At 35.0% G+C, this 123,818-nt stretch overlaps 2 protein-coding genes across 3 annotated transcripts; both read left to right on the top strand.

Annotated features, from left to right (window-relative positions):
* The first annotated feature begins 33,312 nt into the window (after positions 1 to 33,312).
* Positions 33,313 to 45,775, top strand: LOC138705130 (facilitated trehalose transporter Tret1-like). The gene is made up of 2 exons (XM_069833780.1): positions 33,313 to 33,455; positions 41,712 to 45,775. The coding sequence occupies exons 1-2, from the start codon at positions 33,368 to 33,370 to the stop codon at positions 43,097 to 43,099; spliced, it is 1,476 nt and encodes a 491-aa protein (XP_069689881.1). The 5' UTR covers positions 33,313 to 33,367; the 3' UTR covers positions 43,100 to 45,775.
* Positions 45,776 to 45,868: 93 nt separating this feature from the next.
* Positions 45,869 to 105,019, top strand: LOC138705131 (facilitated trehalose transporter Tret1-like). Of its 2 annotated transcripts, none has more exons than XM_069833783.1 (2): positions 45,869 to 46,918; positions 103,317 to 105,019. In XM_069833783.1, the coding sequence occupies exon 2, from the start codon at positions 103,343 to 103,345 to the stop codon at positions 104,678 to 104,680; it is 1,338 nt and encodes a 445-aa protein (XP_069689884.1). In that variant the 5' UTR covers positions 45,869 to 46,918; positions 103,317 to 103,342; the 3' UTR covers positions 104,681 to 105,019. The 2 variants fall into 2 exon arrangements, with proteins under 2 accessions (XP_069689884.1, XP_069689883.1); XM_069833782.1 differs by lacking the exon at positions 45,869 to 46,918 and adding an exon at positions 90,502 to 90,662.
* Positions 105,020 to 123,818: the final 18,799 nt, after the last annotated feature.

Raw genomic sequence — 123,818 nt, forward strand, 5'->3', positions numbered from 1 at the left:
GCAAGAGGGTTGGAAGAAGTAACGGTACAGGAGGTCACCAACCTGCCCTGGTCCTTGTCAATAAGCAAAAGATAGTGACATGGTTAGAGAAGCTTCACTCCCAACGCCTGACAAAGAATAACGAAAGTTTTCCCGATCATTGCATGTACAGTCACACAAAAAATTATGTCATGCTTCGTACAGTATTATCGCAAAATTAAAAATGGTTTGATAGAATTTAGCAACAGTTACGCTTAAAATTATCCGTTTTATTCAGGTTTTTTACCTGAATGGTGCCCAAAAATGATTCCGTTTTCGCGTTAGGCAGTTTTCCATTTTAAAGTATTATTTTACATAGGAAAACATTCCGTTACCAAATTTATTTTTCGTTTGTGCAGGTTTCCTTTTTATAGAAGGTACGTTTTAGCAAAGTTTTACTGTATAGTCTAGAGAAGATGAAAGATTAAATTCATAAAATAAGCATCAGTCTGTAGTTTATCTATAGTAACCTCTGACCTCGAGTGACATTTATTAGGACTATTTCGTGGATAAAATAAACATGTAAATAATATATTGCTAGAATTCGCTCACAAAATGTTAAAAATTGTATATTCATGAATATTCACCTATTCGGGGATTGTGAAGTTGAAATAGGTGAATATCGATTGCTGCTATAAAGAAATTGGATGTTATTCAGTAATGCCAATTGAGAAAACGAAATACAAGTTTAACAAGTTAATTATATGTATTACGCTTTTCTCTTATTACAACAGAAATACATTTCATTATCTGCTGATATCATAATATAATTTAAACATTTTATAATATGATTACAAATAACATGACTAAATACATTAATTAAATAAGGTACAGTATTGTTGAAAACGCAGTTATCAAATCTGAATAAAGGACTGTAATTTTCTTTAGATACAATGGACATGGAATTAGAAGATGAATAATATGTAGATCTGGAAGTAAGATTTCGTACTTTATTTAGTACTTCATCATTACATTAGGGCCCGTAACACACTACACCGTGAACTATGAACTATCAGTGGAGACAGCTAGCAATGCTTGTCTTTACATTACAGAGAGAAATATGTTGCTATACAGTGGAGCCATCTCTGTATAGACAATTAAAACACGAATTTTAGTACGCCATACGGAAGGCAGTTTGATAAAAAACCTTGTATGACCTTGTATATACTATACAAGATCTTTGGGCTTGATAAACGCTGATAGAAATAAAGTTACATAAATCTGAACGGTTGACTTTCTATTAATTGTTAAATTTCATCCACGTAATATAAATTTTATTTACCTGTGGGAACGGGATATACAGGTGGTGGGGTAGCTACGTTTATAGAAAATCGCTAGCCCACCAATGCCTTATTTCGAGCGTTACTCCGTGCTAAAGGAAAGCATTTTCCAAATCTCGACATACGCATTACATATTATTTTCTCGCTGTAATATGTTACGGGTCTAATGGATTCATGCTCATCGATTTACGGGGAAACAGTTGGTGACACTGATTAAACAAAGGAACGTCATGCGATAAATTGATTCTGATAAATCAAGTTGCAAAAATTATCGCGACGTATGACTGTGATAGGTTGGAATTTAAAATTTAATTACACTTCATTGATCGAAAATGGAATGACGTCATATAAACGAAATAGTCATTACAATTTGTACTTACTTGTTAAAAAAAATTAACATTCAAATTCAAATTTATTTACAATTTACATTTGAATTGAATACATATGAATAGATACCCGAAATGAGCATATGCTCGTGCTCGGGTACAGTCCAGTAGTCTACATAAATTTTACAGGGATCAGATAATAATGCTGATGATAGCAATAACAGTAACAATAATAATATAATAATAATAATAATAATAATAATAATAATAATAATAATAATAATAATAATAATAGAATAATCGTGACAGAAATTATACAAAGATTGTAATACAAAATAATTCATTAATAATAATAATAATAATAATAATAATAATAATAATAATAATAATAGTGATAAAACAAAAATATTTACAATAATAAAATAAATACTAAGACGGATAAAATAAAATATAAAACCACTAGCGAGAGCTAACACAACTTAAATAAGCATATAATAACCGGAAAAAATGACGAACTCGAAAATCAACAGAAAAGTTCGTTATATCGCAGACGACAGCAACCGCCGTATTGACATTGTGTTGTGAATTAATGGTAGTAGGGGGGAGCCGAAAGTCTACGTAACTGCCGTTCTCTTCGAATCTTCCCGTACAATCATGGGAAGTTCATGCTGCAAAAACAAAATGTCTACGAGTCAAACTGTTCATGATTACCAGGATAAATACAAATAATACTGAACTATATTAATCAAGTTTCAGTTATAGATCTCCCCTTTTGTGCAAGAGGTATCATATCAATATATTTTATGAATGGCGGGGAAAATATAAATTTCAAGAACTCTCTAGTGCAAGAGATAGTGACAAGTGCAATCAAGTGTATCTGTGGCGATGCTAAGAAATCATTTATTGGAGAACTTCTTACGAACGCACTACAGTAATTACAAGAAACTCCCCTCGATAGAGTAAAATGTTAGACTTCACCTCTCGATCTTTTTTCGGTGTTGTTTCGTCTAAGCAAAACAGGTTGCCTTTTTTTTTGCTTTGGCTTAGAACGTAGTCGACACGCGGCTCTCAAATGGTGGATCTTTGTCTGTGACACAACACCACAATCCAAGAAATCTGCATCAAATTGAACGCCTTGCAGATCGTAAATCATACCACCTTATAATATGTAGTTTTCGTTTGTTGTCTGAACGGGTAGTAAGAATGATTGTGAATTAGAGAAAAATAGTAAAATGTTAGCTGGAAAACTGGAAATACTGCAATTTATACCAGAATTTTACTAGAATCACCTGATTGAATGTCTGTACTCTTTACGATATGACACTTTTATATTCATAAAACATTTCTTATTACAAAGATAAACTGAAATAAAATTTAATTATTCTCCTTCTTTTTCTTATAACCTGTTCGAGCATCTGCAGACAGCTCAAAATTTGTCAATATTAATATTTCCAAATATATCCATGAGAGTGACAAAAATTATCTTTTAGTGTTAAATTTAAATTGCTATGATGTTATAGTGCTAAAAGTTAATAATTTGAAATTATTGTCGTCACTCTTTCTAATTTTCTCTTCTTTGAGCATAAGTGAATCGTTTATTGTAAAATCACCACAACCGGCAATTTTTACAAACTGCGTTTTTTTTGTGGATTTTGATTACCAGCATGAATGCCCATTTTTATATAAAAACCTTATATCTAGCATGACTATAACATGTAAAAAATTGGACAAGAAATATGCATTATAAAAACCCCACAACTAACATCACTGGTGTTTTTCAAATAAACTAGTCTGCCACACTAGCTGACAGCATCACTGTCGCACCCAACAGCTGATTTCAGTCACAGCCGGATCAGTGTTTTGTTCTGGCTATTGCTGATTAAGTGTTGCCCTTACTATTATTATCTGTTTTGAGTATTTTGTTACAAGATGGTTAGTTCAAGTGATGAAAATGTTGCTAATGAGGATTACTGAGAACTCGTCTAAGTTCAAGGTAAAACGAGTCACAGCCTAATAATGTGGTTAACTTCAAAGCTTGGTGGCGAAAATTTTATAATTCGAATTCCTGAGAAAAGTGTTTGTGCTGAAAATTTACCGTTTGAACTGCCAACAGATCTAGCTTATAACAGCTCGAGGCTACCAATCAATGTCAAAAAAATGGAGGACCTTAAGAAGATTTGCAGTACATACCGGATGAAGTGAAAAGATTCTACACAGAACTGTACGACCAACAAAGATAGTAATGACAGTGGAAGCGAAGACTAGAAAAATAATGTGCTGATAAAAAAAATGTCTGTTGCAACAGAAAAAAAATTATTATTTATTTTTTTTGTGATTTTATACTGCAGTTTTACATAGGTTATAAAGTTCATTCATACTTACTTTCATTCACTCTGATACTTGGAAAAAGGCAATGCTTTGCTTAGTTCCAGTTTGTTTGTTGGAAAAACTCCATAACATCCAAATTAATTTAATTTGTGGGGGACTTTATATATATTATAAAACACAATTAATGATGAATAAACCTCATATTTAGCAGCTATTATCACTTATTAAATACTCGTACATTTTGACAATAAAAATGAAAGTAATGAAAACAAGCAGTTTTTATTGATTTTCCAAAAGTTTTGTTTTTGTCACTTGTGGGGTTTTAGAAATAAACGATTCAAGTAGGATTATTTTGTGTCAGAAAAATTGTTAAGTGGGTTCAGACCTGTCGCTGAATGTGAAATTAGACCGCATTTTCTCATCTTCTACTGAACTGAACAGTGTGATCCCAGAACTCGCTCAGTCCATTTGGCCGTTTTAATGATTTATACATATATGTGATTATGTTTGAGACCTCTATCATTATATTTTAAAGTTGGTTTCTTACAAAACAATGCCAATCCTTGTCTGCAAGTTTTGTTACTGTGCATGTCACTCGAAAACTCGCTCCATCCGTAGACGAGTAAATAAAAGAACTATCCCATTCCTTTCATAAAAATGGACTGAACGCGTTTTGGGATCACACTCTCCAATTGTTGTTTAGTCAACTGTCCGAATATGGGTTTGAACCTCATAAATGACTCCAATAAGACACCATTCATGAGGCAACTTGGCCAGGAGTTAATGAGGTAGGATGGTCAGTTTCTTTCCCTCTCCATTGCATACATCGCTGACTAGTAACATACGAGTAATACAGTAATCAGACTTCAGTTGAGTACAAACAATTGTTCTTCCTTTGATACATATCATCAAGTGAAATTTACTGCGTGATAATAAATGTACATATTAGCCAGAACCTCAATCAGAGGTGTGATGTGGAATATTGCAGTTTTATCACACTTAGGCGAACCTTTCCCCTGTTCTCTATTTTAACACAGAAGTTTCCTTTTTCAGAAATTCGTGTTAAAATTTACAGAACTGCCATTAGAACATCTGATAACAATTGCAGGTTTATTCACGTATTAGACGGTGACCATAAAGTGTGACAAATTTAGCATTACTAAGAATAGAGCGTTTCGAATCCCCTTAACTTTTAATATGTTTGACAAGGGAACGTTCAACACTGGAAGATTGCGTAGGACGTTCAAATTTTGCACTCTGATACGTCTTATTATTGTAAGATGTGCGAAAAAAGTTTCGAAAATAATGTGCAAAATATTAAAACGATGTTTCGAGTATCGCTGTTAATTTTAGTTGCGGAGCCTTTTGAATGGAGCGTGTGGCAGAGCCGAGGGAGAAACAGGACTGCAACTCAACGTCTGTAAACGCAGAGTTCCAAATAGGGTCCATCATTACGAACGTGTAATTAAATCAACTCATAGTACATTAAACTGGTATGGTATGTTTAACGGTCTCACAAATTAAACTTATAGCACTATATTTTAAAATAAGTACACAAATACAATATAAAGCCCACCGACACAAGTTTGTCTTTCTTAGAACCTGTCACTAGTCCTTCTTTATTTCTCTTATTCTGTCCTTCCACCCTTTCTGGTTGCCTATATACACTACAGTCTCACTGAACATAACCGGAAGAAAACTGTGAATTGTTTATACAGTTAAAATGTTATGTTTTATTTAACGACGCTCGCAACTGTCGAGGTATATCAGCGTCGCCGGTGTGCCGGGATTTTGTCCAGTGAATCTACTGACATGAGCCTGTCGCATTTAAGCACACTTAAATGCTATCGACCTGGCCCGGATCGAACCCGCAACCTAGGGCATAGAAGGCCATCTCTATACCAACTACGTCAACCAGACCGACCTTTATGCAGTTATGAAAGTACAAATTCTTATTGAACGACGTACAGCATATAAAACTGTTGTTGCTGCATCCTATGTAATATATTTTTAATCCGTAATATGTTTAATGGACTCACTTTTTATGTATAGAACTTATGATTTAAACTATTGCCCATAAGAATATACCCTAGGATGGTAGGGGAGATGCAGGCAATGGCGGTCACCTAAGCAAAATGTGACTGTATCAGACAACTAATAATCCAATTTGAATTTTAGTGAAGTCATTAGAACTGTTGAACTATCCCCTTTCAACTGTATCTATTTAAAGTTTATAAACAGTTGCTAAGTTTTATATAAATTCCTTAATTAAAGACCACTGCATTGACCGGCATTCCCAGCACATGAAGGTAATAACGGTCATGAAATTTACAATTGAATTTAAAGGGAACGACCTATTATATGATTTATTTAATATTTTCTACGTTACAATGTGTATACCAATCAATGGAATTACACAAAAACGATGTTATAATGAATATGTAAATTAAAAATCTTATGTTTATATCTGTCTTTCTTCAAAACAGATAGAAATTATATTTAAAAAAACAAAATAACTGCATACAATATTTTATTAGCTACAAATCCGCCTTAAGAAAGTTACATGAAACACAGTCTTATATTTTTTCAGTTACAGATATAGTTAAAAGTTTTTCTTAGGTCTCTGAACGGAATTTAATCAGTCATGTTAAGACAGTAGTCACATTCATACCCCTTGGCACTATAACAACCACTATACTCTGCAGGTACCCACTTTCCGCAGCTTGATACCATAATCATTGCACAGAGAACACTTGTTTCTGTCACTCTCAGTTCATCATCACTGTTATCACACATGACGAGATCATTATCCTCTGATGAATATTCAAACAACTTCTTTGGGAGTTTTTTCTTTGCATCAGATCTCTTCGCAGCAGACATTTTAGGATCGTATTTCTTTTCTTTTTTCTGCGACAGTTTCTTCTGTTCTTTAGCCTCAAACGTTTTCTTCATAGGTGTAGAAGTGAGTACTTCAGAGTGCTGATTTTTTGTTCTTCCTGATCTTGTACTGTTAGATGTAATAGGTCCAGCTGATATAGCTTTCAAAATTTCGGAAATACTGATTTGTATGTAATTGCGTTTTTTCTTTTCTCCTGGTGTTTCACTGACAGCTATAGAAACGCTTGACTGCAACATTGCACTCAGGTGGAGCAGAAACAGGATCAGATGAGCAGATATTTGACTGATTAGAGGGATTACTCTGTGATGTGACTGGGTGAAGATCAGGGTTATAATAAGCAGAATCTGGAGACAAATTGGGAATTAAAGCAAAAATTCCTGTTGCTTCAAAATCTGACAAAAAACATTTGCTATGTTTGCAACTCTGGCAAGATCATCAGGTCTGATACACTTTTACTTGTTCATTTTCATATAGATGTCACACTCCTTATTAAATGCTGTCTTGAGAGGTCCAAAGAATGTCACATCAAGTGACTGGGTTCTCTGAGAAGTGTGGGGTGACAATCCAACCATAACAGTACTTTTTACCCTGCAGAATTCATATGCCTCTAAGGTGCAATGTGAGTAATGGTTGTCAAGGATCAGAAGGTTAGGGTTTTCTGGAGTAGGACGGGAGTGATGGGCAAAATGTTCCAACCACTTCAAGAAAAGTTCATTGGACCATCCATTTTTGGAACAGCTGTACAGTGCATCAGGAGGTCCGCCTTTTTCTAGGGTCGGACACATTCCTTTCCGACCAAATATAAACATCGGGCAAATATAGTTCCCAGCAGCACTCATGGCACACATCGCAGTGGTGTGTGTGCCACGATCTGCACTTGTAGCTGCTCCTACTCGTTCTTGGTCCTTGGGAGCCAAAATAGTCTCAGGTTCCAATCCCTCTTTCGTCTACATTGTAGACATGTGATGCCGAGAATCCATATTTTAGAAAAACATCCTCAAGATTAGTCTAAAACTTTGAACTTCTTCCTTATTGAAACCTTTAATGCGGTTAATACTTACTGCCTCTGATTTTCTCAAAGACAAAGAAAGGTTTCGCTTCAGGAAACCTTCAAGCCAATAACGTCCTGCCATTTTTGTTTCTTTGGAGAATGTATGTTCATGTTCTATTTTATTTGCTTAGCAAACTCAAAGGCTGCACGCTTTACATCGTTTGGCATAAGACCATGGAAGGAATTTGCCAAAACTCTGAACTGGTTGCACATCTCTGCTTCTTGGTCAGGAGTAAAAATTCACTTTTTTTTTTTCCTAATTTAGGATCATTATAGTTCTGTTTACTTATCCTCTCCTAAAGTGTGCTGATGGAGATTCCAGTAGACTTCGACACTGACCTGATGGACTTTCCAGCCTGTATAGCTCTTAGGGCTCTCCTAAGATCTTGTGCTGTCAAGCTGCCTCTGTTTGTCTTAAGCCTGTATTTGCTAACCATCTCAAGGAAATGCAAAAATAAATAAATAGACGACTAGATACACAGATACAGAATTAATTAATTAATTAACTAATGAATAAGCAATTAATAAAAATAAATGAGTAATATTAAACGCGTGAACTATTAAGATTGAAACTATATCACTTGACATAATGCATGAGATGCTTTTCGAAATGTTATATTCACGCGAAGGTAATGCCGGTATAGTGAAGGTAATGGCGGTCAGTTGACCGGTACTGCCTTCATTGCAGACAGTTTGTAAAAATGCAACCATAAATTAATGAATGTAGGTACCAATATCAAACTGCTACCCATTGACTAGCAACATGTATGGGTATATTCCTAGTGTCAAAGTATTAAATAAAACAAGATTAATTACTTACAGCAGCAGCCTGAAGTTACTTTTGATTTACAAGAATATCAATGAAAACATACAAATACTCCTTGTAACAGCTAGGCTTCAACTACTACAAAAAGAGTTTTGCACATAGTTAATGTCATCCTTCCAAAAGTGCAGCACCAGTCGGAAGACAAAATCGAATTATTGTTTTGGAGATAAAGAGGTGACCGGCATTCCCAACTGACCGGGCTTACCTGCAGCTCCCCTACGAAGTTCAGGAGAAATTATGGTAGATGATAAAGTTGTAGTATTCAGTTATATGACTCAACAATTGCTATGTGTTATATTTTTTCGTATTATGTATCTTGTGCTCAACGTAAAATAATTTATATAAAGAAAATAAACACTTCCTTTAAAGAATGTAATGTAATTTTCAATACATTTAGCTTTGTGAAGTTACCTTCAAACCTCAAAATTATTTTAATTACTGTACAACATAAATTTTCTATTCATTTACTAAGTAGGCTAGGGTGACTAGATTCACACAGACAAAAAAGAGGACACAAAGATTCAAAAAGGAGGATATTGTTCGAAAAATGAGGACAGAAAATAATATGCACTTAGATTTAGGCTTAGACTTATATTATATTTAAAATTTCGTTAATATGTATTTTTTACAAAATATTTACAGTACAGATTTAGGCTTATATTCATACTTAAGATTATGTTAATATCTATTTTATTACAAAATAATTATGATGAAAATAAGAATAATTATTTTACAGTTAGCTACATACGAAAGTCAAGGGAACTGTAATTATTAAAGAGGACAGAAATTAAGTATCTAGATTTAGGTTTAGGCTTATATTACACTTAAAATTATGTCAATATCTATTTTATTAAAGAATACTTATGATAGAACTTGATAATAAAAAATAATTTTACAGTTAGCTACATAAGAAAGTCAAGAGAATTGTAATTTTTGTCAAAATGCGTAAAAGGGCGACACAAAATGTGAATTTATTTTGTAATGTGTTTCAGATGTAAAAATTTAAAGCAGATAAAGGAAGACATGAAAAGAAGACCTTCTTTTCATATCATATATTTCAAGATTTAGGCTTATAATCATACTTAAAATTATGTTAATATCTATTTTATTACAAAATAATTATGATAAAAATAAGAATAATTATTTTACAGTTAGCTACATACGAAAGTCAAGGGAACTGTAATTATTAAAGAGGACAGAAATTAAGTATCTAGATTTAGGTTTAGGCCTATATTACACTTAAAATTATGTCAATATCTATTTTATTAAAGCATACTTATGATAGAACTTGATAATAAAAAATAATTTTACAGTTAGCTACATAAGAAAGTCAAGAGAATTGTAATTTTTGTCAAAATGCGTAAAAAGGCGACACAAAATGTGAATTTATTTTGTAATGTGTTTAGATGTAAAAATTTAAAGCAGATAAAAGAAGACATGAAAAGAAAACCTTCTTTTCATGTCTTATATTTCACTATACCCTTCATATTTAATTCTGCTGCAGATACTTTTCTGAAGATCCAATTTGCTACAGTAGTTATTTGTAAAATGACACACAAGAAAATTTCTTCAAATGATACTATATCATCGATTTACTAGCTACCTGTGAGCAACGACCATAACAAGGAGGAGCAAAGAGAGTTATGATCGTTGACAAAGAGTATATTCCGTCGATGCTGCTACCATCTGCAGACAAATTACTTGAAAATGCGTCAAATCAGATAATTTCATAGTATCAGACATACAAGTTACGAAAAGGAGGACATGTCCGGAGAAAAGAGGACGTCTGGTCACCCTAAAATAGGCAAATTGATAACTTGCCTTTATTTGAGGAATTATGCATCGGTAACCCTCTCTCTTTGAAAAAAAAAAAAAAAAAAAAACAAATAACTAATAAATAAGCAGTATGTTCAATAATAACTTGAGATTATCTTTAATTGATTAACATAATAATTTAATTCAAGTTAGTAATTGCTCGTGTATATGGTGAAAGATTCCATCACGCGAACAATTAGACTAGTATGGTATTCAATTTCTCTCAAATTAAACCTACAGCTTTATAGCTACAGTACGCTGTTATGTTCGATGTCAGACTCACAGTCAGTAGTTACACCTGCCATTGCCTCGCGACACAGGTACTACGCAGACCTTGCCTTCTTCCAAACGACAGCATCAGGGCTTCCAAACTACCAAACCACTACTTTTTTATTTTTTATTTTAGTAGGTTATTTTACGACGCTTTATCAACAGCTTAGGTTATTTAGCGTCTGAATGAGATGAAGGTGATAATGTCGGTGAAATGAGTCCGGGGTCCAACACCAAAAGTTACCCAGCATTTGGTGATATTGGGTTGAGGGAAAACCCCGGAAAAACATCAACCAGGTAACTTGCCCCGACCGGGAATCGAACCCGGACCACCTGGTTTCGCGGCTAGACACGCTAACCGTTACTCCACAGGTGTGGACATCACTACTAATATTCGAAATACTATTTAACTGTCTTATAGTTCGATTTCGATTTTTTTTGGCAGAAAATTTTTGTTATAAATGCGACCTTTTGAGTGTACAAAATTTGAAGGTCTTATCCAACCCTCCATTGTTGAACGTTCCCTTGTAAGTTAGCGATATGAGCTGAAAGTATCTATGAATCGTGCATCATTTTAATACCTCTGAACGCAGTGGCGAGCTATTGTGTCTACGTAAACTGTATGGATATTAATGAAGCCAAAGACGTATGGAAGAATAACCAGGTAGGCACAGTTACGTAATAGAAACATCTGGACATGTGATTCCCAGGCAGGATCAACTTAACGTCTGTAGAACTATTTATTGTAATGAGTGTATCTTCTTTAATATTGTCTACAACAATACTTATGTCTGCATGAAAATAGTAACTGTTTAGCCTGTTACCACACTTGAGTAATGGTCGACTTCTACAAGTAAAAAAAAAAAATCAATCACACTGAACAAAACTTTCACTGAGATGGAAATAATAGAATAAACAACACATTTTAAACTTAAAAAAAGGGAAATAATGTGTACTAGACAGAGTCTTCTTCAGTTACAAGCCGGACCCATACGTCGGCAACACTGTAATTAACTGTCAAACGGAGGCCTACTATCCAGAACATGTGTTGGTGCTAATGCCGATTTTCAATGTAAATTAATGTTACAATATATGTGTGTGTCGATGGAATTATGTTCGTGATCGTACCAAACGTTAATTGTTGATGTATTATAAACTAATTGCGTGTTGGCGATAAAAACAAGACAATAAATGAAAATATGGCTGCAGTCTTTAGCAATTTTTATGGTTATTATTAATTACAAAGTGATTGACAATTTTTTTCATATTAAATATTGTATAAACTACATTTTTATAGTCTTATTTGTGGTTTGTGGTGTATCAGAATTCTAGCCAAATTGTTGGGTCTCGCCTGCTATATCAATAAAGTTACGCTGTTGATTTTCAAGTTCATTGTTTTGTGATCCCATAAATGTTGCAGTTTTGTTGAAGATTCGGAATGCCTGCTATACGTCAGAACTTCCTATAATTTGTAGATGCATACACTCACTTTGTTGGGTTTCAAGGTTTATTTATTAAAATTATTTCTTTTGTAATAAATTAGTTATAAACATGTTTTTTTTCTCTTCGTATTTACAGGATTTAATGTTCACTGAGTTTACGCTAAAATTAGAAATTTTAGAAAATTTGTAACAAATAATTTAGGATAATGCGTGCAGTTCTTTGTTACACAACACAGAACTGCACCTGACATAATTAGGAACATTAATTAAATCCAGAAGTTTGAGATGGGCAGGGCATGTAGCACGTATGGGCGAATCCAGAAATACATACAGAGTGTTAGTTGGAAGGTCGGAGGGAAAAGTGACCTTTGGAGAGGCCGGAGGGAAAAAGACCTTTGGAGAGGTCGAGAGTAGATGGGAGGATAATATTAAAATGGATTTGAAGGAGGTGGGATATGATGATAGACACTAGATTAATCTTGCACAGGACAAGGATCGTTGGCGGGCTAATGTGAGGGGAGGCAATGAACCTGAGGGTTCCTTAAAAGCCATTTGTAGATAAGAAAGTAAGTATTGTTATGGTGACTGGCGAGGTTCAAACTAAAAGTGGCTTCCTGGGCATCAGAAATATTTATAGAAAAGCACGACAGATAATCACATGAAATTAAAATGTATATGATATCTTAGACCAGTCATGTCAATTGATACCCATAGGAGCAAGCGCGTGCTTTAGAGCTCAGGAGAGCCTGAGCGCTTTACAGCGGAAAGGAAAGAGACAGACGAAAGAGGTAGTATAGGCCTATTCCGCTTGGTTGAGCTATATTCAGGGATGGCCAGCACTGATTCAATAGATAAAGGGAAGAGAACTTATTAGAACTGTATCCATGTTAATTTTTAGATTTGTCTGAGAAGTATAAGTGCATTATAAGAATGTAAGTTTTAATTTTAATGTTCATTTTTCACAAGTTTGATTTTTTTGTTCAAAAGAAATATTTTCTCAACTTTTTTTTTATAGAAAAGTGAAATTTTCAGTTATAGGCCTATTTATTTAGTAGCCTTACAGAATGTTTTCGTAAATTTAATACACCGTAAATACGTATTACTGAAGATAGTGTATTGAAAATTTTGAAAATATTCGCACGGAAATTGTTTGTAAGGAAATTAATTAACAAAACAACTACTGTTACATCATAAGAAAAAGATACGTGCCCATGTGTTGTAAGAATATCAGCTCTATAGCTTCAGCACATTTCGAGAAAATAATTTAATATTCTGATGATAAGAAGTTGCTCACCAATATCACCTTAAAAGCATAATGCGATAACAGTTTTGTTATGGAATATCAGTTACACTTAAAACATATACAGCACCTAGGTAACTTTGCATTGTACTGTAATATTGTTTTGATTAGTTTATTAATTACGTTTATAGGGCTAAAGGCACCATTGCTATCAATTCCGACTTATCATGTCATACTCAATCTCTTTTTTTGGGATATCACTTTCTTTATAAATGATGTGTTTCATCCATTTAGTACAGTATAGTTGTATTACTATGGAATTTATGTGAATATTCCTTCTTAACTCTTTATTATGTTATTAACATTTAAAACACAACGGCAATATTAAGAAATTGGTATCAGTACTTTTGTTTTACAGACAATATAGATAATATCAAACAGAAAGAAGCCATATTCATTCATTCATTCATTCATTCATTCATTCATTCATTCATTCATTTTATTCCATAGATCTTACATGAGCAATGAAGCTTTAAGATGTGGAACAAGTCAAAATTTTACAATATTACAATTACAATTTTTACAAATTTTTATAGTTTTACAATTTAGTAATTTTCTACAATTTTTACAATTTTGTGTAATTTTTTACAATATTTTGGCGAGATGTAGTGAGATGAGGTGAGATCCGAGGATACGCCAAAATATTACCCGGCATTTGCCTTTTGGTTGGGGAAAACCTCGGAAAAGCCCAAGCAGGTAATCAAATCAAAGGGGTTGATGCCAAGGACTCGCCATAGACCATCCAGCTTCAGTCCCACGGCTGTGGAAAACCTCGGAAGAAACCAGAGACCAAAGGGGGATCCAACACAAGCCCAAACGCAGCTCCGGATCAGCAGCCCAGCGAGTCTGCCGACTGAGCTACATCGATGGCTCTACTAAAAGTATACAATAGATAGCCAAATTTCACATAAAATTTCACGTTCCGTCTGATGTTTGTGCACAACTGTTTTCTTAATCCAACAAGCTGCTTATTCATATACACAACCCTTCCTCTTTCCATACTTAGCGCTTGATGACCGCGCACGACGTCAAGGTCAGAAAAATGCGCTTTCTTTGACATCACTGTCCTAGACCTTTCACGTCAGAGGTGAAACAACATAAAGCAGAAAAACATTGTCAATTTACTACCCACATAATGATTAATTGAATGGAATAGGGTACTGCGAACGTACGTCGTTATTTTATTTATTTTTGGTACAAGTAACATTTCTTTAAGTATTTATTTATTTATTTCCCTTGTACCATCAATAAAAAACATGTATGCTCTCAATTTTTTTAAGTTATAAGTGGCTGTATGCAAGTACTTACGCGGTATTCTGAAACTCAAATAAAATACCATTTCGGATTCCGTAATAAATTATGTACATCAATACACTGAATCTTGATCATATGCAATTAGTTTCGAATCAATTAATGTCGAAAATGTACATGTGACAACGAAATTAAATCATTAAAACGTCAAACGTCATGCCTTTATTTCGCCTCCGCCCGCCTCCACTCAGTGTTGACAAACCTACCCATGTTCCAGCTTGTAACTGAAGATGGCTTTGGTACTAGAACATTAAAGCTAGAGGAAGGGACATATAGCCTACATAGTAAGTCATGGAAAGCAAACAGAAAATCTGGCTAGACAATTTAAGAACACAATATGGAGAAATTATATATATATATAAACAAGAAGAAGTGATGTAGACATATATAAAAGTGAGCTAATTCTATTTTTTTATAAAGTGAGTAAATAAAAGTTCGGGGTTCATGGTGAAAAGAAACATAAACTCTAGGTGTAAAATATCAATTTCTCTACGATGTTAATGGAGTTGTTCATTTTGTCATTATCTGTCATAATAACTACCTCCTCATATTTTACTATTTTCAATATTAGTTCAATTTTACTTAGCCGTTTTAATTTAATAAGCATAAAAAGTTCATTTTGTTCTGTATGTAGTAGACACAAGATCTGGCACAAAGACATTACTTAAAGTATGTTATAAAGTACATAAATCATAACATTAAGAAATACAGTGACTGTTAAGAAGACTATAACGGATAACCAGTTAGCGCATAGGAGAATAACGAGGATCACTGTTACAGGTAAGGAGTAAAGTGAGTGGAAATTAGTGGAATGCACATATTTTAAGGATAAGGGATAACAGGATTTACAGGTGATATTATCTCAGAAGATACAGAAGTTTTAAAGAATATAAAGGGATAGATCGACAAGGAAATTTTAATACGTATAGTTTAAATTACTACAGTTACTTCACTGCGTAATACTGATGTTTGTACGAGTGGACTTACGTTTTTCAGAATATTGTGCAATGAAATTAACAGAGCACATTTATCGCGTAAAACCCAATGTCAACAGTAACTTTAAACAAGAGCTTAAGTTTCGTGACAAGCACGCTGAAGCTATATGACGTCGTATGCTGTTATAGCAGTTCACGTGTAGATGTTTTCCACACAGGCGATGTAAATTTATTGTTCCACTATGAAAGTCACGTAGTTTCATGTTACTTCCTACATTTTGCACTCATGATAAAACGTAGCACATGTTCATCTATTTGTTGGAGTTCATTTATGCGTTTCAATGAGAACTTTATGCCTACTGAAGTACGGCATTTTCAATCAAGTAACAAAATCATTCAATAATCTGATGTGATTAAAATGAATGCGTTTACTGTTAAAAGTAGGAGATTTGATTTAAAGTAAGAAAATGAAGACCATCAAATGTTTCTGCAAGACATATTTTCTAAATTCTTATTTTCTTAATATTTTATTCCTAACAGAATTTTCTAAATCTACGTGTGCATAAGATTTATTTTTCTGATGTAAGCCTGCACAGAACTGAGCATATTATTATTTTCTTGCAGAAACAATACACATAAGCTATTATTTGGCATTGCACATAATGCATTCGTTGTAAGGTTTTCAGAGATTCAAGTTTACAAAAATTTCCTCTATGATTACTCTATTAGTATAGTAGTATATATTTATTTAACCTGGTAGAGATGAGGCCATGAGGCCTTCTCTTCCCCTCTACCAGGGGACTACAACTACAATATTAAGAATACAATTACAATTATAATTAAAATTAATATTATATTTAAAATTACAATAAAAATCAAAGTACTAAAAGTGGTCCCCACTTCAGAAAAGTTTGAGAAACGCTGCAGTCTAACGAAGTGATCTACTTTTCTCAGCACTAGCGACATCTATGAACCCGTTCTTAGAGTAGGGATGAATAACGACAAATTAAGGGCCCTGCTATTGCAGGAGAAAAAAAAGAGAATACATGAAAATGAGATAAAATATTCACAAATATTTAGAGTATTTGTATATTTTTCTCAATAAAGATTTTGAGTGAACCATAAATATGGATAAAAAACTGAAAGAGTAAGCAAGTACCTAAATAACAGAATCAATTTACTGTTTGACTGGATCGTTGAAAGAGTAGAGTAGAGTCTCGATTAACCAACCTTCGATCATTCGATATTCCGTATAATCCGTCACTGTTCGTGTTAGATCTCACAGCGAGAAAACGTCAATCAGCAAGTAAGCAAACATAATTAATGACACTTTTTTTCTTAAATACTTTACTGTAAACGTTTATAATTACTGTGGGCCTACTTTGTTCTCATTATTCGTTAACGCTTTGTTCTTTTTTATTTAGTAATTAAAATATTTTACTCTAACACTTTTTTATTGTATACTTCTTTGTTATTCTGCATTATCCGACATTTACCTTTATCTGACTGTACTTGATTCGAAGAATGAGTGAATGAATGAATAAATGAATGAACGAATGAATGAATGAATGAATAAATGATTGAATGAATGAATGAATGAATGAATGAATGAAAGAATGAAAGAATGAAAGAATGAATGAATAACTCATTAAATAAAAAAAGAGGCAAGTATGAAAGAAAGTATATACAATCCTTGAAAATAGTTTAGCCATAGTAAACGAATAAAAGAATGTAAAAACAGAATATTGACAAGTCTATGCGAAATGAGTGACTATATTTATTAATTAACGAATTAAATATGAATTAATAATAATAATGATAATGATGATAATAATAATAATACATACATACATACATACATACATACATACATACATACATACATACATACATACATACATACATACATACATACATACATACATACCGGAAGCGTAGTGAGGTTTTCCGAAACAAGAGATTGTTGAAACAAACTGGTGTGACCGTTCGTGAGGATCTCACCAAAATACGACATAAACTGTTGATGGACTGCATCGCGAAATATGGTGTTGGAAATGTGTGGACCACAGACGGAGTCATTATTGTGAAGATCGGTGAAGCAAAAATGAGAGTGACATGTGAAGACGATATTCCAAGGCACTAGAGTGTGTGTATGCGTGTGCGTGTGCTTGTGCTCATTTAGTAATTACGTAAGTAAAGTGTAATAATTTACATTTAGTCTAAAACTTCTCTCCTTTCTTTTGTCTGCCTTTACTAAATTTTATTCTCTTCTAAGTTATATCATATTCTAAATTACTAAAGTCTAAACCACTTATTCATACTTGTTAGTGCCAGTAGTGTTTATTCATCTTTATTTATTTGAACTTAATTGTAGCTAAGTTATTAATTAATAGGAAATCTTTACTTGTAGCAACTTCATATTTTTATATAACATTTTTTTTTCTTTCCTTTAAGTTGGATACCCTGATTCTTGACAGTAATAATCCGGTTGTCTCTGACAGAACATTATACAATGACCTTCACTCACTCCATTCCCCTATACCTGCTAACCAGAACCCTCTCTCTCACCCTGAAGCATTCAACATTTTAACAACAGCATTTTCCAAGAAATCTTCATTCCTTCACGTAGCCCATATTAACGCTCAGAGTTTGGTTGCACACTTTGACGAAATTCAATCCATATTCTCGAATCAGAATTTGCATGCTCTTCTCATCTCTGAATCTTGGCTAAAGCCTACATTATCCTCAGCGACACTACACCTAGATGGTTATACGCTATTGAGAAATGATCGTTTAAATAAACAAGGGGGCGGCGTTGCTGCATATGTTAGATCAGATCTCAATCCCAGAATAATATACACATCTCCTGGCGAGTATGCCGGAAAACCTGAAATGCTATTTGTAGAAGTCTCGACAAGCTTTCAGAAATGTCTTATTTGTGTAATTTACCAACCCCCGAAGATTAACGATATTGCAGAGATCGAGAGATCGTTGTTGGAATTCATCACAGATTATGAACACGTCTTAATAATGGGTGATCTTAACACAAATTTGTTAGCCTCTGATTCGAACTACACTAGACATCTATTGACCATGTTCCAGGCTCTTGATCTAGCAGTCCTTCCCCTTGAACCCACCCACCATACCCAATCTTCCGAATCCCTATTAGACTTAATTATTACGAAGAATGCAGACAAAGTACAAAAACATGGACAATGTGCTGCTTCGGGAATTTCGTACCATGATATTATTTATCTAGTATATTCCTTGAAGTGTCCCAAGCCCACGCCTAAACTCATAAGGTACCGTGACTTGAAACGTGTTGATGAAACCCAACTACTTGAAGACGCAATGAAGATTCCCTGGGACTCAATATGGACCTTACATACTGTTGACGAGAAACTTGTTAAACTGAATGAATACATTATAAATTTATATGACAAGCATGCTCCTATCAAATCTAAACGCGTAAAAAGGACACCAGCACCATGGATGACTGCTGACATACGTAGTATGATTATGGACAGAAACGCTGCATACAAAACGTTTAAACATGACAAGACAGAAATCTCTTATAATTATTATAAACTCTTACGTAACAGAACTACTCAAGCCATTAGAAACGCAAAACTGAGACATTTTCATAACATCTTGAAGGGGGGAGCTGACCCTTCCAATCTGTGGAGAAACCTACGGACAATTGGTTTAGGAAATCCCAGGACTCAGGTAGACAGTGTGCCAGTTTCTCTTGACGAACTAAATGACCATTTTGCAACTGTACAGTCAATAACCTTGGATACGGTCGACAAACAGCAGACAGTTAACGAATTACAAATGACTCCAATTCCGGATAGAGAAATATTTTACTTCACTTATGTCACAGAAACTGAAGTAAGAGCGACAATAAAACGTATTACTTCTAAAGCTGAAGGTGTGGATAATATTAGTATAATATTATTGAAGAAAATATTGGACATAATACTGCCGACATTAACACATATATTCAACGCCTCACTCATAACTTCTACCTACCCGAACCTCTGGAAGAAAGCCTTTATCCGTCCGATCCCTAAAATCAAAACCCCATTATGTGCAAATGATTTCCGTCCAATTAGTATCCTACCTGCCCTATCAAAAGCTCTGGAACGTATTGTTCACAAACAACTAATGAACTATCTAACCGAACATGCCTTACTGGACGAATACCAATCCGGGTTCAGAAATGGACATAGTACGACTACAGCACTACTAAAAGTGAATGAGGATATACGTGAAGCCACGGATGAACGTAAATTAACATTACTGACATTACTTGACTTCAGTAAGGCATTTGATACAGTTGACACGGACCTTCTATTATGTAAATTAAGACTTCTGAATCTTTCTGAAAGTTCTGTTACTTGGTTTGAATCCTACCTTCGCGACCGTCAACAATGTGTCATTGCATGCGATTATTCTTCAAAATGGTGTGTCGTGAAATCTGGAATTCAACAAGGATCAGTTCTCGGACCTTTACTCTTCATGATCTATATTAATGACGTGACTATTATGATAAAACACTGCAAATACCATATGTATGCTGACGACTTGCAAATTTATTTGCATTTCCACCCTGACGAGACTAGTGACGCAGTAAACAAAATAAACGAAGACTTGAATTCGATTTCAATGTGGGCACACAAATTTGGATTAAGGTTAAATCCAGAGAAATCGCAAGCAATCGTAATGGGGCATAATCGTCTACGAAGCACTCTTGATAGCAGTACTATACCACATATAATATTGAATGGGATTATTGTTAAATACAGTGAAACCGTTAAAAATCTTGGCATTTTTATGGATAGCGATCTAAATTGGAATACTCAAGTAACACACATTTGCAAAAAAATATTTTCTCAACTTCACTCCTTGTTTCATATGAAAGAATTTCTACCACTTAGTCTAAAAAAGAATCTTATTCAGACGCTTGTAATGCCCCATTTTGATTATTGCGATTCCTTGCTAACTAATGTAAGTTCACGCTTAGCTGAGAGACTACAACGTGTTCATAATGTGTGCATACGATTCATCTGCAATACTCGTAAATTTGACCATATAACACCTTCCCTCCAGTTACTTTCATGGGTGCGTCTGAAGGAACGAAGAACAATACATTCACTGTCTCTTCTGTTTAGAATCATGCATACTTCTACTCCGAAATATCTGTTATCGCGCTTTCAATTTCTTACAACTCTTCGAAACCGACATCAAGCACTTCTTTCTATCCCTCATCATAGAACGTCTTTATACTCATCTTCCTATACTGTAGAAATACCTCGCCTCTGGAATTCGTTACCTAATGATGTCAGGGACTGCCGGACTTTATCACAATTCAAAATTAAATTGGAAAATTTTGTCTTAGTTAATGTTTTTTAGGTATTGCTAGAAGTATTGATTTGTGTTTTTTTTTCTTTTTAACCTAGATTAAAATTGCAAGTTTCTTGTTTATGTTAGTTAATTAGTTAGGATGGAATTAATTATGATACTTAATCACTCATTTAAAGTTTGTGTGACTGCAACCTGTATATTTTTGTGTGGCTTTACTTTGTTTATAGTGTTTTTTTTCTCTCTCTTTATTTCTTGAGCAGCTTTACTTTGTATATTATAGTGTATTTATTTCTGTTTATTTATATTATTGTATTTGTATTCCTGGTGTTGTGGAAGAGAAGGCCTGATGGCCTTAACTACACCAGAATAAATAAATAAATAAATAAATAAATAAATAAATAAATAAATAAATACATACATACATACATACATACATACATACATACATATATACATACCATGTAAGTGGCGAAGTAGAAAAAATGAATGAAATTGAATAGAATACCCAGCATTGATGAAACAGCTTACTCGAAAATGAGAGTATAAATGAATGCGTGAATCAATGAAACATCAAAGGCTGATATGACTGAATGAGCAAAATAATTAGCCAATAAAGTAAATAATTTATAATGACTGAATAATTAACTAACTGAACAGATGAAACGAATTAACGAACGAATAAATAATAAATACCGACATAGTGAAAATGAAATACTTACTTACTTACTTACAAATGGCTTTTAAGGAACCCGAAGGTTCATTGCCGCCCTCACATAAGCCCGCCATCGGTCCCTATCCTGTGCAAGATTAAGCCAGTCTCTATCATCATACCCCACCTCCCTCAAATCCATTTTAATATTATCCTCCCATCTACGTCTCGGCCTCCCTAAAGGTTGAAAATGAAATACTTCAGTGAAAACAATGCTGACAATAATGTAAGTTACAGAACAGAATATGTATGGCGATTCGGGAGGAATAGTAAATATTTTAGAGGTGATGGCATGGACTATTCTGAGTAAAAAAGTTCATACAAACATATGTCATGCCATGGTTGTGTTCAAGAGAGTTATACGTATGAAATTTTCCAGTAATATTTTTGGGCATTTTTTAAAAATAGGAAGAGTAATGCTCCTATGCCAATCCTTTGGTCCTTCTGCCGTGCTCAGAATTTTGTTAAATATGTATATATATATATATATATATATAGGTTATAATAATATTTTAAAAGCACTCGGTCTCCGATTTTTTTAAATAAAAAAAATTATTGAATATTCTTAAAGATTCAATCCAAATATTACATTACCATTTATATGTTGGCCATTGATGATTCTACTGGGTTTGTATTTCTCTGGATTTTTTACTAAACAATTCCTGTATTTAATCTTTTTGTCTTTATAAATTATTCTGTAGTTCTTTTATTCTGGATCTTTATGGTCACCTTCATTGAGGGCAGATTATTTTGTTAAAAAATTAAGAAGTTATATAAAAATAGTTTCGTAACAAGTTCAAGACCACCATATTACAATAATTCATTTGGAACATTATCCAAACCAGGAGCATTTGTTCCAGTTCTTTAAAGTATTTTTTCGATGTTTCTCAATATATATTTTATGTGTATAAATCCATTTATGGCATTTTTTTCTATTTTTGAACATCTTCCAAATTTTCGCCATGTAGATCATGAACCATATCACTTACGAGATCCATTCAACATTCTCTCTCAATTGTTTTCATTCCAGGGTTGATTTTATTTCTGGTGTAAACATACTTAATATCTTGTTCTTTTGTTGGTAAACTGTATCTTTTCTTTTTATTTCTGCAAGTTCTTTGACTTCTTGATAGTACCATGGTTTAGTATGATTTGTTTTTATTTTTCTAATTGACTCTTCGGGCCAAGGATTCAATCAGATGGTGGAGAACAAGCCAACAGAACAAGTGTCCCAATTTAAATATCTTGGAGTCACTCCGTTACGCAGCCACGAGCCTATAAAGGAACTAATGAATCAAATTAATAGGGCTACATGAACACCTGGTTTCTTAAGAGAGATTTGTTTACACAATAATTACATCCGTATGGATAGCAAGGTCAGAATCTATAAGCCTAGTAGAAGGTCAAATATGTTACGGAAAGCAAGATGAAGACGTTCAGAGCAATAACCGGAAAAACTAAAGAAAGAAAGAACCGTATTAGAAATGTGAATACACGAAAATATTGGGTTAGTGCATAAATTCGTAGCGGTTTTGTTTCGCGTGTTGGTATTCCGGTTGCTATGGATTTATTTTTCGATTGTCATTTTTTATTTGAAGTTCAATTGTTGTGCTTGAATTTAATATTGAAGTTTTCATTTTTGCAGAGAGTGAGTAAAGCTGTGGACGTTATAAAATGAAGTGTCAAGTGGTAAAGTGGAACATTTCCGACATATTCTTATTTTTTAGTTTTTTTTTTTTCATTTTATTTTTTCATTTTATTGGGTTATTTTACGACGCTGTATCAACATCTAGGTTATATATATTTTTTTAGTTCAATAGAGGGGCGAACGCAGCGGAAGCGGCCAGAGACATTTGCGCCGTTTACGGGGACACCTATCGGAGAGAACACGACAAGAAAATGGTTTTTTCGTTTTAAGGAGGGTCATTTTGACGTTAGTGGCACTCCATGTTCAGGAAGATCTTCGAGGTTTGACGAAGACAGTTCAAACACATTAATCCACAACGATCCACGTCAGTGTACCTGAGAACTGGCAAATGAGAAAGATGTGATGAACTGTGACCATTCCACCATCGTGGGACATTTATTGCTACCAACTGAGACGTCTTGCACACACAATCCTAGAAAAACGACCAACGAGACTGCGTGAAGTGATGCTACTCCACGTTAACTACGTCCGCACACTACTATCCTGACACATAACACTATCCAGGAGTTGGGTTGGGATGTCATTCCGCACCCACCTTATTCACTTGATTTTGCGCCCTTAGATTTTCACCTTTTCCGCTCTCTATCGAACAACCTTCAAGGAACTTCCTTTCCGGATGAAAATGCGCTCCGAACATGACGTGACGACTTCTTTATTTCAAAACCAAGCAATTTCTACAGACGTGGAATCGAAGAACTACTCAGCGTTGGCAGACTGTTGTAAATAGTGAAGGAGAATATATTGTTGATGATTAACTTCTCTTTTATGTGTATCTGATGTGTTTAATAAACTTATGAAAAATCGCTACGGAATTATGCACCAACCTAATAATGTGGAGTACAGGAGTGAAATGGAGGGAGACAAAAATAAGACAATAGTATAGATGAGGAGGCGAAATCTGGCATGAGAGCAGCGCGAGAGGGGAAAGAATGAGCTATCAGAAAGAGAGCTTGGTGGTTAATTGATATTACACCAATCTACGGACACGGAAGTTCATCTCAGACTAAAACCAATCTTTCCCCTCCATATCCATTGCTGATAAAGCCATGGCACATGATACTATCACAGAACAGGTCTTGTCTCTTCTACTGTATAACCATGCAAAAGGAATGGAAGGAATTAGATTAGATCGCATTGCACTAGAAGGAGAAGCAACAGGCAGCTGTCAAGTTGGAAAACCATCGAAGATAAGGGAGGACAATTGGCAGTGCATTTTTCCAAACAATTAGGATTTAACCTCTTCGGGAAAACAGTTCGTCAGATCTTATTTCAAAATTGGTTTATTCTACGTTTTATTAACTACGATGGTTATCTAGTGTCCGAGTGAAATGAAGCTGGTAAATGAGTCCAGGGTCCAACGCCGAAAATTATCAGCATTTGCTCTTACGGGGTTGAGGGAAAACCTCGGAAAAACCCTAACCACGTAATTTGTCCCAACCAGGATTCGAACCCAACCGTTACTCCACAGCGGTGGACTCGTCAGATCTCAAAATAATAGGTACAAGAAGAAGAAGAAGAAGTCTTCTTCTTCGAGAGAGACTTGTGAATTAATGAAGTTCAATAAGGAGGGAATTATTCATTCATAGTTTTCTACCCAAGTCCAGGTCTTTCATTGGAATCTCTGCATTCTCCAATCTTCTCTTTTTTCCACGTTCCTCATTGTCTCCGCATACGAGGGAATGATATAGGTTCATAATAAACATCATTATCATCATCCTCGTGGTCTTATCAACAACAACAACAACAACAACAACAACAACAACAAGAGGAGTTAAACCAAAGTTGTGTTCTGGTTACAAAGAGATTAGACCTACGTATTTTACACCATTCATTCTACGGTTTTCTTGGACTGTCTAACGTTCCTTATACAGAATGTAAAAAAAGTATCCAATATTTTAGGAGGTGATAGTATGCATCAAAACAAGAAAAAAATGTCTAATAAACATGGGTCCTACAACACATTGACTACTTTTTGAGATCTCAATACTTGTTCATAGGAGGTGCTCAATGTTCATTTACGGCAATGCATTTTTCTGTCCTACAATACAGCAGGCTACCAGATAATCGTACCGCAGCTGACACCCTTGGCATGAAATACTGATACGTCGCAAGGAATACTGAAAAGAGAAGTTTAGTTGTGGATATGAGCAGGGTTCAGCAGAGATGGTGTTGTGAATTTTCGTAATCAGCATGTGTGGGGTGATGAAAATCCCCATGCACTTGAAGAAACAAGGCATCAGCACCGATTCTCAATCAACTTATGGGTAGGCGTTCTTGGCGATAGATTAAGGGTCATACGTGCTACCACAGAGATTAACTGGGGCTCGTTATCAGGACTTTCTTATTAACGTATTGTCTAGCTTGCTGGAGTATGCGCCATATCAGCAAATACTAGAGATGTGGTTCATGCATAATGGCACACCAGCACATATTTTTCCGCAATGAGCGTGAACATCTGGCGCTGACATTTCAGGACCCCTGGATTGATTGGGGAGGCCCCACACCTTGACCTGCTCGTCTCAAATCTAAATATCCTAGACTTTTTGTTATCAAGAACAATCAGGTTAATTTCAAAGAGTCCATGATTCCTTACGCCGAAAGACAGAGGAATGCATTGCCATGATTGGACGTCACATTGAGCATCTCCTATGAACAAGTGTTCAGATCTCAGAAAGTATGTGTTGTAGGACCCATGTTTATTAGACATTTTTTTATTGTTTTGATAGGCTACATACTATCACCTCCTAAAATATTGGATACTTTTTTAACACCCTGTATTTGTAAATATAATAATATATATGACAGTCTCTAGACATTTCTGAAGAGTTTCATTTCCATCAAATGGTGGAAAGCCACTAGTTGAGATTATGTTCGTATAAAGCCTTTCTGACATAATATTTGTGAAACAATAGTTCTGCAATGAAACGAATTCAGCTTTACCTAATAACTTAGTCAGAGGTCCGCAAAATGGTTAAAATTACTTTGTTGTGACGTCATTGAATGCAACCCGTTGAATGGAGGAAGCAAGGGAAAGAGAGAAGCGACAATTATCTTTCAGTGGAGGTGTATAAAAAATTGACATTGTGTCAATAATAATAATTATTATTAATACATTATTTATGTAATATGAGGAATAATTATTATTATTAATAAATTATTTATGTAATATAAGGAATGAAACACAACTTTATCTCATTTTACCGTGTCACAGACATCTAATATTATATCAGAAACGGCTTCTTGTAACAGAGAAAATAAATTTTCGTCTCTTAAAGGGCTCTTTTTTCAGATTTTACAATATTTAATTAGAATGCTTAAAAACGTATGTGTAAAAATTTGATCCGAACAAATGTAACATTGTAAAACTTCTGTAAACGATTTTTTCAATGTTACATTTTTTCGAATAAAATTTCTGGCACTTTAAAACAAAACTACAATTCTTCCAATCACATTTTATTATCATAGTACAGTACATTGACTGAGAATATTGGAAATTCAATCAATGACTTTCCCAAAACACGCTATGAAATGTTTAATATAAAACAAGTTTATCTCGAAAGGGAAGCAAAAACGAGTAAAATTGTATTAAACTTTTTTTGTGTGAAATATCTTAAAGAACTCCATGAAATTAATTTCATTACTTACGGTTCACTCTATATAGCCCGAGCGACCCTGAGGGCATGAGGCTCCATGTACAGACGTGGACAAATTATTAACAAAATTGACGATTTCTATGATAATTCTGTTTACAAAATTTTACTTTTCAATTTAGAGTACAGTTGACAATTTTGCATATTTCTATCATTACAATAGATAGAAATATGCAAAAATGTCAACTGTAGTTCTAATTGAAGAGTCAAATTTTGTAAAAATATATAATAAAAATCTTCAGTTTTGCTAATAATTTGTAAATATGCAAAAATGTCAACTGCGGTTTAAATTGAAGAGTCAAATTCTGTAAAAATATATAACAAAAATCTTCAGTTTTGCTAATAATTTGGAAATATCCAAAATGTAAACTGTAGTCCAAATTGAAGAGTCAAATTTTGTAAAAATATATAACAAAAATCTTCAGTTTTGCTAATAATTATTTGTAAATATGAAAAAATATCAAATGTAGTCCAAAGTGAAGAATCAAATTTTGTAAAAAATATACAATACAAATCTTCAATTTTGCTAATAATTTCGAAATACGCAAAAATGTCAACTGTAGTCTAAACTGAAGAATCATATTTTGTAAAAATATGTAATAAAAATCTTCAATTTTGCTAATAATTTGTCCACGTCTGTATAAGTAAAATCCGTCTGTTTACTTCATTCAAGCTGAGGATACAGCATTTCAGAAAGGACTGAGGGCGTGTCATTCAAAAAGGCTAATTTTAACAATGCTAAAAATGCGAAGAATATGGCAATTATCAATTTGGAATGTGTTCCTGACATACTATACGGAATTTGTAATAGCCATTACTGGCGTATTTAAACATTTAAGAAATTTTTGTATATAAAGACATCATGCGTTCCGAAATGCTAATGTCAGTCATTTTTTGTATTATCTTTTTTTGTGTTATTGTCATTGTAAACGTTGTTTGAAATTATGTTATTAATTTGTTTTTACGCTCTATGTATACATTTCTGGTGGCGTGGAAGAGAAGGCCTGATGGTCTTAACACCACCAGAATGATTAAATTTATTATTATTATTATTATTATTATTATTATTATTAATATTAATATTATTATTATTATTATTATTATTATTATTATTATTATTATTACAACTTATCGCGAATGAATTAGTCTACTTAATTTATTGCAGTTCATACATCGTAACGTTGACATCGCTTATCCAAGGACTACGCTACTTTCAAAACTTTTAAGTGGTCCCTAGCAAATATATTGTGAAATCTGAAGAATATTGTGCCATGTGTACAGTAGTTAGCATTGAGCAATATCCCATCATTTGTTTACGAGATGTCGCAGAGTACAGTCATTGCCTCTGTCACAGAGCGTTGTTATTCCAAAGTTTTTCTTTTGCAGTTAGTATAGTTCTTTGTTTTGTTTCCACACAGTGCCCTTTTCCTTTTTAATACGGTAAGCCTACAAGTGCATAATTTAAAGAAAGAGTATTTATTATTGAATGCATAAACTTCACAGAACTTTATCAACTCTGTGCAATGTGAAGTCGAATGCATATAAAACAGACAGGAGAATTGTTAGTTGGTTATTTAAGGACGCTATATGAACTACTTGGTTATTTAGCGTCGATGGGATTGGTGATAAAGAGATAGTATTTGGCGAGATGAGGCCAAAGATTCGCCATAAATTACCTGACATTTATCTTAGGGAGGAAAAACCTCGAAAAACCCAACCAGATAATCAGCCCAAGCGGGAATCGAACCCACGCCGAAGCGCAACTCTGGATCGGTAGGCAAGCGCCTCAGTCGACTGAAGAGAAAAATGAAGAGTATGAAGTATATGAAGTGTTGCTGAACAAATACAGAGTGATATCCTACAGCTACAAAATACAAGGTAAGATATAACGATAATGTTCAATTCTTTGAGAACAGCAGCGCCTTGATGATTCAAAATTTCGAAGTAAAGTGAATTATTACGCAATAATATCAATTTCGGATTGAACTATCTAAGGACCGCTTAAAATTACTTGCAGCTGATCTTCAACATGCATTATTAAAAAATGAAGAAAACATCTTCGACTTCCTCAGGCTTTGACCATAGACATCTTCTTATAGCACTGTGCGTACATAGACTGATGCCCGCTGGTCTGTTTACGAATGACTGGAACAAGAGAAGGGGTACAATTAATGGCTGTTCCAGGCCTTGCCCTTGATGACGTCAAATGCACAATGTCATCATGATAACCATTTTGCCGACCTCTGAATTTGGCAATAAAAAACTTTACCCTTGAGATCAAGATTATGTTGGCATAAAACTTCTAGTACCTACGTAATACAAGATATTTTAATGGAACATGACAGTAAAAGAAAACGTTGAAATTTAGTAACATTTGTACTTCCTCTCACTTAGAAAAATAATGAATTAAACAGAAACTCATTGGTGAGTAGATCCTCTCAAAAGTATAACTTTTCAGATCTTGAAAACGAACAATTCAAGGTCTACTACTACGGTTTGCAGATGGCGGAACATTCCCGATTTTCAGGAAAATTTTCCGTGTCCCGCTCATATCCGTCGCGGAACGCAGAAAGTCTCACATTTTAAGATATTATTGCCCATTCCTAAGCAGAATTGGAATTCGCGCAAGACGCGAAATAAATGCACGACGCACCGTGTTCACACTCGACGGATATGCAAATTTAAGACAATATTTTCCTGCCGTTCTAAGTTTGTATTTTGATATTCATATGTTCATGTAAATGTTATTTAACAAACATGTTTTTTTATATTAAATTGTCACATTAAATAACACAGTATTATTATTATTATTATTATTATTATTATTATTATTATTATTATAACAAATGTAACTTAATGATAAATATTCATTAAAATGTTGAGAAAGTAATTCTTTAACTATCTTATAAATACATATGCTACATTGTATTAATACATTATTATTATTATTATTATTATTATTATTATTATTATTATTATTATTATTATTATTATTATTATTATTATTATTATTATTAAGTGGCTTGTATATAAACGGCAGTAAAATGTCCCTCTTTAAAATTTAAAAAATCTGACAACCCTATCTACTGCATAGAGTAGTTTTCACATACAAAACCATTTTAATCAGCAGGCCTTATTCTAATTGGGATAACTGTAATAGCGATTGGTATAATAATAATAATAATAATAATAATAATAATAATAACAGAGGTAACAATGCAGTTGAAAATTGATCTGAACGCTACATATGCAACAAAAATCGAGTGTGCAAGAGTGGCTCCAGGATTAAAGCAAATACGGAAACCACGATGACAAATATTATTTGTTATAATTAATACAATCATCCGCCTTACTGCCGCAAATAATTAGTGACTTCGAGGGCCAGACCGAGAACGAATCCATACCCTTAAATTCACATTGGCTTATTCTGTGCCCTATTATGTAGTGATTGTCCAAGTCCGACGGTGGGTTTGGGTGGCATTGTGGCATTCGTGAATTCGATGCTGATAGGTGGGTCATCCTGATAACCCTGACAGTTAGGTCCCATTCTCAGACGAGTACCTGTTAAGCTCTATGGCCTGGAGCCCCAGCCCTTCTCATATCAGCATCGGATACCCGTAGGCCTACTCCCCTAAAATCTCAATCCAAGCTATGTTGGCTATAGCAGATGACAGATGACATGAGAAGGAGGTGTAGAGTGTTGATGAAATAATAGAGGGAAAGAGGCTATCCCGAGAAAAACCCTCCAAAAGGTCTATTTTATTCACCACAAAATCCATCAGGACCTGGCCGAGGATCGAACCCGGGTCACCTGGATATAAGATGAGTCGACACAAATCATTACACACAACCTTACTGACTTTCTCAAGTTGAAAACAACTAGCTTGCACTCATCTTCCAGAAAACTACCATTTGTACTTGCTTCTTTTTTTATATTTTTTCTTCCGGAAGAAAAATCTGGATACGAGCATGTGCTCTTGATGAATCTTTATATACTTGAGCATTCAAAAAGTAATGGCAACAATACTGTAAATCAACGTTCCTAGCAGTGAGCATCGAAATCTTTTAGCACGTAATACTCGTAGAATAACCATTGTTGCATGTATGTGGAATATTAAAAGCTTTTATAGGGACTGTTTCTGATTTGTATTAAGTAATATGGCCCTAAAAATATTCAGTAGGTATGAACAAAGATGCTTCACAAAAATACAAGAGGAAAGAAATGCAACTCGATGCTTTAGGTTGCTGAGAGAAGCTTATGGGAAATACGTCCTATCACAATAAACTATTGGAAGATGAGTAGAAGCGAGGCATTTACTTTCAACCAAGAGCTGACAAGCGAAGAGCTTTAGCTCAATCAGTGAAAGAGATATCCAGAAATGATGCTGCAGATGGAATCCTCCATCTCTCACGGATTTGGCAACGTATTGTTGACATGGTAGTGGACTATATTTGAAGTATGTAATGCCAAAAGTAACCTAAATAGATTTAGTGTGGAAAGGTAACTACGTTGCCATGTCGAATTTCCTGATGGAATTTTAAATGTAAATGTATTGCTTTTAATTTATTAAAATCTTATTTAAATGATAGAGTTCAAGCTACTAAAATTGAGGACGTAGCTGCAATAAGCGCCCATACTCCAAAATGCTATAGGCTATAGGCCCTTATTGCAGTTACGTTCTCAATTGATAATGAATTAAGTGAATTTATTAAAATTAAAATAAGAGTTCCGCAAGGAACAGTCCTCGGACTGATTTTATTTTTAATATATATTAATGACCTTTTAATGATAGACCCGGGTAGCTCAGTTGGGATAGCGTTGGTACGTTAAACCAAAGGTCCCGGGTTCGATACCCGGCCCCGGAACAATTTTTCCCTCGAAATTATTCAAATCAACTTCACAGGGAGTTATACCTGAAAGCTTGATTTGCATAAATTGCAATTGTTCAGTTATTAATGAAGTTAATGAGGTTAAATATTTAGGTATAATTATTGATAATAATCATTTAAAATGGAATAATCATATTCATTATTTTTCTAATAAATTACGTAAAACATTATATTACTTTGTTGTTCTAAGAAATATTTTGTCAACTAACTGTTCACGTATAATTTATTTAGCATTATTTCAATCTATATTTATTTATATGTTGGGGTGGAACTTATAAATCCAACCTTTATCCCTTAATTTTACTACAGAAAAAAAGTATTAAACATTTGTTTTAAAAAGCAAAAAGATTACTCAACTGAATTGTTTAAACATTTCAAATCTTTAGAAATTAAACAAATTTATTATTTTATTTTATTAAAATATTTTCACAAAAATCTGAATAACTTTGAAAGATATATACATAAATATACAGTAGAACTAAACATATGAATTCTCCGCGTTTGTCTGAACCTAAATGTAAAACCAATGCAGCTTTTTATCATAACATGAGTCAAGGACCCAGATTATTAAACAAATTCTATTCTAATATAATTTCAACCACGAATCCTCTCCAAATTAATAAAAACAATTGTATTAGATTTATAGTTTGGTTTTAAACATATTAAACACTTTTTAACCTGTATTCACTCTCAATTTTAATTTTATTTCTGTCTGTATTGGAATCCCCTCCTGAGCACTAGTCTTACTCATTCAGGAATGGGCTAGTTTATCTTACATTGCATTAACTTGTATTCATTTCAAACTTACTAGCATATAAATAAAATAAAATTAAATTAAAAAATTGAGAAAATACAATAAAATTAATACTAATAAAAATAATAATATTAATACTGTAGTAGTAGTAGTAGTAGTAGTAGTAGTAGTAGTAATAATAATAATAATAATAATAATAATAATAATAATAATAATAATAATGTACACAATCATAACACTACGGATCTAGCTAAGGTAGAGTGTTAGTCTCCTATTCCATACATAGGTACCTATTAACTTAAATGAACGTATTTCCTAAGACGATGAGAAGTATTTTCCAGTATCTCAGTAATCACGTGGAAAGTTCCTGGTAACATGAAACAAGGTCAAAGAGATGGATCATTAAGGATGACAGTGCGTATCTAAGAGGAGCTGCAATATAGATGTTGCGTGGCACTCTGTTGTGAAGCCTGCAGCACTACGCATCATGAGGAAGCTCAGAATAACCACAGTCGACGACAGCCAATCAAAACGATGGAAGAGCAAACTAAGACAGTTAGGTGCTACTTGTGTAGGTAAGAGCGACAAAAAATATCGTGATGTAACTTTCCAAGGTTCTGATTTTTAACGTTTCGAAAGCCAGATGGAGTGGATGTAGGGGTGAGCTCCTACATTCCGTAAGGTTCTCTAGATGGAAACTAGTGCCGCAGTAGCAAGAACTAGAATTCAAATCAGGATTCGTTTCATAGAGCGTTCGGAGTTCAGAAAATACCATAGGGTATAAAGGCGTCTTCTTAGCGGACATGATCCCTCTTTGTATTATTACTAAAATAAGTTCTTTACGTATATTTTAACTAATAGAAAATAACAAAAGTAAATCTAAATATTGTAATAAGCACAATTTGGGACATCTGGCCGACATCTACGGCTGGCCACTAGGATCCGGAATACAAAATAGAGGTTAAATTAAAAATAAAATACAATATAAACGCTTCATGTTACTTATAAATAGATATACTTTATATTAGTTTATGTTGTATTTCCAATAACCGAATAAATGGAATATATGTACTTCTGTTAGTTTATATAGGGTAAACTAGGGTCTGTTGGACAGTCGGGCATGTTGGACACTTTGTACTTTAACGTGTTACCTCTCCACTTGTGGGCACCACATTCTGCTAGAAGTCAATGACTGAAGTAGTCCCACTCGTGGCTATTTCCGTCATTGACTTCTAGCAGAATGTGGTGCCCACAAGTGGCGAAGTAACACGTTGAAGTACAAAGTGTCCAACATGCCCGACTGTCCAACAGACCCTAGTTTATAATACTGTACGTTGGAAAATACGTAATTAACTCATTTCAGTTATATTACAAATAGGGGTGATGTCTGCTAAAAGACTGCTATAAACCCAATAGTATTTTCTAAACTTCGAACGCTCTGTGCTACTACTACTACTACTACTACTACTACTACTACTACTACTATTATACCACCACCACCACCACCATCACTACCATCACCACTATTACTACCAGTACCACCACCACCATCTTCATTTTACTATTTTTATTATTATTATCATTACCATTTTATTATTATTCCATTACTTTCTGTATCTCTGTTATTTTTATTTACAATATATTTTATATATGAGGTAGGCTGACCGAAAGAGAAGGCCTCGTGGCCTTAACTCTGTCAGTAAATTAAATCAATTAAACAAAAAGATCATTAATAATAATCATCACCTGCAAGTATTAACAAACTATTCAGTCTTGTGAATTCTTGTCAAAATTATTCTTTCCAAGACTTAATTTATTTTAATTTTTTAACTTGTAGGCCTACAATGGTGAAATAACTTGAAGCATTTATTTACATGGCAGTGCCATTTTAATTTGTAATTATGATGTTACTAGTATTTATGTAATATACTCATACTTGAAAGTGCTTAATTCCTTTTCTACTGTACTTCTGGTCAGCCATTAGATACCTACTAATTTCTCAATGGAATCGAATTTCTATCCAGAGTGTATAATAGTTATCCATACAGTAGTTTTGTACAGCTATTACATCTATCTATTTTTATAATATTTATAGAAATGTGCTGAGTCTTGCTTTCCAATTCAGTGCCCTCCTTAATATGCCACATAATAAGAAGGCAGCGCATTTCTGTTCCCAAACGTACAGCGGATCGAGTACTTTCTTCTGGTACATCTATTACGTCACTGGATTCATAAGCAGGGTAGAATTGCAAGCAGGTACTCATGGGGTCATTAAATAATAATGATGTAATATATTATATTATAAATGTGCCCCTGTAACGTCGTATAACATAGAAAGAACATTCTCTCAATTTAAACAAGTTTCATGTGATGTTCGTAAAAGATTTGCATTTCGTAACCTCAGAATATGTTTCGTGTTAAAATTTTAATTTCGAATTTCATGAAATTGCTTGAAGATATCAATATTTTTAGGCTTTATGAATTTTTTCAGTTGTAAATTAATCATAAAGAGTACAGGTTTAGATTAATTGTCTAGAAAGGAAATGCAAATTTCACTTGTGGCCGGCAGAACTGCAGTCAGGGTACAATTAATATTACACTCATCCCTTTGTAAGACAGTAAAGTGAAGGAGTATGCACTATTATTTATGCTCTGCAGCGTTGCCACATGTTGGCTCAACTTTTCTCGAAAAAATGTCTAAATTAAACGATTATTGGTCATATCATAAACATTATTTGGTAACATTTGCTCTTGATGACCTACTCTGTAAGTATGTGAATTAATGTAATGCACCTCCTTCCACTCTGTTATATAATAAACAATTTGTTTTACTTATTTTTGTTTATGTTTGATGATCTTTCGCCTCTTATATGAATATAATTATCAAGTTATATACGCAAATAATAGGCTCCATCTATTTAAAAATAGAGTATTGTTTAAAGTAATTTTACACATTACTAGCATTAGCTTTGTGTCTTTGCGTACTTTTTCCCGCCAATTCCTTAAGTCATTCAATTAGAAGCTCAACTTTGAGTGGGATAAGTGGCACAACTGCTTGGAAATAACATAACTCTTTAAGATCCTTTGGAAATAGCATATATCAGTTCGACAAGAAAACCGGAATTATTGTTCAGATGGGATTAAGATAGAGCAAACTTACTTACTTACAAGTGCCTTTTAAGGAACCGCAGGTTCATTGCCGTCCTCACATAAGCCCGCCATCGACCTCTATCCTGTGCAAGTTTAATCCAGTCTGTATCATCATATCCCATCTCCCTCAAATCCATTTTAATATTATCCTTTCACCTACGTCTCGGCCTCCCCAAAAGTATTTTTCCCTCCGGCCTCCCAACTAACACTCTATATGCATTTCTGGATTCCCCCATACGTGCTACATGCCCTGCCAAACGTCTGGATTTATTGTTCCTAATTATGTCAGGTGAAGACTACAATGCGTGCAGTTTTGCGTTGTGTAACTTTCTCCATTCTCCTGTAACTTCATCTCTCTTAGTCCCAAATATTTTCCTAAGAGCCTTATTCTCAAACACCCTTAATCTCTGTTCCTTTCTCAAGGTGAGAGTCAAAATTTCACAACCTTACAGAATAACAAGTAATATAATTGTTTTATAAATTCTAACTTTCAGATTTTTTGACAGCAGACTAGATGACAAAAGCTTCTCAACCGAATAATAACAGACATTTCCCATATTGATTCTGAGTTTAATTTCCTCCCTAGTGTCATTTATATTTGTTACTGTTGCTCCAAGATAGAAGAAATCTCCAATTTTTATATTTCCATTTCGTACAATATTCTGATTATTATATATTAAGATAGAGTTATTACGCAGAAATGACTAACGGAAGATTCGTTTCCAATCCAACCAAATCAGGATTTCACTTTCTGTCTGCCATGCCTGTCGTGTCCAGTCAATGAGCGAATAAGGGAAGAAACTATTATGTTTGTAATAACTAAATCTGACATTGCCATTTTTTTCAGTATTGAAATAATCGAAGAAAACTGTTCTATTCTCTTAAGAATTGAGGGGGTCAGCGCAACAGTGGTCTAAGCCACTTTTTAATTTAGAAAAAGAAGTGATATTTTTAGGGGGAAAATTACATGCTTCCTAACAAACTATATAATGGTGGATTGGTGTATTCCACTTCGTAGGAAGATAGTTCACGTCAAAATCAACAGAAGGCTCAATATTTAATTTTTCACATTGAAGAGGGTTAGACCACTGTTGCGCTGACCCCCTCAATTGTGAAGTTATTTCTGTGTTGTGTTTCAGCATCACTGATGAAGTGTAATTGGTTGGTTTTATCCTAAAAAAAATAAATAAAAAATAAGAAATCCATCAAAATGTCCATGTGTTAAAAACTGACTTAGTATCTTGTAACAATAATCGACTGAATTAAAATGAGTCAGCAACATTTATTTCTCCTCTACGGGCAAGCGTGTCACGCACTACATATGATTTGAATTATTTCACAGTAATTTTAATTCCAGTTTTACAGCTCGCATCCAGATATTTTTCTGGTTTATGGAAGTATTAATGAAAGTCCAGGTTGATATGTAATGTAAAAAAAATCAACTCGGCCAATAAACATAAAAAAATAGAAATTTCTTAAAAAGGATATCGAATGGTTGAAGAGTTACATTACATTGTTCAATAGAAACGAACTTTTCATAAATGATTTTGTGAGAGTAAAATGAAAGAGAATTTTCCATAAATATTGTAATTAGATGAGAATAGTATCACGAAATACTTTGTGCGAGATCGTGCGTATTTGCTTGTTTTCCGCACAGAACCAATACGCGGTAAGTGTGAAATACCACATTCCCAACTTAACACACATAACAATTTCCCTCTTCTTACCGCTTAAGCGCGACATTCATTTGACTGCTTTAGGCTTTTAACATATTATTTTTAGAGACGTTTAACATAGTAATAATTATAAATTGGAAACTTACCATTGCAATTTCACCTAAATTGCAATGTTAATTATTGTTTTTAAATATTTGCAAAAATTAAGTAAAGTCTACTACTCCACGAAACTTATTGCATTCCTGATACAAGTAACATTAAGACAGCCGTGAAAAAATCAACAAGATTCCAGATGCCGATGTTATTACTGCAATATGTTATATAAATAATATTGTTAAAATATTAAAATGAAAAATAAATCATTACATAACCTTACCGTTTGTTTTAAGTTCGCATTTATAGACTGGGGGAAAAAAAAAGACAGACGTATATCACGGCCTGCTGGAGTATAGTAAACACAGAAAACATTTTATAGCAACAATGTTGAAGGAAGATATTTTGGTTTTCCGAAGTTGCCGTCATTAAACAGAAACCAACATGGAGATTTCATTGCAACTAATTAGAAATTCGTCTTTCAGGTATGTAATAAACGATCTTCGCACAAAATAATGTACGATACACGAGCGGTATGTTTGTTTTCATGTTCGAGGAAGAGATTGAAAAAGCGAAACGTAGTTGAGCTTTTTTAATCTTTTCCTCGAACATGAAAACGTCAACATACCGCTCTTGTAACATATATTACTAGTGTAGGATGGAGTTTATTTAATCAAGTTGCTAAGTAACCTAGTCATATATGCCTGTGAATAATTTTATTTTATGTGAGGATGATATTTTATACATGGTCGAAATGGGAACGATGTTTTTAGTTACTCCCAACAACTCTTTTGATTTCTGTGACCCAATTAGTCTATACTTTTTTTTCCTTCTGATCGAACTGAAAGACTGCGCTTGGAAATATGCAAGAATAGGGTTCAAATTATAATTCATAGTAGAAGGGAACCCACTAATCCAGTAAGTAGATTTCCATTGACTCAACAGACGGCAAAAAGCTGCACGAATCTGTTGCTGAGGAAGATGTCTCGTAGATAATTTGAATTGCTTAGCAATATGTTTCTCTTTAATCTAGGCTGTACTTTTTAATATATTACGTCCTTTTAGACATCTTTCTTTAAAAAATTTGTACGTCCATTCAGTGTAATGGCCCACCTCGGACTGAGACAAGTGACAAGGGTTTAGGAGCTCACATTGATATAAAAGCTCCAAGGTCCTCTCAAAGAACGCGTATATTTTACTTTTTAATTCTCCACTTTTCTACTCTTGTTATTGTACGTGTCTACCCACGTCTGACCGTGAAACTAGCGAGCCCGGGTTCAAATCCTGATTGGGACAAAGTTACCTGTTTGAGGTCTTATCCAGGATTTTCCCTCAACCCATTAAGAGCAAATGCTGGGTAACTTTCGGCGCTGGATCCTGGACTCATCTCGCTAACATTGTCACCTTTATATCATTCAGACGCTAGAGGCTAAATAACCATAGCAGTTGATAAATCGTTCTAAAATAAAAAACTAAAATTAAACTGTACGTACCTCTACTAACCCTTTTAATCTTTCGACTTGTGGCTGGACTATTTATACTGAATTTAGGTGTGAGACGAGGAATTAGGAAAAAGGTAAATATATCTCCTATATATGTCATGAATGCGCTTAGGGGCCATGTAAGTAGAGCTCCATGCCTTCTTGTCTGCGACAAAAGAATGAGGTGGTGAGGTCGGTACCACACTAAGAAGGGCATGAATATTTCTCAAAGGCGATATATCTAGAAGGATTACTTAGAAAATAATCCCGTACTTCATAATATAGGTAATTCGACTTACTACGTAATTAATTATTGACTTCAATACCACCACCATCGCAAAAATCTTCACCACCAATTATTTCTAATCATTAGGCATCTACAAGAGTTTACAACTTCACAGTAGGCCTACTCGTAGGCTTTTATAGTGGGTGTATGTTATGCCTTCCTTTTGGTTTATAGATTAAGATTCCTCATAAATATTAATTTCTTTCAAGTTCTTTACAGTTGGTAGCTATTTGTCTAATCTTTCTTTCGTTGTAACTATTTTGAGGTCCTGTCTAATTTTTGTATTTTTAATTGTCTTACATTTTACAAATATTGACTAATGAGAAACCGTTTTCTGTAGATTTAAGTATTTGGTATTCTGCAATCATGGTAATTAATATGACATTTATTTTCTTAGATGCAAGGGGCGCAGACGGACAGGGAAAGTTTAAGAACAATGGTTAATAAAATTATTCTAGAAGAACCCGCCGAAATTACGTATCTTCCCCATCCAGAATTAAGGCTTTTACTAGACGTCAATAATCTTTTACCAGTAAAATAAATGTTCATACACTTCAGAAAGGAAAGATGAAAATAATTACTACCTAATCTTTAAAGAAAATGTTTTCTAACTCGTACTTTTAATAAGATCTCAGGACAGATGTCTCGACTAATAAAATCAAATAAGATTTTTCATTTAATCCTTTGAATGAAAAGTAATGAAAATAGGAACTAATGTAGAACATAAAAGTTAAATTTAGGAACATTATGGACTTCAAAAGTTAATACAAAATAAATGTATATGAAAATAATTTATCAATATTGTTAAAGAGATGCGAAATTAATTTTCGGGTGCCTTCTGGTATGACGGTAAAATATCAATTCTCTATACTAAACATTAGAGACAGCTCATGTACAATGCATCTTAGAATTAAGGAAGTACAAGTTCCTTGTATGCTTTTCCCCTATCTCTTATTTCCAAATTTTCGGCATGTTTAGAGTTCGTTTCTCGTCAAAATATATTTTAAGTGCCATGGAAGGATCCCTTATCATAATGAAATCTTCTGTTCTCTTGACCAGATTTTCTTGCTTTGGAGAAGGTTGCCCTTTAATTTATTTAATTTCCCTTGAGTGTTTGTTTATGCAGGCTGTTTTCTTGGAAACTAACACAGAATATTATCATAAAGGAATAATGTCTTTTCATAGAAATAGTAATTTTCGTAAAACACGAAATAATATTAGTAGGGATTACAATATAATTACATGAACAAATGTTATGGAATTTTTTTACAAAATTAGATACATAAACCTACTCAATATCTCACATTTTGGAGCATCTAAGGAGTCTTTTGTGTACAATACAGGAAACTGAAATTAATTTATAATTTCTGCGCGTAGTGATGCTATCCACAACAACATAAATGAACTGAATCTTCAAGAAATGCGTGACACGTATAATGAGAAATTATGTGTCATTTCGCAACACTCATTTCTTATAATCTATTCAATCTTATCGTCTCTCCATGCATAATTGTAGTATTTGTAGTTGTAATCTCCTAGTAAAGAGGAAGTTAGGTATAATGGCATTATCTTTGCCAGATTAAACAAATGCTATAACTTCTTCCTCCATCTGTACGCAGTGTTTCTGTATGTAACTAATGTTAACATATAGATTTTTCATAGAAAATTAAAATGAGGTAAAGAATTTCAAAACTCTGCGAAGTAAAAATTTCATTTCAGCAGACTGAACTATTTATTTCAATACTTTTTTTATACACTTCCAATGCTTTTGTTTACTCATTTGTTCAATATTATCCATTTAGAGAATATCAGTAACATGTAATAATTTGCATTTTATCATAAAAGTGAAATTGAGGCATTCTGTGGAATAACAACATAAAGTACGCTATGCAATTTTTCCGTTTTCAACATATATTGAAACCTTAATAACATATTTCCTTCTGACAAAATATTGTTTCCTTCCAACAAACACAGCACCCTCTACAAGCTCTTATACCAGATCTAAATTGTTTGATGCTCTTTATCTGATATTAAAGATGTTGTAGTTACGTTCTTGTTCCAGAGACGCCTCAATAGTAATCTATTATAAACTTTTCCATGAAGAAGTTATCTGTATCTCACATAATTTTATATATTTCATTTCAGCAAACTTGATAGCCTTATCTTTCGGAGTTACGATGGCATGGGCCATTCCATCTTTACCACTTCTCAAATCTGGAAACCCGCCACTGGATGGCAGAAATATAACCGTGGAAGAAGAATCCCTGCTGGCGTCCCTTGTGTTCCTCGGAGCCGTCGCTGGGTCTCCAGTCTTCAGCTTCATTTCTCAGAACTACGGGCGGAAGATTGCTGGCTACGCCACCGTCATACCTTTCATTATCGGATGGCTGCCCGTCGTATTCACTGAATCATTGTACCTCTTCTACGTCTTTCGATTCATCAGTGGTGTTGCCGCCGGTGGAGTTACGGCATTTTGTCCGATGTACGTCGGAGAGATTGCCGAAGACAGCATCAGAGGTGCTCTAGGCGCCCTCCGAACGCCAATTGGTAATGTGGCTTTTATATTCTACTGTGGAATTGCTCCTTACATGACAATCAGAGATATGGGCATCATATGCCTCATTCTACCTCTGGTCTTCGTATTTGGCTTCTACTGGCTACCTGAATCTCCGCTATATTTGGTCAGAAGACAAAAACATTTAGAAGCAATGAACTCCCTACTTTGGCTTCGTGGAGGAAACGTGCAGGCTGCAGAAATGGAGATCATGAAATTGACAGTGGTTGTGAAAGAAAGTGCAACAAAAAGTGTTTCTATCAAACAGATCATGTCATCTCGTGCAACGCGGCGTGGTTTAATTATATGCATTGTTCTCGCAGCTTCTCAACAGCTCTCCGGATTATCAGTAGTTCTAACTTACGCTGTCAGTATTTTTGAGTTAGCTGGAAGTACAGTGTCGCCAAATATTGCAACTGTCATACTTGCATCAGTGCAGTTTTTCGGAGCATTTGCATCTTCAGTTTTTACAGATCTTCTTGGGAGAAGAATTCTTATCATAAGCTCCCAAATAGTAGTGTCAATCTCTTTGATAATTTTAGGTATTTATTTCTTCCTACAGGAGAAAATGTATGACATGTCAAGCTACGGTCTCATTCCAATAATCTGCCTTGCGTTTTATGTGTTTTCGTTGTCCGTCGGGTTGATGTCTGTTACTTTCACTATAATGTCAGAAGTGTTTAGCCCGGAAGCAAGAGGTATTGCTACAACAGTGACAACCATGATCGTGTGGATAATGGCATTTCTTAGTACACAATTCTATGCGAATATAGTTGACGTATTAGGTATTTACGGATGTTACTGGTTATTTGCTGGCATCTGTATCTCTTGTACAGTTTTCACCATATTCAAAGTACCCGAAACAAAAAACAGAAGTTTACAGTCAATTCTACGTGAACTCAATGGTGACGATGTTAAAAGTGATGTAGAAACAGTTGGTGCGAATGCAACTAACACAGAGGAAAAGGATAGGTATTAATACTAGACAAACAACGTGTGTAGATGCGTGCAAGGTACTATTATTTAAGTTATTTTTTATAAAAAACGTTGCTCAATTAATGCTTTTTTTAAATAAATATTTGTATTCTTAAGCTTTTTAAATAAATTATTCGATATTGATTTCATACTTTATGAGTGACATTTTTAAAACTGGAAGACTGAGAGGAATACTATTAAATGAAAAATAAAACATACAAAAAAGGACTTGTGTAATTTTTTTATTGGAGGCCTTTCGAGTTAGTGTAGAGCAGCTGGCTACGGACTGGAAGGTCCGGGGTTCGATCCCAGGTGGTGACAGGATTTTTTCTCGTTGCCAAACTTTCAGAACGGCCCCGAGGTTCACTCAGCCTCCTATAAAATTGAGTACCGGGTCTTTCCCGGGGGTAAAAGGCGGTCAGAGCGTGGTGCCGACCACACCACCTCATTCTAGTGCCGAGGTCATGGAAAGCATGGGGCTCTACTTCCATGCCCCCCCAAGTGCCTTCATGGCATGTTACAGGGATACCTTTACCTTTACCTTTTATAAAAACATTTAATCTTGGAGACCCCCAACATGTATCGGCCATTACCCGGCCCGTTGCTAGCCCTTCGCCTCTCGTAACGGAGTTAACTTTCACGGTGAAATACACGAACAGAGACTACTCTTCACTCTTATTAATAATCTAAAGGATTAACGAGAGATTAACTGACCTTTACTACCAATGTGCCAATGTTAAATTTGCTCATTTAATGGTCAATTATCTCAGGAACTACTGAAGATATCGTACTAAAATTTTTACAGAATATAGATTAAGGGTGCTATTCATAGACATTTTGCTAGCCCGGGCTACGAGCATGCTAAATAGGATTCATATCATATCATATCACTGACACTGGTTTATGAATACGAAAAACGTTAGTTCGCTAATCATCCACCGAAAGCCCGCGCTAAGAATGTCTATGAATACGGCCCACAATGTTTATAAGAAAAACCGACTCACATTTATCAACAAATACAGATTGTAAAATTTAAAAAATAATATTCATTTTATATCGTTCTTTATGCAAATGATTCATTTTCTCAGAAACTATAAATGATAGAAGGATTAAATTTTAATAACATACTAACAATAGTATTGCAGGAATGAATTTGATGCACAATGATGTAGGCCTACTAGGTGACCATTTTGTATGTGGAACGTAAACAGCGGCGCTGCGATCTTGTGTTGTTACTCTGTGGGAAAGAGAAAGGCAGTTCATGACTAGAATAAAACAACGATCATATTGCACAGGTGACGTAACAGCGGCGTGCTGTGTATTAGTAAAAGCGAATGCCGTTCCACAAACAGAATGGTCGAGTAATATATTTGTTTCATCAGAAAAAAAATATATATAAATGTTATGCTTTATTTAATGACACTCGCAACTGCCGAAGTTATATCAGCGTCACCGGTGTACAGGAATTTTGTCTCGAAGGAGTTCTTTTACATGCCAGTAAATCTACTGACATGAGCCTGTCACATTTAAGCACATTTAAATGCTACCGACTGGGCCAGCACCGAATCCACAACCTCGGCCATAGAAGGTCAGCGCTATACCAACTGTGCCAACCAGGCCGACTGAAAAAAAAGAATATATACAAAATAACAAAATAAAATAAATATTATTTTAAAACATAAAATCTCTTGCAACTTTCATTTCTTGATAATAGTATACGTTAGTTTACTTAGAAATTTGTCCTGTAAAATTTTCAGTACTATATCTTCAGTATTTTCTGAGATAATGGGTAATTAATTAAGAAAATTTAACATTTGCGATATAGGGCAGTAATCTTCCCTTAAAAGTGTAATTAAATGCTACCACAGTGTTTAATCTTCCATTATATTACAAAAAATGTTGAAATGATGTGTAGCTGCTCGCAAACTAGCTTGGCATCGCTTCAATACATTCATGAATACTAAGCCCGGATATTTTTGCGTAATGTTATAGACATTATGAATGTCATGTAATGGGCGCTCATGCAACTGATGAGATGAGACGCTTCCGAACTCATATAACGAATATTCTGGAAATTTACATATCCCGATAAACGTAGCCATGCTACAGCCACAGTTTCAGATATCATCAGATAAGTATAGCGTCAGTTTATGATCAGAGTATCTGTAATCGTGGACGGTTTCCAGGACAGTGGGGAAGATCGACGTAGGAAACAGTATTATAATACCTGTTGCTTTTGTAAGCAGTGTAAAGACCCATTCACACTAAAAATTAAACATAGACGTAACATAAACACAGAAGTTTGCGGTCAGGTTACCAAATGGGATCATTCACAATGATTCACATAAACACTGACATTAACATTACCGTTAGACGATAACACGAAAGTTTGCAAATTACAAACTTTCATGTTCATGCTTACGTGATTTGGAAACAATACACAATCGTAGAGCGTTGAAGTATACAACAGAACATGGCGAAATGACATCGTTGTTCCATAGTTACCAAATATCTTTACGGTTATGTTTATGTTCTCATCGTGAATGATGTTATGACTTCTTGATTTTATGGTAACGTTTTCGTTCTGAAGTTAACGCTTACGTTATGTTTAATTGTCATTGTGAATGGGCCTTAAACCTACTTAATTTCGCTGTTGAGAACTTCTCCATAGATCACACAGTGCTCAAAGAAATTGTTGTTATATTATTTTATAGTATACTTATGGAGAATGTGCAATATATTACATTTTTTTTGCTCTGAAAGTACTGGTATTGCATATTTCATTAGTTTGCAATAAACTAATATGCAATAATTTTTTGAGCAAAAACATATTGTAACTTATAGCCTATGTTTGAAATGAAATAATATGCAGCAATTTCTTTGAACACTGTATTAAAGTCCCCACTTCTTTAGGAAGTACTGTATCTTAATCCCATTTTTTATTTCATTTTATTTTCACTAACGCAACCACCACACCACTATCGCCAGCATCACTAATACTACCACCACGACTATTATGGCAATAATAATAGTAGTAGTAATAATAATAATAATAATAATAATAATAATAATAATAATAATAATATGCAGTTTCTCTCTCTTTTACCTATGAACACAAAATTTAATTGAGAAATGTTACCATCTCCATTTCATTTTATTACTTAATTAAAGCTTTAAACTGAATTTAATTTTTTAATTTAAGAAGTTTCATTTGCTTTGTAAGCAAATGCAGTAAGTTTTGAGAAGTAAACATTTTGACCATACCGAAATTATTAAAGAACGTATACGATGAAAATGTTTTAAGACTATCGGTTCACGATTCGGCCGCTTACCAACGGGACCCCCTCGCATCCACTGGTATATCCCTCCGTTAGCTCACAGCACTTCATAGGCATTCCCCACATTCTCCTGCGAGCTGTCTCGAAGTATGGACAGTCCGTTCACGCTTCATTCGGGGCAGCGCAGTGTGTCTTGTGTAGTGCAATGGTTGGTCACTGCGTCATCGTATATACGTACATTTTGAAGATGTAGGCCAACATAAGTGCAAGTTATCGTGAGGTAGAACAAGGAAAAGATTTAAGTGTAATTTATTAATAGCCTAATTCCATCACGAAAAACAATACCGGTATTGGATTTAGTGAATAAGTTTGATGAAACAGGTTCTGTGAGTGATCGTAAGAAGGAACGAACACGTTATATGCTGACAGAAGAAAAAAACTTGATGAAAAGAAGAAATAACGTGTGTAAATGATAGTTTCTTAAGAAGATATAGATTGTGCATCACACAAAGTGGGCAATACTTTCAGTACCTTCTGTTCAAAGGGTGAGCATCGAATTAATTAATCAAGTAACTTAATTAATGTGTAGTACCTACAGTGTGATTTAAAGGGATAAAGTGTTGTGGCACCTTTGAGTTCACGGGAGGACATGCGGCGAATGCGGAAGAGTTGCGCCGGTAAGTTGCCGACTTGCGAACCGATAGTTTTAAAATATTCTCACTTTAGTAAAGAATAATAACATTCTTTCTTTTAATTTATTTTCTTCTTAGATGAGTTCTCTTTAATTAATTGATTACATATTTGTTCTAGTGTTTCTCCTTCTTGTTTACCCTCATGCAATCAGTAATGCATACACGTAGGACCGGTCACCACAGTGAAGGCGCTGAAACCATCAAGTTGGTTAGGATCGGCAATAATTTTCGAAGAGTACCTATATTACATAGTTTCATATTGGTATCTTACTGTAACAGATGAAAGAGAAAATTAAATATACGGGTATATGTTTTAAGAAGAACGGCAATTTAGAAGATATAATTGTTACCATATACATAATCATCGTAATAATAATAATAATAATAATAATAATAATAATAATAATAATAATAATAATAATTGTTCTTGTTCTTCTGGGATTGCGCTTATGTTCCCGTAACATCTTCAAAGCTTCTCTCTTTGTCCTCGATCTTTCTTCTTATTCCAGTAAGTTGGTAGTACGGGATTATTTCTGGTGACATTCTTTGAACATGTTGAAATCAACTTAATTTTCTTCCTTTCTTTTGCTCACTCAACTACTCATATTTAATTATCCTCTTATTTAAAATTGTGAAGTCTGCTATAAATCTCAGAAACTTTCTGCTTAATCCAATTGCCATTCATCTACTCTTCAAGTCGGCCAGGCTTCGCTACCACACATCAAAGAAGACAATGCCACCATATTTATAGAATTTCCATTGTACCTCTTTCTTGTTTTGCGTCATACTCTTTTCTTTTTAATGGTGCCACACACATTGGAATTTTTGTAATGAGTTTATCTCCTCATGGTTTTTTTCAGTGACTTTTGACAGCCTGAATAATTAATAAAGGTTTAGACTTGTTTGATCATTTTTCCTTTATTGCAAATTTAGTGGGATATTGTTGAGAGGACCAAAACTTTCAATTAAGAAGATGTAATAGGATATCTTAAAAAGAATACAGCATGAACATATTGATTCTTCTGATTCATCTCACGTACTAATATTTGAAATGGTATTGATATTGATATTTATGTGTCAGCCACCTTTACAATTCCCTAGTTATGATGGACCTTTACATTTCTGCTTTTCGATCCACCATCAGTGTAATATAAATCCACATATTACCATTCATTTGAAATGGTATTGGTGTTAAACTATCCCGCGTCGAGGTGTCGTGGTCTAAGACATCTTACCGAGGCTCGCGGTACGGATTGCGCGCTGGTTCGAATTCGTGGGGAAATAAATTTTCTTACAAAATTTCAGCCAGTGTATCGAATCGATGTCCATCCAACATCGTGATGCATTTGGAAAGCTACGATAGGCACGAAATCCGTTCACGCAAGCCAGCTAACGGCTGGGGGGATCATCGTACTAACCACACGATACCTCCATTCTGATTGAATGATCGCCTAACTCTGCTTCGTTATGTGGACCTCAGGCTAGCAGCCGGCTGGTAGGTCTAGACCCTTAAAGGACTGTAACACCACGGATTGTTATTATTATTGTTATTATTATTATTATTATTATTATTATTATTATTATTATTATTATTAGTGATAAACTTGAAATAACCGAGGAATACTGGTGCTGGCAGTGAAATATTTAAGAAACGAATTAAACTGTATAAACATTTTGGACAACTTGAATGTGATAAACTGATAAGTAGACTTCGTTGAATTGCCACACGCAGCATGCAATCAGGTTGCCGATGTTCGGTAGTATAGAGGAGGTGAGCGACCGCCCGGTCTCGTAGTATAAGCAGTTCATGTTAAGAGTTGTGACCGTTCCAAATAGATAGAGGAGCTACATCGAATGTATACCTATGTAAGCACATGTTTCTGCATTACTGTGGTTGGAATAGTAAAAGCTTAACATTTGTTCAGTGCAGACAAGAATTCAATCAAACATACTATAATGAGTGTGTTGCTGTTCCAAACAATTGCCCCTGGAATACCCTTACCCACGCAGCCAGTCTTGAACCGCTGGAAAACGTGGTTGGATGCTGTTTATTATGCAGAATATTACGGAAAAATAATGGAGGTAATTGATGCATTGGATAGCACAGACAGTTCAGCTGTTGCAGCTGTAAAATCATTGCTTCTGAACAGCTATTGGAAGATATTATGTTCATTGATTCTAATTTTAAAATCATGTACAAAAGCATCATCCTGTTAGAATCGTCTAAACTACAACTCTCAGAAACCCTTAATATAGTGTATAAAGTATCACAAACCGTTATCCAAAATAACAATTCACTAATTTCAGAAAAAGTGAATATAAGTTGAGAAACATTATTGCTAAAAATTCTGCCTATTCACAACTTCGTATTATAAATACTATCAGGTCATGGCAAGACATCTGAAGTCGGTGTACTAAAAAGTAGTGACTTTCCGTTCTTCAAATATGCACCTATTACATCGTTTGATGTTGAACGTACATTTTCCCAATATAAAAACTGTTTGAGTGACCATCGGAGGAGGTTCACTTTGCAGTCGCTCAAAATATACGTAACTCTTATCTGCAATGCACATATTCAAGGATGATGTGAGTATATTACATTAAATTTTAAGAGTTAATATATCTCACTACAAAATAATTGTGTATTTACATGTTTAGACATTTCCTACTTCAATCATCATTCATTATATTTCTTGAATGCAGGATACAGGTTTTATTGTAACCGCAGTATACTGCTCAGTGTTTACATCAGAGGCATATTCCATCCGTTGCACGTCCCCTTCTCATACAGTCTATACAGCGTGAGTAGTAAACCTTACGATTCTCGTGGCAATTCCACGAAATCTACTGATAAGTCTTCACTACATTTTATGAGGTAACAACTTAGAGGTGTTCGATGTCTTGGAACCTTCTTGTATGATGAACATGCACTCAATCATCGTCAGTTGAAAGATGTTTTATGAAAAAGTAATTATGAATAATCCGATATTCCATATTACTGTGAAGTGCACTGGCTAAGCACAAAATATTGAAAATCATTTTTGTGTTGTTTAAGAAATAGATTGATGTGCTGCCCATTCCCAGCTGTTCTTGGATATGAAAGCTAGCAGTTCTCACAGATTTAGAAACATACTTCTTTAAACGTTCTCAGTCTTCAACTTTCATGAATAAATTGAGAGATTTTAGAAATTTGCTTATGTATAAATTAATGTTCATAGAGAATTACATTCTTATTGAAATGCAGGTTGCAGCTACCTAACAAGCTTGTACATTTCGTAACGTGTGATAAATATGAAACTGAACCTTCTTCTACTTGAAGTAATTTCACAAGTGAAACAACAATGATCATATTAAAGATTTTGGCAATTAATCTTTCAGAATCAATTTTCATATAAGGTGAAATATTCACAATAAAATCTTCAGTTAGAAGTTACTAATTATTTACCTTTGAGCCACACATATCAAGATTTACATAAAACAGGTAATAGGGTAAACTAGGATCTGTTGGACAGTCGGGCATGTTGGACACTCTGTACTTTAACGTGTTACCTCGCCACTTGTGGGCACCACATTCTGCTAGAAGTCAATGACGGAAGTAGCCCCACTCGTGGCTACTTCCGTCATTGACTTCTAGCAGAATGTGGTGCCACAAGTGGCGAGGTAACACGTTAAAGTACAGTGTCCAACATGCCCGACTGTCCAAAAGACCCTAGTTTACCCCACTGAAATTTCGTAAAGACCTGTCAGAAGATGGGCGATGGATACAAACATATTATGAAATTCCGTGGAATGTTTTATACAGGGTGTATCTATATTTGTGTCCATAAATGTGGCGTATTTCTGACACTAAACCATAACAAAAAGTTCTTATGAAGATGGGTCCGCAAACCCTTCGTTAGGAAGTTATGGGTTTATTGGTAATGGTAAGGTAAGTGCCACAAGGTAAGTGCCTTCCAAAGTACCTTTCTGCATAAAGTTGACGTGCTGCTACCGTATTCCCATCTGCTAGGCCATAAATGTATATCCGTCATTTCTCTCACTGAATACATATTGTGATGCGATTAATGTTATTGTGAATAACACAAAACAGAACAAAAGGCAATCAGACAAAACAAAACAAATGTCATGGCCAACTGTAATGAAGAAAGTGGGAAAAATGCAAGTTTGAGGTAATTACATAATCAGGGGTAATAACAGGAAATTCCTTTCATAACTCCCTAACGAAGGGTTTGCGGACCCATGTTCATAAGAACTTTTGGTAACGTTTTGGTGTCAGGAATACGCCCCCACATTTATGGACACATATATAGATACACGCGGTACATTTCCGTCAACAAATATTTTATCAACTTCAACCTCCAATTACACCTCACCCAGTCCATCTGGTCCTATGCCTAGAGTTCTATGGACAATGTGACACAATAAGAAAGAAAACTGAAGACCTCTGCCCAGAGAACTTAAAAGTCAGAGGTAAGTGCATCAGTTCGAATATATGCTTGGAATAACAGGTACATACTGTACATTTCATTGCGAAAGTGCGTTACCATATACCTACAGATGTTTCTTATTCTTCTTCACTTCCCTGAATAGGCATTTTCGCCTATTTCGTCCTCACAACAGTGTTTGTAATTTATATTAATCTTTTACGTGGACATTGTATATCTCTCCTACGACTATTTTCAGTTGAAAATTCAGTATTTTGTTTCGAATTACTTTGTCATGCATTGTTTCATGTACTTTCCATTTTCCCTTATTTTTATATATTTTATTTTTCATTTAATAAATATGCATTTCTTATCGGATGTTTTATTTTTTATCTGACCTCTTGAAATGCATCCCTTTATTTTCAATAGAAATCTCATTTCAGCTGCTTGTATTTTACTTTCATTTTTTTCTTTATGGGTCTTTCTTCCAAATGTTCAATTTATTTTTTCCCAAATAGCTCTGAATAGTAAGGTTTTAACATAGAACTACGTCTTTTTAATCACTAGGTATGAGAAGAAGTAAATTGGGAATTAACCGTCATATAAGAAGCAACCCCGTCCCTTGTTCTACTTGTATTTCCTTTGTTTTCCACGTATTACTCTCGTTCTCATGTATTACTATTATTCTTCTTATGTTCCGTTTTTATATTTCCCTTGTTCTCCTTGTCTTCCCTTTGTTATTCTTATATTATCCTTTTCCCCCTTGTATTCTCCTTCTCCTCCTTGTCTTCATCTTGTTCTCCGTGTATTCCCCTTGTTATCCTTATTTTCTCTGTCTTCCCGTTACTCCCCATGGATTATCATTGTTCTTTTGTTCTTCTTACATTCTCTTTATTACTCCTACATTCCTCTTGTTCTCCTTGTCTTCCTCTTCCTCTTCTTGTTTAATTTTCCCGCAGCACCCACACGTAATAATAATAATAATAATAATAATAATACTTACAGGAGGATGAGTATAATGACGTTCTATGATGAGGAATAGAAAGAAGTTCTTGATTCTGATTCCTACTGTTGCGAGAAACTGAAAATGTGTTGTTAGATAACTGGGAGTAGAGATATGCATGAGCTTAAATACCAGTGAGAATATTATGGTTTTATTAAAGTTGTGAATTTGAATACTATTATAGACACAATCATGCCATGGTATGAAAGAAAAATTCCACAACCTCGAGCGGGAATCGAACCTACGACTTCCTGTCCTCCAGTCAGGCGCTCTACCACTGAGCTATCGAGTTCGTCTCACGCTAAAGGCTCGGAATCATCCCTTCATACTGGCGACTCTGTTATAGAGTACTGTCCATAGCGTCTGATCTAGTCAGCACTGCTTATGGGTTGAAAGAAACTTTACAAATGTAATCTTCATCTTACGATGTTTGGTGACGTATACACGTCCATTGATGTGACATATTAATGAATTTGAATTCATTAATATGTCACATCAACGGACGTGTATACGTCACCAAACATCGTAAGATGAAGATTACATTTTATTAAATTTGTCCTACAGAATAATATCTGCAATAATAACAATTAATATTAGAGGAGAAAAATTCGCTCCGGCGTCGGGGATCGAACCCTGGTCCTTGGTTCTACGTATCAAGCGCTCTGACCACTGAGCTACGCCGAATTCAAGCCAGAGCGCCGGATCGAATTCCTCTCCTTCAATGTTTCCCTTTGTGGTCTGACTCCAAGTTAGGCATATATGTTGACGTTTATGTCCAATGTCAACTGCCATTATACTAGGGGCGCACTCAGCTGAGTGACTTGTTTGGCCGGGATTCCGCAGTTATATGCACTGCTAGCTGTGAGAATATTGTGGGTTTATTAAATTTGTTCCACAGAATAATATCTGTAATATTAATTGTCAATTTTCGAATGTATCGTATGTTGCAGGAAATGCAATTTAAACTTTGACATTCCACTCTTTGTGTGATATTATCAATTCTTCAACACGATGTAGATCTGGAACTATCATCTTTCTTGCAGTGCAACGAAGTGTATTATATTCTACTTCCTTTGATCTATTAGTACTGAATCTCCATCTCATTTTTCACAAATTTATGACATTCCCCCTTTTTTCACTTCTTCATATGTTGTATAGGACGAAAATTTGGGATTGGAAAAATATGGGAAAATTAAATAAGATACAAACGGATTTTCTAAAATGAATACTTGGCATTTGAAGAAGCACAACTAATTGCGGGGTGTTAAAGGAGTTTGGGCTTCAAAACGAAGCAGTTCACATGAAAGTCAGGGTGGTAAATACTGGCTAAAAATTATACTTGGGGACCAGTCGCTTTCACGGTCGATTTGTTACAGAGTTAAACAAAGAGAGGGGTGAGAAAAATGTGGGTTTATAAACTACAGAGAGGGCTGCATCATATAGAAATGGGATGGGTGTGGAAAAAGGGTTAATAATAGAAGAAATATAGCCTATAGCGTAATGTGAAGATGTGTTTAATTGATATCGAGAGGCAAGAGATTGATCTCCAACGTTCGGAAAAGTCCTCACTACATTTACAATCAGATCTCATGCTTAACTGGGGGAAGGGTGACTACATAAATCCTTGTAACAAAGACAGTAGAGCAGGTTTAGCGTGGCTAAGATTGGGGGCATGAAAGGATAATAAAATTGTCAACGAAGAAGGAAAGCGCCTAGGTGTCCATTGTGCGGGGAAAAGGATTCCTGGATGCACATTTTAGCTCAGTGTGAACATATCCGAAGAAAATATCTACCACCCTCGATGCTAAGTCAGAATACGGGTTCGCTTGCATGTCTTGATCTCATGGGGAATAGAGAATGCGAACAAAAGACTGGAGTGTTCCTCTTTAAGGTGAGACAGCTTAGAACTTCAGCTGTTGAAGTTTATGATGCGAACTGACGAAGGGATAATGATAACTATTGAATTATACACTTTTATTCCCGTTTGTATGTTAGGTTAGGATGTATTATATGGGTTTGTTTGTGTCATTTTCATATTAATCTGTGTGTTCTCTTGGAGGGTGGTTGGATCTAATCATAGGTGAGGGGGGGTGAAATTTATAAAGTAGGACTTGTTTTATACAGCACGTACGGTCGTTTTGACCATGCATTGAATTTAAGAGAAAATTCTAATAGTGTAGTGTAATGCATCTGTATGTATAATATTGCTGAATAAATCCATCTATCTACTACACAAAAAGGAGGCAGACTAAGGCGACCCAAGATCACGAGTTGCTCGTCTAACAAGGGAACGTTCAACACTGAAAGGTTAGATAGGACTTTCAAATTTTGTACACCGAAAGCTCACATTTATAATAAATTTTCTGCAAAAATAATTTTTAGAAATCGACCTATAAGACAATTAAATAGTACTTGGAATATTAGTAGTAGTTTGGTAGTTCGGAAGTACTGATGCTGTCTCTCAGAAGAAGGCATACTCTGTGTAGCCTTGTACCTGTGTCGCGAGGCAATGACTGGCAAGTACGCAATCTGACATCGAACATAAAAGTGCGCTGTAACTATAGAGTTAATAGGTTTAATTTGAGAGAAATTGAATACTCTACCATAGGCCTACTAGTCTAATTGTTCACGTGATGGAATCTTTCATCATATTCTCATATACATTAGCAATTAGTCACTTGAATTAAATTATGTTAAGCAAATAAATAAAATCTGAAATTACTATTGGAAACATTGCTTAATTATTAATTATTCATTTTTTGTTTCAGAGAGAGAGAGAGAGAGAGAGTGTTACGTAGAAGCAAAATTCCTAAAATAAAGACAAGTTATCAGTTTGCCTAGTTAGTAATTGAATAGAAAATTCACGTTGTGCAGTACTTTAAATAATTTTGAGGTTTGAAAGTAACTTCATATATGGGTAGCTAAATATAATGAAAATTATATTGGATTTTTGAAAGAAAGTATTCACTTTATTTATACGATTAATAGATGTAGTTTACGTTTAGCACAAGAGACATAATAAAAAAATATAACACATAGTAATTGTTGAGTCATATCATAACTGAATACTACAAGTTTATCGTCTAATATAATTTCGCCTGAACTTCGTACCACTCTGGCGTACCGTATGTTCTTATGGGCAATAGTTTAAATCACTGGTTCCGAACATAAGAAGTGAGTCCATTAAACATATTATGGATTAAAAATATACTATGTAGTATGCAGCAATAACAGTTTTATTTGCTGTGAGTGGTACAATAAAAATTTGTGCCTTCATCACTTCATTAACAATTCATAATTTTATTCTGTTTATGTTCAAAGAGACTGTAGTGTCTATAGACAACCAGAAGAGGTGGAAGGACAGAATAAAAGAAATTGGGATAGGAACAGGTTCTAAGAAAGACGAACTTGTGTTGGTGGGCCTTGTATTGTATTTTTGTAGGCCTACTTGTTGTAAAATGTACTGTTATAGGTTTAATTTGTGAGATAATTAAACATAACATCTCACCAATTTAGTATACTATGAGTTTGTTTAATTCCATAAAATCAATTAATATTTTGTTTTTAATGATGGACCGTATTTAACTCTGCTGTTTACAGACGTTGAGTTGCAGCCTTGTTTCTCAATCTCTCTCTCTCTCTCTCTCTCTCTCTGCCACACGCTACACTCAAAAGGCTCCGCAACTATTAGATTCACAGCGATATTCGGAACATCGTTTTAATACCTTGCACATTATTTTCGCAACTTTTTGGCACAAAATCTTATACTAATAAGACTTACAGTATCAGTATGCAAAACTTGAAGGTCTTATGCAACCTTCCAGTGTTGACCGCACTCTTATAAGAGAAGGAAATTCCTTCTCGTTTAGGGGATTTACAATAGTAAGCCGATTCATCTCTGCAACTGAGAGTTTAATCGAGATGCTCAGGAGAGTTCAGTACTGTATTTATTTCTTACGGCCCAGGTTTTACAATCATATCTCGACACCGGTGTAACAGTTCCTTCATTGTGCGAGAATTTCAGACGTCTTATTCAGAATTTGGAAACCTATCTCATACATTTATATTAATCCACACGCACCATTTAAAGTGAAAAGAGAGAAAAGAGATCCTCTGGTAACCTGCCAACTTATGTAATAGTCGACCTTATGCTCTTGACCACCCTGAAAATGCATAAATGGCTTCCGTCAGCTGCTGCTTATAGGTCACGTAATGCCTTCTATTCATGATAAGAACATAGAAAATTAGGACAGATGAGATCTCAAGAGAATGGAAGGTCAGATGATTCCGATTTACTTTATTTTGTGTGACACATGAACGGATTCAGAAGTAAAAATTAAGGAGATGAGTGATGTGTGCTTCACATTAGGAAAACGGTGCTAGAGGAGTTGAGAGAGAGAGAGAGAGAGAGAGAGAGAGAGAGAGAGAGAGAGAGGGAAGTGCCTACGATCTCTTTGAAGTGTGACTGCTACTTAATGACTCCTCAAAAAGGAGCGGACTGTCGACTCTTGCGCAATTTGTGGAGGACAAGATAAAGTGATTTTCTGGCAGAAACTTGTTCTGTAATTTTATTCCTCTATTTTCAACAAAGTATCATTTCGTAAATTGAGCATAACTTCAACGAATGAAACTGCTGAGGTAGTAATATATTTGTACGTAAACATACAAAACAAGTCATTGAGTAAAACACTTTACTAATAATATAAGTATATAAATGTATATAAAAGCATATAAATAATGAATGAAAGTAAATAAGTAGACAGTAGGCAAGCCAATGAATAAAACATTTTACAATAATATTTGTAGACAAGTAAATACACAGAACAATATATAAATAATATTTAGTAAAAAAAATAAAAATAACAAGTAAATGGATAATTCAACAAACAAATTGAATACATAAATACACAGTATATGTTGTTATATAAAACACATCGTAATTCAGAAAAGATATAAATATGCATATTACAGTAGGTCTATATACTCGTAAATAATAAGTAGGCCTACATACTTGAGAAAAGAATAAACAAACAGAAAATTGAATAAATGCACAAAAATTGGGACGAGTAGTAACGTCGCGGTTAAGACGTAATATTGCAAGTCGTAAGGTCCCAGGTTCGATTTCCGATGGAATCATGGAGTTTCTGCATTGATCTAATACCCTTGGCCACACTATGGCCTCTAACAGAAATTAACACTCTGTGTTCACTGATGTTCTAACCAGTGGCAGGGTGTAAATCGGTCCAGATTGGAGGCAGTGAAGCGTATCGACACATGACAGTTACAAGAAAGTAATATTGCGGTTGCGACACGTTATTTGAAGAAGAGACTTGAATTGAATTGAAGAGAATTTATTTGAAGGGCACTACTACTACTGCGATCTTTCAAGATCACCTGCGTTAAACCTCAAGTTAGGCGCAATCCCAAACCCCCACCGGCTGACTACACTAAGAAAAAATTTCAGGTCTGACGGGACTCGAACCCGGGCCGCCATCTCTTACTACTTGAAACTAACTAGTTAAAGTACATGAAGTGTACAGGGGAAACACAATCAAAGTCACAATTCTCTTATGGGTGATGCCATCTTCTAATTCATCACATTACTGCAAAATTTATTGCTGTTTCTAATCAAAAAGTAGCAAAGGATGACTGTGTCCATGGTCAAAATTCTTCTCTACCAGTATTGATAGGAAAACACTAAAGTTTGTAGTAATAGCTACACTGAATTAGATGATCACATCAACCTTATGAGAATTGTGACTTGGATTGTTTTTTTCCTGTACGAGTTATCACGTAGTGTCCTTGAGGTCTGTGCGTCGAAATATTGATGACGATGAAGAAAATTAACGTTGTATGTTACCAATTGGACGGGGCCATGACTCAATTAAATATAGCTGCAACAGAAGTACCAACGTCGAAGAAAACATTTGAGCTAGTAATTGCAAAATAATAATAATAATAATAATAATAATAATAATAATAATAATAATAATAATAATAATAATAATAAATACGTAGTGAAAGACTATTATTTAACTTATGTAAGTTAATAGATAATCTGAATACATTAGAAATGTAAACATAATTCTTAGAACTATCATTTGTAGAATAAAATATGTGCATATTTAATACAATCACTGCTTAATATATTAAAGATAAAGTAGCCTGAAAACAAACCTCAAATGATTAAATAATGCTTATGAGATTGGATATTTATGCGCGAACGTAATTCACTATGTCTGTTGAATTACATAATTGTGTATTTCAATTTTAAGGGGAAACTCCACCGAAAAACGTGAAAATTTTCCAAAAAAATTAATTGCCTATTTCACTTCTTTATAATGTATATTTTCATATTCCAAATGGATTTAGTTCAATTCTGATTATAAATAAGTTTAATTTTTTTTTTAAATTAAGGTTGTAAGGGGGCGTGGCATTTAAAGAGCTGTCAAAACTATTTTCTCGTCAAAGAATTCTTTTCACAAATTTCTGATTACAAATCTAGTAACTTTTTGTTGTTAAAGTTTGCTCTCTGAAGTTACTACATGAATGTAGAAGAGGAGAATTTTAATAGGTATGTGTTATATAAACATTAATTTTACTTTCAAATCCATTTTTCCGTAAGTTTATTTTTCTTGATTCAACGCCAACTTTCTTATGGCAAATATTAATCAATCTGGTTGAAATTTTTACTGCAGGTATTTATTAGGTAACTGCAGGTTTCTATGCACTAATTTTCTGAGAAATGCTGCTTGTTTGTTTTATTACTTTTTCATGAATTATAGAAATAATATTTTAAAAATTAAAAAAAATTGAAAGTAAATAAATAAGATATTTCATAAATTCAATGCATAGAAATGTTTCTCTATGTCTTGTGAATGTAACAAAAAAATAAAGTTTAAAAATTGAGATATTCTACTAAAATCTTGAGTTTGAAATGATTTCTAAAAGGAATAGAAAAAATTAAAATCAAAAGATAAAAACATTTGAGAGTTCAAAATTTGAATTTTGTTAGTTCTTTACATAGTAAACAAGCTCTCAAAATTTAGTTTAAAGAAAATGATTAGGGAAAAAATTGTCATTTTTAGTAGACAGTCTCCGGCAGGTTTCAGATTTGAGAGGTGTATAGGGTAAACATTGGTAATTTCGTGATAATTTCATGAAAATTAATTTAAAATGCAAATGTGTAAATATATCCTTATTCATTTTTTTTCATCTAAAAGACGATAATTTGCTGTACAAATCTGGAGACATAAAACGTTCTTGAACAAGTGTCAAAAACCACTTTTACAACTTAAGCTAAAAGGTTGGTTATTTCGTGATAACCTTGGTAATTTCGTGATTTGCAATGATAATTTCGTGAGAGGTAGAAGAATTGTGGAAAAATTCATTAAAGTCGAATGAAATTCTCATTCATTGTTACAAGACTTGAAACATAGTAATTCCGTCTAATATTCATAGCAAGAAAACATAGAAATACATATCAACACATAATAAGAATGACATCAAAGTAAAAATTGAAATTGAAAAGGGATCTTCTTTGCCCTGAAAGGGTGAACACTTTTATCACGGACTTTACTATAGCCTGTATTACTAGGGTAACTCCAAAATTAATGCATAACATTTGTTTAAAAATTATATTTTTATCCTACAGCTTTGCTATTTTCACAGAATGTAGATGAATCCTTTAGGAACAAAATGAGCGTATTCAGAATCTCACCGGTGAGCAATCCGATGGCATCACAGTGTTCCGAATTCCACCGATGACGTCACTGATACTCCACCGGTGTCGCACCGGTGCCATCAACTTGCAGAGGTGGTGGCAGTCTCCATCAGCAGCCATCAGTGAATCTGATTGCTTCTTGTATAGGGCGGGAATTAGCAGACGAATAACATCGTGCACTGTTGTGTCATGGCGGTGTGTTCTGCTTTAGTTCTGCTGTATTGTTTGTAATGAGCACAACGTAAAAACAATATGTTAATGGCTTATGAGCGAACATGTCAACGGACCCGTTATTACTACCGGTTCAAGAAATAAATTGTTTATGCTATCTTTTCTTTGAACGATATGGGAGTAAGAAAATTTAGCAAAATTTTGCTAACGTAGGACAGACAACAACTTGTACAGTCGCCATGACAGCCATCGATCCTTCCAGCAGCTTTGTTCCTTATTTCGCTGCAACGTGACGTCATTGATGCCACTGTACCGGTGAGGTTCGGAATACGCTGAAAGCCACTTTTCCACATAATCCCCGTCCCTTTCAACTACCTTACGTAACCTACGAACGAGGGTCTGTATAGCAGCAAAGTAAAAGTCTGGACCAACACGTCTGAGCCACTCTTTAGCAGCGTGCACAAGGGAGTCATCTTCTAACCTCGTTTCGCGAAGGGATCCTTCAGTTTATCAAAGAGATGGTAATCGCACGGTGTCAGTTCAGGACTGTAAGGCAAATGTTTCAGTGTTGTCTATTAGAATTTTCTGATCTGGTCTGTGGTCTTGTGACTGACATATGGCTGTGTATTGTCGTGTAATAGCAGAACATCCTGCTTCTCCCGATGTCGTCGAACACGACTCAGTCGAGCTTGAAGTTTCTTCAGAGAGTTGCAACATACTCGCCAGAATTAATGGTTGTTCCGTGTGGCATGATGTCCATAAGCAAGAGTCCTTCTGAATCGAAAAACACAATAGCCATAACTTTTCCTGCCGAAGGTGCAACTTTTGAATTTCTATTTCTTTGATGAATTTGCATGATGTCACTCCATTGTCTGCCTCTGTCTCCGGTCCAAAATGGTGGAGCCATGTTTCATCTTCTTTCACAATTCTTGCAAGTTAGGCATCTAGCATTTATCATTGGAACTTAGCTTGATAACAAATCAAACAGAAGCTACACTGAACCCATTGCGCCTCCCTTTTCTTTTTTGCTATCACATCTTATCTTCAGATTTCTAAAATTCGTATTGTAATACAATTTTTAAAATAGCATTAAATGTTACGCTTAAGGCTCAACAAACAGCTAAGATTTGTATCAGTAAAGCTAAGCCTATATGGCGACTACAGCTGTATCTAAAATTCCAAAAATATTTCTTAAAATTTCATGAAGATACAATAAATCTTTGTACCAAATATCATATGATTACCTTTAGTAATAAGCCTGTAATGTAATTACAAACATCCACAAAATTTCTATGCCTGAGAAGTCGACGCAAACTTGCTCTCTCCAAACATAAAAGCTCAGTAAAGCAGCTACAATAGTCACACAAGGCGTAGCTGTATGTTTCTGGAAACAGGACAACATATGCAATCCCTTGGCGGAAATTTGAATCTCGTAACACCATTGGTTAGTTCACGAAAGAGTAAAGAAAAAGTGTCACGAAATAACCACTGCCACGAAATTACCAATGTTTACCCTATTGTGAATGATTGAGAATAACGGCATGTTCTGTACTTGGGTATAAGAAAAATAGTTTCTTGTTGAAACCGGGTGCCAAAGTTGTGAAGAGATAAGAGATTCTGAAACCGACATAACAGGTAAGCTGGACAAGAAGTGTGCAATGGTTTTCATAAAGTAGCGAGAGCGAGTGTAGTTTTCTGCGGTTGTAAAGTCGGAGTTACGACAACTGTTCGAAGTATGGTGAAATATGGTCTTATTTCCGGATCTTGCATATAAATCTAATGCACATATTATGGACACGTTGTAGGTTTATAGCTAATTTTTGAAGTTACATTAGTTAATAAAACATCGCAATAATAAAGTAAGGGCATTATAATAGTCTGGATAAGGAGTTTTTTCAGCGAAAGGGGAGAATGTGTTTTATGTGAGTTAGGAAGTGAAAACTGAAAACACTTTTTTTCTGTAGCGGAGAAGGAGGCACATTTGAACAGGGGGCATATTAGAACAGATTAAATTTCTCACCTCAACACTTAACTTTCATTAAGTTGCCGATCAGTATCTGCAAAGATTAATCCTACTAGCGTCGTGCATTACAGGCGCTATGTTCGGTTCAAGTTTGTCGAGTATGGCGAAGTTCGGTATTCGCCGATGTTCGCTCTGCAGGAGGAGGCCTGTCATGTTTGTTACAGCTTGTTATAAAAATATTCGCTGTCCTCCACTCATGTATTAATCGCTTGAAAATTTAGGATAAAACTTGCAATTAGTTTTTCATATGAAATAAGACAAAGTTTTTAATATCTTGGTTGCCTCATTCATGTTCGAACATTTCAGGACACTAAATCCTACTGAGGTACTGAATGTCATTTTCCTTGCATTTAATTTAGTGGTGTGAACTCAGTGGCTGCATATGTGTTGAAATGCTTAGAAAGTATTTTTTTTTCGAACTTCGCAAGGATATTCTGAAAATATGAACGTTTCAGAGGTGAGTTTTATTATGTAATATTAAAGCCTAATGAATTCACTTTTCGAAAATGATTGCAGGCCTAGATTTCTAGTATTTACTTTTTCTTCCTGGTCGTACTTGATAACATCTAGTGGGGCACATTTGAACAGTTCCTTGGATGAACATTGGAACATTGTTCAAAATTCAAAACTACTCCACAACATTAATTTAACAATACTGTGAAAAATGTTTTCAAAAGTTTAATATAACGTATTTATTGCTGATAGTAGGTCTATACAGGGTGTTATTAATGTATCCAATATTTTAGGAGGTGAAAGTATGAATCAAAACAAGAAAATAATGCCTAATAAAGATGAGTCCTACAACACATACTTTCTGAGAGCTGAACACTTGTTCATAGTAGGCGCTCAATGTGATGTCCACTCATGGCAATGCATTCCTCTGCCCTTCGGCGTAAGGGATCACGCACTCTTTGAAATTGACCTGGTTCCTTCTTGTGTCCCGATAACCAAAAGTCTGGGAGATTTAGGTTTGAGGAACGAGCAGGCAAAGATGTGGGGCTTCCCCGACCAATCCAGCGGTCCTGAAATGTCAGCGTCAGATGTTCACGCACATTGCGGAGAAAATATGCTGGTGCGCCATTGTACAGCTGTCAAAAAAAAAAGTGGTCGCACTCGTGAACAGCGAATATTTTCAAAGTCCACTCCGGGTCGCGGCGATGTTACACGATGCAGGTGCTTGTAAAAGCAGATCCCGAACTATGAAAGTGTTCCATGTCTGCGCCTCGTAGACCAGCGGTAGAGTGCTTGTTTAGTGATTCAAAGGTTGTGGGTTCGGTCCTTCTTCAAGTTTTCATTTTATTTTTTAATCGTTCTTTAGCGATGTAAATGCTATTCAAATTATCATTTATATTCAGTTATCGTTCTTTATGGATATCACGTTATTTATATTTTGTTATAGTTCTTTAGAGATATGAATAAAATTCAAGTCATCATTTGTATTCTGTTATCGTTTTATAACGATATGAATAACAATTTTTATTATTGTATCTCCAATGGTGGTTAGCCCTATTTTACATATGTATGTTAGGGCTATAGTTTCATACACAAAAAGATAAGCATAAAGAAAATTAGAAAAGAAAATTAAATTAGCTTACGCGATGTAAACAAAACATAAACAAACCGTAAATTAGGCATTGCGATTGCAAAATAAATATCAGGTATCAATTTGAAACATACAAAAACATTAACAACACACATACGTAACACTTCTATAACACAAATACGCAGCCTTCCGTACCATACATCATAAATTAATACACAATAGTCATACAAACACAATCAAACTATAATTACGACATTGCGACGACATCAAGCATCACATAACTGACTCACATACATAACAAATCAAGCATCCGTTACAACACATACACTTCAACATAGTAACCACACTTTTAAAAGTTACAAATTTGGCTCCAAGAAGAATAAATAGGACACTGTTACTAATTACTATTCTTCTACAATTTCTTAAATATATCTGTAATAAATCTGTGAAATTCCGATATGAATAATATTCACGTTTTTTATATTGTTATCGTTCTTTAGCGATATAGATAATATTCAAGTTATCATTTATATTCCCTTTTTCCTTCATTAGCATTATAAAATAATATTCAAGTTATTTATATTGTTACTGTTCTTTCGCAATATAAATAATCTGTATTTTATGTAAGTAATTATTATAACACAAATAATCATCCTTATTTGTAAAATAGGTTATTTTATTTAGATAATTAAATAAGTATTATATAATATCTTGTATTAATTAAACAAACCGATATTTATCATTTATATTCTGTTATCGTTCTTTAGTGATACTGTATAAATAATATTCTAGTTATTTATATTGTAATCGTTCTTTAGCGATATAACTAACATAAATTTAATATCAGGTTTCGAAAAATCCAGTTGCATAATACTGGTATTAGTTTTTCTTTTTGTATTATTACATTATACTATCTTGAACCACAATAAAATGAAAAGGAGTAACGAGGAATTGAACCTGAGACGTTGACGTCTAAATTTCGACGTTCGTTCGCTGAGCTACGAGGGCAAAAGTGTGGAAACATTTTCGGAAAAATTGGCCCAATCACACTCTAAGATTTTCTGATCATTCGTAGAAGCTAGTCCAGGATGAGGGGGGGAAAAGGCTAATTGAGATTTCCCGGTCTCTGATCGGGTCAAACATCCTGATAGAATTAATATTTAACCCTTGCCGTGACTTTCGGTGAAGTCCGGAGGGCCCAATTAGTCAAATCCATTCTCCTCATCTCCATGCTTGGGTCCCCTGGAATTTAATAAGATGCGAAAGAGATAGTGGTGTGCGGAAAGCAACGGGATGTTACCGCATTTAGGCCTATCCTTCCCAAGAAAAACTGCAAACATGAACAAAGGAAGCTTTTAATAAAAGAAGAAGGATATTCTGCGGACCTCTGGGAAAAGAACTAAGGAAGAGACTAGTGAAGTGCTTTGTGTGGAGTGTGGCATTGTATGGGGAAGGAACATGGACATTACGACGAAATGAAGATAAACGAATTGAAGCATTTGAAATGTGGATGTGGTGAAGAACGGTGCGTGTGACGTGGACAGACAGAATAAGAAATAAAATTGTGTTTGAAAAAGTGAGTGAAGAAAGAATGATGCTGAAACTGATTAGAAAGAGAAAAAGGAATTGGTTGGGTCTCTGGTTGAAAAGAATAATAGAAGACATTAGGATATGTGGATCATATGCGGAGACTAAGAGGAAGGCAGAAAATAGGAAAGATTGGAGATTGCTGGGTTTGCAATGAAAGACCTGCCCATGGACAGAACACTTATGTATGTGGGTATGTTCAGAATGCCTGGAATATCGTGTCTAAGAACAGTCGCTATTTGCAAAGACTAGTCGATTCCATGCCCACTCGACTGCAAGATGATCGAGATAAGAGGAAGATAGACTAAATATTGAATTGTGGCTTTTTGTTTTGTTTTTTGAACGCTTATTTGTTTTAATGTTTTAAGGCCGACGCCAGTAAACTTGTTTTGTTTATGCCACGAAAGATATTTTTATTGAGAATAAAATCTTTTTTCTTTCCATTTGCAGACACAATATCATAATGATAAAGTCATGGCATAATATATTAATGAACCTGATGTTAATTACTAAAATAATCGTAAAAGAGAAAGGAGCCATTATGTATAGTTTGTCTCTCTCAAAAACATAAAAAAGGACATAAAAAGCACGAGGTTGTAGTCGAACGCAGGACCTCATGAATAAGAGGCCTGAACGCTACCATTACCCTATCGAATCACAGAATGAATACTTCAATTATAACTGTAGATATCAGGCAACGTGGTCCAACAACATGTAACATAGCCTGTCTCCGAATGATAGCGAAGATACCCGAAGGGAACTTTGTTCCAGGAGAGCGGCCACTTTTTCTTTTGACAGCTGTACATGAACCACATCTTCAGTCTCTGCTGACATGGCACATTCTCCAACAAGGCAGACAATACGTTAATAGGAAAGTCCTGAAAGTCTCGAGGTAGCACGTATGCCCCTATTAATCTATCACCAAGAGTGCCTGCCCATACGTTGATTTAGAATCGGTACTGATGCCTTGTTTCTGCAACTGCATGGGGATTTTCATCAGCTCACACATGCCGATTACGAAAATTCACAGCATCTCTGCTGAACCTCGCTCATATCCGCAACCAGACTTTTGTTTTCAGTATTCCTTGCGACGTATCATTATTCTAAGCGGAGGGTGTCAACTACGGTATGATTATCTGGTAGTCTGCTGTATTATAGGGCAGAGAAATGCATTGCCATGAATGGACGTCACATTGAGCACCTGCTATGAACAAGTGTTCAGATCTCAGAAAGGATGTGTTGTAGATCCATGTTTATTAGACATTATTTTCTTGTTTCGATGCATGCTATCACCTCCTAAAATACTGGATACTTTTTTCTTAACACCCTGTATTTGTTTTAGGGCATAAAATTGTTCGGACATACATAAAGAAAAGAACAAGTGTGAAGTTATTCAGGAAGCAGCAAGATCTGCCAGTGAAGGAAAACTCTCCTTAAGAGCTGCAGCTTCAAGATATGATATAACTTATTTCACAGATCAATATTTTACCAAATGAAGAAATTTAAGAAGGCGATGATATTGGTGGAAAATATGGTTCGCGATACACGAGCTAATAGGTATCAAGCGAGGAGCAGAAGTCCGAAGTAGTTAATTGTATTATTAAATGTAAGATTAATTAAGGCATGACTTTCACAAATATACGTAAATAAGCATATAATTACGTGCGTTATTTAACTTGCAAATATACCGAAGCATGGGATAATAACAGAATTGCTGAAATTGACTGACTTTAGGGTTTCATGAAGCTATATGACAACTCAGAATGAGCACTAAAATGGGACGCAAAGGAATACGACATTTGAACAATGCCAACTTGTGATTTTTCATTACGCAAAAGGTTGCTCTGAAAGACAAATTCCACAGATGTTGCAAATGTGCAAAAGTACAATTCATGACATAATGAGACAATATGAAAAAGAGGACAGAATAGGTTCTACATCTCAAAAAGGTGAACCAGAAATTCTCATTAGAAGAGAAAAAAGTCTCATCAGAAAAATCAAGGTAGAACCAAAACCTAGTGCATCGAAACTAATCGCCGAACTTAATCAAGAAACAGGATAGTCTGTGCACCCTGAAACTGTGCGTAGACATAATAAGGAAAGTCGGATACAACGGAAGAATGGCAAGGAAGAAGTCGTTTATTAGTGAAAGTATAAGTACACGTAAAGAATGATGAAAATTGTTGGCGAAGTGTAATATTTTCAGATGAAAGCAAGTTCAAGGTGTTTACATCGGATGGAAGAAGATATGTTTGGTGGAAACCGAATGAGGAACTCAATACTAAGAGCATGAGACGAACGTATAACATGGTTGTGGAACTGTCATTTTATGGGGTTGTTTTTCTTCAGCTGGAGTCGGAAAAATTGACACAGTTCTATCTTCATACTAGATACGTGATCAGGAAGCATAATATATATCTATGACTATGAAATGTAGTACCTTTTACATAACCAATATACATAGTCTTCATTGCAAACGTTTATATTCTGAGAGCCACATGAATCTGAGAACAATTTGGGAGCACCGGAAAAGTTTGAGATTCGTCATTTTCTGGATGTACCATCCATCATATGAGGCTGTTTACAAAGAACCACAATTCATCAAAACCAACAGTAGAGTTTTGTTAAAACGGTCCGCAATGGACACGTGCATTATTTATGGATAAGTTGATATAAGTTTTTCATTTCCAGATAAGGGAGACCCGGGCAAAACGAATAACCCGGGCAAAGAGAATAATGCATATTTCTTAGAAACGCCAACAGATAGCGCTTTCTGCTATGTTGGGGAAGAATCCCTACCAGATTTTGCTGCTGGAACTCACTTGTCGTCATTCTAGCTAGTAAGAGAAGAAGTCAGCGTGTGTTTGAAGAAAATTGACTGTTTTCTTAAAATATTTCAAGGTAAGAGAAACAAATGTACAACACACAATACTACAGAAACTTTTTGTTATGTGATAGTAATACAATAGGCGATACGATTACTTCTCAAGTGCCGTATTTACGAAGAAATTTATTGACGTTTATATTTGTATAACCTTAAATGAAAAGCGAAGTGGCGTCTGCGGGCAAAGTGAATAGGGCAAAGTGGATAACTTATCCGCTTTGCCCTGCCACTTTTATTTGGCTATATAAGTGTTAGCTGCATTTTTGTATGTATTTGTCTATTGTAATAAAGCATGTTAGATCATTTTACATAGTGGAGGCATTAAGTCACACTAATTAAATTATAAATCAGTAACACTGATCTTAATTTTTACTTGAAAAGGTCGTAATGTGTTTTCAGATGGTTTAATTTTTCAAGAGGAAGACAGAAGAAGCCAAATGGCCTGAAGAAGCCATGAAGAAAGCACTTGAAGAAATAAAATCTTCCAATCATTGGTTCTGCTATCTGGCCATACAACCATAACGTGTTTTTTGTTGAAGATTTTGCTCCAGATGAACTTACAGATCGCCCACTGGAGATAGAAATCATCGAAACGACAGCTGGCTCAGATTTAACAAATTGTGCGGTGCCAGCTTCTTCAGCGGCTGAAGAAACAGTTAATGCTCACTCAGAATCAACCACATCTGTGATGTTGGCATCTTCGGAGATTGACGAAATATTCAATACATCAATTACACTCAAATTTTCAGTTCCGGTTACACCAAAACCCTCAACATCGTCAGCAAGAGAATCCAAGTCAGTTCTTTTGATTTAGATCAGTGCCAGAAGTGGATGCTCGAAAGATACGAGTTCAACGAAGAAAATGTCAGCGCTCTGAATTTCTTACATCTATACTGATTGAAAACGTTGAAAAAGAAGTAACTTATGGACAGGAGCAAAAGCAGAAGAAATCCAAGTCTTCAGTGCTAGTGAAACGTCGACTTGTTCAAATTTGTATTTTGTACTAATCTAGCGTGCTGTAATGGGCTGTAAATAACATATCCTATCGTCTAATATAACTCATTAACATCGTGTTTATGTGTTGATTTAATTTTTATTATCAGTGAATAAAAATTAAATAGAAATGTGAAAATGTTATAGGGATATTCACTTTGCCAGGGTTAATTATTCGCTTTGCCCGTGTACCCGGGTAAAGCGAATATTTAACTATATTTTCTTTCTCAAATCATATCACTGTCCGTAGGTACGAGAAACGAATTGCTGTTTTTTATATATGTGGACAACATGTGTCACCACCAATGTCATGAAGATTTTATTTCGGGAGCACCAAAATATAGCCTGTGGAATTGTTTGTTCTTAGCTTATCCGCTTTGCCCGGGTTTCCCCTAAATTGACTCATAGATTCTGAGAATGAACAAATCCGATTCAAAGTTTAGGTAAAATGGCTTTTAATAGAAGAAATGCCGAAAGCAAGTTTTTTGATATAAAATGATGAAAACGTGTATTTTCAGGAAAATTTTGATATAGGTATTTTCCAGCATCACAATATTTTCTATAATGAGAAAGTACAATAGCCACGGTTGTATCGCATCCTATAGGCTCGGCTTTGATACGACACTGATTGTACAACTCGCGGCTTGTCGAGGCTGTACGCGGAGTCGTTATGTTTTGCACTGTCATTATAGACACCAAAAGAAAGCAAGAAGAATGAGATTAGTTATCCTATTTGTATGGTCCGTGTTGTAATCACAGCTGCCCGGTACGCAATATGTAAGCATATAATATTCCAGTAAATTGCACTCTTTCTCTTTCCTACATGTTTATTCTCTCTCTGTAAAAAAGTAGAATGCAGAATGTTAATGTGTTTATAGTATATTGCGATAAAATGTGGTAGGTGCATTATGACAGAATTGAGGAAAAGTTAAAAAAGACGAGATGAAGTCAATCTTTTCTATTTCCTAGACTCTGCTACGCACTTAGCACATGTGTATTGCATACATTTTGGACGACCAAATTTTTAGAATTGCAAATTCTACATGATTTTAACGCTATTTTTTTGTATTGAAAATATACAATAAATTTATTTTTCAATAGCTTAGCGTATTCTTTAACGACAGGTCAATAGGTTATTAAGTAACCCCAACAATAGAGTTTGTTGATAATCTTCCATTTAATCATTGTAACTATTATACAATAAAGACAGTTTTATTTTGCTATAAGACTAGTAAGTTGGTGCTATCATACATCCGATACACCATAACAGCTAAGTTGATGATTCTGACATGGCCGTGGATTTAAATATTGAAGAATAGAATGTAATAATTCATGGTACTATTATGTCCTATAACAGCACTACTGCTGTTATGAGTTTTAACCAGGGTTCGAATTAATTGGGGGGATTTCTCCCATGTTGGAAAGTTATAATCTTCTATTAAATTCATATTAACATCCCTGTCAGGGATAACTTCTTTCCCCCCTCACAAAATATTGTTTTAATACGAGTAGCCTATACTTCATAAAATACAGTATAAAGTAAGCAAAGAAAGTAATATTGATGTAGTATCATCACCGGCAAGTTGACAACAATCAATAACTTAGGAATTACACATCTTATCTTATTGAAACAATTTTTTTTCCCTCCAGATGTGCATTATTTTAGTGCTTACATATAATTAAGACATTATTACAAAACCAACCCTTGTCAAAAATGTTATTTTTCAGGAGAACAATAACAATGAATAGAACAACGCATGCCAACTTGTTCCGCACAGCTGGTGTTTATCCTTGTGGCTATTGCACCTGACATGTGTCATCTTTGGAGTATATAAACATTTGAAATAGTAGCAAATGCGTCCTTAACTCAATTTCATTAAAAATGTCTAGGGCTGTTTTATTTATTTATTTATTTACTTATTTAATACTTTACACTTGAGCTACATTAGGTATTGCAGCCCGAAAGCAGAAGCTCGTGCTCGGGCGCTGTTCAGATAAGTTATACAAAATATGTCACAAAATTAAGAGACTTCATTGAGCACAATAACATTAATAAATGGTAAAATACATACAGCATGTAATAATAGGGTCTATATACAAATATAAAATACAAAAGTACATGAATATTAGAGTATCAATTTTTAACTCAATTAGCTTAAACAATTAAATAATTAATCTGATTTGTTTCTTAAATCTATGCGTGTTAAGTGTACTTAGCTCAGGGTAAGCTCTAATTAATGCATTATATATTTTGGGTCCAAAATTCATGCTGTAATAATGTCTTCAATTACAAAATATCACAAGATGTGTTTTATGATAATATTTTAAGTTTCAAAGTTATTGATCTGAAACCAACAAAAATACCCAGTTTTTTCCCATTCCTGAAAAATTGATAATTTTAACATACGACATTTTGCACGAACACCAACGATATAATTATTATTATGATCAAGATGCAAGATAAGCAACTCAGTGCGACCAAGCGTTGAGCCGTATCGAATGAAAATAATAATAATTTTATGTACCGTATTCTCTATCTAGGGTTCTATTCCCCCTCATCAGAAATCTTAATTCGTACCTTGGTTGTAACATTAATGTTTCTCTAGCAACCAGTCCGCGTGTTGTAAATACAACTTACAATGACTGTCGGCAATAATAATAATAATAATAATAATAATAATAATAATAATAATAATAATAATAATAATAATAATAATGATAATAATAATAGTAATAATATTTATTTATTTATTTATTTATTTATTTATTTATTCTGGCGAAGTTAAGACTATCAGGCCTTCTATTCTACTTAGCCAGAAACAAAAGAAGATGATACAATTTTCAGTAATACAAGTTAATGATTGCAGACTAATATTTAAAGAACACAAAAAAATTGATGTAGTCATACTAGCCCTAGTTGAGGAAAATAATGCAAACGTACTAAATAATAATTACAAAATAATATAAAGCTTAGAAGTTACACACAATGATTATGCAAGTGGTAAGTGAACCAGTATTACAAATTACAAGAATACAAATTCAAATGTAATTTATAACTATACAACACTGAGGAAAATTACATACACACGCATACACACAAAAGAGAATTAAACATGAATGAGGAAGAAAGAAGGCATTTTCAGAAAAAATGAGTAAAATATGTACTAAAAATCTCTAGGATTACAATGTATATTTATCATTTCAATGATAAAAGTACTCTTTCATCTTACGATGTTGGTGACGTATAAACGTCCGTTGATGTGACATATTAATGAATTTAAATACTATTATAGTCACAATCATGCCATGGTATGAAAGAAAAATTTCAGGAAGTCGCAGGTTCGAATCCCGCTCGAGGTTGTGAAATTTTTCTTTCATACCATGACATGATTGTGACTATAATAGTATTTAAATTCGATAAAAGTACATTCAATAATAGTGGTAACTACATAAAAAATACTATCGTGCACAAAATTAACAGCCTGGTTACAGTCTGGTAATGAAGAAAATTTGAACTTACGTTTAATTGTGTTTTTTTAGACATGTTGGAAATTTTAGAAGCCTGCCTGGAACTACTTAATTTTCAGGAATAATGTACAAATGAACTTAAAAGAAACAAAATTTATATCGTCATGACAGTCAGTTTTCGCATCATCAATATCATTTATAGAAAGATACAAGCAATTTGGTAGCTGTACTTCCTGACCAAAATTATAAGAAGTCTTTTTATTTTGTAATATGGAAATTTGAATGCATATTCACATGTAGGTTACTGTCAGTCCACCTCCTTTTTACTACGTCATGGTGTAGCACCTCTCTGAAATGACTAAATTAATCAGTATTATTTCGAACGCAACTCCACCAGTTCATGCAGTGTATGGGAATTTACTGTTTAAAAACAAATGTAGAAGCTTCGTAATAATTTTTTTATTGAGTCTACTCGTTCCTCGGCGAAAAAAAACGCATGGAATTTAGTCGATTTTATAAACATTTCTTTCGCTTGTTTCTTTTCCTTTTATGCGTTTAATTTCTCCTATGTTTACTATCTTGTTCACCGTTTCCTATTCAGTTTTACAATGTATGCTGTGTTGTTATGGAATCCTTTCCCTAGTTCTTTATAGCTACTAATGTATTACTTGACCAAGGCCAGAGAAGTTCTGCAGCCCGGAGCGCCACTTGTACTGCTCCTGTGTTCGTAATAGCGATAGTTCACATTACGCCCGCGGCTCCATTCGCCTCGACCGAGTTATACAACACTATATTTTGAAACTGCTTAGATAAAGCAATAGGAATTTCTTCATTACGTGAGTTTCCTAATGTATTAAGTCCATTAATCATAATCTGCATATCTGCAATTTGTTCGCTTTCAATTTGACTTATCCACGGTCTGCAATGATTAGAACAGCAATCTGTAAAAGCAACGAATGAGTAAGAACTGGCAACAATACAGACTCCATTCCATATAAACTTGATGAATGGCTCTCATCTTTTGTATTGACCTATTGGCACGAATTCTCCATTGGCTACATTACGATACGTTATAACGTTATAAGCATAGGTAGTAAGTTCGCACCAAAGCAGTAGGTTTCAGTTGAACACAGCCAGGAGTATAGATGTCACCCGCGCCTCGTCCTGCTCCCGTTCGCTACAGACGATACACAGTATGTTCACAGAAACAACGCATAATATGATTCTGTGGAGCTTTGTAGAGTCGTGATTAGTTTGAAGAAAATTGTTCATTAATATTAATATTTTAGGTTCTGAACAAAGTGAGCTATTCTGTTATTACTGTAATATTTTCGATTCCAAAAAAAGTAAACTCATTTGTTATTAAGTAATAATGCAAATAAGAGTGTGTAACACGCATATCTTTTCCCGGATTATTCTTAAATGTTGAAGTCTCGTGCTACATTGCATTAGGCTCCTACAGTTCAACATCAGAATTACGATACGAACTTACTAGGCTTATTTGTCATTACAATGTAAATGAACAATTTTCTTCAAAACCATTATGAGTTTAATATTATGTGCCACATACAAGATACACTATTAGATTCACAAAGTAGTTGTTACCTGATGATAGTAAGATATACTGTATTATAATTCAGATTTGCTGCAGTAATGTCTTGTGACGTAGAGCGAATATTTTCAGAGTACAAATATTGCTTTTTTTCGGAACATAAAAGGAGTATTTCTTTTGATAAAATTAAAATCTTCATTATTATTTGTCATAGTGAGGCTATAATCATAATTATATACTGTATATGTTATTTTTATATGTATGAGTAAATTATTTAAGTTTGGAAGTTACGAAGTTCATAATTACAAATTATTGTTTCTTTATATTATTTGACGATTGGCGCACTTATTTGATCATCGCCCGGCTGCACATGTTTGTCGTTCTGGTTCGCTGACATTGAGAGATACGCTATTACTTTTCATTCGGTAGAGATATAGTCCAAGCTCACACAGCTGTTAGCTCTGGTTATAGGTTTCAAGGAAATCCCGCATCGACATATACTCGTATGTTTATAGAAGAAACCTTTATATTGGGTGTTCATTTCAAAGTGTGTCATGACGTCACTGTTGTTGGGTCACCGATTTGAAGCGAGTTTCAGCTTATATGTTAGAGAAGTTGCCTATTATTTAAGGCGTTCTTCAATCTGAACTTGAGAACGTGTACGGTATAACTTGAACGTCGTAGCAACAGATGGCGGTCTGTACGGTCTGTGTGCTACCATAACCTCTTTCGAACTGTGTTTTGCGCCGGCAAGTCGTACGCAGGGTATTTGTTATCATCGGTTGCGTACGGTAACATTCCACAACACAAATCAAATGCTCCGTGTCCATGTTGACCGTCGAAGTTAATGTCAACAAATACGTAAGTAATCGTCTTAACCCTCTCCCCATATTCCGACAGTACGTATTTCCAAACAGTTCACATTCCTGCCACTACCGGCGTTACCGTACGTATCGGCACGTACTCTTCAGAATGAACGCCGTACTTGCTAGCCAACTTCTCTGCCTCTTAGATTATACACCTGAGCTGCGGAAGTGTAGGAAGATTGAATTCTCTAGGCTCATCAGCTAGCCACATGACGGCATACAGCGAGCCAAGACACATTTTGAACTGAACACCCAGTAGAACCGAAGGGTAAGGTGAAATCATGGCCACTACAATAGTGTTGCCTGAAAATCTTGCGAGGAAGATAGCAGTGAGTCTGAGAGTAGTTTTATTTCCAAGCCTGAGCTCATTCGCTCACTGTGAGGTATGTAATCATTGATGTGCAAATAGTAAACACATGTACTTGATGGAAAGTGTGGGAGGAAATATGTACCTTGAGAATGAGTAGTGGTGTCTTCATATCTTAACGTCAGGCTGCAGGTATATTAGTTCTCATTCTTAGTTTTCTTCGTGATTAATTTCCAATATTTTACTATTATGTACACTATCTCTTCTAATTACACACTTTAAGAATTTTTAGATTATGTTCTAATTTATTTAGGCACAGTAATTTGGAATAGTATATATTATCATTTTCATAAAAGTAATGAATTTTTTCTTAGAGACATTCTGTTCTAAAAAAAAAACATTCCTTTACAATGGCGGGGTGGCGTAACATAATCGGAAATATCAGTAAAGTAAGAGGGATATTCTGAAACTTACTTCCGTTCCCATGTAGCACGTTAAATTTTATCGCTAACGAGTCCAGTTTTTGGCAGCAATGAGTGTGACTCAGAACGCAGCCAACTGAGGTCGAGTGAAGGACGTGACGCACTTAGTTACTTTAAAACGACCGATTAAAATGTGAGCAGCGATTGAAAATCCCGCCAGCTGTGAGATAGGTCAGGAATAAGATTTCTCCTAGCTGAAAACTTTAAACCAGTTTAAATCTATCGTCAACTTTGGAGGCTATCTAGAGACAAAAAATAAATTATTGGATTGGGACCAGACTAAATAAAACAACAACAACAATAACAACAAGGGAATGCCGCCAAACTTTCTCACGCAACAAACTCATGGCCACTGTCTTTTGGGACATAAAATGAATACTTATGGCTCAAATCACAGGCGATAGAATTCTATGACGAGGGTATTCTAAAAGTTGCGGAAAGCTACAACGAAGGTCTCAATTTGACTGCAGACGAGTTCAAAAGTAACTGAATGTTATTGTTTCAAGTTGCTTATAATAAAACATCTGCAATTTTTTAATGACTTAACGGATATTCCTTTTCGAATAGCATTCGTATCTTTAGAAAAAAGTGCAGTCTAAATATTTATGAAATTCGGAATACATAGTTTTATTTCAAATATGAAAACTATGCGGCAATTGTAATTGCATCATATGAAGAAAGCCTCACAATAGCTACAGAAGCAAATTGTTTATTAGTCTCCTTAAGATAAATTTTCTGCTCTGCAATGCATGTCAGTTGGGTTTATCTTATGTCGAAGACGATTTTTATCATGATTGGAGGAGATCCAATATTTCACAGACATGTGGGCAACATTTTTGGAAAGCGTCCAACATTCAGCAGAGGCAGCATTAAAAACTGACAATGAAAGAGTCGGAAAACTCTAAGATAAGAGAAGACGTACACGGTGTGAACTGAGAACAATATGCAATGACATGCATGAAAAGTGTGCAGAATTTTATATATTTAGCATTTTCGCGAAATGACTAAAAGCAGAAATGAATTCTCCTTCATTGACAGTTTGGATTATATTCTCGGCTTTTAACTGGTACGATACTTGCGGTGGACAAGCTTGCTAATTATTCAACCCCCCCCCCCCCCCAATTCTCTCATTTTCCTGGCACGCCATAATAAAATCGCATTCAACCAAAAGTATTCATTTCAGTTATCTTATCCCGTATCATATAATTTAATTCATAAAATAATATGGTATACAGTGTGATACGTGATTGTAGTTGACTCCTCAAGGATCAATATTGGGTCCCCTACTTTTTCTAGCGTTCATAAATGATCTTGCCTCCCCCAATAAAAGCTGTAGGTCATCCCATATTATTTGCAGATTACACAAGTATAATAATTACTGCCAATAACTCCAACACATTTCATTCTTCAACAGAGGAAATTCTCCTCAAAATATGTGACTGGTTCTCAGTCAATAAATTAATATTAAATTGTAACAAAACTAACATAATTGAATTTAAATCTTCTCCAAATTCAACCTAGCAAATTTCAAGCGCAATAATTAACAATAGTACCCTAATAGAAACAACAACAACACACAAATTTCTTGCCTTAAAATCGATGTGTTAAATTTGAAAAATCATATTAAAGAAATTACCCGCATGTTTTGCTATTAGATCTATGCAAAAGATAGTAAATATCAATACCTTAAAAATAATATACCTTGCATATTTTCACACGTAATGAGTTTTGGAATAATATTCTGGGGAAATTTCACAGATAGTAACAGTAGGCTATATTTCTAATACAAAAAAGAGTAATTAGAATAATCGTAGATGCCAAATCTAGGGAATCGGGTAGGACTATTTAAAAAAAACACAAATAATGCCCATGGCTTCTCAGAATATTTTTCATTAATAATCTTCCTCGTATGTAATCGTGAAAACTTTGTAACTAATTCAAGAGTTCATAGCATACATACGCGTCAAAAATGATGTTCATACTCCATCGGCAAGTCTATCGTGCTATCAAAAAGGAGTGCATTTTATGGTAATAAATTGTTCAGTAGCCTCCCTATGGGTATCAAAAAATGAAACTCAAAACATAAGATTATTTAGGGCCAAATTAAAGAAGTACCCAATTTCTCACGCCTTCTATTCTGTAGGTGAATTCATGACATTGAACAACGCTTCATGGAATTGATACTAGAACTTTGTGTTGTACTAGTAGACTATATTATAACCTCTTCTGTGTATGTTTCATCTAGACTGTGACTATAAATTAAGACTTTATAGTAGTATTAAGTTTTTTGACTTGTTCCATATTCTAGCTGTGAAACAATGTACGAATACCATGGAAAGTTAATAAATACAATACAATACAATACAATACAATACCAGTCAGATGTACAACTTTTCTGTGTAAAGCTCATGACCATAACTAGCCTAACCGAGGAGTTACCGGTACACACAAATAATAATAATTATAATAACAATAATAATCATGATAATAATAATGATAATAATAATAATAATAATAATAATAATAATAATAATAATAATAATAATAACACTTTATCGCTAGAACAAATATACATATTGATTTTCATAATAATCACTCTACCATCCCCAGAAAGAGTAAGATATATATTCGTGCTCAAGAGACATTCAACATAATTTTGAGACTTTTATTAAATAACAGAATAAAAGTAAAAAAAAAAAAGAAAAACACAGATATCGCAATAATTGGAAAGCCTTGAGCCTTGGACCGAAGTTGCTACTGTGATTAGGGTAAACATTGGTAATTTCGTGATAATTTCATGAAAATTAATTTAAAATGCAAATGTGTAAATATATCCTTATTCCGATTTTTTCATCTAAAAGACGATAACTTGCTGTACAAATCTGGAGATATAAAAGCTTGGATACGTTCTTGAATATGTGCCAAAAACCACTTTTACAACTTAAGCTGAAAGGTTGGTTATTTCGTGATAACCTTGGTAATTTCGTGATATTGCATTGATAATTTCGTGAGAGGTAGAAGAATTGTGGAACAATTCATTAAAGTCAAATGAAATTCTCATTTATTGTTACAAGACTTCAAACATAGTAATTCCGTCTAATATTTATAGCAAGAAAACATAGAAATACATATCAACACATAATAAGAATGAAATCGAAGTAAAAATTGAAGTTGAAAAGGGATCTTCTTTGCCCTGAAAGAGTGAACACTTTTATTACGGACTTTACTATAGCCTATATTACTAGGGTAACTCCAAAAGTAATGCATAACGTTTGTTTAAAAATTATATTTTTATCCTACAGCTTTGCTATTTTCACAGAATGTAGATGCATCCTTAAGGAACAAAATGTCACTTTTCCACATAATCTCTGTCCCTTTCAACTACCTTACGTAACCTAAGAACGACGGCCTGTAGACCAGCACGGTAAAAGTCTGGACCAACACGTCTGAGCCACTCTTTAGCAGAGTGCACCTTCTTCTAACCTCGTTCCGCGAAGGGATCCTTCAGTTTACCAAAGAGAAGGTAATCGCACGGTGCCAGTTCAGGACTGTAATGCGAATGTTTAAGTGTTGTCTATCCGAATTTTCTGATCTGGTCTATGGTCTTGTGACTGACATATGGCTGTGCGTTTTCGTGCTTCTCCCGATGTCGTCGAACACGACTCAGTCGAACTTGAAGTTTCTTGAGAGTTGCAACATACCCGTCAGAATTAATGGTGGTTCCGTGTGGCATGATGTCCACAAGCAAGAGTCCTTCTGAATCGAAAAACATAGTAGCCATAACGTTTCCTGCCGAAGGTGTACTTTTGAATTTCTATTTCTTTGGTGAATTTGCATGATGCCACTCCATTGTCTGCCTCTGTCTCCGGTCCAAAATGGTGGAGCCATGTTCCATCTTCTGTCACAATTCTTACAAGTCAACTAGCACTTATCATTGACATTTAGCATGATAACAAATCAAACAGAAGCTACACTGAACCCATTGCGTCTCCGTTTTCTTTTTTGTTATCACATCTTGTCTTCAGATTTCTAAAATTCCTACTGTAATACATTTTATACTATTTTAAAAATTGTAACACTTAATGCTCAACAAAATTTCGCCTCAAACAGCTAAGATTTCTATCAGTAAAGCTAAGCCTATATGGCGACTACAGATGTATCTAAAATTCCAAAAACATTTCCTAAAATTTCATGAAGATACAATAAATCTTTGTACCAAATATCATATGCTTACCTTTAGTAATGAGCCTGTAATGTAATTACAAACATCCATAAAATTTGTATGCCTGAGAAGTCGACGCAAACTTGCTCTCTCCAAACATAAAAGCTCACTGAAGCAACTACAATAGTCACACAAAGCTTAGCTGTATGTTTTTGGAAACTGGACAACATAAGCAATCCTTTGGCGGAAATTTGAATCTCGTAACACCATTGGTTAGTTCACGAAAGAGCAAAGAAAAAGTGTCACGAAATAACCACTGCCACGAAATTACTAATGTTTACCCTATAGCTTGTGCTAATGCGAGGTATGTCAGTCATAAAGTATGGACAGTCAAGTAATTTGGTAGGATAACAAAATACCGAACAATTTGTCTTAATCTATTGCACAGAAAAATAACTTGTTCATCCCAAAGTAAGTGTTGGTCGAGTATATTATTATTCCGAGATATTTAACTTGAGGAGATTCATTTAGAATAGGATAGTTACAATTATTAGAAGAAAAATTGGGTGCATAAATTTATAAATACAAGAGCAAATCAGAAGATTTCATACCCACAGATGTTAACGAAAATGGTACAATCGTAGTTTTAGATATTAGAACTGTTTAAGGCTTCTGGTACCGCCGGACTTTAATTACACAGCAGATAGTTCTATCAGGTCACTCTATCAGGTCCTTCTCAAAAACTTATATGCATAATAGATCGATTGGTCACAATTAGAGGCCGGGTTGTTAAGTACTAAAAATTAAAAATGACACCGAGTACATCCTCAATCGATGTGATTGAGGCTAGAACAGTTTTGAGGCCTTGTTCACAACACACTGAAATCTAATAAATAAGGGTTAGTCACAAATACTGGAGAATGCTTATAGTGAAGCGCAATTGTCAATTTGTAACTAACAGTTCAGGGTGTTCAATTGAACTTTCATTTCGAAAGCCAGCATCACCTACTGAAACCACCCCGTAAGACTGAGTCACGGAAACTGTAGACAATAAAGTGAGTGGCACGAACTTCGTCACTTACACAGCGGACACAAAGTTCGCGCCGTTCACTACTATTGACTAATACTTCCAAACACAGCAGCATTATTTCATACCAAAGTGGGTATATTACTTGCTCGTTTTTATATATATGCAGCTGTAGTTGGATTATTATCTTTCAGTACTTAAAATCTGGTTTCTAGTCATAATGCAGCAGGACTTCTATCTGCCCATCAGTACATATCAAAATGATTATTTACGTAAATAAATGAATTAAATGAATAAATCAGTTCCATGTATTTCAATGCAATACCTGAGAAAACAACATAGAATTAATTCTGAACTTGTTTTAAATTACAAACCCAATTAAGGCTGAAACACATTTAGATAAAATCGCGAGCATTCTAAAACCTGAAAAGAGTTATTTGTAGAGAGGGCCATGAACGTAAATCCAGAATCTTGGGGTAAGATAATGGTAAGTAACAATCCTATTTCTATTTCAGTATGTTTCTAAAAGTGTTTTTGCAACATGTGTAAGCGAGTTTTATGTTCAGTAATTGTGTGAACTGGTACTAAAAGCCAGGGAAACATATTATATCAGTTAATATTATTATTATTATTATTATTACTATTATTATTATTATTATTATTATTATTATCATTGTTATTATTATTAAATTAATTTATGAGTAATGACAACCTATGTTTATGCCGAAGGCCAATATTGATGATTACCATTATCTTGCCTCAAGGGGTTGAATAAAGGCAATTGTTATTGTGGTGAGTAAACAAAAGTGACAACGTAATGAAACAAATAAAACAAAGAAAGAAACAAACAAACAAAGAAACAAACACAGGAACAAACAACCATACTAACAAACAAACAAAGGAACAAATAAAAACGGATAGATAGATAGATAGATAGATAGATAGATAGATAGATAGATAGATAGATAGATAGATAGATAGATAGATAGATAGATAGATAGATAGATAGATAGATAGATAGATAGATAGATAGATAGATAGATAGATAGATAGATAGATAGATAGATAGATAGATAGATAGATAGATAGATAGATAGATAGATAGATAGATAGATAGATAGATAGATAGATAGATAGATAGATAGATAGATAGATAGATAGATAGACGGCTTCCTTAAAAGCCATTTGTAAGTAAGTAAGTAAGTAGGCTAAGTAAGTTAGTAAGTAAGTAAGTAAGGGTTAAGACCATGGAACCTTCTCTTCCATACTGCCAGAAATGAAATAAACATTTCAATAGGCCTAATAATAATAATAATAATAATAATAATACTAATAATAATAATAACACTAATAATAATAATAATAATAATAATAATAATAGTAATAGGCATATGTTACGGAGGAAAGAACTTGTAAAAGACAATGGACTTTGTAAACTGCAATAATTATCAGCAAATACAATAAAATAAATATATCAGCAGTTTTACATAATCGGTGCAACCGAAGGTCATAAGTTTAAACTCAAACGAGGACGATGAATTTTAAAGGACAATGAAAACATTAGAATAGCTTCTACCTGCAGAGAAATGGAGTCGTATTGTGACTTATATCACGTCAGATAACCCATCTCTAATAAAGGGCTCCAGTAAAATTTGAGTAATTTCTTGCTCATGTTCAGTAACTTCTGGAGTTAAAATAATCTTTAAATAAAATACTACTATAACCATCTACCGCCGCGAATATGGCTCAAGCAGTACTGCTCTGGTTTTCCATTCAAGCAATCAAAATTCTATTCCCGGCCAGGTCGCGATGAAATTTGTAATGAACAAAACATACTTGCAGAGGGTTCTCTCGTGGCATTCCCGTTTCCTCTTTCATTCTACCAACACCTTTCACCTTAATCTTATTTCATCTATCATCTGTAGTAGTTAAAATAGACTGGGGTGAAGTGTTGGGGGTTGTACGGGATTCCGATGCTATTAATATGGGAAGGACTTGGGTACATGGGACTTGGCCCTATCAGGATTGAGGCAGGATGGACCACCTGTCAGCATGGGACCCACAAATGCCATCCCGACTACCTGTCGGACTTGTGCAATCGCAAAAATATGCGAGGGGAAGAGAAGGCCTGATGACCTTATCTCTTCCAGGTTAAATAAATAAATAAATAAATAAATAAATAAATAAATAAATAAATATATGACGCACAATAGGTTAAAGGAACCATAAGTGCAAGGATCCGTTCCGGATCGGGTTATCAAAAAGCAAAGCCAAACTACCACTTATTTCACTCTCATTTGTACAATGAATTCCGCCTGACAGGTGCACTACATCAAAAACGCAATTCCCATCTTCAGGCTACCTCATAGCTGACAGTTTGGAGTTATTACATGTGGAAGAGGTAATACACATATCTATTTTATAGCTTTAAATTCATTACAATAATAATAATAATAATAATAATAATAATAATAACATATCATGCCAGCGTTTTTCAGGTCTACCCATACAACTTCGACCTCTTGGTGTTTAGTTATAAACAGATTTGGGGTTCCTACTTCAGCTTATTCTTGTGATATGATGTTTCCAGTTCATTTTACTGTATGCTGATGCGTGTATTCCAGAAATGATTTGGTTTTGAGTTTTAACAAAATATAAGTGTTCCGTTTTCGATTCCAGTCAGTATAGCCTATCCCGCTCGTCGTTCGGACGAAAATCATTTCGTAAACTGTTATTATGCTCTTGGGACTTCTCCAATGTCCATGCTAAGCTCCTATTGAAACTAAGACTTTTTAAATAATGCATTCCAATGAAAATAAAATACAACAAAACAACTTCAGAGCTGTATCAGGATTACACCGTCACGTAGAATACGTCACCCAGTTTCGGGAATAAAAATGCAGTTTTGTTGGTTTAAAGGTCTTATTTTTGTTTTTGTTTAGAAGTAGAGAGTATGGGTCTATAATAAAACAAGTAATTAATATATTTTCTCATTATTAATCGACATTTCGGAATTAGTCACAGCTAACAACAAATTTTTCACTAATTCTAATGTGCATAGTGTGAAGGAGCTATCAGACATGATTACTTTCAAAAGCCGATTGTCAAAAAGACTGCTTTTCGTCTTTAGAATATCGTCTTTCTTCAAATATAACTTTTGTAGAATATTTTTTTTTTAATATATCTATTTTCTCTTCGTTGTGTTAAGCATTTCTTTTGATCCAAATTGTCTTATTTAACACTAAAATTGTAGTTGTTTAACTCTTAGAATGGCATGTAACTAAACATATTTACATTTTGTTCTTAATATTTTGTAACTTTTATTCTACCTTAACCACCACACACCCGACAACAATGTGACTTTTATTTTTAACACCCGGCAACAAAGGGTATTCCACTCAACACAGCAACACAATAATCGTTATTGCACTCCACACAGCGACAATGACAATACACGACGTGTATTATTGAGAAGAACAACAATGTACTCCTAATTTCAATTAATGTTCACAATGCACTATGTGCAGAACAAAACTGTCAGTTCTCAGTTCACAGTTCGCTTGCCTTGGCTAGTTCTTCTAGCTCACTGTTCAAGTTCACTGCATGTCGAACTCAGGTCTCCCAGCTGCGGTTCACTCGCTGCTGTCCAAGACTGACTGAATCTCAACTGACTGACTCACACCGTTATTTATATACCACGAACATCTGGAATGTTCTGCATCGCGAAACTACTGGACTTCCGGGAACAATCCGCTTCCAGATGCTTCCTTACTTCCGCCCAGTCACAGTAGCTTTTCTCCCCCCTCCCTCAGTACCATGCTAGCGTCAAAAGTTTCTGTCCTGCGCATCTCGGTCTCGCTAGATGAGTGCGCACATCTCTTGAGGCGCCATTCTTCACATTGCTCCCTCCTTATGCACGCGTACACTTTCTGAGGCGCTATTCTTCACATTATTATTATTATTATTATTATTATTATTATTATTACAATGTTTTCTGTATTGTTATTACTTACATTTGCTATGTATTTTATACTTCTGAGTGGAATTGAAGGCCTTATTGTCTTAACTCTACTAGCAAAAATAAATCAATTAAATAAATGAATACATTATTTAAATTGTAGAAGAGATGAACGTAGTATCAGTCTTTATCATTAGAACGCAGTGTAAACAGTCTGCGAGGTCTAGTTTTGAATCATGAATATGTCAACTACAGCACAAACAAGATGCAAGTGTTCCCTGATAATACCCGTGCCACGCGCCAAACATGACGTCACGTATATATAGTTTATGAACAACTAATCTAATCTCTATATGCATTGGGCCAGAATACGTCCTCTATTGATAACAACGGAAAGGGACATGAACAATACAGTTTAAGAATACTCTGCGGGAACAGACCAAGCCGAGCATAGTAAACAATGCCAGGCAACGCGCCAATAATAATCTGACATCACTTAACCCGACTCTGCTTGTGTGTGTTGTCAGAACAACATACCGGCTATGTCTATATAATGTTTTGGTCAGAAACCACCAGTCTTAATTTTCACTTTAATATTGCAGAACTCACGCGGTGTTACAAATCAAACGAATGGCCGCACAAGTCTGTAGTTGCTCTCGATGCCTAGATATTACTGAAAGAGGCAGCATGACAGGCTAATTTTATACGCAATTTCGACGCCCTCATGTCCGTATCGAAGGGAGATGGCGTCATTAAGCATGATCACACAAGTTAGATTGGTTTATGGCCCAATTACTAAGACTAGCATTCGACTGTGGCTCACAGTGTTGTTATAGTAAGTATTTCAAATTCTATCATATTTAGTTTCACCACAGATTGAGAAACGGGTGCTCATACTCAGTACAGGTAAAGACGTATTCTACATCAAAATTAACACATTTAAAACTTTTTGTTTCTACTGATGTATCAGAAGAACATAATTAAACTTCTTGATGACTCCCAAATTCAAACAACGTATTCTTATCAGTTGTTAAATACAGTTAAATGCGGATTTATTAGAAGACAAGTTACGTGTTAAAAGAAAGGCTCTAGTGGAATCATCAAAATAATAACTACAAGATAATTATAAACATGAAGAAAGGCTAACAAATAATATAACTCTATGTCAGTGGCTGATAAGGACTTGTGTTTTATGATACTAGTGTTGCGTCAATCGTGTGCTCAAGAGACACTCTGGCGCCTAAGTTATGACGACATAGTTCTTATTTAACGATCATTATACTACAGATAATATTCACACTCAGTGATGTTACTACAACAACAAAATTACGTAAAAGGATTTCCAATACAAACACGCATTTTAATAAAATCTTACCTGGAAAACTTCATACAGCACAAATCTCGTTGAAACTGTTATTGTTTCATGAACTTACACGCAAACTAACTCTTGTGTGCAACATAAGAAAGAAAAATATTGTTTTACAATATTGTAGGTTGATCAATAAAAACCTTAGAAATCTGTTAACTGATCTTACATAAGATAATAAAATCCATGTGGAGTCAAGAATTAACGAAACTAAAAACATAAAACTTTTAAAAGATGTTGCACAGGGATCCTCTTTATCAACTGAATTATTTAATTTAGCAATTGATGATACACTAAAAAATTAACAGAAAAGGAAGTAACTCCAGAATTTGATTTCAAATTTAATAATGAATTCGGAAGTATTTCTGCTAGCTTTTGCAGATGACGTAGCTGTTATTGGAAATCATGCATATTCCATTCTGGAACATGCTGAAGATTAACCCATCCAAAAGTAAAATTATAAATAGTAGCAATGGAATAGTTCAAGAAGGATTTTTAACATTGCCATGTGAAGAAACTATCGTATTCATAGACATTCTTAGCGTGGGCTTCTGGTGGATGATCAGCGAACTAACGTTTTTCGTATTCATAAACCAGTGTTAGCGATATGATATGATATGAATCCTGTACAAGTAACCAGTCGAAAGCCGGGGCTAGTTTAGCACGCTCGTAGCGCGGGCTAGCGAAATGTCTATGAATAGCATCCTAAGATTTTTAAGGAATGGTGAACTTATTAAGTACCTGGGAGTCACCTTCTCTGTTGATATTACTCTAGACACAAATAGAATTATTCGAATGTAAAAAGTGGTTTAAATTCTTTATCAACCTCTATATTATTAAGACCGGACAGAAACTTAATATCATCAGTCAATTTTTATGGCCAAGAATTGTATATAATTGACAAACTACTCCATTACATAAGATTCCTGTCGCATTTCTGGAAGATAACTATAAACTTAAAAGATCAACTACTGTGAAATAAATTTTAGGTATTCTACATGATTGTCCTAATTATATGTTTTAAGCAGCAAGGAATGTGAGAGAATTGGGTGTGGTTAAAGCAGAAAGACAGGCTAATACGAGTATCTAACATTTTAACAATGTCAAGAAGTTATCGAGTGTAGATAATGAAATCCTGCATAATTATCGAGACTTGATAGTGAAATTCGGGATTGTCTATATAACTTGCGAATTCCATACTGTAAGGATTCCATCCCACGTTCAGAATGCCAAATTAGAAAATATTTACGGCACGAAGCATTTAATGCTTTGAGTACACTTCCTCATAAGGGAAAAGAAATATTGGTATATCAGGATGACGCTAAAATGGATGCTTAAGGCTATGGATCTGTGTAATTTCTAACTTCTACATTTTTACATCAATCAATCTGAAACTTATACCGCATATTTCTTACAATGTGGACATGCAATACACAAATGTTCACTTTTATATTCAAATTAATTTACTCATAATTAATTTTTGTTGTTTTTTTAAATACCTACTGAATTATAATTTCCTCAATTTTCAAAGTTTACATATTTTTTTAATATAAAAAGTAGCATCTTCTGCGGACCTCTGGAGAAAGAACTAAGGAAGAGACTAGTGAAGTGTTTTGTGTGGAGTGCAGCATTGTATGGGGCAGAAACATGGACATTACGACGAAGTGAGGAGAAACGACTACAAGCATTTGTAATGTGGATATGTAGAAGGATGGAGCGTGTGAATGGACATACAGAATAAGAAACGAAGCAGTGTTGGAAAGAGTGGAGGAAGAAAGAATTATGCTGAAACTGATCAGAAAGAGGAAAAGGAATTAGCTGCGTCACTGGTTGAGAAGAAACTACCTTCTGAAGGATGCACTGGAACGAATGGTGAACGGGAGAAGAGTTCGGGGCAGAAAAAGATATCAGATGATAGACGACATTAAGATAATATGGATCATCTGAGGAGACAAAGAGGAAGGCAGAAAATAGGAAAGACTAGAGAATGCTGGGTGTGCAGTGAAAGATCTGTCCTTGTGCGGAACGATATGAATGAATGAATGACATAATGTTTCTTTTAATTTATATTTAATTTATTCCTGAAAGATGTGTCTAAAATGTGACACGTGCTCTTATATTTTTTCATTTACTTTTTGACAAAAAAATACTTACTCGTTTAGTTGTTAATTTTGCAATTTTATAAACTTATCACATTCTCAACACATGTTTGTTTTAGTTGGTTATTTAACGACGCTGTATCAACTACGAGGTTATTTAGCGTCGATAAGATTGGTGATAGCGAGATGTATTTGGCGAGATGACGCCGAGGATTCGCCATAGATTACCTGGCATTCACCTTACGGTTGGGCAAAACCTCGGGAAAAACCCTACCAGGTAATCAGTCCAAGCGGGGATCGAACCCGCGCCCGAGCACAACTTCAGACCGGCAGGCAAGCGCCTTAACCGACTTGGTGATTTAAATACTTTCAATAGCAGAAGAAAACACAAGTGTCAGTTTACTTCATATACTTTTGTAGATATCTGTGCAAAATTTCACTGATAATGGAGAAAAAATGCATTCATTAAAGCACTTTGAATGTTACCAAATATTGAAAATTGGAAAATCGAGAAAACGAGTATCAAAGTACAGCATGTATATGTCACATTCTATCGACATCCTTCCTTCCTATATAGGTCTCCACACATCTTTTTCTCCTACACAACAGCGCGAAATATGAACTGAATGAAAAGTAAAATTAATTGTAATGAAGAATAAAGTCTGCCAGAATGATAGCTGAATGTGAGTTTAAAGGACTTCAGCTTCACGCACGCGCTGGTCCCTTTAAATTCGTCCTGAGGGGCTTTAAATTGTCATAGGAGCAAAATAAGCAGTTTTAGAAAACTGGAACATGATTTTTTTTTTAGAGTTGAAAACAAAATTTATATTTTTTAATGGTTTGTTTCGTTATTTTCAATGATCCACAGTCTTAATAGCAAAGAACTTTCTGAAGAGAATGGACAAATACAATTAAATTGTTCTGTAATACTGCTGTAGTCAGATTCGCGTCAGGAACAACTACAAACACTAATGTTTTCGCTTCACAGGTAGTGAAGAAATTGAAACACTCGAACATGTCTTGGGTTATTGTTCAAAGCGGAACCATTGAAGAAACTGGCGCCATCGCAAGGTCGACTATTACATTTTCCCTTAGGAGAGCGAAATTGGAAATATATGAAGAGGTGCATTGTATTTCTGTGGATGGATGTAATGGGCGAGTGGATATAGTGGCCATTAAAAAGTCTACGATGAAAGTCATAATTTCCAACCCAATAGTCCGATTTGAGAAGAACACTCAATAGCCACAGGTTCTAGGTGAAGAAGAGCAATCACTGTATCTTCCATGTATTCCTTACTTAATAGTGATAACATTAATAATTTTACATAAGGGATGAAAGGTTTGTTTTTTGGTGCAAGAGGTTTTTTTTTTTAAATTCACTAGAAATATCTTACAAAGACACGGAGTTCCTTGCGAAGATATTAAAAAAGTATATTTACATATTACAAGAAACTTAATATGAATATTACATAACTATTTATATAGTATCTAATCCCTAAGTGCCATTATTAATTTCCATTGCAATTGTTTTTATTATTTGCCTCAGATGTAATGATTGAAAATTATTATTATATATTATTCCGGACCTCTACTGCCAACCGAAAAGGCAGTCGGACGTCATGATAAAGGAATTTATATATAACTAACATTTTTATGCTTTCAAAGCTGCAAGTTATCAACAGAAAAATAGGTTTTTACCTCAAGATCCGCGGTCTAGTGATATGCTCGTATCAAGTCGAAGGGTTGGATTACTGTAAATACAAAGTTCAATTAGTGACATTGTATGACTACATTAGGAGTTCATGTCTCGAGATAAGCTGCATCGCTTGGATCTGAATATCGCTTAGTTACGCATCCTTCTCCGAAACATGAAGACCATCGCCGCACTCAATAACAACCAAGAAAAACGGACAAAGACATGGAAGATCAAATTGAGACAGATTATTGCTGCAGCTGTAGGTAAGACGAGATATTACATAAAGAAATTAATTTCCATATGCCATATCATTTTAATATAATTTTTATTAGTAAATATTATAATTCACTTTCGATGTCACATTATTTCTATCTTATGTTGTGGTTAAAGCAATGAATATTTGTTAGTTAGTGATGTGATATCATGTGTAAACTTAAATGGTGATACCGTGTCATTATCATTCGAGCCATAGAACTCCCATAATGCTGCCATTAAATGTCATAACACAACAACATGTAATGCAAATTAACATGTATATTTTCTTGTAATAAGCTTTACGCGTTGCTCAATAATCCGTTTAGTTAATGTTACTAATGACATTTATGTTCTTAAAGTATCATTTAAAAAGCATTTATAATGTCAATCACCACTTGTGCAATAAAATGTGAAACCTTTGTAAGTTATGTTGCATGCAAAAGTCCTATCTTATAAAATATTCATTTACTCGTATAAACTGATTTCATTCATAAATCGTACGGGTTAAAAAGATGCAGTTTGCACGAAGCGACATAATAGTTATATACACGGCTGTCATTTCAAAACTTCCCAGTCTGAATAACTAATTATTTAAATTGAATTCAATTTAAACAAAAAACACGTCAATTTAGATGTTGATGGGGAAGTCTGAAACCAGGCTTAATTGCATTTTAGATTTCACCCCTACTCCCTGCCACCCCATTTTGAAATTTCAAATTGCACCCCTTTATTTTTATACTTAAATATGAAATATAATTCCATTTTATATACACTTCATTAATTTGTTTTTGCATCTTTCGTTTTCTATTGCGAAAACAAATTAATGAATTGTATAAAGAATTCAATCTCTTTCATATTTAAGTATAAAAATATAGAGGTGCCATTTGAAATTTCAAAGTGAGTGTGGCTGGGGGTAGGGATGAAATCTAAAATACAATTAAGCCTGGTTTCAGACTTCCCCCTCAATATCTAAATTTACGTATTTTTGTTTAAATTGAATTCAATTTAAATAATTAGTTATTTAGACTGGAAAGTTTTGAAATGAAAGCCCTGTATGATAAAAGCGTTAAAAGTGTAATTTTAATTTGTCAGTAGAGATGTCTGCAAAATAATAGCTCAGGTGAAGTGTAGTAAATCTACGAACAAAATAAAATTGCTTTTAACATGTGTGTCTACAGTATTTATAAATACATTTAGATAATTAATTAAATAATTTATTTTCATATTTCACTTGAAAATTGCTGGATCTGTGGGCTCGCGGAAAATTTATGAACTGTCGCTTACAGTATTGATCGACATGACAAGTGTGGCACCGAATGCCATCTGACAGTAAATTTATGAAAACATTATGGCTGAAAGTGAAGCAGAAGGAATGAAAGAAGCTGTAGGGACAGTAAAAATCGAATTAAGTGTTCGCGTAGGCTTCCGCGGCTGGTGTACATGGTGTGTGGATAAGCTTCAGGGCTTCTACCGCGTTGTCTTGGTGTTGGTGGCTGACGTTTCGACCGCTGTGTTGTGGTCATCTTCTCAACTGCTCTGAAGGTGACCATAACACAGCGGTCGAAACGTCAGCCACCAACACCAAGACAACGCGGTAGAAGCCCTGAAGCTTATCCACACACCAACAATCGAATTAGTTTATTACCAGCAAAGCCACAATGAAGGAAATAATAAATTATAGCCTATAATGCAATAGGTTTAAGGAATGGTACAAGATAGAGAATGTTCCAAAGGTACTTCTCACTTATTCAGACGATGTTTCAAATCCTAATTTACTTGCCGCAAAATCTGACAAATGTGTTAACAGTAGTAAATAATTATGGCTATCAATTGAACAGTTGTTGAAGGAATCAATTTAATTCGTGTACGTTCTTTAACCAAAAAAGACAGTCAATTTGAAATTTTAAAAGTCATTGTTTAAACGGTTTTATTGATAGGTTGCCATTGCTACAGTCGTACAGGCCATATAGTCAATTTTCAATACGCTTACTTGACGTTAAAATATATCATAGGCCTACTTTTAGGAATGGCTGTCTAAACATAAATGATTAAATTATGGTTTCATTGACGACGCTCGCAACTGCAGGTTATATCAACGTCGCCGTTGGGCCGGAATTTTGTCCCGCAGGAGTTCTTTTACATGCCAATAAATCTCCTGACATGAGTCTGTCGCATTTAAACACACTTAAATGCCATCGACCTGGGCCGGAATCGAACCCGCAACCTCGAGCACAGAAGGCCAGCGCTATACCGACTACGCTACCGAGGCCGACGTCTAAACGTATCTATTCGTATACTCTAGTTACTTGTAACTCATTATTTTGATATACAGAGTGATTCAGACCACCCATTATAGTAATTTATTTCGGAAACTAGTGCATTAAAATTTTTTAGACAAAAATATTTATTAATAAAGCACATGTAAACTTTCACTTAGCTTGATTTCATCAATCAGCCTTAACAGGAAGTAGTGTCAGTGGCGTATTTCTTTAAAATTTCAAATGGGAGTCGTGGTCAAATATGGTACCATTTGATAGAGCTCTTCAAAACAAACAACTTTCATAGGAAACGTTTTTTATTAACTCCTCTTTCAATGAGAAAATGTACGAAAAGACAATGGGTGATTCAGACCGCTCTTGAGTCATTTATTTCGTAAACTAGTGCATCAAAATTTTCGAGACAAAAATACTTGTAACTAAAGCACATGTGAACTTTTACTTGAGCTTGATTTCAACAATAGCCTTAACAGGAAGTAGGGTCAGTGGCGTATTACTTTAAAATTTAAAATTGGAGTCGGGGTCAAATATAGGGTACCATTCAAAACAAACAACTTACATAGGAAATGATTTTATAAATTCCTACTCTTTCAATGAGAAAACGTACAAAAAGGCAACGCCATCAATATTGAGAAATGTTACAATACGAAAATGTAAACAAGACAATTAATGTTGACAGATGTTACTAAAAGATTGGACAATGCCATTACGTTTTACAAATGTTCAAACTGTCTGCCGTTCTGAGCAGCACACATCCGTACTCTTCTTCTAACACTATCAGTGATTGCTAACACTTCGGCGTGGTCAAGTGACTGGAAGGTCTCTCGGATTCGCTGTTTCATGTTACCCTTGTTGTGGGACGATCTTGATAGACAATGTTTTTTAACCGTCCCCAAAGATAGAAATCCAAAGATTCAAGTCAGGAGATCGTGCTGGCCATGCCACAGACCGCATCTGTTTGTAGTACATAGGAGGTATTTGTAATCACTCTTACCTTTTAGGTAATTATTTTATTAGTCACAAAAGCAATTGCAAAACTAGAAAAATGTACTGCATATACATAGGTACAGAGAAAATAAAACACTTCCTTCTTATCGTACATTGTTGGGCAAGCCCACCTGAGCTTATTACCTGGCTAAGTGCAGTGTACATGTAGACCTGGCCGTAGATACTGCATTAAGGTGACTAAAGAAAACACTGCTGAGCGAGCAAAGGGGAAGGGGTAGTTTACTTGTATTCACCCCTCGACGGTGCTGCCGGCCACCAGGTCTACACTCAGCCAGGTAATTGTGAGTATGTACTTTGTCAACATTAAATGTACTTATCTAGTTTACGTTTTCTTGTCGTAACATTTCTAAGTATTAATGACATCTTTTCGTACCTTTTCTCATTGAAAGAGTAAGAATTGATAACACGTTTCATATGAAAGTTGTTTGTTTTGAAGAGCTCTATCAAATGATACCCTATTTGACCCCAACTCCCATTTGAAATTTTAAAGTAATACGCCACTGACCCTACTTCCTGTTAAGGCTGATTGATGAAATCAAGCTCAAGTGAAAGTTCACATGCCTACTTTAGTTATAAATATTTTTGTCTCGAAAATTTTAATGCACTAGTTTCCGAAATAAATTACTGTTACGGGTGGTCTGAATCACCCTGTATACTACGAAAAATTGATAAAAAAGTTAGACGATATTATAATTCCATTATAAACTGCTAAGTCAGTACACTACTGGCATGTTACCAACAGTGCTGTGAAAGTGAATCGACATAAATTAATATTATAGGAATATTAATCGACTGTGTTATCTAAACGGCATTGCACAGGGTATTGGCATACGCAAAGGAGCGAAGAACAAACCCGTATGGTCGACCTGGTTGGCAAGTTGGTATAGCGCTGGCCTTCTATGCCCAAGGTTGCGGGTTCGATCCCTGGCCAGGTCGATGGCATTTAAGTGTGCTTAAATGCGACAGGCTCATGTCAGTAGATTTACTGGCATGTAAAAGAACTCCTGCGGGACAAAATTCCGGCACACCAGGCGACGCTGATATAACCTCTGCAGTTGCGAGCGTCGTTAAATAAAACAAAATTAACAAACCCGTATGGATCTTTATAGGTGTGGGCCTACAGTGTCTGAATTCTTCTTCTTCTTCTTCTTCTTCTTCTTCTTATCATCATCATCATCATCATCATCATCATCATCATCATCATCATCATCATCATCTCGGTTTTTGGCTACAAGTGGGTACATATGTGGGCGTACAATTGCGACTACAGGAAAGCATCATAATTTAATGTGACATCTTTTTTGAAGTTACTAACGGGAAAAACGTCATATTTTGTGTAATAGAATGGTCTCAGCTAGATGCTGCACGTGTCAGAGAGTACACGTGTTGCCGTCTGTTGAATGTTGCGTATTCTACTGCAAGAAACAGTACATCCACAATACTACTGCTGTCGGATTATATAACAGGAGGCAGTGACGTTATGTATTGAACAATTTAATGACGAGTCCACACTGTAATAGACGAGTATTGTAAAAAAGTGAAACACTGGATGAGTTTAATCTCATACGAGGAGAGTACAGATGTAATTATGGAATCTGTGGGATTTAAAAATCTCTTGTCATTTTTTAAAGAAAAAGTAAAGAATTATTGTCAGGTTAATATTATATATTAATTCGTATAAATTAGCTATAGATACAAATACAGTATTTGTCACAAATTTGGAGTAGGAGGCTTAATTAAATAATAATAATAATAATAATATTATTATTATTATTATTATTATTATTATTATTATTATTATTATTATTATTATTATTATTTAAAAGAGAAGTTTAAGGCTTTTTTCTATAACGACCACAGTTTTTTAGGTTCATAACGTATCTAAGTAATACTGATAGGATATAGGTACTTATCTTTAAATTACAGAATTGTGTCAGAAGTTTTACATGCTGGAAAAAATCATATTTTATGTCTAACAGGAAGCAAGGACGCCATGCAGTGAAAAGATTACACTACATCCGTAATAGTAATACTGTTAGACTGTATGTAGGAGACAGTGAAATCATGTACTCAAGAAAACTATGAAAGTATAGGACAAATCCATATCATGCGATGGAGTATCGTCAAAAACAAATGAAAGCACTGAACGAGTCTATATCTTACGAGAGGGGAAGGCTCACGTTGCTCAGATATGAAGTACAAATTAACATAATTAATGCACTAATATTATATATTTTATTATAATACAGAATCAGTAATTTAAAATAGGTTATTATTTTAGTATTATTTAAAGCTTATAATCGTCTCATTAAAATAAAATGTAATTTAAAATCAACAAAGCGATAACGCAAACATTAAGACGCAATCACGCAATCAATGAGATTTAAAAATGCAGTAACAAGAAACATATTCAAAGAAGAAATCGTTACAAGCGATTTTTTGAAAATGTTATTTTTGTTCTTCCTCAAAAAGAAGCATTAATTAAAATTATATTTCATATGCATTCTTTTTTACTTGATTATTTAACTACGAGGTTATTTAGTGTCGATGAGATTGGTGATATCGAGATGGTATTGGTGAGAGGAGGCCGAGGATTCACCATAGATTACCTGACATTTGCTTTACGGTTGGAGAAAACTTCGGAAAAAACCCAACCAGGTAATTAGCCAATGCGGCAATCAAACCCGCGCCCGAATGCAACTTCGGATAGGCAGGCAAGCGCCTTAGCCGACAGAGCTACGCCGCACAGTTGTCCGAATCGCTTATAACCCGGACAAAAGTAATAACTCCTTTTCTAGTGGTCATATTAACTTGAAATTTGATACACTTATTATGATACTAATAACATGTATCTAACGTTTGCAAATTTTAATTACATTTGGAAATAAATAACTACCCCTCAATTCAAACACCAAGAGTGATTTAAAGATAAAGGAAGACAAAACATTCTTTCGTGATAAAGTAAAGAATTTCAAGAGGAACTTAGATCTCCAGTCTGTCTCTCGTCCCGCAAGCGGATGTTTCAAATTCGTCGTCTTCTTGCCCCTTCTCTTCTTCGGATATTACCAAAAGACCAAGCACTTCCAAAGATATATTTAATTCTTATTTTCCTTTGGTAGTTTAATAAAACTGGAAATTAATGGGTCAGAAGTCAACATTAACCTGCTAAAGAGGTATAAATTGTCGTCTAGTTTTGAAATTCTTCGAATAAAACTTTCTCAAAATTTCGTCACATCTTAGTTTCTAGACTTAATGACATCTTTTAATAATTCTGCAATAGATAAAATAACTGAGTTGCCTGCACAATTACAGATCCATGAACAAGAATTATATTTACTGTGGGTGGCATACAGTATTGATATTTTGAAAAATTTCTATACTTACTATCATTGATAACACTTTTCAGAAGAATAAGAAGAAGAAGTAGAAGAAATGTCCGTCAATGGTAACTAAATTTCTTGTTATAATCAGTCTGAATTTTTACGAAGATACGTGGTTTCGCTGCGATGACTAATTTTGTTCTAACGCTGGTAATATTGAAGAAAAAACACATTCTTATTATACTTTATAGTTACTTTGTGCTATGACTGTCCAAATTTAATTCACATTATTTTGTTCTTCATATATTGCACAACATATTCTTCATGTTGCACAAAAGTCTTTAATTTTCTCGTAAATTTCTTCGCAACTAGGCTAACACGTAAATTCGTTTTTACACACTACATTATGCACAGATTATACAATGACCTGAAGCAAACGAAAGCCCTCTGGATATGGAAAAAAATTAAGGGCCTTTGTTGTTTACTTCCAATAAAACACTCCTCAGTCTTTAAGTAATAAAACATAACTCTCTGTAAGTGCGTATGACGCGACACTTGTTGACGGACCAGGCGCATAGATATGATTTAGAGGTCATAATTCGCAGTGTTGCGGGGTGTTGCAGATGAAACCTCCAGTGGCAAACTTACAAATGTCTACCAATATACATATGCAAGTTTCACGTTGTACACTTCTGCGCATTTTTTTAAAACTCTAAAACAATTTTATTTTTTCCCCAAATACGAGGAATAAAAACTTGAACAGTACTTAGAAACAAAAAATACTGAAAACTGTAATTGTTCCTAATACAGAAGATCACAACACATTCACAAAAAATATAGTTAGCATATTACTTTGCATGGTTAAGTCAGATACAATGTTCAGAAATCACTTATAAAAATACAGAATTAATCAGGAAAGAATTGTGTCACTTTTGCCCGTACGTATTGACCAGAACCTTTGAAGTATTCTTCGAAAAACACGTGGTCTTAGTAGAATGACTATTGAGGATTATTACTGAGGTAATTATGTGCTTTTAATATGAAGTTCGAAAAATGACTTTTGTCCGGCTTATTTCCTATGCATTACTCCCAGATGAATTGATATGAAAAAGGGCATGTCTAATAATTCAGCAAAATTCCATGTAGGCCTGCGAGGATTGGGTGGAAAGTTTCTGGCCTGACAGGGAAGAGTACGTGTTAGCGGACTGAAATTTGATGTGCGTTCAACGTAGTCTCCTTGCACTTGAATATACTTTTCTCAGCTGTGCAGTAGCGTCTGTAATCCATTGTAAAAATTTAGTGTTCCTGGACGTCTATCCATGCAATTACAACGTACATGACTTCATCGTTAATAGAGAAATGCTTGCTCTTCAAGTGTGTCTTCATGGCAGGAGGAAGATGGCAATATTGAAAGTGTGAATTCGGACTAATACGACGGAATCTTGATGGTGTTCTTAAAAATAGCGTAACTATACAGGGAAATGTGAAAATATACTGGATATTGGCAACAGCAGACTCATTTCATGCCATGACATTATTCGCTATTATATCAATATACCGGGTGCGGAGAAAACGACACTCGTTTGTTTGTTGGTTTGTTCGTTTGTTCATTCGTCCGTTCGTGCGTGCGTCCCTCCTTCTTGTCTGTTTCTTTGGTTCTTTACTTATTAATTAATTTATTTATTTATATAGGTGGAGATAAGCTCATAGATCCTTCTCTTACACTCCATCAGGTCGAAAAATAAACAAGCAATGTTATTAAACGAAAAGTGAAAAGAAAAATACTAACATATCACAAAATATTAAAAAATTTAGACATTAAAAAATAAAAATATCAAGTAAAATAGAGATCTATAAATTAGAATACAACATAAACAACTTAATTAGTACAAATAAGGCAAAACATAAAGAAAAATATAACAAATGAAATGTAATAAAATACCGGCAATAAAAAAGGAATTTTAAAAGATCGCAATAAAACTATGACTATAAATTAATCCAGTAATGAAGGGAGTGGAGTGATGGTGAAAAATACTTATTTATATATATATATATATATATATATATATATATGGATGGACCTCTATGCATATTCCTAGATTTTATACTGCATCACTGTAGGGGATAACTTTTTCATTTATATTAATAGAAGGTATGTTACATGTGTTCACTTTACTTTACAGTCGTTGACGTCCTATTATAAATTATAAACGTCTGTGTTTTCTTTGAGTTCAGCTTTAGTCTAAATACTTTCGTCCACGAAATAATTACTTTTAGGTAATTTTTAACTTAATTTACTGCGTCTTTTAGTGCTTTTAGTGCGATTCATGAGGATTTACCGCCACTTACAAAGATTATTTCTGAAGACTTTTGAGCAAAAAATGTCATATAAACAAATGTCCTATTCTAAATATTTACATAGATACGTTTAGTTATTGGAACGCATTGCTGTGAAAAACGCGTGAACTTAGCCAGCGAGTAGCCAAGAGATAGCACGAGCACGTGACAATGTCGTGTCGCAGCTGTTTCACTGACGAGGTTCGTATTCAATGAACAATGAGTCAGATTGTTGCCTTTGGTTGCGAATTTTGAGATGTTCGTTCCAATAAGCTGTTCTTGTATTAGTTATGTACGAACCATGGATTATCTTACGCGCATGCACTGAATTGAAACAGAACTCGATGATGTTGAAACGCTTTTTCGTATCATCATGTACTAAATTCAGAAATGTTTAACTTGATCATCTTTGCCTGAGAATGGACTGTTTAATTAATATCGTTTCGCAGCTAATTCAAATTGCAGAAATATAATTTCGATAATTTTCTACAAAAAGATATGGAAGGTAAGAATTCCGCTACCTCGATGTCGAGTACTGGGGGACTCTTTCATCTTAAAAAAAAAAAAAAAAAAAAAAAAAAAAGATATTATTCATTTATGCGCTTTATTTATTATACTTTTAATCAAAGTTGCATGTTGAAAATGTAATTAACTATTTAAAAACCCAAACACTTTTCATTCTCTTTCTTTTTGGCGAAAATTTAAATTAAATCTCTAGTTTTACTAATCGTCTGCACTATCACTTTCCATCTTAACCGCACCGATGAAAAAAGTCGATCTTATCTTTCTTTAGTATCCAGGAGAATTCGGTGAGCGTATACGTAGGATGGATGAAGGATCTTGTTTATCAAACATTCACAAACACGTGAGGAGCTACTTGCGTGTACCAGGCATGCCTCTGCGGAAATCAAAGAGAGTCGTATGTACGATTATTTAGTCTTGACAGTCGCCGATAATGTGCGCCTGGGTCAAGCGAGTCCATTATGTTACGCCAAAGGATGTTCAGGATATTCTGTCGCCTGCAGTCAGAGCGATCGGCTGTCACACATGTAGTATAGCGTTGTGTTTCCAGTACAGCTGTACTGCATTCCTTTACCGACCTCTCGTCCTTATCTCTACTCCGGAACTCTCCCCACTACTCCTATTACTTCCCCTCTTTCGCGTCGCTGAGCTGTCAGGACTAAATAATCGGTCTGTACAGTTGTTCGTAGAGCGACGAGTGCGGTTCACAAACGTGCGTCCAAGTGTATCGAAGCGGACGGCGACATTTTTGAAAATGTGTTGTAAACTTTCTAAGACTGTATATTAGGATGCAAAATTGAACTACACACAATCAAGTCGGTGGAAGGGTGTGGTTTGTAATAATTGTTCCGATAAGTGCGTAAGAATAATGTAATTTTCTAGTAAAAAAAAAAGATGTTTGTACGAAGAAACTAAGGAGTTCACAGCATATTTTTAGCTTTAGAAACTTTCCAATTAAAGAAATGATACTTCTGAATGGTTCATTCTCTATTTGTAATATTCTTTCATCTTCAACCTGAAGATAAAACGTATTTTACAAACACATTCAAATTAGTATTTTTGTAAATATTGAGAATAGGATATTTGTTTATGTGACATTTTTTGCTCAACATGTCTTGAGAAATAAGGTCCGTAAGTGGCGGTAAATTCTCCCGAATCACCCTGATCCTGTATATATATATATATATATATATACACACACAGGGTGATTCAACACCTCTGCGAAAAACTCTGAGGGGTGATATATCTAACAATAAGAAATCCTTTTTGTTAAACAATCTATGTCTTCTGACGCGTCGTTTCGAAGTTACCGTTGAAAATATTTTTGCGCAGGCGTACGTCAATGTATGCGAATGTGTGCACCCCTGTTTGTTTGTTGAGATGTGTGTAAGAAACGAGAAGGTTTGTTGTTGTTTCTTTACGTTTAATGTTCAATATCTTATCCTTTCAGTTCAGTGTAATCATCAATTGAGAATGGATGTCTACGCGGTCTTCCACCACTGTGCTGAGAACGAAGAGACCCATCGTCTCGAAGGCGCTGATAAAGTCGAGCAAACATTGTGTGATGAGGGTGATTTTTGTTTTGAAACTGCTGTTGGTACATATGGAGAGCTCTTCTTCCGTTTCCGCGAGCCTCCTCATAACACATTACCATGTAGGCTAACTCGGGAAAAGTGTGGACATCCATTCTCAATTGATGATTAGACTGAACTGAAAGGAAAAGGTATTGAACATTACACGTAAACAAACAACAACAACAACCCTCCTCGTTTCTTACAAACATCTCAACAAATAAACAGGGGTGCACAAATTCGCATACATTGACATACGCCCGCGCAAAAAAACATTTTCAACGGTAACTTCGAAACGACGCGTCAAAAGACACAAGTTGTTTAACAAAAAGGGTTCCTTGTTGTTAGATCTATCACCTCTCAGAGTTTGTCGCAGAGGTTTTGATTGACTCTATATATATATATATATATATATATATATATATATATATATATATATATATATATATATATATGTGTGTGTGTGTGTGTGTGTGTGTGTGTGTGTGTATGTATGTGTGTGTGTGTGTGTGTGAGTAAGCCATCAGCAAATAGGATGTGTGCAGTGTTTAATGCATTGCGATATGTCGTTTATATAGATAGCAAAAAGTATAGATCCAAGAACCAAACCCTATGGTACACTTGCACTCACAATATGCCAGGAAGAAAAACGATGGCAAATTCGCGCACATTGTCGGCGTACGTGAAGGTAGGAAATAGAGCATGAAACTGGATTTTGTGATAAGTTAAGGGTTGGGAACTCGCATAGTTGCAGATCTATGTCAACTGAGTCAAACTTTTTCTGAAGTTAAGGATTATCGAAATGGTTAACTTTTGATTGTCGGATGCTCTCCATATCTTCCTTTAAGCAACACTACATTTCGTGCTTTTCCAGTTCTGAAGTTTGTGTGATACTCATCAAGTAAGTTGTGTTCGTTCAAGGGGTTCGTCAATTGTTTGCTAACAATACCTTTCAATGCTTTTGACATGGTAGGTAGGATTTATAGTTAGACAATGATTTGGGGTTAAAGGCGTATTAGTTTTAAGAAGGGAACGTACATAAGTCTTCTTCCGAAGTCGGATGTAATACATTATTATTGTAGAGATCATAACAAAGACGTTAAAATGCGTGGCAAAATTGGCAATATTACATCTATGATTCTATGCAGTAGGACAGCACTGACAAAATCAATTCCTTCAGCGTTTAGTAATTATACGTTTTACAATTTTTCTTATGTTTAAATCTGTTGTAAGGACAAATATCACGCTCCTTTGACTGCGCTTGCCACTAATTTATGCATTGCCTTTTTTCCCTTGGGGTTAATTGAGTGTCAGTGTAACGTTGTATAATGTTCATTCATTAAGAGTGACCAGTGAAACAGATACATTATTTACCTGATCCTTCTGTCTCCCTATATCCATTGTCCTCGAATATCTCCATAATGCTGATAGATTTGAAGATGGTCCAAAAAGGCAATGAATGTGTTGTAGTTTCAGATTTATTTCTTGGGTCACTATTTTACGCAATTGTTTGTACTGAGTTAGATTAACCTCAGACCTGGTCTTCCTCAATTTTTGGCAAGTTGCTCCTGTATGGGAAATAAAATTAATGTAACTATAATCTCTCATGCCTTCTTTCTTTGTTCCAGCAAACTTGTCATCAATAGTTTATGGAATGGCGATGGCTTGGCCAACTCCATCACTGCCACTCCTCAAGTCCGGAAAACCACTTCTTGATGGAAGAATAATTTCGGAGGAAGAAGAAGCCTGGCTGGGGTCACTATCATTTTTAGGAGCCCTCGTGTCTTCTCCGATCTTCAGCTACGTGTCTCAGAAATATGGAAGAAAGATCGCAGGATACTCTGTCGTCATACCATTCATCGTCAGCTGGTTGTTCATTGTGTTATCAGAGTCTCTGTATCTCTTCTACATCTCAAGATTCTCCTTGGGGTTCTGTTGCGGTGGTGTCATCGTATTCTGCCCCATGTATGTGGGTGAAATTGCTGAAGATAGCATCAGAGGCGCTCTTGGGACATTTCGCTCAACATTAGGAAACATAGCATTCATCATCATGTACGCAGTTGGACCACTAATATCCATCAAAGACATGGCTACAATCTGCGCAATTATACCAATAGTTTTCGCATTTACTTATTACTGGATTCCTGAATCGCCGTTATATTTGATGAAAAATGGAAGATCGCAGGAGGCCATGGAATCGCTGTTATGGTTACGTGGAGGAGACGTGCAAGCCGCTGAGTTGGAGATGAGGAAGTTGACAGCAGTTGTAAAGAAAAGTGAAAGTGTAAACACTTCTATCAGAAGTTTACTTTCATCCCGAGGTACAAGGAGTGCTCTAGTAATATGTATTGTTCTTGGAGCTTCCATTCAACTGTCTGGAATTTACCCTGTTCTAAACTATGCCGTCAGTATTTTTGAATTGACGGGTGGCTCTGTTGAACCAAATACCGCAACAATAATTCTTGCAATTGTACAAATGATTGGTTCTTTGTCATCTTTATTCTTATTAGACATTGCTGGAAGAAGACTCTTGATAATTGTAACACAGACAATAATGTCCATTTGTTTGGCAGGACTAGGCATTTATTTTTTCCTTCAACAACAAAATTACGACCTGATATCTGTGGGTTTCCTTCCAATATTATTTGTGGGTCTGTTCGTGTTCCTCTTGTCTGTAGGATTAGGAACTGTGGGCTATGTTGTAATGTCAGAAATGTTCAGTCCAGAAGCAAGAGGAATTGCTACCACAGTGACAACTATAACAGTATGGCTAACGGCTTTTATTTCTACTAAATTTTATGTTAATATTATTGACTTACTGGGTTTGCAGGGATGCTATTGGTTGTTTGCATTTGTGTGTATAGTATGTGCGGTGTTTACATTTTTTAAGGTACCAGAAACAAAGAACAGAAGTCTGGGATCGATTTTATGTGAACTTAATGGTGAGGATGTTAAAAGTGATGAGGAATGTGTAGAAAAGACGGCAAGCTGATTTAAAAGTTACTGAAAGGTATTAGTGACATCTAAGAATTTTTGTGTGTTTGTGGAAATGTTAAAACAATTAATATTTTACGATGTATGGTAAATTATTAATTTATACCAATATTTAATAATATTATTTATATTTAATAATTCCGTATTTTATGGTATCATATTTTGATATGTTGTGAAATTTAATTAAATTAGAACAAATAAGTATTTGCATACTGTAAACATGACAAAATGTGAACTAATTTTTCTCGTGAAATATCTCTCATAGTTATGACAAAAGGGGAAAGGAACTGGCCACCCTACCCCATTATCTCCTGGCCTAGTTGCCTTATAAGTGGTGCCTGCTTGATATCACATGTGAGGTTCAGACCTGTCTTCGGACAGTAGGCTAGACAACAACAACAACAACAACAACAACATCAACAACAACAATTATGACAAATATCAATAAATAGAACACTTGAGGTTTTAACTCAGATGGGCTCGTTCGTGGTGCCTGCTTGATATCACATGTGAGGTTCAGACCTGTCTTCGGACAGTAGGCTAGACAACAACAACAACATCAACAACAACAATTATGACAAATATCAATAAATAGAACACTTAAGGTTTTAACTCAGATGGGCTCGTTCGCCTATATAATTCAGATGGGAAAGCCCTGACGATGATTACTGTGGACGCCGGTTCGGATCTGGGTGATGGAATTGTATTTCTGGATGACAAATCTAAAGTTTCTCATGGATTTTCTAGTATCATTTCACAGACACTCTTCACTTCACAGCGAAATGGTTTACAACGATAAAACAGACTTTTTATAAGGTACTCGTGATTATGCGAAAATAATAATAGTAGTAGTAGTAGTAGTAGTAGTAGTAGTAGTAGTAGTAGTAGTAGTAGTAGTAGTAATAAATAGTAACAATCAACATCATCATCATCATCATCATCGATTTTGCAGCATAGCTTACTGGCTTGCTCTAGGTACAAACAATTGAAAAGTATTCCATTTGATTCCTCTAGCGCTTCCTTGGTTTAACTACATTTCATATTTCTGTTCGATTACAGCTATAATTTTGGAATGAAAGTAAATGTAATTCTGTCCATAGTATCTGTTAAAAACAATAATGGAATCTATGGTTTTCTATTAGGCAAAAAAAAATCTCATATGCTCGTAATTTTCAATTCTGGCGGATATCTTCAATTCTTCGATGTTATAACAAGTCTACGGTTGAAGTAACGTCATCTCAGTAGCATAGGCCTATATAATTTTTAGAAGGTTATTTTACAACGCTGTTTCAACATCTTAGGTTATTTAGCATCTCAATGAGGTGAGGGCGATAATGCCGGTGAAGTGAGTCCAGGATCCAGCACCGACATCTACCCAGAATTTGCTCATATTGGGTTGAGGTAAAACCCCGGAAAAACCTCAACTAGATAACTTGTCCCGACCGGGATCCGAATCCGGGTCACCTGGTTTCGCGGCCAGTCGCGCTAACCGTTACTCCACAGGTGTGGACTGCAGCATATATTTATTGTATTTGTTTGTTTAAGAGCGTCTAAATTGATAAACAATTATTGATGGATGAAGATTGTTCCATGGTAGTAGAAAGAAGGAAACAGGCAAAATTGAAATTCTTACAGGATCCAGTCTAGGCGAAGAGAGATAATTATTTCAATAAAAGACGGTCGTACACTTAGGAATAAAAGGAGAGATTACTTGAAGGAAAAACTGAATGAGATAGAAATCAATAGTAAGAATAAAAACATTAGAGGTATATATGAGCGTAGAAAGAAATTTAAGAACGGATATCAGGCAAGGGTAAACGTGATCAAGGATGAGATTGGTGACTTGCTTTTAGACTCTCATTCAATCCTAAACAGATGGAAAAACTATTTTGGACAACTACTAAATCTATCGTCGATTTCCAAAAGGAAACATGTCCAAAATAACTAAGTGTTGGAAAATCGCAAAATTACGACTAAGTTAACAATTTAAAATGTTCATATATTTTTTTTCCAAATAGATCACTATGGATACATACATTCAGGATCTGTCAACATTTTAATTTTTTAAATCTGTTATGCTTTGTTTGCGATTTCCCAACAATTCGTTATTTTGGACGTGTTCCCTTTTGCAAATCGACGACAGAAATGTACACAGACCAAATAAAAATGATCGGGACGAAATTCAAATACAAACTGCTGAGCCACTTATACCCGAATCCACACTCTCTGAATTAGAAATTGCGACAGAAAATCTGAAAAAGTACAAGTCCTCAGATACCGATTTAGTTCCAGGATAATTAATACAAGAGGGTGGAAGCACATTACCTATCGAAATTTATAAGCTTGTACTTGCTATTTGGGAAAAGGAAATTGTACCAGAACAATGGAAGGAGTCCGTAATTGTACCTATTCTTAACAACAGGAACAAGACTAACTGTAGTAACTTTCGGGGAATATTCGTTTATTGACATCGTGCAAAATTTGACTAATAATCTTTTGAGAAGATTAACTCGTCTGTAGATGAAATTATTGGGCATCATAAGTATGGTTTTTGGCATAATAGATCAACTATTCATACAATTTTTTATATTCAACAGATATTGGAGGAAAAATGGGTATAGTACATCAATTATTCTAGATTTCAAAAAAGGCATATTACTTTGTTAAGAGGGAAGATTTATATAATATTTTTATAGAAGTTGGTATTCCGAAGAAACTAGTTCAGTAAAATGTACAGCAGAGTCCGTATAGAACAGTTTCTGTCGGATGCCCTTCCAATTCACTGCGGATTAAGCAAGGAAATGCACTATCACTTTCACTTTTTAACTTGCTCTAGAATATGCCATTAGAGTATTCAGGATAACAGAGAGGATCTGGAATTGATCGGGTTGCATCAGCTTCTTGTGTATGCGGATGACGTGAATATGTTAGGAGAAAATCCGCAAACTATTAGGGAAAACACGGAAATTTTACTTGAAGCAAGTAAAGCGATCGGTTTGGAAGTAAATCCCGAAAAAGACAAAGTATATGATTACGTCGCGTGACCAGAATTTTGTACGAAATGGAAACATAAAAATTGGAGATTTATCTTTCTAAGAGGTGGAGAAGTTCAAATATCTTGGAGGAACAGTAACAAATATAAATGACACTCGGGAGGAAACTAAACGCAGAATTTAAATATGGAAAATGCCTGTTATTATTCGGTTGGGAAGCTTTTGTCATCTAGTCTGCTGTCAAAAAATCTGGAAGTTAGAATTTATAACACAGTTATATTACCGGTAGTTCTGTATGGTTGTGAAACTTGTACTCTCACTTTGAAAGAGGAACAGAGAATAAGGATGTTTGTGAATAATGTTCTTAGGAAAATATTTGGGGCTAAGAGGGATGATGTTACAGGAGACTGGAAAAAGTTACACAACTCAGAACTGCACGCATTGTATTGTTCACCTGATATAATTAGGAACATTAAATCCAGACGTTTGAGATGAGCAGGGCATGTTGCACGTATGGACGAATCCAGAGTTTTATTTGGGAGGCCGGAGGGAAAAAGACCTTTGGGGAGACCGAGACGTAGATGAGAGGACAGAATTAAAATGGATTTGAGGGAGGTGGAATATGATGATAGAGAATGGATTAATCTTGCACAGGAAAGGGAACGATGGCGGGCTTATGTGAGGACGGCAATGAACCTCCGGGTTCCTTGAAAGCCATAAGTAAGTAAGTAAGTAAGTAAGTAAGTAAGTAAGTAAGTAAGTAAGTGAGTGAGTGAGTGAGTGAGTGAGTGAGTGAGTAAGTAAGTTTAGCACTGAAATAGCCACCATTTTGGAGAATTGCAATATTATCCCTCTCTGTACTTTACTCAAGAATGACTTTTAATTACCTCTGCTAATTATTTGTATTTTTTAAATTATATTTGTATATGATCACTTCGGCCGTGGTGGTGGAGCAGTGTATACAAGTGCTACCTGACTAGGCAGCCCAGGTTCTATTCTCAGCATCGTTATTGAAGAATTTTTTTTTTAATAAAACTGTATGACTGAGTGTGTGATCTTGTTTTGTGATTGATCTATGCAGCCTCAATGTTGTTTCTGCGTTGTGTCTACATTGTGTACGTGGTGTGTCTAAAGAGTTCGATGAATGGTGCCATATCTGAATGGCAACATGGCGCAGGTGCGCGCGCATGAACATGGTTCTTCAGGGACGTAGCGAGAAGCGCCACCTAGAGTGGTGTACACGTGACCGGCAGGGTAAATCCGCTGAGCCCAAATGGAACGTAATCAGTGTGAGAAGTAGTGTCACAGCACAATAAGAAATGCGTGAACATCAAGCTCTGCTAAAAATTGGGAAAAACGGCAACGAAGAAGCATGAACTGTTAGTGCAAGTTTAAGGGAGGGAAACAGTGAGCAGAATATATGCAATGATTCAGGACATGTGACTCCAATACAACGTCCCAACACATTTCAGTCTAGTTATACGAGCACATCTGAATAACATCTACGGGAAGCAATGGATAGAGAGAGTGGCACCTGTTGCGTGACCAGCGTGACCACCTGACTTCACGCCCCTAATCTTTTTTCTGACACGTGAAGTGTACACCACTCCAATTCAGTGGCGTATACTGGTTTAAAGGTCTGGGCTACCACTGACCCTATTATTACACAAAATATATTTAAAAAACCCTATAATAAAATTCCTTACCTATTTATATGTGAATTCCAGACGTCTTGATTGGGACGAAAATACTGTGATGACTTCGTCATTGAAATTACAGTTGGGCCGCTTGCGAAGTTTCTGTAGAAATGACTTTTCAATTGACATCAGTGCCAAGCCGGATAAACGTTCTTGTGTATGAGTTGATCTACAGTAGGATTTTATTCTCTTCAACGCAGAAAATGTTCTTTCTACCGATGCTGACGTAGCTGGTATTGTCACAATTAATGTTGCCAATTTAAGGATTTCAGGAATAACTTGGTTCAGCTGGTTTTCATATATGGCAAATAATATTTCATGGATAGGTTTGTTCGAAAAATCAAAGACTTCTGCTGAATATATTACACTTAATTCATTTTTCAAACGTACTTGATCAAAGTGACTGTTATAGGACTGAAATAATTTGTTTAGTGCCTCATTCGGGAAGTTTTCTCTATAAGTAGAAAATTTTTGAGAATCTAGAAGATGTGTGAACTGAAGCTTTCCATAATCAGAAAATCTGTCAGTAATTTCCATGTGCATACGATCTAGTATGCTGTAGTACTGCTGCCTGTATTTCAATTCATCATCTCCTTTTCTTCGCTTTAATGGTGGTTCCATTGTATTGTCTGAAGAATTTTCATTTTCCATATTACTCCATATGGACGGAAACCCACTACGTCTGAACTCGGATATAGTATTTTATTTTTTAACTTTGATACCTCTTGCAAGTAGTATGTTATGTCTAGACTTTTTCTCTGAAGAATATTGTAGAGCACATCTGTATGTGCGAACACTCTAGCATAGACTTCAAGAAGAAATATATTCTGAAACTGTGTGAAAAAATACAAATATCCTTGAGCCCGCACAATTACATCATCATCCCAGTTTTCTTCGAGTCATTGCAAATGATATTTTCAAAAAAAAAAAAAAAAAACAGTCAGTTGTTCTCTGTATTACTTTACTGTATTTACAAGCCGAGATGTAAAATTCCATCTAGTTGGTGCTACTTTTGGGAGTTTCTTTTTCATAAATTCCTTGAGTTTTTCTGATCTTTTAGGAGATGATGAGAAAAATGCAGCTAAACCCGACAGTGTTTTGAAAAAAATGCGGCATTCTGGAATGGATAAAGTAGTTTGTTGCAAAACTAAATTGAGAACATGGCTGTAACAATGGACAAATAGTGCTTGAGGATACTTTTCTTGAACTTTTGTTTTTAAGCCATTAATATTTCCCGCCATAACTGAAGCACCATCGTATGTTTGTGCAATTAACTTATTGCCGACATTGTATTCTGCTATAACACCTTCCACATGCTGAAACAAAGCAGCAGCAGTTTTGTCCGAACTGACATTTGTGAATCCTATAAACCGTTCTTGAACATTGGCAGTACTGTCGACGTATCTTAAAACAGTGGACAATTGACTCTGATTAGAGCAGTCACTTGTTTCATCAACAACAATGGCCACAAAAGGTGCTTCTTCTATTTCAGATTTTATGTTCTTTATCATAACCCCACTTATAGCAAATATTAAGTCATTCTGAATTGCGGGAGAAGTACCACGGAATACTGTTAAACTCTCAAGATGATTGGCCAGTAAATGGTCAAATTCACTTAAGGAACGTAATATATTCAATATAATTTCCTATATTGTCTGATTCCACACTCTCATTATGACCCCGAAAAGCCAATTCTTGTTTTCTTAGAAAGCAGACTGCGTTAATAAGACGCAGTAAAATCTCCCGATTTTTTGTCACAAGAGCATTGTGTTGGTTGATGTGTAGAACTTTTTGCTTATCTAGCTGTAAATCAATTCTTGTCTTCCCAAAGTTTGCAAAGTTCGTGCTACTATAAATATGAGCTTTTGATTTGTCGTGTTTTAGGACTGCCGTTCGAAGGGAGTTCATATTAGAAAACCCCTCTTTTGACCACACATTAGTTTCGCGGCTAAATAATAAACATGGCCAGCAAAATAGTATAGACAGTTTAGAACTACCACACAACCAATTCCACTTACCATATGATGTTGAAATGAAATGGCGTGTGTACTCACGCTGTTTTTCTTTTACGTCCATGGACAAATTTAACTCAGGGTTGGTCTTTCCATTTTCACAATTTCAACTTTCTCGTTGTATGTACGACGGTTAAAAGGCACTTTTAATAAACCTTCCATTACACATTCATTTTCAACACAAACCTCTCCGGAAACTTGTTCTGCCATATCTTTCAAAATATCACTTAATAGGGAAATTAAAAACTTAATAATTCACAATTAATATAACTCTTAGACACTCGAACAAATCACAAATTTAAAATACTGCACTGCAAGAACACAATCACATTAATAAGCTAGCGTACTAAGCATATTGTTGTTTCGCGCCTTCCAAGAAACCGATCACGAGAGCGGCAACTCACCCACCTACAGTGCACGATGGAAACAGGAGGGAGGGGGGTACGGGGAGTTGTGCGACGTGAGCGAAACGGTCACAGGCTACCCTTCGTAGCAGCGGTTTCTCCAGTGATGCCGCCTTGACAACTTGTTTCTTTCGAGAGCAGAGAGCGCATATAAGTCTAACAATTACCTTAATTTTAATTACTGTGGTAAAACTAATACGGTAATACAAAATTATTACATTAAGTTATATTATAAACTTTTTCTTTTGTAATTTCCTTGGGCTACCGCCGGTAGCCCCGTTAGTCCGCAAAATACGCCCCTGCTCCAATTGACACCAAAGAGGAAATGACTCCGCAAATATTCGCTGCTTTCATAGTGAGGTTCATGTCATCATTGTCTTCTTCGTCCTCGGCTACCTCGTTGTTGACAGCTTGCACGATTTCTTCATCATTAACATTTCTTAGTGCCGTATCGCATCGTCACAGCCTTCAGATGCCCACTCTTCAGCCTCACCTTCGGTGATGATCTTGTAACTTGAGTAAAAGTGGGCTCAGACTAACGTCGATATCCTGGACACTGGTAACGTCGTTATCTGACACTAACTCTGGAGAAAGATTTTCCCACGATTTTCGTATCAATTGTGACGAAACAGAAGACCAACATTTCGTCTTTCAAATTCATCTTTTTTAAAGCGGCCACCAAGTTGACATCACCTTCATTTGCAAGAATGCTTATGAGAAGACCTTTTCAGTAATGCAATTTTATGCTTTCGATAATACCACAGTGTAGTCACGAAGCTCAATACGTAGGGAATATGCATCCATAGATATTTGCTACCACTAGGATCGCTATTATCGCCTCATCACAGACAATGTGAAATAGTACCGACACAGTCTATTGTTCCTAGTACCCTAAAAAACTCAAGCTTCGTGACTGTATATACTAGACTTTGATAATACTGTGATTCATAGACTGCATGTTTGGACAAATATACAATAGGCGAGCGGGCGTGAGAAGGGAGTCTCTGGAGACAGTTCGGACTACTGCGTTCTTCGGTTTACCGAGTGTTCGGATGATCGAGTCCTTACTGTATGTACTTATATATGGGTCTTTCACTCTCTCTCTCTCTCTCTCTCTCTCTCTATATATATATATATATATATATATATATATATATTAGTGTCCTGCAATGCTCTGACATAATATAGACAACTAATAGGCTACATGACCAAAATTCATCTTATTCCATATGAAAAAGTAATAGGAAGATCTATGCTAAAATCTTTAAATGGTTAAAAAATAAGTGGAGTGTAGTGAATACAGTATATTCATAACAAGGTGGAACAAACAAGTCAGACCTCCTTCTCCAGAGCTAACATCGGCTAATGTCGAACTTCGCTATACCCGACAAAGTTGAACCGAACATAGCGACTGTAATGCACGACGCTATTACAGTATATGTAGCTACATCATGGTGATCTAATTCTGTGTAGTGATGGGCGATAGTCGATAGTACTATCGATAATATCGATAGTTATGACTTCAAATAACTATCGATACTATCCGGTAGTTATGACTTCAAATAACGAAACTATCGATAGTCAAATTATTTCCAATGCTATCGATAGTTCTGTCGTCTATCGATAGTATTAAAAATGGGAAGATCATTCATAATATTATAACGATTCAATCAGCCATTACGAATCGTTTGTAACGATCCATTCATGGCTTGTTAAGAACTCATCCCAGTCTACGATTCCAATTATTCTTTTGAATCGTAAACGAACGACTTTGCAATTATAGGTAGAATAAAAGTATTTCGTATAGATAACAGCGTAGGTCCGGAAAGGATACTGTCTCTTTATAATGAGAGTTGAGACATTCGATTGTCTCCTTATGATTGGCAAGAACCAGTTTTCATTACCTCCATCAATCTACAAAATTATGGAAGATAGTTATCCTCAATTATAATTTATAAACTCAATTTCAATGTCAAGTATATTTGTTACATTAAATCCCTATTTAACCACAACGCAAATTTCAGGCACGCACTCATTATTTTCCATACGAGTATTTAACTAAGCAAATACAGTATTTTGTTTTCAATTATCTATTTTTTTTATCGTACATCATCCACCCCAACTAAGCAATTAGGCCAGGAAGTATCTGTATTCACTGGGATCTTCAATTCTCCCGGAAAGGCTGTTATCGAAAACTGGAAACTTAGTCAATGAAAGGCGAAACCGTCTGCATCCTAAGAAAGTGGAAATGCTTACTTTAATGGGAAACTTATCCTTGGAACAATGACCACATGTTTAAAAGAAACATGGCTAATGTTGGGACTTAAGAGCAGGTTATGATACTGTGTGTAGGCCTAATTTTGATATGTAATTCAGATTCAATTCAATGTACACTGAGGTGCAATAAAAGTGGAACACTATGAAAAAGTACGATATTCATTGAAGAAAGACTATTGTAGCAGGACTCTGCCACTTTATGAGCCTGTTTTGGTAAATTTAAAACTTTTATGCCTATTAACATTAATTTCGACCCATTAGGACAAAAAATATAAGAACAAAAAACAATGTAACATCTTTTCTATTTTAACACTGCATTGCACTGCACAAAAGGAACCATAATTATTAAAGGAATAATCTTTCCAAATGTCTTTTACCACGTTTTAACATATTTCTCACTTCACTAGATCAATCACCACCGCGTATTCCCTCCTCTATAGTGAGAGTCATGTAAGAACAGTTCCTAAACAGCAAATATTACCCTCTTGTCAGTGTTGCCAACTGTTACCAGATATCACCAGATGAAAAAAATCATGATCCTGCGTACTGAATGACTTATTTACTTACCGTACTTTACTATTATATTGGAAGATTATTCTAAGTAATTCAATAATTTGTAATGTATTTTCGAAAGCAAACTATATGAGAAGAGATGAACATGTTAGGTATTTTGTCCGGCAATATGAAATTCATTGGTTTGACTAAACTGACTAAATTGATTCACGAAACCTAACCTAAAAATGTATTTTGTTTGGCCACATGAAATTATTAGTACTAACCCCGAAAACCGAATATCACCATGAAATGTATGCTTAAGAATACTTACTCCTAAAAGTTCTGCTATTCTAGTTATAATTGCTGACTCCGTGAGCATAATTCCTTCTTCATTATCTTCTTCCGTTTAAATCTGAAAAAAAAAAAAAAAAAAAAAAAAACAGAACGCCAGTAGGGGAACTTATCCCCACACTCACCACCGGCGTAGCTCTGTCGGCTAAGGCGCTTGCTTGCCAATCCTGAGTTGCGTTTGGGCATGGGTTCGATTCCCGCTTGGGCTGATTACCTGGTTGGATTTTTTCCGAGGTTTTCCCCAACCGTAAGGCAAATGTCAGGTAATCTGTGGCGAATCTTGGCCTCATCTCGTCAAATACCATCTCGCTATCACCAATCCCATCAACGCTAAATAATCTCGTAGTTGATACAGCGTCCTTAAATAACTAAGTTAAAAAAGTCCCCACTCTCGAAGCACGCTTTACGCTTTCTTCGTGGAGTCGCTGCCATACTTTTTCCTCTCTTTGACAGTATTGTAATAAAAATCTAAACACGAAAGAAATTCATTAAAATATGAAATGGTATTTCTAACGATTACCGACCTGCATTACCACACCCAAGTATGTTATATTTATTTACACTTATCTGATTATAGTTTTGAATTGTAACTACAACGCAACACATAAAATAACTAATATGTATTAATATAATAATGATATTAATTAATTAGTAGTATGTTCAAATTTCTCTAGCTCCCAAGCCACCGGCGTAGCTCAGTCGACTAAAGCACTTGTCTGCCGATGCGGAGTTGCGTTCGGGCGGGGGTTCGATTCCCGCTTGGGCTGATTACCTGGTTGGGTTTTTTCTAAGGTTTTCCCCAACCATAAGCCAAATGTCAGGTAATCTATGGCGAATACTCGGCCTCATCTTGCCAAATATCATCTCGCTATCACCAATTCCATCGATGCTAAATAACCATGTAGTTGATACAGCGTCATTAAATAACCAAGTAAAATAAAATAAAAAATCTAGCTCCCAGTAACCGGCTCAGAAATCTAGTACAATTTTAATTTCATGAAACTCCAGTCTGTCTCAGCTGCCAACATTAACAGTTACAAAATCACTGCCATTTCTAGTAATTGCCAGTATCGAAGTTCAAAACGAAGTTGGCAAAAGAAAATTCAACCTGCAAACTAGACAATCACCACAATTCACTAGCATATGTAGTAAGGTAGGAAAAACTGTTAGGTTTCCCCTTAGGGTATGAAGTAAGCTGACCCGGACTATGGCTGCAATTACAGTTTCCATCCTCTCAGGCATACTCTGAATAACATTTCTAGTACTCTGGTGATACAGGTTGTCTCACTCCTGTTGTATAGCTTCCCTGAGCTGGTGTAAGTCTTCTGATGTAGGCACTCGATTTCGTACCCATCTTCCCAGTAAATTCAATATGTTCTCTATGGGATTCAGACCTCGACTGCGCGCTGGCCAGTCCATTTTTCTGAATCCCCACCTCTTGGAGAAAGTTGATGACACGTTACGCTACATGGGGGCAGGCATCATCCTGCATTAGAATCCTAGATTAAAGGTGCAAAAGGCACAATGTGGTTCGTGAGAGTTTTTTCCATATAGAGGTTGGCACTGAGGGCGCCGTACTCAACGAATACTAGGACCGTCTTTTCTTACATACTGATTCCAACCAGATCATGATGGAATCTCCTCAGAAAGGCACTCCATGAGAGAATGTACAAGAAGAATAGCGCCCTCCATACCTTCTCCAGACTCTCTCCTGTCCATCTGGAGAACATAGAGCAAACCTAAACTCATCTGTAAATAAGACATTAGCCCACTGCTCTAACGTCCATTTGGCATGCTGATGAGCGAACTCAAGTCTTGCAGCACGATGCTTCCGAACCAAGAAATGTCTTGTGGCAGGTCTCTAACTGCAGGATCGATTCGTGGAGACTTCTCCTAGCTGTCCACACTCACTTCCAATTGACGGTCTTGATGAAGTCGATTTTGGACCTGTGCGGCAGTCGTACGCCGATCCCGCAATGCTTGAAGCCTTATAAAGCAATCGTCCCTCTCTATTGTGGCTCTGCTACAACCTAATCTTGGTCTTCCCTGTACGAATTTGTTTCTCTTAAGAGCCTCGCAGTTCTCTGAACGCTTCTGATGTTCCAAATCTTTCCGCTACATAGCGATAAAACCTTGCATCTTCAATCAGTTCAACAGTTGTTGGAGAGGCTTCCGGGCTTTACGACATGTTGATCGTATGGAAACTTCTTCGCAACTCCGTCAAACAGTCAACAAAACACGTCTTTTCGTCATTTAACTTCAAAATCGCAAGCAGTCCCCCAAACAGATGAAGCAATAAATGTTAACAAAAGTTGCCACAGATATGCAAGTGATATTGGTAATAACAACAAATGCGTTAAGGATCTGAAAATGATTAGGATGGTTTTTACACTAAATTTTTCTTTCAGAATAGCCCAGCAGCATCATAAAGCCATAAAACTACTTCAAAGTTCAACAGAGAAAATTGTAAGTCATAGCATTTAATCACAAAATAACGTTTTTCTAGCGTTCCACTTTTTTGCACCTTTTGTGTATATTATTAAATTAATAGTTTAGTACGTGTTTAGATAAAAATTCAGAAATATATTCACATTATAACCAATTAATAAAAAAATTTGTAATGACTGTCGATAGTATTGATAGTTTTGATTATAACTATCGATAGCACTATGAATAGTAGGAAAAACAGTAGATAGTACTATCGATACTATCGTAAGTGACTATCGCCCATCTCTAATTCCGTGCGGAGTTTGAGGAGACATTGGACATGAGCTCATTCACAATCCCCTTATAGGAATCACAACAGTTATATCTTATAACACTTTATGATATTCGTGGTGTCTCTCGCTGACCGTTTTTATTTTCATGACTAGTCACAAAGACGATTCTAGAACGCGCTTTAAAGGATAGAGCTAACAGAATTAAGCAGGTTTCCTTACCAAGGTGAAATAACGTAACATACTCCCTCATGCAAACAACATAGTGTTATGACGTATGAAGGTTTATTAAATGACAGAATAGTACAATATAAGACATGTTACATATTCAAAAATAGGCTTAAATGGAATAATGTGACTGACAATATACAGATAACTCTGTACAACGACAAAAGAATTGTAAATATTGAAACTATAGGGTAGTAACTGATAAGGAATCATAGGAGTATATTCAGATAATCATATCCAGAATAACGTAAAATCGCCGCGTAAGAGGAGTAACATAGATAGAAGCTACTGAACAGCTATCAAAATGTAGTTGCCATGCAAAGAGCCACAGTATGACAGATGTCTCAATTTCGGTGAGGAATATGTTGTAAAATAGCTCAATAATTGCTCTATCTGTTCCAATAAAAGTTTCAATGAAATTATGTTTTCTTGCTGTAAACAGCTCAAAGGAAACTTAATTTCAGACGGCCCTCGTAATTGCGCTCGAATGGCCAGCATTTGTATAAGCACTTGTTTTGACATTATTAACATGACTGTTATTTAGTCAACTGTCTGAAGACAGGTTTGAACCTCACAAATGATATTAAGAAGGCACCACTTATGAGGCAACTAGACCAGGAGATAATGGGTAGGGTGGCCAGTTCCTTCCCCTCTCCATTGCATACACCGCCTACTAGCTGCATATTACACTAGTCAAACTTCAGATGCACACAAACAATTCTTTTTCCTCTGACACATATGGACAAGTGAGATGTGCTACCTGATTATCAGAGCTAGGACTTTGTACCGATCTCGTTATTCAGGGTACGAGCAGCCAGAAAATGGGCATACAAAACGGGCGATCTGCGCGACCAACGTCCGTTTTGGAATGCATCATAATATTCATTTTAAGAACCTCACTGCATGCAACAAAGCCACATCAGCAGTATGGAAGACGTTTGAGTAACATATTGTTCTACTGCAAACGTGAGCGAGATTCATTCCCTGTATAAACATAGAAAGTTTCCTAGCACTGTGTGTATGTGTGTATGTATGTATGTAAGTTATGAATGTATGTATGTATTTTTTATAATTACAGCATGCCCCATTACCTAAGTAATACTACATGCTTTCACTTTCTATGTAGTACGAATATATATACACACATAATATTTACAATTTGTTAATCCTAATTAACTTAAAATGTCTATGTATGTATGTATGGTCCTTGTGTTGTATCACATATTTTTAACACTGTAGTAGTGCCTGTTCACGTCACACATTTCTAGAATCACTTTTTTAGTTGCTGTTTTATCACTTGTTTTTGTTTTACACTATATTAGTTGCTGTTTTATCACACGTTTTTGTTTTACACTATATTAGTTGCTGTTTTATCACACGTTTTTGTTTTACACTATATTAGTTGCTGTTTTATCACACGTTTTTGTTTTACACTATATTAGTTGCTGTTTTATCACACGTTTTTGTTTTACACTATATTAGTTGCTGTTTTATCACACGTTTTTGTTTTACACTATATTAGTTGCTGTTTTATCACACGTTTTTGTTTTACACTATATTAGTTGCTGTTTTATCACACGTTTTTGTTTTACACTATATTAGTTGCTGTTTTATCACACGTTTTTGTTTTACACTATATTAGTTGCTGTTTTATCACACGTTTTTGTTTTACACTATATTAGTTGCTGTTTTATCACACGTTTTTGTTTTACACTATATTAGTTGCTGTTTTATCACACGTTTTTGTTTTACACTATATTAGTTGCTGTTTTATCACACGTTTTTGTTTTACACTATATTAGTTGCTGTTTTATCACACGTTTTTGTTTTACACTATATTAGTTGCTGTTTTATCACACGTTTTTGTTTTACACTATATTAGTTGCTGTTTTATCACACGTTTTTGTTTTACACTATATTAGTTGCTGTTTTATCACACGTTTTTGTTTTACACTATATTAGTTGCTGTTTTGTCACAAGTTGATAGATTTTATAATTTGATTAAACACTTTGAGGTAATTGTTCACAAGCTGTTGGCAAGTCACTGGCCAATCTCCTCCGTTCATCCTGATGTCTCTCATGAGCGATGTCCTCTGCTGTGTGGTGTCTGCACATTCATAAATAAGATGATTCACTGTTTGCTGTCCTCTGCTACATGTATATGTTGGGTCGTCTGTGCTGTGGAATCCGTGAAGGTATGACTTGGTTCTGCAGTGTCCTGTGATAACTGCTATTAATTCTGGGGTTGAAGGTATTGATAATTTTAGTCTCTGCTTAATTGACGGGAAGAAGGACTTCTTTGTTGCACCTTTGGTTGTTTTATTCCATCTATCTTGCCATTTCTGTATTCCTATTTCCTTTATTTCTGTAGCTATTTTTGATTTAGGGGGTTTTCTGTAAATGATTTCTATAGTGTCGTCGTTAGCAGCTTGCTTTGCTAAATCATCTTCCATTTCATTGCCGGCTATGCCTATGCTTTAACCCAGCTGAAATGGATTAACCACATGTTTTCTTGAAGGGTACGAACTGTTTTTAGGAGTCAACTATTAACGTGTTTTATTTCTTATTATCATTTATTAGATACCGTACAGAGTTATTTTACTGTCTGTGTAGACTGCTACTCTTTTTTCCGCATTTATACTGTCCTGTATTGCTTCAAGCTCCTGCAAAGCCTTAAGAATTGCTATTTGCTCCGCTTGATTGTTAGAGCATTTTTCATCCAATCGGTATTTAAGCTGGCAACAGAGCGTTTAGAATAGAAAGTGTGGTAACTCGGCAAGGGTCTAATGGGACTTTCAAACCCCCTAGTGTCGCCACGGCAACTGAGCGAAACATTGGCGTGGCGATCGTTCTAAGATTGCAGTTTTCCTCTTAATATTATGGACAGAGCAGGTAGAACTCGTTCTGCTATGGAATTAAGAAGATATTTCTTGTGGTGTTCGGGTGATTTTTATTGTGCCGTTTATGTGAGCGAGTAGTAATAAGCCTAATTGTTTTTTTCTTGATGTAAATCCAATTATACTGTATAATCTGTGAGGAAGAGACGTTTCTTTTATCCATCCATAGACTAGACTATTTTTCATAAGTGGTGTAGAGCAATTCCACGAACACAGAAAACTGTATGCTAATTCTTATATCTGTGATATCCATTTTTCTGCGGTTTTGATTGTGATTTTTTAAAATTATGATTTATTTAACGACGCTCGCAACTGCAGAGGTTATATCAGCTTCCCCGGTGTGTCGGAATTTTGTCCCACAGGAGTTTTTTACATGCCAGTAAATCTACTGACATGAGCCTGTCGCATTTAAACACACTTAAATGCCATCGATCTCGGCCGGGATCGAACCCGCAACCTCGAGCATAGAAAGCCAGCGCTATACCAATTGCGCTACCGAGGGCGACTTTTGATTGTAAGAGCCGATAAATTTATTATTGCCAGTAAAGAGGTAGGACTTCCACGCAAGAACTGGCGACCAAAACCGTATGCCATAACACATATTTTCCCAAACTTGCCTCGATATCTTAAAAAAAGAAAAGAAGAGAAAATATCCAACGAAGAGGACATGAATCCTTTCTCATAACAATGTACCCTTACCAAATACCATCTGGCTATGACCAATTCCATTGACGCTAAATAACCCAGCAGTTGATACAACATCGTTAAACCTGCAGTGCTTGGGAAAAGAGACATAAGTCAGTTTTCACAAACCTTTTTTGATAATTTATTGACAACTTACACTGGTTTATGTCGATTTGATTTTTTTCTGTATGAATTATTGTAATGGGAGGAATACCTATGAATTTTTTTCCAAGCGAACAGATGTTCCGTAAGTTGTCAATAAATTATCAAAAAACGTTTGTGGAAACTGACTTGTGTCATTTTTCCCGAGCACTACAGAAATATCCGAGTAAAAAATAATTGGATGTGACACGCGAAAATCAGAAGAACACCTTAGTTAATCATGCGCTTGTATGCATTTATGTGCCATTACTCCACACCTGAATGCCCAAAATTATGTCTAGTTACATTGACCGTAATTCCTTCCAGTGAATGAACTCCAGACCAGCATTTCAGCTGTTTAGGGTGAGTTTTTCAAAATCGATACATTTTTTAGAGTCATAAACTATGATGGGTTGGAGGAAAGTGAAAATACAAAAGAATTCAAAGGTGAATTAACGACCTTGCAGATACGCCGAACTCAAAGATTCCCTCGTCTGCCCTGTACAAAGGATTCTAGCATTACATGATTTTAGAAAATATATGACACGTAATTGACAATACAAAGAACACGTTTGCCTAAGAAAGAACCCTTGAATTATTTAAGGTGACAATTCTGAGCACTAGCGAAATATATTAATTCTTGTGGGATAGCAGATTTAAATATATTCTGACAGAAAAAAATTAACTAGGATCCTCTAGAGCAGCGTTTCTCAAACTTTTCTACTCACGGAACCCTTTTAAATCCAAAATGAAACTGTGGAACCCAGCGGAAAATTATATATATTACAGACAAATATTAAATTACCAAATGTATTTTTACCACTAACATTACATATTTTTACTGATGTCACATGTTATAAATATTTTAAAATTATAAATAAGGTTGTTGAACTGTATTTGTTGTTATTACAAAGATTAGTAATCCTGGCTTATTTTTACCACTAACATTAAACATGTTTTTTGAACTCGCACATTATACATACTCGTATTTAAAAATTATAATTTTTTTTTCTGAAATATATTTGCTACCGTTATAGAGATCAGTAAATATATAACAAGCATAAATGAAATTATGTCCACCTGTATTGTTAACACTGTAATTCACACTAAATTTCAGGTACTTAATCTTCTTTTTTTTTCAGAAAGAACACCTGTTTGAAATAGATCAATGGGACGAGTGTTTGTTGTTTACGCCTGCATATTTCTTTCATATCGGGTTTACTGTTGGAAAGCTGAAGTCTCATGTCTGGTTCTGTAAGCAGTCTGTTTCGGTATTTAGTTTTGATACACGTACACACAGAAAACCCAGTTTCATATAGGTAAGTACTTACAAAAGGAAGTAGAATTGTAATAGTTTTCTCCGATAACACTGAATACTCACTCTCACTTTGAGAGAGGAACAGAGACTACGGGTGTTTGAGATTAAGATTCTTAGTAAAATATTTGGGGCTAAGAGGGATGAAGTTACAGGAGAATGGAGAAAGTTACACAACACAGAACTGCACGCATTGTATTCTTCACCTGACATAATTAGGAACATTAAATCCAGACGTTTGAGATGGGCAGGGCATGTAGCACGTATGGGCGAATCCAGAAATGCATATAGAGTGTTAGTTGGGAGGCCGGAGGGAAAAAGACCTTTAGGGAGGCCGAGACGTAGATGGGAAGATAATATTAAAATGGATTTGAGGGAGGTGGGATAAGATGATAGAGAATGGATTAATTTTGCTCAGGAAAGAGACCAATGGCGGGCTTATGTGAGGGCGGCAATGAACCTCCGGGTTCCTTAAAAGCCAGTAAGTAAGTAACACTGAATACTCTCTTCTCAGGCTGTGCTAAAAATCCATCATAAGGAGATTCTTAAACTGAGGTTGCAAGGAAGAATCAGACGTCAATTCCAGTAATGCTTCGTATTCTTCAGAAGCGAGGGAAGAAGGTTTTCCTTTGATGTTAAATGGATTTTTGATCCACAAGTTTTGAGAATTGTTTTCACTTTTCTGTTCTGGAAATTACTGCTCTACAGTATGGCGCATATCCTCCAAATGCTTCACAAATTCTTCAATGATTTCATCAAGTTCTCGGAGAGTTTCTTCGTTCTCCTCAAGGAAATCTTTCAAAGCAGGGAAGCTCTCAAATTCACAGCCGGCTAGACTTCTTATTCAGAACTACAATTTTCTCCTGAAAGCCATGATTTTATCTGCTGCAGTGAATATATTAGCATTTTTCCCCTGCAATGACAC

The sequence above is a fragment of the Periplaneta americana genome, chromosome 8, assembly GCF_040183065.1.
Source record: "Periplaneta americana isolate PAMFEO1 chromosome 8, P.americana_PAMFEO1_priV1, whole genome shotgun sequence".
Taxonomy (NCBI): Eukaryota; Metazoa; Arthropoda; class Insecta; order Blattodea; family Blattidae; genus Periplaneta; species Periplaneta americana.

Coding starts and splice junctions, on each gene's coding strand:
- LOC138705131 (XM_069833782.1), top strand. CDS start 90,572: ATGAAGACCATCGCCGCACTCAATAACAACCAAGAAAAACGGACAAAG. Junction 90,663..103,316: donor GATTATTGCTGCAGCTGTAG/GTAAGACGAGAT, acceptor TCTTTGTTCCAG/CAAACTTGTCATCAATAGTT.
- LOC138705130 (XM_069833780.1), top strand. CDS start 33,368: ATGAGGAAGCTCAGAATAACCACAGTCGACGACAGCCAATCAAAACGA. Junction 33,456..41,711: donor GTTAGGTGCTACTTGTGTAG/GTAAGAGCGACA, acceptor ATTTCATTTCAG/CAAACTTGATAGCCTTATCT.